Below are 121,862 nucleotides of genomic sequence, written 5' to 3' on the forward strand. Positions count from 1 at the left end.
TATATATATATATTATATATTGGTTGGTATTATATACAAGTTCGTATAAATAAAAATGAGAAACATAATTTTAGCAGCAACTAAAAGCATTGCTTTAATATAAAAATATGATACAAAAGCACATTATGCATTTCATAATTAATTTTTTGCCTTTATTATAAAAAGTTTTCACTTTATATGTCTCCTTGCAATATACCTACACATTTCCTATCGTCTTCTACGAGAGTCAATATTTTAACTTCAAATATAAAAAAATACTGTAATAATTCTCTTCACAAATTTTCCGAATCATTTGCTTACATAAACATGTTCGAAGGAAAGAATCTGCTGCATTTTATTTATGTTACGCATTATTTTATCATCTTCAACAACACGAATGGTTTGCCAGAAAAATCTTGATAACATAAATAAAATTTAAATCTCTTTGCCACACGTGCAGCAAACATTAGACTAAAGTTTAATACACGCTGTCGATTATTCGATACGTTGCGCGAGAGTATCGTCGTCATCGCTACTTGCATCTCGCGTTCGCGAATATCCTCCGGCGAATCCTGACCTCGCCTCGAGAGGAGAGAAGAGAAGAGAAGAGAGAGAGAGAGAGAGAGAGAGAGAGAGAGAGAGAGAGAGAGAGAGAGAGAGAGAGAGAGAGACAGTACGCTCGCGAGGAAAAAGAGAGAGAGAGAGAGAGAGAGAGAGAGAGAGAGAGAGAGAGAGAGAGAGAGAGAGAGAGAGAGAGAGAGAGAGAGAGCTGTCGCGTGATATTCCAACTCGAGATACCTCTTCGAGTAGAAGAGATACTTCCAGTACGAGTGCGTGGTATGCGAATCTCACGAGAGCGCACGTTATATAAGGTGTTTTAAATAAAAAATATGTATAAACAAATTATTTTTTTAATCCTATACTATATACGCAAATAAACAAACTGTTTATTAAACTGCTTGGAACTTTGGAAATAAATTTTTCACGTTAAAATGAAGGAAAATATTTTTATAAACGTATATTTGGAATATGCAAAAGTGACAATATCAGCTAAATAGAAATGAAATGAGTAACTTGTTAATTAAATTCAAAATATTATAATATATATCATAAATTTAACTAATATTACAATTGGTATAAATACAATATACACGTATATTCTCATATTTGAACAACACCCTGTATTAATATCCATTTAACGTGAAAAGCTTTCGTGTGCACAGAATTTGGAATTTACGTGTAAACGTTAACGATTCAAGCTAAAGTTTAATGTGTTATTTGTGTTTTTACGGTGTTTACAAAAATTTGCGATGTTTTGCGGAGAATTTTTGAATCACCCGATTGATGTAATATGTTGTTTTTTTTTTCCACAGCACCCCGCGTACATAGTGTAATACCGAGAGAAATCCTCCAACGCAAACTTCTGTCGGATTTCCCAGCCGACCGTATGATAAATCACTTTCCAGACACCCATACATCTGTTCCAGTAGTTTCGGATCCTATCTATCATATCCAATGCGCATTGAAACAACAGCGTGCATTTCGTTACGAGAGCCACGAGATCACTGAGTTTGCGCATTTTTTTTCCGTCGTCGCACGCAAGTTATTTTTCGCGGGAATGCAATCATGGTCATGTGACTTTGGTCGATTAGCTACGGTTTGCAATTAGAGAATCAGACTTCGCATCGCGGGAAACTTTCGAACGTTGCAAATCCGAGCGTATTATTGAATTCGGAGCGCGAATACGCGTTTAACATCGCGGTTTAATCGAGCAAATACGTGCCGCGATTTGAATATCAAATTTGATTTTTCAATTCGTCGATACTATATAATACCTATTGGAAATTCGTCGTTTGATAGTCGCCGCACGACAAAAATCGCGGAAGAATTTATGTTAGAGGAAGTCTCGGAAGACACGTTACGCACGTACGCAATAAACGCGCCTCGCGTCTGCTGTATTTCCGTCTACGATAAAGGTGAAGCGACATACCTAAGTAACGGTTTAAGCTAACGTTGCCTACACGGTATATCATCAAGATTCCAGGATCGTCTCTAGGTGGGGACGGTACATTCGACCTCTAATCAAACATTAATGCTAGGGATTTAACAAAATTACTCTAGTTATTCTGAAAAATTAAAAATATATACGAAATTCTAATATACGGAATATCTCTGTTTTTATCAGCTGTTTTTTTAACTATAAATTCTTTAGTCTATCTATCTGATCTCTATGTAAAATTTAAAATTAAGAAAAAAATAACATAATATGCTATATCAAAAATGTTTAAGTACTCTTTCCGCTAATCGCAAACTTGTCAGTATTTCGCATTTTTTTTCTACGGGCAAGCTGATTGATGATATATCTTTAAAATTATGAAAATTCTAGCAAAGTAAATTACGGGATATTGCAATTACGTATTAATTTAAATCGTGCCTTACTTCCACATTAATTTCGTTTCAAGCGCAAAGTAATATCGATAGAACAGACCTGGAACGCGACCACACTTAATTTAATAACGACTATATACGGGCGCGTGAGATTGAATTTATGAAGTCGCAAACTTCCAGTTTTACGTCCTAACAAGATTACAAGTTCACAACCTTTTCATTCTGGAAAAGTCGAAATGGCGTGAGGCGTCTAATATATAGAACGCTCCTAGAAGCGAAATCCTTTAATTGATTCTAATAAGAGACGCAATAATCTTTCCACGATATTCCATTCTTGGACACATGCGCTCATTTTATATTATATCTGATGTTTTCAAATATTTAGCAAAAGTTATTTTTGCTGTTCTAACGAAATGATAATATATATAGTGTTCCAGAATAGTCAATTTTGTAAAGCTAATCTTTTTTTAACATTGGTAATATCATGGAACTGAGCATTCTAAATTTCGAATTTTTATTTTTTTAAGTTTTAATATTTTGAAGTAACTGAGACCCAAATTAAAATTTTATCAAAGTAAAGACCATTTCAAATTGCATGGTAAGTAATATTACATTATTTATAAGCGTCTCTGTAGAGTAATTCGAGAGAAGCCATTCACTTATCGTGGTTAGTTTCTCAAAACTATTAAGATGTCAATATTCTTCTCTCTCTAATGGAAAAAAAAATTAATATCATATTTTACAAAGAATAACATTACGCATTTATTTTCATTAACCTTTGCATTACGGCTATTAAAATCTGCGAATATATAGTAGCTAAAAGCTTCAATTTCAATTTTAATGATAAATCTTTAACGAAAAATGTGCGTAATTCAATGTTAAATAATAATAAGCCTTAAAACACTTCTGAAAGCGCGATAAAATGTCTGCTCGTAATGATCGTACTCGTTATATATCGAACGTACTCCGTGAGAGATATCTATCACGCGGGCTCGTTTGTAGCTCTCCCGTATAATCACGACAATCAAGTGCCTATTTCAGCAATACAATCAAGGCGACGTATTGTTTGATTAGTCTGACAAAGACACACGACGTTAATGGACATCTTAATGGCGATTCTGCTGAATGTGGGTAGGTCAAATTCATAGACAGCCCTCTGCATTCAAGATAGGACAATCAAAAAATTGCAGTAGCCCGTTTGAAACAATTATCGAGTTAAAAGAACAAATTAAACAATGGAAAATGAAAAAAGTTTCTTGTAACTGAACAATCCACATTCCAAAACAGAATCAATATAAATTTGTTCTAAAAAAGATCTCGTAATTTTCATTTTCAAATTAAATTTATCTTGATTTTCAATTAAAAATGATTGTTATGCCAGTATCTTGCAAAAATGCTATTTGTAATAAAATGGCAATATTGATAACCGCAAAGATATATCATCTTGATTCTACGGCTTGTGTGTGTAAAATTAACATTTAGACAAATATATCTTTTCGGCGAAGATAATTTTTTAGACTAATGATAAAAAATTTTTTCGTTAATTTGCACTCAATTTACATGAAAAACTTAAAAATATTACCATTACATTAAATATCTTCAACATAAAGCTTTGCTGCCTGCATAAAAAATGTCTAATATACGCCAAAAATATTCAATAATCAACCACGGCACAAATAAGGCATTAATATTTCATTTCAAAAAGGTTTTCCAGCGCGTTAATTTTTAATGCTGTTTATAATTAACGATCGTAATCAACCGCATAAAAGTTACTAAAATAGCCATGGCCGGCAATATGGAGCTATTTCAATACGCCGAATGTTTATCGGTAGTGTATTGAGACCAGTTCAATACAGTTTTCCTTTTTAGCTTCAACTGTTTTAATCGTTCGTTTTGTACTTATTGATAGACACATATTTGAATATTTTAAACAGAAGTGTTTAACATTGTCATGGATACAATCGATTTCCAACAGCAAGTTAAACATCCAAGTTATTACTTGTTTTGCACTCATTTTATGGAAAATATCAGAGATTGTATAAAAAACGCTATAAATTACAACGATATCCTAAAAGCAGGATATCATTGTAATTGATAGTGTGTTTATATAATCTTTGATATTTTCTCTGATATCTCTGTTAACTTTACGGGAAGGTATTTGAAAACTTTACGTTTCTCGAATAACGTAACCGCAACTCTTTCGCAGCAGGTCAGTTGAAGTTTCCCGACCCGGGGACTTTCGTTCCGAGAACGATTCCGTGTTCATTCCTGCATGAACATAAGCCGGGAGATCCCTACCACACGGAATAAACTTTCACCGCGGCGTTCGCTAACGCCTCGATGACGATCGGATGACCTTGCGTGCCTTAAGTACCAGTACTCAGATTACGCGAAACAAACTAGCTCGCTTAAGAATCGATGCGAGATAGATCAGAGTCGAAACTAAGATCCGACAAAGTGCATCGATCGCGAAACGCAAGATTTTTTTCAAACCGTCAACTTGAATGGCTCAGGCTCAGAAATGTGAAAGAGAATATGTGACAAACAACTCTTTAATCTTTCGATTTTTGTGATGATAATTACGGCAATCTCAATTTGCATATAAATTTAATTTACACGAATCTCTCGAGATTTAAAAAATGTATTTAAAATGGCATCTGCAAATATGAAGGTTCACGACTTGCAATGTCATTAGACTAACACTCGCATCATTGCAAGGAGAAAAGAAAAAAAAAAAGGCAATACGGAAAGGACGAAATTTCAAGCCTTGATATTCGGTTTCAATTAAATCCGAGGATTCGCGCGTTTAATGAAAAATGTGCCGGGAACTTTCCGCTTCAAGCGCTCTTCTCCGGGAACGATTATTGCCTGGCGGATGCGCCGCGCCGGAACATTTCTCTCGGAAAGCCGTTTCCTACGGTTTTATAAAGCGATATGCTCAAGTTCTTTCGAAACGCAACGACGAATACCGAAAGCAAAGCCGCTCGTTTATTCTTTATAGCGTACGAACTCGCTTCCGCGACTTCGCTCCATTTTTAATTCGCGTAACTTTCATATATTCGTAAGACGCAACCATTACATCAGAAATCTGCACAAAAAGCAACAACGATATTCAGACATGTATGGTAGTAATACTTTTTCTACACGAAATATAGATAGTTGAAAGTGAACTATAAGAGAAATGTATTTATATTTAAATTGACGATTAATTAAATGACAGTGCGAAAATTGTTCGGAAAAATTGTTAAAGATAAATAAGTCCCACGTAAATGTTTTAATTTTTAGTACATTTCAATTTTGCTCTTTGAATCTTACTCTCCTTTGTATATTGTACAGATATAAATAAATTGTCAAATACGGACATACGATCGGTGAAGAGTCAATTCGTGAAGCTAATTAAAGTCATTTTCGTCATCGAGATAACTAAAATCTTACAAAAAATCGAATTTTGCAGGATACTCGGGAAATATCCATAAAGCGTCGTTTTCTTTCTCTCTCGCAATATAATTGAAAAAATACTGCAATATCGTCGACTCGAGCATATTTGTGTTCTCGTGGGGAGGTCGCTCTCAAGGGTCCGAAAAATCGGCCGGTACCGGCCGGCGTTGACGTCGTTTTACGCGTGTGTCAAATCAATGGGTGGTAAACGAGGACGCGATCGGTAAACAATGCGACGCGGCAGAAAATATTGCGCTGCTGCAATAGACCTATGTAATACTTTACTTTGTGTAGCACTTCGGCGAACATGCCGCCGAAATACGATTGGGTAAATATTTGGAATTGCTTTCCTCTATAAAATATAAAATCCGCATGCACAAACGTTGAAAAATGTCGCTGCAACTCGCGCGGTACACATGCGTTATTTTACCTAATTACTATGCACGACGAGAAACAATCATGATGATTGTTTATGTCCGTTACAATGCGAGGGTAACTTTCAAAGTACATCGTACGTGAAAAAGTTCAGTGTTATACACGGTGTTTTCAGATAACATCGAAATAAATCTCTAAAGTTTATCTTAACAATAAAACACCACGTATACATTTAAACATTGGCAAAAAGATCATGATTTTTTTAACAGCATATTCTATGTACCAATTCTAAATGATTTTTGAATCGTAGAGAAAAAAAAAGATTTATATATATGATAAATCTAGAAAAGGGGAAAAAGGAGAGCGAAAGAACGATTCCGAGAACGGGGGGTCGGGGGAGGATACTTTATAGCGCATCTCTCCTTTTATACCATTATTATTTCAAGGGTTAACGCGCACGATGCTCTTTCCAAATGATAGCATATACACAATATTGCACCAGGAGACCACACGGCGATTTCGGTTCATTATCACGACTGCTCGCGAGGCAAACTTAGACCGCGAGTTTCATAATTGCTCCCAGCGAAGTGTTACATCCGCATGAGCGCGAAAACAAGCCGAATTGAGTAAAGCGTTCGTGACCGGCAAAACTTTACATTAACGATATTACACCCCATATAAACAAGATTTTGTCGAGCGGTAAGTGCGCATCTTTTGAAAAGCTAGTGTTTCGTGAAACTCACAATTGCATATTAAATGAATTTGCACCGCAAAAAAAAAATAAGACTGCGCGTAACATCAAAGTAGAATCTTTACGGCAAATTTGTTATTAATAATAATTAAGTGATAAAAAAAAAAAAAAAAACCAATAAAAAGAATTATAAAATAATTATAACATGTCGTTATAGCATATTCCACTTGTGGAAAAAGCATGAACGGAGATATTGTTAAAGCTAAGATAAAAAGTATCGGAGATATTATATTCGCGATAATAACATTGCAGATATTATTGTTAAACATCAGTCATTGTTAATATCAAAAGTTATTCGGATTTCAATTATTCATTGTTTTTTGACGATAGAAATATTTGAATAAAAAATGTCTTTTTTATCTCAATCATTTTTATATTGGTAAAATATATTTGTATACACGTACGATAATTTTTATAATATATTTCTGTTTTTTCCGTCTCATAAATTTAAATGATAAATAAATATTAATATCTAGAATACAAGTCGAAAACGGTGCACGCGCGGCTGTACAATGAAAAAGGTTAATGAATATAAATATAGAACACGGTTCACGAGCAAATCGAGATATTACAATGCCTGGAAACAGGACAGCTAAAATAAGCATCAATGTGGATTTTTTTAATATACGCGTCTATCCTCATTTCTGTATCGAATCAATTTATTATTAGAAGAATCTCTGATAAGTTTAAAATCGATTTTTTCTCAGTGGAAATGTAATTTTCTATCAATTAGTACTCGATATTGAATATCTTTAGAATTAATAATCAAATAAAAATCTGTTAAAGTAAAATCCATTTAAAACTAAAGCTTTCATACATATATATATATGTATATATAAATATCTTTATTTAGATCGATTTTACTCTGACAAAATTTTAGTTAATTCTAAAAATATTCAATATCGAGTATTAGATGTGATAGAAAATGGCATTTCCGTCGAGGAAACATCAGTTTTAATAAATAAATAAATATATATACATATATGTATTTGTTGATTTATTACGTACTAAAATCTTTTTCATTCTTTAATTTAAGAAATCTGCTATTAACAATAAAAGTAAAATAGAAAGGTTCACAGAGAAAGTCTCTATAATTCGTATGGTCTACCTTACAATACGATTTAATATTTAAAATAGATTTTAAAGTTATATATTATCGAATATAATCGTTTGGATTAATTCTTGCTAAAAAAATCTTCATACAGAAACTGCGTGAGATCTAGAGGATCCCAAAATAATACTCGCATAAACGCAAAATATATACGTGGTTGAAATAATTCTCTATTCTTAAAACATTAATCCAAATATCTTTTTCTAGAGAAGGAGAAGCGGCGAAAGGCGCGATTTTTCATAGACTAGACGTTAGGTTAAAGATATTACTGGTGAATATATTAATTTTTTTTCTTTAGACCAAATAATTATTAAAATATAATCTCCTGAAAACAAATTCAAAATCTATAATGTAGCTATTTCTCCCTTTATGTACATGCCTTCGTAGTCTTCTCCTACATCTGCCTATAGATTTGTTCGTTTCAATTGCTCTTTCTATGCTTTGTTCTCTCTTTTCCTTTTCCCTCAAAAACTTTCCTCAAATATATATGATTTTTCCATTTTAAATGCAAAAAGTAAAAGTAAGTGCAGCTAAAACGAACAAATTTTACGTCTGAGCCTGAAGCGATCACGTTTACCGCATCACTGTACATGCAGGCCTCAACAAATGCTGTCATTTTATGAAAAGGAAAAGGGACTCACCGAACGGCGACGGCTCGTTCCGCGTGTCTGCCCGTCATCCTCGAAGAATCCTGGGCCGGTCGTTCTGCGCGGGAAGAGTCACGGCGAGCAGATCATTCCATGCCAGGAATCCGAATGGCGAGGTCGACGCGCACTAGCCTTCAAAACAGAAGATGTTGTCTTTCGCGAGTTTCGTTTAAACGGAGACGAAAGACACGAACATTCTCGCCGATTGTTCGCGCGAAACGCAAAATTCGACGTCGCGATTTTCGTCGTCGCGTTGGCAATCCTCGCTCGAGTTACCGTAATTTAGCCGCGCAAATTCCGCGCGAAATTTGAAAATTGCAAGTTCAAATTTCTTCGCCTGATTAAACGCAACGAGGCGCTCCGCGTTTTTCCCGTACGATTTTTCACGTATTTTAATATATAAAATATATCGATATTTTTCTATTATTCATATAATATATATAATAACATTTAATGATATATATTTAAAGAGAAAAGAATTAATCTATTATAATCTTATTTTCAATTTTATTTCTAATCTTATTTTTAACTGAAAGACAAATAGATTTATCCACTCAATTCTCTATCCAATTTCATTGTGTGTTAGGCATCGTGAATAAATGAAGATAAGACGGTACTCGAAGGATTAAAAAGAATTAAAGAAATTACACTTTGATTGAGTTACTTGCTTTCGATTACGTTTCTAAAAGATTGAGTCGAAGATTTCGTATACTTTGATTCACTCAATTTGTTAAGTACCAGAGGCGATCGTAATTACATTCTTTCCATCTACTCAAATGCAACCATAATTACATGCACATTAATCCTAAATAATCTTTCTAGTTTATAGATGTAAATCGAATTCAATCGACTATATAGAAAAATTAATCTATTACAACACTAACGTTATTAAAAAATAAATGAAAAAAATAACGAGTATTAAAATATTATCCATCCGTAAAAGTTTTCATGCAAGTATCGAAAGATAAATATCATCAAAATATACGACAAAAAGAATATTATCACCGACATTAAAAATTTATAAAATGTTTGTAAATATTTATTATATTTTGTAACTTGCTTCCCACATTGGCAAAATTCAATAAAAATGTCATATCTCTTTTTTCCATTAATTTATTATATTATCAATAATTACGCATTATATTGGTTTGCGAGAAAAATTTTATCAATCGATATGCAAATTTTATATAATGAAAAAGAAAATTTTTAAATATAATAAAAGTACTTTAATAACACAATTCATATTCCGGATTAGTAAAATCAGATTAATAATGATCTTATCACAATGTATATCGTATGTCCTATCGTAATATCCCGAGCTATTCTTTTTTATATTTCTTTTATCCATAAATATTCTCTAAATAAAGTTCAACTCTCACAATATTAAAGAAATATATATTGAGAATATATATAATAATAATAATATTAAAGTCTACGTATTATTAAATATATCTCTCAATAATAATATATATATATAATATGTAATTTTGATATTACTACATCTTCTTTAACTTTCCCGTACAACTTTGGTAACTGTTTGTCAATCGTAAACATCGATCATAAACATCAATGTCAACACACTCGATGTAAATATAAAAAAGGACTTATCTGTATGAAAAATACCTCTTCGTCTGCGTTCTCAAACTATTATGTTATTGTTTAAAAATTACACACTTTCGATATGCCGAGCGATTCACTTGAATGACTTTAGCCGCGGATAAATAGAGACAACTTCAACGGATGCTTCGAAACCAAGTTGAGTAATACGATACGAGAGAAAAAAAAAGAAAGGTTTTTTTCCTCGGACGGCAATTCTTTTCGCCCAACTCGAGAATTCTGCGAATTCTTTCTGCGCGTGATTAACACTGATCGCGAGCGAGGATCGCCGGTAAGAATCACGCGCGAACGCGGATGCGAATGACACGTAAACACCGGCAACGGTCGTGCGACAGCAGCAAGTGAGCCAGACAGACGCGGCAATCTTCAAGACGATATACGATTTAAAAAAGAAAAAAACTGCTTGGCGCAAGAATGAGACGCGCGTCTGTCTTTCTCTATCTCTCCGCGTCGCACGAGATGCGGAGAAAGGGATTCGCGTCCTCCGGGATATTACACTCTCGCTCCTGTTTTACGTGATTTGCCACCGCGAGCCCGGATCGCACAGCTCCTCGGTCTCGCAACGGAGCGAGAGATACGCGTGACTGTACGTATGCCTGCGTGTCGCGATCGATCTTTAGATCGAACAACTCACCGGGCGGTGACGGCAGAATTTCCGGAACTCAGACTCGGACGAGAGCGCGATCGCGAACGTTTATGTTACTCCAGCCCCGCTTGGGCAACCGACTCGACCGTACCCGTGAAAGGCGACCACAACTCTGAACGTTGCGCCGCCGCGAGCGGGGAGCTCGGGCCTTCTCCCCTCCCTCTATCTCGCTCGCGCTCGCAATCGGCGCGCGCGCTCTCTGCCTCCCTCCTCCTTCATCTCTCACCAGTGAGCAGCTCGTCGAAAGAGCCGCCGGCGGGGACCTCCACGGCTTCAGGCATTGCTCACCAGGTGGCGCGCACGCTCGTATACACATGCACGACGATCAGGTATCGATGAAAAGATCGTATTTACGTCTCAATCAGATATTATCAAATGGAGAAAATCCGAGCTTATTTATAAAGTCTATATAGACAAACACAAATGCAATTTTTTACTTTGATGGCAACATTATTGGTCTTTGTTCCTTTATTTTATTTATATTGCATTGCTCTTGTGGAATTAAATCCTTTTCTGCTCTTTCTTTTTTACGAATTAAATTATAATTTCTTAAATCAAAATTTTATGTAAAATTATATTAATTTGATTTATGTGAAGGAATATTTAGTAATAAAATTTATCTTTATTATGAAAAAATGAACGTTTTACATATGGCTGGTGTTTAATATATGGTGCGTTATTCCGTAAAGGTACAGTCAAAATTGTCTGAATCATACAGATAACGAAGTGACAAACATCAAAAGAAAATGATTGAAGCAAAAATAAAAATACACACGTCCTTATATGTGCTAATAAACTTTCGGATATCTCGAATCGTATTTCTATATCTATATCTCCGATTATATTTTACAAGAATTGAAGTGTCAGTCTTCGCTATTGTTTAGATCGCAAAAAATTTGCAATACAATTAAACAATTTACAGTCTAATTTCTTTACCGAGATTAAAGGTTTGTTTAATTTCGCAAATTTAAGCCATACAATTTTTGATATTTGTTTTGTTAAATTAGGTTGAATCACATAAACTTTCCAAATTCTGGAATTGACTTCTATAATGACTGTGTTGTGATCCGACAGGGAAAACGCGCAAAAAAAACTTGAGTACTGGTGAAAGAAGATTGGTCAAAGATTTTGAGACAATATTTAAATAGCAGTTCGAAGACTGGAAACTTTATCATATATTTCTATACGCATTTGGCAAAATGTGGAGTCATTCGAGTCGTGAACTCGGAAGTCACATGTGTAAACGTCCGCCTTGCATTTCTTTTTTTTCCGCTGTGACGAATCCGACGATAAGGAAATCTTTACTACTTTATCCATATGTTAGAATATCGCATGTTGGCGTATACAATAAATTCAATGTATATAAAAACTTTTTAAACGCTGAACAATGAACCAAATTGAACGTAACGTTACACGTAACGCTACAATCAATATCTTTGTGAAAACAAAATTATCGAAAATGATACTTTGTTTAAGAAAAAATTAATAAGACATTTCTTTGACAGTAGGATAACGCAATTTAAAAATGATTTAAATGAAATAAAATTAAGCAATAGTGATTCGATACAAGAACCGATAGCTTCGTCCGCGGTGTATCGTAAATAATTAAACATAGTTTGAAGACGTTTTCACACGCCTTCTGATGCATCCGCAGTGTTCGTAAGTTGCAAACTGTACCAAAGACTGTCGTTACCTCGAACAAGCCATGCTACAACGCATCGCTCGCAATACACTAAAAATTTCCTACTCTCGGTTTACGATTCTCCCTGTCTTGCCCATTTGTTAATTGTGTGATGAACATTTGTCTTTTTTCTTTACTCTCATTTTTATCTATATTAAATTATATATCAATATACTGTTTTATTTATATATCTATATATATCTCTATGTATATATCACGCCAGTCTCGCCATCGATTTAGTAACCTAGGTACACTTTGTCAACAAACACTGGATCAACTCTTTCCTCCTCCCATTTGCCCACGAATAATGAAATGTTCAATATCAATTATCGCTAAATTATGCTGGCTTCTGCGAACCCTTCTTGCCAATAAGCGATTTGTGGATATGTGGAATGACACCTATAATCAAATAAAAACACACAACACATAAATTTCTTGCGTTTTACACTAATGTAAATAAAATAAAATTTTGTACAATGAATTGTATACAAAAACTGATATGAAAATATTACACTCTGCTACACTATATTATTACATCAATTAATAATAAAGTTAATAATAATTTTTAAGGTGATATATATTGATCATAATTAAGGCTCGATTGCACCAATATTATTTAACTTTCAGCTTTAGATTATAAGTTAATCAACGATGGAATTATAGTCTGAAGCCTAAAGCCAAAAAGTTTTAAATCTCGCTTAAAGCCGAAATAACAAGCCTAAGTTATATTAATAATTAATATAAGTTATGTTATATGAAAACAATAATATTAAAAGAAATATACCTCCTCCTGCAATAGTAGCTTTAATAAGACTATCTAATTCTTCATCACCACGTATGGCAAGTTGCAGATGTCTAGGTGTAATACGTTTAACTTTCAAATCCTTTGATGCGTTTCCCGCCAACTCCAACACCTGAACAAAAAAAACAATTATAATTATTTAATGAAGTATCTTAATTTTCAAAATTGAACAGTAGAAACTTATTTGAAGCACGACTATAATAACACTCAAAAATAACATTATTTTCATTAACACATTACCGTTTATCTATCAAAATTCAATTACTTAACATTATTCTCTTTTGCTTTAAACTTGCATTGTCACTAATAAATGCAAATTGCTATTTTTTATGTAAGGCATTTAAAAATAATATTATTTTCACTAGTAGCCTAATATCATACAGTATATTTACCAAGATTTAATTATATAACTCTTCTTACCTTAAACTCTTGTCATTAATAAATGCAAATTAAAGTTATTTTTATAAGTTGATTGATCGATTAATATGCATATTTATATATGCTATCTTTTTCCTCTTTCTTCATATCTTATTCTTTACAATACTTTGTATTCACACAATAACACAAAAAATTCTATATATTAAATTATTCAAATTTTATAGTTTGAAAGATTCTTAATTCTGAAAATTTCAAAACTTAACAAAAGAGTAGAATTGTATCAATTGAAAATAAAAGCAAACTATTCTACAAGCAATCTTAAATTCAATATATATGTATATAAATATAATTCTATCTAATATTTTCTTTTTTATTATTATGTTCATTTCCTTTAATAATTGTTCAAATAATTATCATAGCCAACAAGCATATTTACAATATTGAGTATCGTTATTTTGTTATATAGCAACATTTTTTAAAGAAGAAATTCTCTGAGATGCACAGATAAATAATGAAATTAATTAAATTTTTTATGCAATGAATATGAAGCATATAACAATATATTGATAATAATTATAATTACATAAAGAACAAAAGAAAATAATAAATTATACAAAATTATTGTTCGCCAAATGAAATAAACCTTTGACATAGAAATTTTAATTTTAATAAGCATGTAACGTCTTGATATTTTTAATTGACCATAATGCATTCTGCTTAAAAATAAAGCGGGAAAGTCGGCCATATTGTTTTGGCGGCTAAAGTGCCCTCAGATTTCTGCTGTGACGCTGTCGTTTATAACATCTGTTCCCTATCGCATATCTGTATTTTCTCTCTTTATTCGTTATTCAATCTTTCTTCCTCTTTTCGCGCTTGAGCTAACGTAAACGTTATTAAATATTTAATTATTAAATATATTTACGTTTAATAATTACGTTTAATTAAGTACATTACAGACATAGTTATTGTAAGCTTTAAAAAACTTACATTTATATCAAATAAATTATTAAATGTAACGGTAGCAAAAGAAAATATATAATTTAATTATTAAATATTAATAGCATTAATGTGTTTGCAAGCACACCAAGAAATAAAAATCGAAACAATTTTCTAACGTCGAGTATATTAATGTTTCTCTTAATCTTCAGTCTTACCTTACAATTTATATGATTCCATCTATTTCATCGTTATTATTTGTAATATTTATTATTCGCTCCCTACATATATTTGAGCTTCCCTTCGCTTAACGACTCAAGTCATTTTGTGTAAATATTTTTCTTTTTCTTTTGACTATATTGTCACGTTACTTCATTGATGTACATATGCTCAATCTCGTGGGATCTAATGGAGAGCTTCAGTTTCACAGTTCCAGTATCAGTTACAATCTTTCTCGCATTTTCTCTTTCCCCTCCCCTTTCTCTTTCACTCACACACGTATATATATTCACTTACCTCGGCCGTGAGGTATTCCAAAATGGCCGCACTATACACTGCCGCAGTAGCGCCTACTCGACCATGACTCGTGGTTCTGTTTTTCAAATGCCTGTGAATTCTGCCTACCGGGAACTGCAATAAACCACTAAATTAGCTGCGCTTTTTTTATTCCAGACACGAGTCAAATGAAACAAAAACATATTTGTGATTGGACAACCGATACACATATATATATATATATATATATATATATATATATATATACACACACACATATACATATATACATATATATATATAATGTTTTGAAGATTGACGAAAAAGATTGACGTCACATTGTGACACGTAGAAATGTACGTAATACATGTAGTGATACAAAAAGCTCGGTCACACATGCGATTAAATTATAAGTTTGAAAACTCGCGAAACGGAGCTATTCATACTACGTAATTATAATTATAAATTTAATAATTTGATAAACATATTACATTATACCATATTTGTTTTCTCTTTCTTGGATATTGTGTGAATAATATTTTTGTATGGCTCCAAACTGAACATTTTACATTGCATTTAATCTATTTGCAGAATTCTATCACAAAATGTTATTGCTTACGTAATTATCAATGACGGTGTGGTAGATTATAAAATAAAAAGGCAAAACATATAAGAAACGTTTATATTTTTAGATACGTATTTATTCAGAATGTTGTTGAACAACACTGAATTTTGTAGGAATATTAAAAAAAAGAATAAGAGATAGAGGAGACACACGGATGGTTAGAAATGTATAACCATATACATACAAAACATGTTCTTATCCTACAAAAAGACAAAACAAGTTGAAGAACAATAGAATAAATAAAGCAAACAGTAATGTAAAAATTGGCGCAATGAATAATAGATCTAATAAAAGAGTCGTGGAAAAAATTAAACGATGTTATTCAGCCGAAAAAATTAAACAATGTCGTTCTGCGTATACAGGGCATTTCTTAATATATGGAAAGCATTCAAAAACTTATTAGATATAAAAATAACAAAAGAAAATTTATGTAAATTTCATTAAATTCATATTTGAGTTTACAAATCTTTGTCGATGCACAAAAATTGTGAAACAATTCGTGTGATGCGTTAAATATATTTAAAGATATGTTTAGAAGAGAGTAGGCAGATCATTTTACGCGTTTCTTGGTAAAGCAAACAGCCGTTCGTCGCACGCTAAAAAACACCCTGTAAATATCTAGCGGATCGTGGATAAACTACGTAAATAATGTTTGATATCCGAACGCAGTTCTCAGCGCAAACGTTCTCAGCTAATATGTATTCACAACCATTGAATTACAGAGGTAGTTTTACCCGAATACACAAGCCGTTTATATAAATCTCTTAAGGCTCAAAATGTTTTATTTTTAAAATTATGTTATTGCAAATCACATTAAAAAATAACCAAATCTTTATATAAGATTTAAAATATTTAATATTTATATCGAAATTTTTTTGCTACTATCGTCTTTTAAATATGTTAGTCTCAAAATCAATAATTTACTATCGGTTGACAACTTTTATTATCGGAAAATTTTGTATTAAAATACTTTATACTTTATACAAGTATATATAGAGTGTGTGACAATTTTATGAGTGATAATAATTATGATTATCTATATTATGTATTGATATCAATAACGACACTAATAGTTTGTAGATTAATTACTTTGAAATTTTGTATTGGAATTTTTATTTGCGCCTGGTGCCCTCGCGTGTCTTAATTCACCACTGACGACGCGTCTAGTAACTTCTGCCGGAACTTGTACCGACGACGTCGTCGAGTCGAATGTTTTTCGTACGAGATCTACGCACGCGTCTACTACCCGTTCAAACGACACGCGGTCGTCGGTTACGGCGTCAGCAGCTCTCGGCCGAGGCTAAATATCGAGCGATAAATGATGACACGGATTTCCGTATTCATTCCGCCGTCGAGACGATGAGTCCGCGATCGTCTTCCAGCATCATCGGGGAACGTCGTCGTCGTCGTCGTCGTCGTCGTCACTGTCATATCATTGCCGATCCAGTTCCGTTCTCGCGGTAACAACGCGAACGCACACATTCCGCCTCGTCATTTCGGTAATTCGCGTCGCTTTGTGTCTATGTTATTTCTGTGGCGAGTGGAAATTTTCTCCTTTCTCGCTGTTCGTGGAAAAAAACGCGCGCGAATATCGGACCTCATCTCGTTCTCACGCTACGAATATCGAGCGGTTACGATTTGGCTCGCTGTTTCTCTTCATCTCCATCTTTCTCTCTCTCTCTCGCCTTCGCTTCTATCCCCTTTCTCCCTCCTCTCGCGCTCTCCAGCTTTTGGCACGAAGTTTCGTCATCCGACGTACGCCCAAAGACGCGTTTGAGAGAATCTCTCGCTCTAAGGCGCTCCGATGGTTGCTCTAAAATTCCATTCGTGGATTCTCTCGCATGTCGATTGCACGACACTCTCGCAAGTGGCTGGTTTCCCCCTCCTCCCCTTACCCAAGCACGGTCGATATTGTTGCACAATAATTTTGTCACCGCTGATACCGAGAACACGATCGACATGTCGAAATATCGCGCTTCTATAAAATAAGACTGAAACCGCGAGAGAGATGAGAATAAGAATCTAGAACATATATATAAAATATATATCTAGTCAAGAAAATTCAAGTTGATCAAAATAAATTTAAATTTTACATTCTATTTATTATACATATAATTCTAGCGTTTTTTATTCGTGTCTACGCTTATCAGATCATATATGAGCAATATATATATATACGTTTTCGTTATTATTGTAATCGTACATTTAATTTTGAGATAAGATTAAGATGCGATATAGTCCGCAAGGTAGTTAAAACTTTATCTTCTTCGAAGCATACAAACACACACACGCACCCGTATTTTCATTAAAAAATCACTCGATGAATCATAACAGAAATATTTAATTTCCACTAAACTACAATTAAACCAAAGAGAATGTAAATCTAAAATTCTACAAAATTAGAAAAAAAATACTTTATGGTTTTTATCGCAATTGAAACTCATTTAATGTGATTAATTTCTGCACGTCCTCTATACATATATTTCAAAGTACGATCAAAGTATTATTAATTTTTCTGACAATCATTAGCAAAATATATCGAAACAGATCATCTTGCAGATATGCTCATCTCTTTTCGAGGTGTGCAAACTGTATCTCGAAATAATCTTATTTGCCAAATATTATTGGCGACGAAATTATCGCGCAGTAATATCGACTCGTAGCGTAGGTGCTCGCCACTTCAAGTCCCTATATTCACATGCCGCATTTAGCGCTAAATCAGCTAAATGTAGCTGTGCACGATCTTCGTAGGTAGACGAAAGAATGTTTGACCGCGTTTAACGTTAAATGTGGAAAGTGAATATGGATTTTGCTCACCGATGTGGCATCGAGATTGGACATCCGTTACCATTTGAAGGATAGATTGTGCTTTAGTGTTACAATGAAGAATTTTAATCACGACAGTGTGTAGAAAGAGTATATGATAACGTGTCAAAAAAAAAAAAAAAAATACGAATTGATTGTTCTCTTGAAATTCTTTCTTCACAAATAGCGATAATACTAATTCATAGATGTGTATATTTTTTTCCATTTCTTTTATCAACCGAAGAAAAAGTTTAAATAATTAAAGTATTCTAGTTTCCATTAAACTACAATTATATCAAACAGAGAGAATGTAAAATTCCAAAATTATTAGAAAAGCACTTAAAACTTTCGCTCTTAACTTTTATCGCGACTCGATGAAAAAGTTAAAATAATATCAATTATCAAGTATAATTTACAATAATTATAAATTAAGTAAAAAATTACATTCGTTTAAATATGTGTGGTAAAGAAAAATTGTATCAATTTTCGAAAAAAATATTATCTTTTTCACTAGATATGGAGACCGTTTCTGAACATGTCCAGTATTATGTAACAACTTCGATTTGATTCGATAGTTTTGTGCCGTATAGATTGAATTATTAGTAAAAATTCTATTTCACGTTAAATGGCAGAAAGGAAGAGAAGAGGGGTGGGGAGGGGAGGGAACATTCTTCGTACGATGAGATGGAATTTCACACTGCAGAACGATGATCTCGAAAATCGCGATTTAATCGCCATTTACGCGCGTCCAACGTGATAAACGATGAGCCGATCGATGAGATAATCGCGATTGAAACGACGCGCGATAGACGCAATGAACAAACTGACGAGAATGGACCGACGTGCCGTTCGAATTTGCAATCGTCGCGCCTCGCCGGTTCGATCCGACCGCGGAATCGTAAACAATTGTGGGCAATCTGCACCGGGGTTAAGTCGACGGATAAACGTCGGTGCACGCACGGTCGATATAGATATTCGCGGTCGCGGATATCGCGCGACACACGCGTCGCGATGAATGTAAATACGATACAAGTAGAAAAAAAAAAAAAAAAAAAAAAAAAGTCGGCGTCGAGTGTATCGATGACAACCGTGGGGACGGGAAATAACAAACGGCGAACGGAAACGACGCCTCGCTCGCGTCGTTTGAGAGCTCGGCTGTACTAAAGTCGAACTGGCGCGATCGCGACGAGCGGCAAAAATTGATTGTCGATTTACAGCGCGTCGTCGAGGTCGCCGCTGGGTCGAATAACCGCGTGAAAAAGATGCCGGGGACGAGCAATTGATCGGACGGGGAGAGCCGGTCCGGTCCGACCGTACTCGCGCGTTTCAAAACCGTCGCAAACCGCACGCAACGTATATTCGAAAAATAAACCGTCTCGCACGCCCGCTTCTCGAAGGTTCGGCGTGACGCGTGTAGAGCGAGAAACGCGGCGCCGTCGCGCGCACTTACGACGTATCCGGGCGAGCTGCGAGCCGCCGAAAAGCGCTTTGCCGGTTACGGCTTCGAGAGTCGGCCGGGTTTTTCGCGCCAACCATGATGATTTAACCTGCAAGGCCGGGAGAGCGCAGGAGAGAGAGAGAGAGAGAGAGAGGAGAAAAAGTTAATCAGTCGGGACGCGCGAGCCGAGAACACGCGTGTTCACTCAAATCGATTCTGCCAACCCGTACACGTTCTCAACGCTGTCGAATCACGACTCACCTGCAGGCCGGCCCTAGCCGAGCGCGAGACCGCCTTTGCCTTTGCCTTGCCAGAGTCCTTGCCCGCCTTACCGCCAGCCTGTTCGGACACAAAAATCACGGTTAATTTGCGAGATGCAGCTGCGAAACTCCGTCAGTCGACGGGGAAGACTCGGCGGCGCGCGAGGATATCGACAGCGGTCGCGGATGGCCGTCGAGCGCGTCAAAAACACGCGGATACTCACCATTGCGCGACGTGGATATTCGACACGCACACAGCACGAAAGACTCGCGAGCAGTCACGAACGACGCCGTCTAAACGCGACGAGCCCGCCAAATGCGCTTGGCGCTACTGACGCGTCCCGCGGTCGCATCACGTGACCGCGCGTTAGCCAATAGGAGCCAAGCGGTGAGCGAATCGAGCGCCGTCTGCCGATGCACTCGACGAGTTACCGGTTTAGCTATAACCATAGACTATACACTTATGTAGATGGACTTGCACGCTTTCATCGAAAGTAAGAAGATGGCATTATAGTAAAAAAGGACAAGTCGCGGATGCTTTCGTTGTCCCGATTATTATGGATTCGCGCAGGAGAATCAAACAAGGAAAACATATCCGATTTTCTGTTCTTCTCTCTTATACTAATATTTCTCTTTAATACTTATACTTATTGCGATAACGTTTTCGGTCAAGACTCGTGCGCGTCACGCGTAATTATGCGCGAATAATTCTTCGTCGCCTTGTCATGTGCTCGTCGTCATTTCGACAATGAGCTATGACTGGTCGTATAAATAAAAATGAAGTAAACAGAGGCAAAAACACGATAGAGCATGTTTACTTATAATGCGTTTGGTATGTCTTGTTATAAGAAACTGTAAATATTGAGCCGTGTTTTATTGTTGACATCTTCGACAATCAATGTTTATAAATATTGAAACAAACGTCACGCACGTTATTGTGTTAAAAGCATACGTTGCGATGAAATGTACTTAAATCTAATTGTCGATTTTATCTTCTTTGTATATATATATATAAATATCGTATATATATAGACAAAATATCTTACTCTTTTCGCAATATATATGAAATTTGTTTCTAAAAAATATTTGGATATAAAATGGAAAACAATTTCACTTATAAACACAAATATGTGTTCCAATCTGATGAAACATATTACAAACAAAGCGGTGAGTTAATATATATATGACAATGTGAATAATATTGACTCAATAAATCTTCTAGTATAAAATATGTTTGCAAAATTGTATTTGTCAAATATTATTGATTCTTGTGCGCAATAACATTTATTGGTAGATATATATTAATATATATATATATATATTATAATATATATTAATTAAAAAAATCTTTTTTTCATATATTATCAAATATCTCGATTTTGAAAAATAAAATGTTGCAAGACAAAGAGAACGGAAAATAATATATTTGCAACGAAATGGACTAACGGTATTATTTCTCTTTATTATCGGAAAAGGCAGTGATTTTATACAAAAAAGTCGTATATAGAAAATAATATATTGCTACGGGATAACATGAAAATTATACTACAAGGAGCGCGAATGCGAATTTTTATATTGAACGTGTGTGTATAACGTGTCTTAATAATATATTTCAGAAAAGTATGCATTCTTTCTCGAAAGGAGAATTAATTTCTACGATCACAAGTCTGGATCATTGTTGGACGGCGAAACGGACGATTATAACGACATATGGCGGGGTGATCACAAAATGGCGAGTAAATATGTAAAAGATCCGCATTATTCAAATATTTTTCATCGACGAGTTTGTCGAATAAAGTCGATACTTCACTTACACATTTATTTTTAGCTTTATAATCACATGGATATTTCTCGATTTTCTCTTTTAAATAACAAAATGATAAATTTATGTTTAGTACAATTTACTTATTGTACGTTCTATTTATACGCTTATAATCGAGATATATCTTCTCTTTATCCGAACTCAAATTCTCTGAATCGTTTCTAAAAATCGAATCCTTTGCATTCTTCTGTATTTCTCGAAAGAGCAAATATTTGTTTGCATGTACGCCTCGAATCATATCGTTCTTTTGACTTGAATTCGAATTAATTGAATTATGCGACTGTAAGTATCGAGATGCATCAACGTTCGATTGCATATTGAAATTTAAATTCTCCCTATCCGCGTAATCGACCGTAATCGCGAATTGCGTCGCCGTGCGCAGGACTACGACGAGGCCTGTATTATTGAGGAGCTAATTTGAAGCAGTTCGATTGTCGGTTGCTTGGCACGTAACGAGGAGACCAAGGCACGGCATATCAGCATCGCAATGATATGGCCTCGTCGCGCAGTATCGACTCGTCGGTGCGTGCAGGGCCTGCGTACTACCGTGTCTACGCACGCGCGTTTGCGACGATTTTTCCCGCCATTTTTATCTACACATTCTCTCCCCTGCCGTGCCCTGCCCTTCTCTGCGCGTCACCTGCGCCCTTCGCGCCCCTCCCGCCCTTCCTTGACCGTTTGCCTGTCCTGCTATTGTGTTCGTATATCCCGATCTATTCTGTCGCTCGCGCTCCTCTCTCATCCTTCTCCGAGGAGGATTCGATGTGTCTCTAATGCTCGTGATTCGCCTCTGCTAATTCATCGCACTTGTCATCTATGTCGTCCTGAAATTATAATTATGTTGTTAGAATTAATTAAAGTATACGCGTTGTCAGAAAATCTCGTCAACCAGATTTCTCAATATTCTTTAACAACATTATTATTCATCATTAATATATCCATTAATATATTGTATCATCATTTAATATGATTATTAATATGATATTTCGAATTGCATTAAAGAACGTTTAATTCAGAAAATAGAGAGAAATATCACACGCACAATATCCAATGTGAAGAGTTCATACAAGGAATGTTTTTGATTTTGTAATACCTACTTGGTATAATATAAGATATTCTTTTTCGTCTGGAGAAAAAAGTCAGAAGAAAAAGATAGATACCTCGTCGAGCTCTAGACATTTGCCCCACTCGATCAGCGTAATCTTATGATCATTGTCGATGTCACAAGAGTCGAGGAAGGGCGCGATACAGTGTTCGAGGGCCATTAAGGGCGCCCTGATAGGGAAGAGCTCGTGCCTTGACACTGCCCGGTCGTGCGGATGCCCGTCCAAGTCGCACCATTTCCAAATAGCCGCGTTCGCCCAACGCAACGTATGATTGGTTTCGGCCTCGCGTTGCATCTTCAGATAATGCGATGGCAATTCTTGACGATCTGCCAAATCGCGCATGATATTGAATAACCAGTCGCGCATTCGTCTGGGAAAGTCAGCCATGTCCTCCTCCTTGCACATCTACAAATGAATTTAGTATTTTTTAAATGATTGAAAAGCGTTCTGAAAAAATTTCCAGAGAATGGATAAAAATTTGATCTCTAAATTACTTTTTAATCTTGGCTCTACACGAATACGTCGGTTAATAAAAATTGTTTATTTGATCATAGTGCAATATTATTTTGCTGTATAAAAATAATAGACCATATTAAATTAAATGGAACGCGTTCCATTTTCTATCGAAGCAAATGCTTGGTGGAAAAAATAACAAAGTCCTCTTTATAAACATCGGGATTTGAAAAATATATTTTGCTTTTTCTCTCTTAATCAAGAAAAAACAATTGTTTGTTTATAAAAACAAAGTGATAGAGAGATGCAAACGATATCTTTCTATAGAATAAAAATTCATAAAAATGTGACTTTTTTTGTTTAACAAAATTATGTTTTTAGAAAAATATAACTTTTAAAAAACGGTTTAAATACTTTTCCAAAAGACTAAAATAATAGAGGTTTTAGTTTCCTACTTGTTAGTAGTATACTGTATGAAAAGAGTTACATTTGTAACGGAATAATACTCACGGGCATCTGTCGGCACTCGCCATAGTACTCGATGTGAATATGTTGATAATCGGGGCCTCTACACCTGGCGTCACCGGTATTGCAAAAGCAACGCGCTTGATAGACCTCACAGTCGCTACCAAAGGTCTCATTATAGTTGGTGCAGACCTTGCGACGCGGATCGACCTCCTGGTTGCAAAGCTCCACGCAAATGCATTCGGCCGTGCCCTCCTCCGTAATCTGAAATCGAAGAAATTCCACACATTCTCCTTTTTATTCTCGCTTATCATAAAAAGAGGAATAAATTCTTACATTGTACTAAAATATATTAAAATGCATTTTTTTATTCCTCATATTCGGTATTTTATTATGTTATTGAATATTAGATGTTGGAAATGATAAAAAAAATCTGGAGGACTATAGATAAACAGAAATAAAAACTTCAAGATTTAAGAATCTTAATTAAAAAATTTGATTTAGGATAAATTTTCTAAATAATATTTTTAAGCTACTTGTTTACAATAATCGCGAATCAATCTTTATTATTTGCCATGTATAGCAATTATTTTAGATTTATATACAAAAAATATTTTCTTTTCAATGAACCTTGCAAACGCGACCAGCGCCGCAGTGTTTGTCCAGGCACGGGTCTGCCTGGAGCTGCTGCTTCGATCCAGCCTCGTTTCTGCCATTTTCGAGAGTGACCTCAGCGTCCTCCGCCTCCTCGGCTGTTTCATCAGCCTCCAACATGTTCATGATCTCATCTTGCATAGGTACTTCTGTTGTGGTCGTACGACGTCGATATTTCCGTTTGTGCTGAGAATCGATTCAGATCAAGTTAGATTAATAAATAATATTTCTCTCTTTTATATTTTATATTTTAAACAATAGGAGATAGTTGAATATTTTTACATATAATCGATATTCTCTCTTTCTTACAGTATTGTATTTTACATAATTTATAGATGTAACACGTGGACTACTTGAGAAAAATTTCGAAAAGCGAGAATTTTCAATTTAATTTCTTCTTGCGACTTTCTGATAAAATTGAAAAGATTTTATGATAATTCAGAATGCGTATCGTTGAACGATAGTAATTAATACCTGTTGGGCGGACACGTCCACTATCAGGACCGCCAGGAGCAACGCGACCAACAATAGCTGCAGCTTCGTCCGCATTGCGATTTCTACGATAAATCGATATCGATGAATATACACAATGCATCTCCTTTAAATTAATGGATATAAAATAGAGAGAATGGTTTTTCAATTTTAACAAAGTTTAATAGCATCTGGAATGCAAGATTGAATTAGCTATCATTTCAAAACGGGCAGCTTGATTTAAACTATTCTCGTTACTTTTTATACGTTTTAAATATGATCCTGGCTTGAATTATCAATGTCCTTCCTCTTGTATTTAACGCAGAGTAATTTATCAAACAATTTCTAACAGCTTTCGAATTCTGCACATTTCAACACTGTGAAAGAATGGCCGTAAAGTTAAAAAATTGAGATTTTTCTCGGAATAGATCCAAGCCTCAGTGCCGAAACGGGTTAATATCCCTGAGCTAAATCGGGTGCAAGCGCGAGTCTGAACGTGTAAATAAATCAACCATTCATTTCTCGCGTTTAATGTTTTATTACCGCGACGTTCTCAATTGACGTTGGCAGAAAGACGAGAGTCGCGAAACATTTGTTCGGAAAAAAATCTACTTAAGTCGACTGCGTAACGCGAACACGCACGCACGCACGCACGCACCGATCAACGGGTCAACGCGAGACCAACGATAAATCTCGCGGGACCTTAATAGGAGCAACGAAGCGATAACCTAGATATATATTTGAAAACCAAGAATCGTTTCACAGATACATCCGGACTGGGACGAGTCTCGAGTACGCTTTTAATCCGCGTGACTTTGTTATATGCTGCCGCGGCGTTCCTTCATTCTTGTCACTTTTTGCGGATGCATATGACATAATAATTGGTTTACGACGTCGCCTCATTGCTGCATTTTAACAACGATGAAGGACACGCGCACGCAGCATAACGTCAGCGATCGGCTGCTGCCTTCGTCAGCGATGAAATTTGAACGCAATCGAATTCGCCTTAGACATCATGTGATCGTAGAATCTTTAAATTTAATTTAACAAAAAAATATTTAATATTCAAATATATCATTTAATATACAAACGTTACATGATTATTGATTATAAAATGCAATACTTGTGAATTTATAAATTAAAATAAATATGATAGATATTATTTATATAGAACACACACATATGAATCTTTCATTTTAATAAACAGTAATTATATATATTTTAAAGAATTAAAGAAAGAGAGAAAGAGAAAAAAAGTGATAATAGACCTAACGCACATGTGTGAAATATTTACAGAAAACGCACGATGTGTACATGTCATCCCGGAACGTAAATATCCCGTGACGATACCATGTATCGGTGTTCGGTTAATAAAACACGAGTGTTTTCGAGTCATCCATGAGTTAAACACATTACGCTCACCGTCGAGCTTTAATTCCGCCTAATTGCATTGCCTAATTGCATTCGAGATATTCACGGTTTGTTAAGTCAGTATTAGTTCATGAATTCTGCAATCGAAGAACAATCAACGTGTACTACGTTTTTTTTTTATTTCTCACTAGCATGAAAAGACCATTGATGATAAATATAGTTATGTTATGGAAGAGAAGACCATAATCCACGGAATAATTGGCGGAAACTCGAAATCCGTATTTGTGCGTGTGATGTATCCATTTTCATTAAATAATGATTATTATTTACATAAAATTAATTCTCTAAAATAATATTTCACTGAGAAAAAGAATTAATATAAAATGAAAAGAACCGCTCATATTTCATGTAGACGTTATAGTTATTTCTAAATTTGTATCCAACATGCACGAGTAACATCTTCATATATCAACCTTAATTGAGAAAGTGAATATTATATTCAGGTTTTAATACATCAAATTATGAAGAAATGATAGATGAGAACTGGCCATTGAATTGATTGATGTCGTAATGTATATATCCAGAAAGACTGCTAATCTTATTAAAATAATCATAACTTTCCGCGAAAAATTGTGTAATATTTTATTTTGGCGGCTATTAATACGTAACTACGTATAGACTGAACATGAGGAGGGTCTACGTAACGGGTTAGTCTCGTCTCGTCTTCTCCATACGGAGAAGTCCGGATGCTGACCGCCAACATCATCTCGACGTTACAGCGCGTTCGCGGTGCGTCGCGCGGTTCTCCGGAAAACGTAGCGCGTAGCGCTCATACGCGCAATGTGCGTAGGAATCGCACGCGCGGCACATGGCCCCCTTTTTTTATCGCGCCGCTTGTCGACGTGGGCGAATCGTTTGCGTGAGCGGACAAAAGAAACGAGAATATTATTTTAACGAATATACAATCCACATATTTCGAATATTATTTAACTTCATATTTAAATTTATATATAAAAACAACAGTGAATGATTGTAGTACGCATGGAATCTATAATATGCTGATTGATCAATGTGCACAAATATAGACTTTGATAATTTTAATTAAAGTTATACAATAGATGTAATGATAAAACAAATGCAACTGATTTCAATGCGCGTTGAAATAAAGAGCAAATTAATACGTGTGAATATATGTATATATATAATTGCGAAATTATAATAAACTTTATGAATTAAAATTGATGCATGTGTGAAAAAAGAGTAAATATATATTGATGAGAGAAGAAAAATATAAAAAGAATTGCGATTTTATTAATCGGAGGCAATATGTAGGCTTAAAGAAATGTTGATACATGTTCTATCAATATAACGTAAAATAATGTAGACAAAGTTTTGGAAATACAATTGTTTTCAATTTTTTGTCTGCTTAGATCGATCATTACGCCCACGAAACATAGAATACCATAAAACTTGGAACATCAGGAACTCGTCTTCCCCATGTTCAAGTGCTAGCTCCACCAACGCGGAATTAAAAGTTAACTAGTTTGCTGACGAGATATTCGAGCTGAATGCGTTGATTCGATTCGTCCAATTACTCGTTCAATTTGCTTATCGAGGACGTTTATACGCGAATTAATATTATTATGAATATATAAGAAATAATATAGGATATATATATATATATAAACAGAATTGTAAAAATTTATTGCAAGAATTGTTTAATGCGATGATACGTAGTTTAATCAAGTTTTTACAGAGTCTAAGAATTATTTCATTTATAATAGAGTCAAGATTTTCAATCTCATTATTCATTTTTGAATCTTATTTCCAAGGAATCATACATATCTCTGTATTTTTTACGAAGGAGTAAATTTTCAAAAATAATACGTTCATAACAGTTTCTTATCGATCTTAGTCTTGAACTTTTGCATACCGTGACATGAGAAAAGGTCGAATGATTGAGTTGGTTCGAAATAACAATATCACAGAGAGTATTACTGTTTTATTTTAAGTTGTCTATATTAATAGAAAATTGCAAATATCATGCTTTACGCTATTTTTCGTATACAAATTAATTTTTTTCTCATTTATAATTCAATAGCATTTAGTAAGAGACGTAAAGTATAACGTATAAACTATAAATGCAAACGCGAGATTTTTCGTTAACGATTGTAAAATGATAATATCTTTCTTTTCTAAGTCTCCGCATAATGACAGTACCTTAACGAACAAAGGATGTTGGATTTCCGTCCCAGAAAGGACACGATTTCCAAGTAATATATGACAGGAGATAAGTTAGTTGTGGATACGCCCACTGATATAAAACATCCATCGTATGCAGTTCTGTAAGTGATTCAAACTAGCACGTACAAAAATTAATGGGACGTTTTTGCTGGCGCAGTAATTTAATTTCAAATATATTATTTTCGTTTCAATCAATTTTTTATTTGGAATGTAAATATATATATATATATATATATTTATTTATGTATTGACGCGCGTGATAAAAAGTTTAGCAGAAATTCTGTAGAAAGTTAAAGAAACTTCGTCAAAAATGAAAAATGTTGAAATGATCCCTGAAAAGAGTCCCTTATAATATAAGATGGTTCTTTTATATATCTAAATTCTGGCCGCAGGAGCAATCTATTGTCCATCTATTCATTTTCATCCGTATGTGATTTCTCGTAATTCTGACGCGTCCAGGTAGCTGTTTGTCGGATACATAATATATGAGTCCGTACATATATATCAATCATAAGTGTTTGACGACATATATATTTTATTACTTCTACTTTTAGAATTGTAAATGTTACTATTGCGTGCCTCAGATAAAGATCTAATTAACTTGAAATATTTCTATATTTCTTTATGTTTTAATAGAAGAGTATGTTTTCTCTGCATATAATAAAACAGCAAATTCGGCCATCAAAAAATTGTCCAGATTAATTAATTTAGATACAGAATTTATTTTATAGATATGAAATTAATTATACTTTAAACGTAAAAACTGGGGTAATATTCGCAAGATATCGTACAGTAAAAAAAAAATCAAGCATTTGGATATAAATGATAAATTATCTATACATATTAATTATCACAAGTAACAACAGTGATCGAAAATATCTTAAACAGGAACCGCACGATAAAATAATAAGATCTTGACAAGACGAAAAGTCACAATTGATCGTACCTCGCGTTGGCTTTCCTCGCAAACCGCTTCCTCCGTTCACTCGAGGTGTCCCTTTCTTAAGAAGGTTTGAGAAGAGAAACAACCCTCCAAATCGGCCGCTGGACCGTTACTGACTGCGTCCAAGGCGCGTCACATCGCAGCATCACGCCGGAGCGCGCGGCCGGAGAGGAAAGATGATCTCATCTCTTGCGTGCATTTTTTATTTTTTTCTACACCCCCGTCTGATCTTTCCGCCGCACGCGCGTATGCGTATGTCCTACTGTCACTCTTACGTGTCCATCTTACGCAATGCGTACAATCCGCGAATAACCGACTGTCTCGACGAAATCTCTACTTTCCTCGGGTTTCCGACTCGATATCGATTTTTGAGAATTATTTAAACTTCTAATCAGAAATTTCGCTACACTTTGATAAAAGTTGACGTGAACTTAACAATCGAATCAGAATCGTATTAAATAATGTTTTAATCATGCCTATTCTTAAAAAATTATTATATTTTAATCGAAATTAGAAATTCACGTCTTGATATCAAGATTGAAAGAACTGGATAATCATCAGTTATGTTAATCGGCAGTAATTTGAAAAATTAAAAAGATCTTACTTGCATTATATCTATTTCTATATTAATAGTAATAAAATTTAATTTATATATAAACATAATTATATAAATTTCGCATAAATGTATCTATACATATATATTATCCTTGTACATTTTACTCTCGCGATCGCCATCAAATGACGATTCCGTAATGTAGCAATTTCGGCAAAATTGATTGCATTTACCGGAAATTTGACTTTATGCGCGAAGCCAACTAATAAAATTTGTACCAAAATCAAAGGTATGTTGCGTTAAATAAAGAGATGCTATAAAAAGGATTGGTAGTAAGGTAGATATATGTATTATATACTAAATGCAAAAAGTTACAATACATCTGATGTTTGTTCTTTTTCATTTTTTCTCTTTAACATTTATCTTTTTTTTCTCTTTCCTCTATCGCAGTAACGTTGTTTTCAATTGGCTGGTACACGCAAACTGGCCTGGCAGACCGAAATAAAAATGTATGCTACAAAATTCATAACTTATTAACCGCCGTCTTCTAATTATTATAATTACATTATTATAATTATTTTGTATATTTTTTCTGCATATTCTTTCCTTCGATTTCATTATTATATATATATATATATATTTATCTTTATTATTAATATTATAATATAGTTACTTAAAAACGAAAACATATTCACACTAAAAATTTGCAGAACTCTCTTTGAAATATGTAAAGCGATGATTTCGCGTGAACTACGGCTTTGAACACGTTGTACTTGAACACACGGATATGCACATGGACGAGAGGACGTAATATGAAGTCAAACGGTGTGAGAATAGACGCGTAGAATATTTTATAGTAAGTGGCGGGCAAAAATTTCGGAAGTCATAATCTGCGATTGCAAATATTAAACAACTACTATATTATATTCGTCCAGCGTAAAATATTTTTTTTCTCTCTCTTTCATATTTTTTTCTCTTTGAATACGTCAATTGCGCAATTGTGCTGACTGAAATACTATATATATAAACCGGTCTCTTAAGTTGGAATAAAAATGATTCTGGAGATATCGTCTATTTCCAGTGACCTTTAATGTACAAGATATATAGAATTAGAGACGATTTTTTTCTCATTCATACAAATATCCCTTTAAATATGCTCTACATATGTATACAAAGTCAAAGAACAACTGGCGTTTTGTTTGAACTCTCTTCTTCTAATGGCGCGTATACTGCATCATCTCTCGCATACGGTAAAGGGGAAATATTTTACCACTGCAGTATTGTACGTGGATTTTGTCTAAATCAATAAAGTGCAATTTACTCTTTTGCAAAAATTTTGCATTAACCAAGCACTTTCCGCATTTAATAATCAGCACGCCACATTCGTATTTATTCTTTTAACACTGTTTTGATATTAATTGTATTTCCTTGGGAATTGGCACAGGAAGCATATCATATATCATTTTACTTTCCGTTTTAATTTGCATTTGTATTTACCGCTCATATTATGAATAAGCGAAAAGTAAGATTCTCTTCTCTCTCTTAATCTAAATTATATCCGCTAATGTCCATGATTTCCAAGGAATTACGGGTGTAACTTCAGTCAAAATACTAAACGAGTTTATAGCAAGGTAACAACGTGTGCGGTAGCAACGTGTTCCATTTGGTATGTTTTTATATGGTTTCATAAGAAGATGTCATATGTGTAAATGTTATAAATATCTTATTTTTTTATTTTCGAAGATGTATAGGCTACGGAATAGGATGATCTCGAAAAAAGGATGGTTCTTAATATTTTAATTAAATTCACATTTTAATGACATTTGAAATAAAAGCTAATTATAATTGATGTACAAACACACAATATGTAAAAGATGTATTATTTAAATTAATATTTTTTGTGTGTTATGCTATACCTTAATTCTTGTAAGAATTCTATATAGGTATAATGAATTGCTAATCACATATGATAAGCGTTTATCATATCTTTGAAAATGAAAGCGATACGAAAAAATCTATTCCTCTGCATTTCGAGATCCTCTTTCAGAATCGCATAAAACACACGCAATATATTTTTTTTGCCGCAAGGAAGAAAGAAGTGATAAAGTGCTTCACATCCTGTATTTTTGTTTTAGATTTAATAATAAATTTTTCTTTTCTTTATAACAATACTAAAGTGCCAATTACGTGATAACTATCGACAAAATTCCGGAAATACGTTTCTGCGTTACTAAATATCTTACAAAGGATTTGATGGATTCAATCTTCATTATGTTTTCTATAGCGTTTAATATCTATAACGGAATATAGAAATAGGTTTAAAATTAAAACGTGTTACATATCCAATGAGGATGCATGAAAGAGGAAAGGACACTTGGCGGCAATTTTGTTCTTTTTTTGTTTTCGCTAATTATCGAAAATAGCAAACCGCAGAAGTGTATCCACGCGGAACCTATCTCTTTGTTCGCGTCTGGATCAGAACAGCCGTGTCGTCATCGTTGTCGTCGCCGTCCCGGGCTCTGTTAAACGAAACATCAATATCGCGCGTACTACGTGATGAATATTACTCACTAGAGAGGTTGCATGTTAAAAAAATGTAACATCCCATACAGCACAGAACATTGTCGCAATATTGCGGCAATGTTACTATTCTCGATAATTAGCAAAAACAAAAACAAAAAAAAAAGAATAAAAATTGCCGCCAAGCATCTTTTCCTCGTGCGTCCTCGTTGAATATGTAATGAGTTTCAATTTTAAACTTATATCTACGTATATTCCATTCTAGATATTAAATGCTACATAGAAAACATAATGAAGATTCGATCCATCCAAATCCTTTCTAAGTTAGATTAGTAATGCGGAAACGTATTTCCAGATTTTTGTCGATAGTTCTGCGCTGTATGGGATTAAACGGATTAGGATAGGACCCCGGGCAGGCGCGCCGAGGAATTGCGGGAACGCGGTCATGTCCCAGACACGAGGTATCGCAACGCATTTTCTTTTTATTTTCGATTACAAACTACTGCGGTTGTGGAATCACGTTCGTGCATGATCAACGTTAAAAATCTCCATGATAATCTCGACGAAATGCAAGCTGACAAACTTTCTTTCTTTCTTTCTTTCTCTCTCTCTCTCACACACACATGCGCACAGACACAAATTCTCACTTTCTCTCACGACATGCTTTTTGTCGACATCATAAATTTAGTTATTGATTGCAACGCTGTTCTATTCCTCATCTTCCGACGCGTCGATCTTTTACATATACATTGTTGTATCGCCTCGATTTTCTCACGATTCCGATTGCTCGATATTTTCGACTTTAAAAATCATACGTTAGTTTCGTAGAGGTAGTGAAGCTGATAGGCCAGAATAGAGGCATTGCCCAGTCACTAATAATCGCAGAATTCCTTTCGCATACTGCATATAAACTGTTGCTGACTAGAAATCTCGCGCACTTTGCTTCGTATTCTAAATAATTTAACGTATATAAACGTATTGCATCGAGAAATATGAATAGATTATATTAGCTAAAGAAAAATTAAAACATGTATTCCAAGGAAGATGCTGCTTGTACAATTGTGTATGTATTCATCTAATTGAATTATGAGACTTTTACACATAATAACAATTGCGACTTCTATAACAACAGTAGCATAAAATGTGTGACGATTTTACATAGATATAAATCTATATAAACTACACACTATTTTCATCGACAATATTTCTGACTTTACAATTAGGTTCAATATTGCATTTTGTATATTTTTTTCTGAAAATTCACAGTACAATAAAGTGCTCTAATAGAAATTGCGATGTAATTAAGCAAAAATCCCATAATTCAATTAAACGAATATATATGCAATTGTATAAATAGTATCTTTCTCGAAATACGATATATTCTAATTATTATCGATGATAAACTCGCGGAGGATTTTAATAAATGGTTGAGTTAAGAAAAAGCTATTGTGCGTAAACTATATATAGTTTTTCTTCGCTGTGTCGAATATATTTTTTGCTGATTGCAGTTCGTTCAATGTTCGGCGCATCGCAATTCTGCGATAAACTAGAAAACTTGACCCTGGCCGAAATGCTACATCGCGATCGAAAATTTAGCGATACAACGTCAGATCATGCTCGTGCGCGATTCTTACTAATTTTACTTAAACAAAAGTAATAATAAGTATATATGTGAAGGAAAGGGAGGTAGATGCTAGAATAGAAAGATTCTATAAAAGGGAACAGAATCGTAGCGTAGAAAGATATTGGGAGAAATAGTTGTTCCTAGAAGAAAACCGGGAAAAGAGTGGAAGGAAAAGGGAGAGACAGGAAAAAGATAGGCTTGAATAAAAAGTTCTGGACTGCAACAAGACGAAGCCAGCATTGCGGGAAAATGGCGAGACCAGCTGCTGCAGTCTAGAAGCATCGTCCTCTTTGCGATCGATACCGGTCGATCGATGATCGGCAACAAGAATAGAAAATAGAACGTGTAGGAAAAAAGAAATTAAGCTTTTCTTTTTCCTTTTTTTGCCGCGTGCAACCGGGATACAACTTTAGGATTTTGTGTAGTCGGAATTTTCGTATAACGGAATTCGTTCTGCGTTATCTATACAAATTCTTCGCCTGCGGCAACGGGACGATTTCGTTGACGGTTGTCGAGTCGACTCGAAAGCGTACAAGACTACGCCACAGCGACACTCCGTTGCCATTTTTTCCGATGCAATCTCATTTGATTGCCCCGTAGATACATGATGCGTGCAGCGAACTTTGTTTTGCTGTTGTTTTGTCTTGCAATTCGGTGAGAAGAAAACGCGCAAAATGACAAATGCCGCGCAATATTCTAAAACCTCACAAAAAAAGAGTTCCGACACTATTTCCCGATTTCAGATCACGTCCCGTCGCCTCTTCCCGTTTATTTAAATTTCCCACACTCCGAGAACGTTCTCCGTTAAACTTCCTTTGGACTTGTTGCACGGCTGCACGTGTCTACGTTTGCGCTCCATTTGTATGTTTGGCGTCGCCAAGTCCTGCGGAATTGCCCGATTGTCGATGTACGAAGGACGAACTCGAACCGATGATGATCGGCTCTTTAAACTTACAACACATACCACTGAGCTCGAGGTCTCACGCAAAAAGAACGTAACCCTCATCTGAGATTTTGACGTCAGAAATCGTGTCTTCTGATGTTCGAGATCGTGTTTCGTACGACTCCTTTTTTGAGCTACGTCATCTAGTATCGGCTGTTGTTGTTGCTTGTCGAACATTGTTGCAAGCGACGTTTAAGCGTATGAGGGTGGCGCCGGTGATAAGATCGTGCGGCATACGAAATAGTCTTGGATTCCATTTCTCGAAATGAAGATGGCAGATGCATGATGGTACTGATGTGACTTTTACTCAATAGAGAGGAAATTAGGAGGTTGTTGCGACTGTTGCCGGTATTAGCGACGGTTCTGGTAACCGGCATTGCTTGGATTGCCCGGTTGTCGCATGCCACCGCCGCCCCTACCGCCATCGCCACCCCGTGAAAACCCTCCACGACCACCTCGCGCGCCGTGTTGTCCACCTCTCATTACGCCTCCGGGTCCGCCTAATATTAAATCAATAACGGATTAGTAAGTTAAAAGTTCTACTAATCTCAATAAATTGGAAAATTAATTTAGAGATTACCTGGTCCACGTTGCTGTTGTTGTTGCTGCTGCTGCTGGCCGCCCATGGAACGCATACCGCCATCGCCAGAATTCAATCTTCCGCCGCTTCCGTCCATCATCCTAGGCCTCACCTTCTTTTCCTCCACATTCAACTTTTGTCCACTTTCATCAGGATAATAGATAGGCTAAAACAACAATCGTACGATAAGATCAAAAAGATCCATTTTTATTAAACACTTGCTTAAGGCGTTGTCGATGTCTGTCTAAGAGACGAACGTACCAAAGAGTTCAACACTTTTGTCACAACTTGTTGATCTTCGAACGTGATAAATCCATAATTAGGCACTCGCGCAGTGTTGTTTCCGCCTTGAGGACCCTTGCATCTGTCATTTGATTTACTGTGCACGCGCAATTCAGCGACTCTACCATAACGCTCGAATACTTGGCGCAAATCATTCTCGGAAGCGTTGTGTGGTAAATTACCCAGGAAAAGTTGATGAGCGTCACTGTATTGTCCTGGTCTTGTACCACGACGTTCTCCATCTAAAAAATATTATCATACATAACAATATAAAATAGAAATAGTATCTTGCAAGAAAAAAAGTGAAAATTAAGTAATTAATATCATGTTTTAAGTTGCCAATATTATTTCGCATTTCTTTTTACCTCTTTGTACTAGTCCTCCTCTCAGACCACGTTGCTGCTGGGGATGTTGTTGTTGCGGTGGCTGTTGATTTCCGCCCACTCGATGCGCCTGTTGTTGAACCACGGATACGTTGTTGGAAACAGATATAGAAGTCGGTACGTTATTTGTAGGATGCAACGGCGATCTGTCATCCAAGCGTAAATTCGTCATAGGTGGCTACAAAGAAAAGTTTATTATTCATCATACTCTTCAGAAATCGCAACATCATATTGAAACAACACTTACCGGAGACATGGACAGTTTAGGAGCTTGAGGGCTAGTAGCACTGGTAGTGCTTGGGAAAGACTTTACTAAGTTAGCATATGTCTTGGGTCCACTATTGTTGACAGTAGTATTCGAAACCTGATGCTCGGGTTCAACCTCTTGTGCAGACGCAGTAAACGCTTCTGCTTCAGGCTGGTCATTCCTTTCCTCCGTCTGAGTCTGCGGTTCACTTTCAATTTGTTGGTTTTGCTGCTGCTGCTGCTCACCATTGCTCAATTCTGCCTCCTGCACAAATTGGGTCTGTGTAGTTGGTTCAGTTATGTACGGATGCTGCTGAGCAGGAGGAGGTGGTGGTGGTTGTTGTTGCTGCTGGGGTGGCTGCTGATTGATCACCTCTTCGTGCACTGTTCCATTCAGAACTTGCTGCATTACCGGATGAACCTGAACAATGGACGTTTGCAAATAGAACTATATTATAACCTATGGTAAACTGTAGAAATTACGCAATGTGCAAAATCAATTTATTTTCAAATTATCCAATGTATAATTTGAAAATAAATTCAACAACGTATAATTTCTAGATTTTGTTTTTGCCCTTTCCTCCTTTCCCTCAATAATTATTGTGCATTATACAGAATGTTTACTGCATCTTTAAATAATTTTTAACTTTTGTACAATAATAATAATGTTTTTTATACTAACATGTGGCTGTGGAGGTGCAGCGTAATACATCGGCTGTTGTTGCTGAAGCGGAGGCTGCTGTGCCGGAATGAGAGACGGTTGAGCTTGCTGCTCAGCCGCTTGAGCGGGAGCCGATAACTGTTGCGCCTGAGTCTGATGTTCATCTTCTTCAGGTTCGGATCGACCAATTTCCTCAACCTCTCTTTCGCCGCTTTCACCAACGTCTCCGCCGCTCACATCAGCCTCATCCTCCTCGGGGAATATCAAGTCTTGGTAGCGGAAGATATCGTTGTGCACATAGTAAGTTTTAGGTGCTTGCACCGCCAACACGAAGGTTTGCGTGAACCGACGCATTGGTTGCCCGGCGTTGGACAATTCTCCGGATACCTACATAATGAGATAAATATATAATAATAATCACATTGAGATGCTCTTAAAATTGCAGGTTCTAAAAATTATTTTACCTCACGAAAATGTTATTCTAAGTAAATTGAAGCAAAATGCAATTATCACATTTATAATGCAGAGTAATGAAACTTTAATATTAGATGGTAATATAAAAATGAAACATTTAATATATTATATGTATATATTTAAACAGTCTTGATAAGAGAAATAAAATACAACCGTGTAATTCTTTTCTACTTCTGATCTAATTTATATAAAGTTGACATAGAGAGTTTACCTGGACAACAACTCCATTTTCGAGAGTGAGCTGAGAATCGACTTGACTTATTTTGGCGTGACAATCGCGAAAGTTCAGTTGTTGAATTTTCTGATGTATCTGTTTTTGACCAATTGCCGGAATACATTCTCGATTGGAATCCAATCCGCCATGCACAAAGGAAGAATGTTGATTGTAGAACCTAATTATAAAATTCATGAAAATTGTAGTTGTGCACTTGAAATAATCATTAAATTAAAAAATTTTTTGGCTTGAATAAAATTCAAATTAATTTTATGTTGCTTCAATTGTGATAAGAAATCTATAACAGATAAATCTGGAAAAAAAATTATAGATAATTCAAGTACCTATGAAGATGGGCAGGAGCTTGATTCAGCAAAGTGTAATATTGTCGGACAAATTCACGACCTACACTCTGTGGAGAAGGAGATGCCTCCATGACCATTTTCTTACTTTCTAACTTTTAAAGTGATATTTTGCTGGAAACAGCAAATTAAATGTTTAGTTGTAAAATCTTAAAATTATTAAGGCAGATATCTGAAACAAACAAAAATGTATTTATTAGAATGTCATAACGTCAAGTTAATATAATATTCAAGAATTTAAAAAATTATTACAATTATGAATAGGACATATTAATAGAATTTATATATTTTATATATATATACATATAATGCAAAGAAGTTCTTTATGTAGCAAAATAATATTCTAAGATAAAATTCATGAAACTTTGTTAATACATATTAAAAATTATATATTATTGTCAATTATCCAATACCAAAATTATAATATAAAGTTGAGCACACAAGCTATAACATATATGAATATAATTTCTTTTTCATGTGTATGTATTGTTTTTATTAGAACAATTAACATTAAAATATCAACTTATTATGTTAATTATACATATACCAATTTCAGAGAATAAAATGCTCACATAAAATTTCTTCAGCATTATTTTTAATCATATACACAATCATATATGAAAATAACTTTTTAATATAAATAGATATTATAAATATATACAAAAGAAAGTATGCATCAGTTTCAATCATCTTGATAACATTTTATTTGAAAAAATATACAAATTTGTGCAATTCATATATATTACTCATTATTTAAGTTTTTTTTATTCATTAATATTTCGATCATTACTTAATGCAATCTAGGTTTTAAAAAACAGGTTGATTTTATTAAACTGCTCATACCATTGTAATGTAATAAATATGCATTATTATGATAAAAAAAAGAATTGCAGCAATTTTTAAACAAAAAACATAATCTGAAATGTCCATATTTGAGATTTACATAGTTTTTTACATATAAAATGTCTGCGGATATCCTTAGGCTATCTAAATTGTTGCGCGCGCCAGAAAATCTTATCCAAAATCCGTTTTATCACGTATGCACGCAGATAATCGGAGCGATACAGCATGCGGCAAACACAAAGGGACTGGCGCACGGCAAAATTTTCGCATGCCATCTTCTTTCTTTTCTTCTCTCCTCTCCCCCCACCCACAAGTTCTGTTTCTTATCTCTCTCTCTCTACTTAAAAATCCCAACCACGCTGCAACTAATGTACATATTCCGTAGCACGTGTCTCTCTCTCTCTCTCTCTCTCTTTCTTCTTCTCCCCCCAATTTACCTCTAGCAAATTCGCTTTTCAGTGTTTGCATCCGCGACACGAAGACGAGACGAGACGAGACGAAACAAAGAAAGCTGGGGACTGGAAAGAGCAGCTTTTAGAAGAAGAGACGAACGAGATCGCGTCGCTCTCGCTTCCATCTCGTGGATGCGAGAGTGCGCGGTCGCGCCCGGTCGCTCGCGCAAGCATGGCGATATTTCCCGATGGGCCGCGACAAGTCAACGCCAACGCGAACGAGAAATGCGGCATTGGACGGACGAGTCGAAACCGGGATCATCGACAACACCTCGGAGATTCTCCTGGTAGCGGAACACGTCTCGTTCAAGTCGGAGTCACGATTCGACAACGTGATCTGATCAGTGTTCCTCTCGCGCTCGAGTGTTTCTTGGGACGGCCGAGCGCCACGAGAACGAACGTGCGTGCGTGTGATAGGTTCTCGAGGGATAGGAACGATAAACGATGGCGATTATAATGATAATATTAACGCGCCTTTACCTGACTTGAAACGCTTTCGTGTTTGCAGCACGAGAACGCAGCTCTGGCACCTCGACGCGACCCGGCAGCGGTTGCTTTTGTCGCGCGGGAAGCCGACGAACGAACGCGGTAAACGAGGTTTGCCAAGAGTGGAACGCCTCACGCGCGAGCAAACTCCAAGAACACAGAGTCCACGGTCGTGATATCAATTATAAAAACAGTTCGAAGCGTTGCATGTATAATCTTATGTGCGCGAATTACTTTTACTTCTGTTATGTAGTGATCGTAGCGGCACTGTGTCAGCAAATGCAGCACGCAGAGGAACTAGCAACATACGGAGGCGTCATTGAGACTCAGATGGGCATACAAATTTGGCGTACCGTACCGGAAGTACTCGGGCGCTAGCGGCGAGAACGGAAACTATGAATTTTCCGATGCCGATTGGCTCGCGACGAATTTCTAGATTATAGAATTTTTCCCGCGCATGCGCCTTCATTGTTTCTACCATTTTTGTATGCCGCATTGACTAAAGTTTTTTTTACGAAGGATAGTTCAAGAATCACGTCTCTGAAATCGCAGAAATCAAGATTCTCTTTGTTCGTATCGGCAACTAATGGTATATCTATATATTTTTAAGTCGATGGTACATACATACGCACGCGTAAACCATAGACCACGTAATGTCTAGTTGATAAACTCGTGCTTTGTCAGACATCCTGATTGGCTATGAATAGAGAATTTCTAAGGTTTTGAAAGAATTATGGTTGTTTCCGTGTGTCTACTAGGAGCACTAATATCAGAGAGAAGCCTGAGAGACAGGATGCAATCGAAATTGTGCACATTTAATTCGTGGACATTGGCTATGTAGTTTAATGTCCACGTTTCTATGTCCATAGAGGTCGTACCATTTACAGGGATCACTTGAAATCGGGCCGTGACGTCTCTCAGATTTTTCTCTATTCTCTGCATTGTCGATCGCGGCTCGCGGCATGCGTGAGTTTCCCTGAGAGCTCCTCGACTCCGGGCTGTGTCGTGTAATTCGGAGTAAGTGAGCGAGCAAGTGGAGCAAGCGGCATAAGTCAACCAAGAATAATCCGTCAAACGGAAAGCTGGTAGAAATGTAGCTTGCAACGAGTCGAGCAAGCTCTTTCGTGGCTTTTTAACGTAGGAATTAGTTCGATTTAATAACGATATAATAAAAGAACCCGCATTCGTTCCATGACTTCCCCACTCGATCATACGTGAGTAAATGTATGCAGCATTCAGCATTTTATTCCGCGACACAGTTTGACACAGTCAGTGAAACGTAAACGAATCTCGCAAGGAAATGCATGAAAAAAATTATATTAATAAGGATTCCCTACGTACGCGAATAAGCGAATTGAACGCAGGGAAATCCCGCGCAACGTCCATCTGTCAACGCACTGTTTGTATCACACAATTTATGATAATCTCGTGATATTTTAGGTTGACAGAAGATGACAGTATTAGAAACGGAGGAAGACGCAGATAAACGCTCGGTTCCTCCCAGAAAGAAGTTCTGCCTGTCCCTGTCGGGTCGCAGACGTACGACTCCCATCGTCGTTTCGCAGCCCCCTCATACATCTACAAGAGGGGGCCTTCTGGATACATCAAATTATTCACTCAGTATGCATGTTTTCTTTTTAATAACGCGTTATTACATATCGCATGGACAAGCAGTAACATATCTTAATTATGCAATATGATTCTGTCTGCAAAGGTACAAGCAAAATGTTGAATGGCTACCGAAATCAGCTGAGCAATCACCAGGATGGAAGTTACGATATGACCGGTGGTAGTACAGAAGGATTTAGGATAGCCACCTTGTGTAATCTAGGAAATACCTGCTTTCTTAATAGTGTATTATATACTTTACGATTTGCGCCTTCCTTCCTACATAATTTACATCATTTAGCCACTGATTTGTCCAACCTAAATGATAAGCAACTTCAAACAAAAGTAAGTACTAGATAAATAGTTTGTGCATATAAAGAAAGGGTTATATATTAGGTACATTCAACTAAAATGTGAACTAAATTGTTCATTGTTCCATAAAAGCCTCAGTTTATGTTTCAATTGAATGTACCTAATATATATATATATATATTATATTGCGCACTGCTTACATAATCAATTATGATTATTCGCAGCACTCATGCTTACCTTTGCAATTCTCAATAAAAGAAATACTTTCAATACACAATAAATCACAATAATTATAATATGATAACGACAATTATAATTTCTGTGAAAAAAATGTCATTCAATAACAAAACATTTGTTCAGTACCGTAAATTATGTTAAACGCAATTGTTTTTTTTTTTTTTGGCTTGTTGTCTCGGAGATTTGTTTGTTTAATGGTATCTGCATGTGACACAATTTTAATTTTGTAATTTTTTATAGTTATTGTATTTTCAAATTGCTGAATATCAATGTAGATGAAACATATACTAAAATCTCGAGCTATTAATATTTTTCTTTGCAGGCCAAATCCTCCTCATTAGGTAGAACTGGTGTATCATTAACATCGAGCAGTAGTCGTAGCTGGAGCAGTAAAGATTTATTGGCACTGGCTGGACCAACAGTGGAAGCCAATAAACCACATATTCAAATAGCCACCGAAAAGTTGCACGAACTCTTCATGGCATTGCGAGCATCAGAGGCAAAAGAGAGTAGTGAACCATACCAACCGGATGCCTTTTTACAAGCTCTTAGGTATATAGTTTGTTATTGTAAAAATAATTTATTTTATATTTATATTGTTTCATCGATTGTCATAGAGAGGTAAATCCGATATTCGAAGGAAATCAACAGCAGGATGCTCATGAGCTTTTGGTTTGCTTACTTGATAACATCAGAGAAACTTTCCAACTATTGGTCAGACACAGAGAAAGCCAATTTGGTCAGAGCAACGGCGGCTTTCCCGATTTCATCGCAGATCACTCGTCGACGGATGTGCAATCGGAAAGCAGTGGTTCCGGGAAGAGGAGTATTCGTAAAAGAAAAAAGAAGAAGTTTCCGAGTAGGGGAAGCTCGGTATGTCTTGTACAGCCAAACGCAAACGGTGTCGCGACATCCGCAAGATTATATGAGAACGGTCATGCCGAATTTACCGAGAGTAACGGCGAAATAGGGACGCGCAAACCAGAGAGCAAAAAGTGCTTTATCTCAGAGGACTTTGAGGGGGTCAGCCTATTGCGTACAACGTGTCTCGAGTGCGAACATGTGACAGAACGCAAGGAAACGTTCTGCGACATATGCGTACCCATCGACATTGATCGTTCGAACGAGGAAGGTGCGTATTTAATCGATTAAATGTGAAACTTGTTTATTTTATAAAAATACGTGATATAAAAAGAGATACTTTTATATTCTTCGCAGATGACGACGGTCGATCGGTAAATAGCAGCGAAGTGTACAAACGCGCAGTGGTAACTAGCGAATTGCTTTGGGGTACGGAGAAATATTGGTGCGCACGTTGCCTACGATATAATGAAGCTCGTAGAGCTGTGTGTTTTCCCTCCTTACCGAGACTTCTCATCTTGCAGTTGAAGAGATTTTCCACTGCTGCTGGGTAAGTTTTGTGTAATCTTTTGATTAGGATCATTAAGGTTAACAGAAACAGGTTACATAGAAACTATGTAATTAGTATCGCGAAGTTATAATTAAAACTTTATTGAGAAATAATTGTTTGGATATTTTTGAAATTTATTTAAATGTAATTATAAAATTACAATTTTTAGATATTAATTTGTTTTTTAAAGATGTAATTATATTTTTGACTCTCTATATTTATTTTATGTTGAAAAGTTTTCTTTGATATCCCTATTATAATCAAATATATGTTTGCAGTTCAATGGAGAAGATCAATAATCACATGCCAACACCGCTTACCTTGCAATGCTTTTGCGAAGAGTGCAGCACCGATCAGACCCGCGAGACGACAGCTGGTAGCGGAACAGAGACGCGGCACGTGTACAAATTGTATTCGGTCATAATGCACCAGGGTGCAACGATGACCGCCGGCCATTACGTCGCTTACGCACGTCTACCGGATGAATCCGCGTATGCGGAGTACTTTCACTGCGATCGTGATAATAAGCGGCAGAACTCGGGCCATGGTAGCGTTAGGAGTGCGAATTCATCGTCGTCATCGTCCTCCTCTTCCTCTGACAAAGCATCAGGTATACTTAAATACTTCAGGAGCAAACCAAGCGCGAGCGAGAATAAGGAGCAACTGGTGAATAGAATCGGGTGTCGCAGCATGGACTGTTGCGGTATCAAGCGCAACAAGCAAGGCGTCATCTGGTTGGAGTGTGACGACGAAGCAGTGCACGTGATCCCATTGCGAGAGCTCGAGGATAAACTGGCACCCAATCCGCGAAATTCCGCCACTCCCTATCTCCTGTTTTACGTAAGGTCGACAACATAAGCCGGCATACTTTGTCTTCCCCCGCATCGGAAATGTATCAAAATGTCTCCGCTTAGAATTTCAAGCGAAGCAGCAGCGAGCAGTACGATGATAAAATGGGCCTCGTTTTTCTCACATTGTTCCCCCTTTTCTCCCTTCGCCTTCTCTAACAACCGTGCTGTGATGTATCACACATTCCAAACCTGAATTCTTCTTCCTGTATACGCGCCGCATTACGCGTTTTAGATGCGTGTATAATTTTGTAGACATAAAATTGTCCGCCAAACATATTATGTTAGGTTTTCAGCGGTCGAATGGTATACAAGAAATCGATATGTATACATGTAATGAAATATCAACATAACGAATTATGGAGCGAGTGTCCGCGTGTAGACTATTTTAGCTTTAGTTGGGACGTGGAACGTTTTATTATTGAGTTAATTGTAAAATAATAAAAAATTATGTATTCTTGACACGCACTTATATTTGTCTTCGGGCCATATCGCAAGATGGAGGTACCTGACCCGATCCGCTTATCGCTGTGCACGATAGACGTCATTACGACGTAGCTTGAATATTTTAAAACGTCGTTTATTGCGAACATCCGTCATTCCTTTCGAGTCTTTTCCGATAATAATCGATTACATGCTGGAAAGCAGTACAATTCACCTCTAGTTTCGAGCCTAAATAAAAAATATCGCGTAATGTTTGATGAAATGCGAATATACAATTTATAACGAAGAGGCTATCGATAAATTAGGAGATTATATATATTTTAACATTATCATATAACTATATAAGAATTCATGGACAAATTATTCGTCAGACAAATAACAGGTGGGATTTGTCTTCACCGAATATGCGCACACACGCTCGGAATGTCGTGTGTACATATACTGAAATATTTGTATATTGTCAGCTCAATCATACGTATCTACATCCATATATCGATTATTTCTATAGAGGGTCAGTAGTGGAGCAACGTTCCACCTGTCAGTCGGACATATAGTAGTTGCTACTACTTCCGGACGTGATACATTCAGTAGTTCGTATCTCTTAGGTAGAACACGTTCTTACACGGCTATGTTCTCGTCGACACTCTTCGAGTAAGGCAAAGGGTAAGTGAATAAAATAATTGAAATGTTTAAATGTGCTTTTGTATTTGAAGATCTAATTGTCTATAATTATTAACAGTCATAGGTCACACATTTTTTGCTCTATTTCTGGTCACATGTGGGTCACAATGTCTTGTCGCAGTTTTAGCTGTCTCAAAGTAAAAAATCTACAAAAATTTATATATACTCCGTAACATTTGTAGAAAATGATCATATACGACAAAAGTTAAAAAATAAATTCTAAAAATTTTTTTTTTATTGATTAAGACCTTCGGGAGAGTCTATTGTTAAAATATCGATAGGACCTATATGATCCATATGTGATCTTTAAAGATTAAGTACATATTAGTTGTACAATGACGAATGAAAAACTAAAAACTATAATGAAAGATTTTATACATAACGTTACGTTTATTAAGCCTTAAAAATTGTATAGTACCAGTAACTTTTATCGATAAATGATTTTTTTTTTTTGATTTTTACTTCTTTATTTTAGAATTTATATTAATGATAGTTTATATTATACATATATGTATATATAATACTTTGTAATTAAAAGAAAAGTGATTGCTATATTAATCTGGTACGTTAATGTTTTTGCATATATTTTTTTTGATTTTATATTTTTGACAAATTTGTGTGACCTACATTATTTTATTGGATATTATTTAAAGCGACACTATTACTATAGGTAAATCTTTCACATAAAAAATTTATTCTATCTCTGTAACTATTTTAATAACAGTAAAATTTTATATCCCAAGCACTTTTCCTCACATACATTATTCTTTGTTTTGAATTTCTTAATAAATTTTCTTTTTTATGTGCATATAATTTCTGAATACACAACGTGTCCGAGATTCGTCCGTAATTATTAAACATCGAATTCATTATCGTTATGGTGAGTAAAGTAAATTAAAATAAAATAATTACATATTGATGTGAATACACGCATAATTCATGCAATCGAAACCACATAAATTGTACAGACAACTTTCAGTAAGAAATCCAACAAAAACACTTAAAACACGCAAAGTTTATCTTCATGCTTCTTTTTCGTCATTTAATATTATGTACAATAAAAGTCCTAGAAATTTCAAGTTTCTTCATAGTGTATATTATATTCGCATTCTGTTTCACTGAACGAACATAATCGATACACCAGTCGTTCGCGGCGAAGGCACCGATAAGTGGATGTCGCGTTGCGATCTGCACACTGTTTACGAAATGTCACATTTTACCGTTATCTAGGTGAAAATATTTCGTTTCCGTCGCGGAATTATTTCCCGACCCTATCGAAGCGAATCAACCCATATACGTTGAGTATTTCACCGCGAGAAATACGCGTTTCGATCTTTCTTGGTGTTTAAAGCACACGACAAGATTCGTAGTAGGTCACCTATCACCACGTAATTATCTCCGAGTCGAACTGCAACTACTGCAACTACTGTCGTAGTGCACTATCTCGTGAATGGTATACTTATGCAATGCTAGAGTAAACGATAGATATAAAAAAAAATATTATACGCGTTATTTGATCGGTGAATCAATGACGCGTTTTGTAAGGGAGTTAACTCAATTAATGAGTCGTAATAAAAACGAACAAAAATCAAACAAGTCTTTTCAACAAAAAACATAAAAAAACATGGAATATAAAAGTATTTTTCAAATTACGAATGAATGGAATATTGCTTTTATTTATTTATGTAGAGAAAAACAGATGATCTAATATCTTTAATTTACTTTGATAAATAATAGCATAAGCACTCTTTCGAAGCGCTTGTTTCGTTATATGAAATCACTTACCTCATTTTCTATGATCCAGATTATTATTCACATATTATTCCAAAGCATTTTAAATAAAAGTAAATTTTCTAATCATTACTATGTTTATTATAGACATATTTGAATCGAATAAATTATCATTATGAAGTATCAGCAAGTAACCGTGGACATGACAGACATGGTGTATACCGCTTGCTCTTATTTGGCGCTTGCCGGTGCGGTCTGGATATTCCTGCGTCTTATTCAAGCCTGCTTTTGGCTGCCGAACCATTTAAAAAGGCAAAATGATGTTCAAAGAATGTTGCAAGATAAGGTAAACTTGAATATTTATTAATCCGATTTTAATTATTTTTGTTTCTCTCAGAGTCAATACATACTCACAAATTATTTAAAGTTTATTTGATTTTAAGTGTTTTTCTGTATCGTATTTGAAAAAAGCCAGTTAATTTAACAAGAATTTCATGAAAGATTTATTGATTATTGTAAACTAATGGCACATTCTTTCAGGTGGACAGCTATGAAAAGTATGTGTTAGAATGTGAAGAGAAGGAAAGAGCGGAAATGTTGGACCAAATCGACGACGAGAAGAAAAGTCTTGAAATGTCGGAGAAATGGAAAGAACGACGGGAATGTCTGGACATGCTCAAGAAAGAGTTGGAAAGAGTTTGCGAAGGCAAAGATATGTCCGATTGGGACGCTTTATTGGACGAGGAACTGAAAAAGCATGAACTAGACTCTAAGCTTTTAGATGAGGAGGAGGAGGAGGAGGAAGAAAACTCTAAAAAAGATACTAATAAAGAGAAAAGCGAAGAGAAAAGTGAGAAAGAGGGCAAGAATATCGAGCCGAAGAAAGAAAAGTAACAACTATATCGAGTGCTTTAAAAGTGCCTTACTAAGACTGTTGAATTGCTTTATGAAAACTTGTATCTATACACGTAGCAGAATATTTATAAAACGTAAACCTCTTCAAACAAATAAATTTTTAAAAATATTTTATATATTAAAACTAAACAATAAGTTTCTACATTAAAATATTCTATACTAATAATTAAAACATGTCTCGATACACACAGTTAGGCTTAAAAGAAAAAATAGAGCTCTTTAAATGTATACATTGCTATTATTATATTGATAATCTAATTTTATTCACGATTTCATTTATCAACATACAGAGATACTGTTTTACTAAATTAATTCAATATTTGTAAAAAATATTTATATTGTGTGAAAACTACATGCAATCACTATAAGAAATGCCTCGTAGTAATTACCACAGTATTATAATATAGTAATTAAAGGAAGATGAGCAGCTTTAAGTAAGCACATATTAAAATATTCTAAAAGCAGAAATTACATATATGTATATACATAAAATGTTGTTTTTATTAGTGTAAAATTATTCTTTTGTTATGTTGAAAAAAGGAATTATAATAATTAAGAAAAAAAGTGATCACTTCTCCACATTAAAAAATTATTTAAGAGTGGAAGTGTGTATATGTGTGTGTATGTGTGAAGCTTTTATATATACATATATAGACGAACAATATTATCATTAATTCACTTCGTTGTGTTGCTATTACTGCAATCAATATACAAAACAAATATAACGTAAATGTCTACCTCGACAAATCTGTACCTGCTTTTAATAGTACCGGCGTTTAATAAACGTGTCACATCCATCGATATTTTACGTGCGCAATAATAATCAGGAATTAATTTAATTATCATGAAATGCGGCGGCACTATCTGCACAAACGGAGCTTAATCGTAGAGATAATGCAACTCATACTCTTATTTACATATATTTTAATGTGACGAACAAAGAGTGGGAAGGTATATATTAGCGGCGTTATATATATCTACACACATATACATATACATACATTTATTTAAGCGTGTGAATATTTTACACAGTTTTCTAGGTAGATATAGAAGACACATTTTTGCAAATCAAAAAACAGCGTGACCAAGAAAATAATAATCATATATGTATAGAAGAATTATATGGACCATGCAATATAATAAAGATTTGTACAGAATAACTGTATTTTTAATTATTGATTCTGTGTTTTTATATTACATATTATATTACCTTTATTGTGAAATCAATAAAATAATAAATAATCAGAAAGCCAAAATATCTGATAATTGATAATGTGATTTTTACATTACTATCTTTTACATTAAATAATTATGATTTACTTTTGCATTGAAACTCGATTCTTGACTTATTAATATATTGTTTGAACAATCTGTAATATTTTGGCTTTCAAAATTTAAAATTATTTTGAAGGTTGAGTTACTTGTGTTTCATTTAATTAGTGTACAGCTGCGTGTTGTTAATTGTACTATTATTTTCGGTTTTAAACACTGTCATCGGAGACAGGTGCATGCGTCACTACCTTTTCTTCGTTTTACCTGTCGGTGCCATTGCACGAGAAAGTCAAGGTCAGCGGCAGACTAATATAAAAAACAATTTACTGGCGCAGCTCCAACTAGAACGGTGAATATTTTCTTCAACAACAGAAAACTCTTTTTACAGAGTCATTTTATAGATTTCTTAAAATTTATATGCTTAATTTTAATGACATGTTAGATTTATGTGCATTTTTTAAAACGAGATTTGTTTTTTTTTTTGTTTGATGCAATATATTATGATATGCAATATTAAATAATTAAACTTTGCATCAAAATTTAAAAGATAAAATTTATCCAAATTTGAGCAAGCAGAGTACGTGAAAAATAGTTTATTTTCGAATTGATGTCTTAATGCTTTAATTCGATTTACAGTTAATGAAGGAATTTTCACTTAAAATTAAGATCATCAAGAATTTATTATGTCACTTTGTATACATCCTGTTGAGTGTTTATAGCGCACCTCGCTGCAAGCGAGATCTCTTTTATTCGTTAAGATTATGTCAACTTGGATGAATGAACATCAGTAGACAGATATTGATTATTCCTACTAAAATATTGTGTATAGTTACGTTAAAATATTGTTGTCGCAATGGAGAGTATGCATTTTTTCATGTAACAAATAAAAACAACCTTTCAAAATTTTATAGTAAGCATGCATTACAATATAAATATAACAGATAGTAAATAAATAATAAAAAATTTTAAGGAAATATATGGGCATATTTTTTTCTGTTTTTATAACAACTATATTATTCTATTTTTACGATCTTTCAAGTAATAAATTTTCAGTGAAGGAGCTATAATTTTGTATTTTTCTTAAGATATAATTACTTTAGAGTTCGGCATCCTCTTAATTTCTTTATCACAACAAATCTGTGTTTTCTCGTCAATTTTATTTTTCATTCTTTTAGGTGACTGTATCTGTCGAGTGCATCGTAGTTACCACGCTCGCCGCTAGATGGCGACGCCGTCGCGAATCTGCCATTTCGCGCAGCTCGCGACGCACATCAGTCGTTGGTCGGATGGCGCGTATCTGTTGAGCGCGGCCGCCTACGTAGTTACCACGCACGCCGCTAGATGGCGACGCCGTCGCGAATCTGCCATTTCGCGCAGCTCGCGACGCACATCAGTCGTTGGTCGGATGGCGCTGAGTGTGTATGTGCGTGCGGCTGTGTCGGAAGTGTCGGGACTCGAAGTGGACGAAAGCATTGCGGAAAGCGTGATCCCGCTCCGCGGGGTAACAGCGGACGTTTCCGCGTCGTGGTTGCACGGCGCGAATCGCGAAAACGCGTGAAAGTGTCGATCGCATCGCGTCGTCCTCGCGCGCGTTAACAGCGATGTCGACCACCGGCGAACGGCGCTTGGCGTCCCTGTGAGAGTGTGCATTCGTCCTATGTACAGCCTCGTCGCGAACCCAAAGAGGACCGGCGACGACGGGAGTCATGTCGCGGCGCATCCCCCTACGGACGAGACGAACGTCGACGACGTCGACAGCGATGATTCTACGTCGTCCGGCCAGCTAGGGCACGTTCCCGCCAAGTAAGTAAGTGCCGAATCCAAAACATTTTGTGTTGTCCTTTTTGTGTTTTGTATTTAGATTTATCAAGGGTGTCAATCTTTTTCGCGACACCGTTTAACACGCGATATTTTCGATACCAATGCTAAAAACTATAGATGCGGAAGTGTCTCGCGCAATTCTATTTTTGTTCAATTTTGATACGTTATTATTAATAACGACGAACTTCGTGATATAGGCGACAAGCGTCGTGAATTGGCATGCGCGTTCTAATTTTGTCTCGATGAAAGCGAAAACGTTTCGCGTCTCGCATCTCACGATTCAAATGCGTTGTTCACGTCGAGCTATCGTGTGTGTGTATATTTTTTGTCCGCATTTCCGTATATTTTCATAAGAGTAGCACGCGAGAGTAACCGAAGTTGCGCCGATGCGCGTCACTCGTACGTACGGTCGTCACCTCTTCCGTTCCTTGTTTTCTGCCCCCTATTCTTTACAACATATTAAAAGTTTGTTTAAATATATTTCTTCATAGATCTATTCTTCATCTATTCTTAACAAATATACATAATATATAAAAGTTCTAAAGAAATTCAAAAGAATCGGCATAAAAAATATTTCTTGCCTCGTCTTTTTCCTTAATATCACGAGAAGTTATATATAAATGCATAATATACATATATATATAAATTTAATTTAATTTTAAATATATCACTACACGACAGATTTCATTGCTTTTATTTCGATACGTGTAAATATACATTAGAGGAATTTATATTTTTTTCAAAGACGAATGGAAATTTCGATAACATTAGAAAACAAGGGATTAAATAATAATAAAAAAATGCATCTTTTTTGCACGCATGATGCATCGTGAAAACAGAGTTAGTGTATGTACGCGCGGCGTTTTCGCCTTATACAGATGAAGAGCATGGACGATCGATATAGTTTGCGTGCTTTTTGACGATCTCGACGCAAAATCTCGGTTAACAAAATGTTATCGAGAAGGTCAAGGATTACCGCGTGATCATGTTTTTTTTTTAACTGAAAAGGACGAGACTAGTGTTATCTTTTGCAGCGTTTTCGATCCATGCGATTCCAATTTATTCCAACGCAGCAAAAACCAAACTCCACGAAATTATTCAATATATTTCAATTGAAAATCACGGTTGCCTTTCAACTCGAAATTCTAAAGTTAGAATTTGAATGTAAATATAAAATTAGAAGTCAAAAATACTTTACGTGTTAATAAAAATTGATTCTTATTATACTCACTATTTCTGATTATGCAAATCAAAAACACTATTGCAGTTAAAAACAAGATTCGATAAAATTTGGAGGGATAAGGCGCTGACTAACAATAAGTTATTTACAAAATTTTGATAATATTATTTAATGTAATATAGTACTCTTTTCAGCTTATAAAAACTTACAAATTTAACATAATTTTCTTATTTTTTTATTTCTCTATCTATAGTATTATTTTTAATTGTAATTATCTTGTTGGCCGGAAACTTTTATTAAATCTTTTTTTTTACAAGAAAGCTAATTACATGCTTTTCTTTTAAACGGTATTTATTATTAAAAAATGATGCTGCGATCTCGCGCATTCTATAAACATAAAAGTACACGGGTACAAAGGATAAACACGCGTAAATTATCGAGTGCAACATCTATTCGAGGCAGACGCATCGATTCTGCGCAATACTATTCGCAGCGTTACGCGTGCATTATGAAGGCATTGCCGTGCAGGTTCAACGATTCGCAAATGAAAGCTTTGTGCGTTTAGAATTTTGTTACGCACACAATGAGTGCCGTATATGGCCGTCAGGTGTGACCGGCGCGATGGCAAAGGTCAGTGACCGTTGAACTGTGATCGTACATATGACGTCATTGATTGTGAGTTCTATCGCGAAATCTATTTTTCTTTTGACACCGGACGTCACGGATTCAACGAAGCACGGGATGAGAATTTGTAGACTTTTTTTCTGATAAAGATATTTCACATTGGAAATAACAAGATTTTCGCGAATTAAGCTTTTAAAAGATATAAGAAAAATAAAACTTTGTTTTTTGATTTATTATTGTCAACTTTATCTTAATAAATTTTAATTGAGACTTACTCGCTAAAGATGTTTAATATGGAAAAATAAAAAACTAAGTTATGATTTCTCGATATTTTCATAAAAAATATTGAGGAGTAAATTGTCAATTTTAAAATTGCGATAATAATAATAATTAATAAGAATTGATGGATATTTTTTAAATATACTAATATGAGGATGTTTAGAAAATCGTGGTACGTCAATTGTACTATAATTTGCTGGATATAGTTTACGTACATTTGTTAATATTTTATTCAATTATTTAGTTATTAAACTTATTTATTCGGAGAAAATCTTTATTAGAATAATTTAACGGTATATTATTGTGTACTACTGCATTATTAACCCGAGTATTTTGGACTAGTAAATTTTTGGTTTGCGAGAAAATGATTTTTCATGTATGTGTGTAATTTTGCCAATTTATCTCGCGCCTGGTTCGTTCTCCAGATCGTAGAGGAGTTTCTCATTGAATCTCACGTTTGCTATACAAATTATATATAAAGAATCGGTCGGCTAACAATAGCGAGTTTTACATTTTATCTCTCGATGGATCGTGACTGTTTGACAATTAATAGAAAAGGTTATCAATTCTCCTATTCGACAGTATAAATTGCGCGAATGCGGAGATAATATTTTTATATTTAAAAACAGAAGAATATATGAAATGAAGAATAAAAATTTATTTTCTCAGGCAAAGCTTGTAAAGATTTAAAATGATGGATGATTTATAATATAAATGGATGATTTACTTTATTTTTGAAATAAATTTGGTCACAGGTTGAAATATGTAAGATAATGTGCAAAAACAATGTATAAATCCTTAGTATCCCCATAAACAGTTTTTATTTTAAAAAAGCATAAATTGTTTTTAACTTCTGTTACGCAATTTTATTTTTACATATTATTAACATTAATTAGTTCTACTTCCATCAAGCGATAAATCTCTTCTCGGTTTTAGCGCGAATGGCATATTGATTTTACACGAGTTTTTTCGTGTTTTACAAAACAACTGAATGTGTGTATTTATCCCAAAATATCTTGGGGCGACCGATATGCGATATTTTCATCGTGAGCATATTTCAGTTTAGATCGCGGATTCACAAATAGCATAAACGCTCGATGTTCTCCACATGTGAAATTGCACGTTGCTGCATTTAGCGGGAGAGCATCTTCCGGCAGTTAAATAAATCGTACATGCACTCTCTCGTGAAGAGGAAAAATCCGCGATTCGCAACGAATTGTCGTAACAGTATGAGACGATAAAACAAAACCGGGATATAATATGGACATTAGACTTGTATTGTTAGTTTAAATCTTTAAAATTAATGTGGCTCTTATTGCCCTTTTATTTTATTTATTTTAAAATTAATATTCAGGAGATTGGAATCCGCTATAATTTTTTAATCCAAATAAAGCTGAATGAATATCTATGTACAGCATTTAAGCGCTTTATGTATTAATCCTAGTAAAAATTTTGCATCTCCAGTAGAAAAATCAATAACTATATATAATATTTTAGCTGTCTAAAACATTTCCACTCACTGTGCAGTTGTGTACTTTTTTCTCTCCTCAGATATCAATAAATTTTGTAACTCAAAATTATATTATTGCAATTTACATCCAATTGCTATCAAGATAAGTAACATTACAAATTTTGATTTTGATTTAGTTTCAAGAAGATTTTACTTTGATACAACTTTAATTTGAAGCATATGCTATTACAAATCAAAGCCTGATCAAAGAAATCTACTTAAAATTGTTTAAACACTCTGTTGATGAAAGAGAGCCTATATATTGCCGAAGATTAATGATTAGCTATTCAAGAAGAAAATTATAACTGTGACTGGATATTTCATTTAGCGAATGTTATTAGTTCGCTCCAGATACATCATTTATCGAAAATGTGTATATATGTGCAATTTCCTTGGGCTGTATTCATCGCGGAATCTGCATATGCCATTCACGATTACCGGTTTATCGATTTCCCGTGTGTAAAGCTATCTGACGTATTTCTCATTAAAGTATCATTCATGCTGAGGGTTAATGGAGTTTCTAGATGAAAATCGTGGTCGCATATATATATCGTATTTTGCAGATATTATTTATGTATGTGTTTTCAAAACGTATATTTTTATATATACAATATTTTGATAGGTTGATAGTTATATATTATTAAATCATTATGGAAAGATAACATAAAAGTTGAAAGATAAAAAGAGAAGATAAAATAGAACTTGTGTAAAGTTCTTATAAAAAATAATAATCATTGTTTATTCGCAAAAATTTTATTAATTAATATACTTTGTTAAAACAAAGTTTTAAGTTTTACAAAAAACTTGAGTCTTGTCTGTCGAATTTTCATTTAACTTCAGGTAGAGATAATTGTGCAATCCGCGTTCCATCACGAAATTACTATCTGAAAATAAAGTTCTAAAGCTTATCACAAGTTGAACGTGAGTAAAGTAAATAGAGGCGCTATACTTGCTTGCGATTAATATAATTTTTGATACTTCAATTTGATTTGCGCGCGCGTTTGCCACCTTAACACGCGTTTGCTACCTTATAACACGCGTGTTATCTCATAGAATATATGTGTTTGCAATAGTACTGCAGATTCGAAATGCAAAGAATTGATTGACGCGATCGAAGTCGCGCGAATCGCGGATAACTTGCATATTCGCAATTTCCTCCGACTGTCTTCGGTCGTCGGGCAGACCGTTTGTCTCATTCACAACGATTCCCGGCATCTATCCGTGTAGAAGGCCGACTATCACGCAGCTCCGTTCTATCGATCCGCAGCAGCCGGGCACCCTGTGCATCTTCCCCTCCTCCCGACACATACACATACATATATCATTCCTCTCTTTCTCTCGCGCTCTTTATCCCCTCGTTCGTCTCTCCACTTCTACATTCGCGTTACACCCACGCTTCTCTTTCCCTCAATGCACCCTCATCCTCCATAGTTTCCGCGTAACTGGGCGACGAACGAGGAGGCGAGTTCCTCAACCTCCGTTTTCCATCGTCTATCAGAAAGTGCAAGCAGCAATGAGATATATCCCGTTATAGCATTCGCCATCTGCTCGGTCGCGATAGACATTTCGATATTGTTCGCGACATTCAAGTGAGTCAAGATTGGATCGCTAGTTCCCACAAAATTGAAATGTGAAATTATATCTCATATTAGATTAGAATAAATATATGCGAGATATATTTTCGCGCGAAATATTTTGGACAACTGTAAAGATAGCAGCCTGCTACTATAATAGAAAAATTTGCTAAAAATTTAAAAAATTGTGCAAATTACAATCCATTCTTTTTACATGAAATTTGTTATTGAACATGATTGATTAAAATTTGGAATTATTTTTACAAGCTTTTTTTGATATATACATCTTACATAAAGCTTGCGTTAGAAACAGACGGAGCAACGAAAATTCGATTCGCGCTCCTTATTGTTCGTTGCAACGAGAAATGAACGGAAAGTATATTAATTCGTCGCAGCTGCGTCCTTTCTCCGCTCGCTGCTGTCGCGCTTCTCCTTGATAAATTTCTCGGAAACGTCGCAATTGCATTGCGCTCGTAATATAATTCGCGACTATCGAGAAACTCCGTCGTGTGGCAGCTTGCGAATTCTCTCGACTCTTATTCCGATCTCTCTTGCGAGACTGCAAAGAGCAACACGAGAAGAATTCTGTGGGAAAAGTGTCATCCGTCGCATTTTTAATGCAATTTTTGTCGGCAGGAGAAAACTCGGTTTTATTTATGACTCACTTATCAGTATAAAAAAGATCGTTCCGTTTGTAATAAACACGCGCACGCACACTGATATGAACAGAAAATATATGTATATATAACTTGCATTTAGCACAAGATTAATTTATAATGATATAAAATAATATTCATTATATTAATATTCTATATCAATGCATGTATTAATATACTATATCAATACATATTTTTTAAATTATAATTTAATTATTACATTGAATGTATAATATCGTATGTAATATATTTTTATTAAAGTTAATTATAATTTGATCGTTATTATATGAAGAGAGACTCTCTTTAAATAACTTTCTGCGTTCGCCTTTGTTTCGAAATTGCGTTATCAACTTTTCCCCAAAATAAACTTCTAAAGTTTATAGATTCTTCAAATAATTGAAAATATAAGAGCACTTTAACATTTTATTTAAAAGAATTTCTATTTGGTTCTTTTCTTTTGATTATATTTAGCATTCTATGTAGAATACTATGTGGCTTTTTTCTTCCCTCTTTTCCCCCTGTTGACAAAGAGATAATTAGAAAATCTAAAATATATAAGATATAAAAGAATATTTTTTTTTACAAGAATTATTATGAGGTTTTTTTTTATTATGCTTACATTTAATGACTTTAAAAATATAAGATCATATTTTTTGACATTTAATAAAATTTCAACCAAGTTTTTTACGCGATTCGTTTTTAACCCTTTTAAACAACTCAGACGCTATTACGCTTGGGCTGACATTCTTGATATTTTCGTAGTCTCCAGATCCTAAAATGCAGTAGGTCGCCCTTTTATTTATAGGAACCGACAGTGTCAACGGCCCAGACAGCTTGCTTGCCGAGCTTGCCTCTAAGTTTGTATGAAAAGAGATCCACGATTATTCATCAAAGTAACGAGACGAAAATCTTTTTTAGCGCGAAACTTTCAGTTTTACTCAGCAAGAATTTTATTGAGAGATACCGGATCTCCGCCGACTTTCATTTAAACACAAATCGCGAAAATTTACATTTCCAATTTCAGCTTTAACTGCAATTTCCATTTCATTAAAACACACGACAGTTTTTTTTTAAATAATTTATAATTCACGCGCGTTCTATGATAAAAATAATAGAATACAGAATTTTATTTTTTTCAGGTTTATTCTCTTTTATATTCGCGCACAAAAAGTCTCACATTTCTTTAGATTTCTAGATTCAAATGATTTTATAATATCCAATGGGGTGTATGCGTTTCACGGCATCCTGTATAATATATCTCTGGATTGGCCGCCTACGAGCGCGCGTCACAGATTTCGTAACGATGCAACTTTTGACCGATGACGATGCCAAGTTAGATAACCGAAGTTGCATAGCGCGAAAAGTCATTCTGGCTTGCCAGAATGCCATCAGGAAGCCTCGCGAACGAGTGGCGATTAGTTGTTAATCGGTCCCGTCGACACGACGATCGTTTTCTCGCTAAACGATCGGCGCGAGTATCATGGGCGACGTGTGTTCCATCTTGCGTGTGATAGAAGGATGGATGCAGAATGACGTGGATTCGAGAACTATCCGGCGGAGTTATTCGAGAAGCGAAACTGTCAATCGCAAAATCGAACCTGTCGATCGATCCTGTGAGATCTTTCTCGCCGATGAGCCGGTCCTTCGCGATCTTCTGCGCGGCATATCCACCGAGCACAATCTCTTTGAGGTCGCGTGCACGATCAATCGGCTAGTCTTTTTTTACGTCATCGTAAGATGGATCAATCTCGAACTATGGATTCTCGTAGACGGCAGCTCATAATAAGTTTGTGAAATCACGCAAATGATTTTGGAAAAATGCGGAGTGCTGTCCGTCGTTGGATCGTTAGAAAAATGTTATCGAATAGCTTCGAATAAATAGAAGAATCCGTAGAAAAAAAAAAAAAATGAAAACAGTCTACTGTCTTAAATAGTTGATTTAGAATTATTGAATAATTGTGAGTGTATTTTAATCGGACCACATAAATGAGATTTAATGAACGCATTCATTAAAAGGACTGTGCTATTATCTCGAAAATAAATTTGCCATTGCGATATATGAGTTTTTGCATCTTGTTATTGTATTCATCGGTATTTTTTTGCATAATTGAAAGTAACTCTGAATCACATGGATTATTGTTGCCGAGAAATAAATAATGGTTTGGAGATTTTAATGGTAATATCTTTTTTCCTTTATTTATAGAACGCTTTTTAGATTTTACGCGACACTTGTCTTTTGAGAAACATATTTTTGCAATATATTTTAATGTTTTTAAATGAAAGATTTATCTCGTTATTTACATAGGAAAAACACATTAAAGTATGCATCTGTTTTTACAAGTTATAAATATAGAGCAAATACAGTAGAAAAAAAAAGTTAGCGGAACAAAAAGATAAAAAATTTAATAAAAAAACTAATTTCAAAAGAATACAGGTTAAAAGAGAGAGAATGCAATATCATAGCAATGAAGAAACTTTCTGAATTTAGGGTGAAAACTTATAAAAACTTTATATGTAGCAGTTGACAGAAAAGGGAAAAAATATATAACATATATTAATATTAGAAAAAATATAATAGAAAATGTGTGTGATATTTCTAATAAAATTAATATTTTTAAGAATGAAGCTACGTTAATAATTGTATTATGGTCTCATGATCTGATCGCATGTATTATGTAAGAGTAACACTATAAATAATTTGGTACAACGTAGTTCACGTTGAACGTACGCGTGCATCTGAATTTCTTCGGCATTTAAATATATTTTTATCTGTTATGACGGACACGTGTTTATGCGAAATAAATTCGCCTTAAATTTGCGTGAAAAGAAAACCATGCGATTCTCGGATTAATGACGCGATCTTATTTTCGTACAGCTGACTGACAATTTTGCACAGGCGTTTCTCGATAAATTTTCGTGTTACTTCGCAGATTCTCGGATCGATGAGTCCTGTTCGCAATGAAACGAGAAAAGCAGATACTTTCTAGCAATTTGCAGATATTTTTTAACTATGATCAAGAAATCTAATAGATTTATAAATAACAAGATTTTTTTAATACAAAATTGTTAGCAAGAGAATCTTCTGTTTAAAACGAAATTTTGAGTACATGTAGAAACGCGGCGTGATAAAAAAAAAAAAATGCAAATGTGAAAATCGCTAATTTGCCTTTGACATTCGTTGCCTGTAAACAAGTTTCTCCCACACACTAGATCAATATCCTACAGTTTGAGAACAATACCTGATGCTGTTTTACGAAAACTTGTTCCGGAAATATTGACCGACCGTTTGCGCACCGTTATGTAATATAATAGAACTCCTATTCATGGGTATAACAACAGGAAATACGGACAATGTCGGATGTAATATTACCTATAAAACATGATATTGTAATATCATGTCTACCTTTTCATAGTTTCATACAATATATATATATATATATATATATATATATATATATACATTTGATATCACGTCGTTTATAGATTATATCTAGAATTCCAAGCGAAATAATGAATCTACGGTGATGCGCAGTACGCATAATTACGCAAACTTAGCACAAACGCAGAAGTATAAATTTATATAATGTGAAATACGATAGTGTCGTACTCGATAACTAATGAACGTCATCTTCATATTATGTTACACGGTTTAATTACAGTATCATAATATCCGTCCGAAATTATACGTCAAAATCATGAGATGCGGGCATCCGCGGTCGTTTGCAAGTTGAGTTTCGCAGAAGCGTGGAATTAACGCGTGTCGTTTATCTTCCATTGTACCGTCATCGCGCACAAAGTTCACAGACCGTACGCGTTTTAAGCCCAAGTCGACTATGATGACGATGACTTACGCTTCAGATCCTCGTATGGGATCGTCGTGTGAGATCTACGGGATGACTCAGCGCCCAGTATGCGAAGGGGCTACATGCAAAGCTTTGTCCGCACGATGGAAAAACGCATGCGGTGCTTCTGTCGTGCGTTTTGCCTCGCTTTAAAGCGACGATGTGTGACGCGTGTTATGGCCGGTTTAACTCACCGACGGCGCTTCATTAGAGCGAATAATTCCTCCCCTACGCTCGTTTGAAAGATGCAACGGTGTCCCAGTCGAGTTTTTTAAAACTACACTCTCGTGTTTTCTATTGCAAAAGCATCTCCGTCAGTTTTTCCACTGAAATGTTGGATATACTTTACTTTTATTTATTTAATTTCAAAATTGGCAAAGAACTTTATTGTCCGCTGCATTAATTTTTGTAACTTTTTGTCTAGCTGTACTGTACTTTAAATTGTTCGTATACATTAGATCTTTCGTTCTTTATTTGCTTTGCGAATTATCTTGTAAATGACGTATGTCACCGTCGAGTGTTACCTTACGTGAAAACAATTTGTATGAAGTCTAATTCCAGAGTCTAACAGCATCCCGGAGTGTCTCGCTGGGAGATGGCTTATTTCTAGAACCTGTCACGTCGCGAGTCTTGTAACTTACGCGATTTAATTTTAAACTCATCCTTGATGTGTCATTTATTATATTACTGTGACATATGTAGGTATTCCTCGAGTTTATTAAATACGAAATCGACTTCCCGACATCGTATATCTCGAAAGTAACATTGTAATCCTAATTTAATAGAATTTGATGATAATCTGATAATTTAATAATGTAGTTATGTGATATCTATATGAAATCTTATTATAATATCATACTCTTTTAATAAACTAAATTTTCAATATAAAAAATGATAGTATTTCATTCGTATTTTAAAATTGGGTGATAGTTGTTTTTTTCAAGATGCTATATTTTTTAATGACTTTGACTACAAACGAAATTATTACTATAAACAACCATAAACATACTATTGTACAAACTACAAAACAGCATTTTTTTAAACTATCATTTTTTGTATTTATAAAACTTTATTTATTAAAAATACGATAAGTATATAGGTAGGTTTATATGTATGTAGAGTTATTATATATATGGATATCTGTAATTAAATATCATAAATTAGAAGTTCTTTGCATCTTAACAATGAAATATTAATCTGATTATGGAAACAATTTATCCAATTACTCTTTTATTTATAAATTAAAATTAATAATAGCGAGAATGATATAAATTTTTTAATCGGAAATGAAATTGCGTCGATATCGGCAACATTATAGGAACGATTGTGTCGGTGACGTGCCGTACCTCGCGTGACCATATCTCCTCCGACTTTTGGACAATTTACAGCTGCCGAGAGAGAGTTTCCCGAGTTGAAGGTTCAAGGATACTGCGGGGAAGCCTCGTGTTGGGGCGCGCCGTAAAAAAATCTCGTAACATTAGATCGAACGTGAAAAAAAGCTGAGAATTATCGGGTCGACACTGACGTAATTTTCACTTCGGTGACACGCAGTATCGAGATAAATGGCGGATCGCGAAGGGATACTGGCTCGGATTTTAGTTCCGTTTTCTTCTCGTCAACTCGTAAAACACATCGACTCTTTTATAGATATAACAAGTGAAACAATGCGAAAGCGAATTATCAGAACCGTGGAATGATATTTTAATTCTCGAATTGTGATCTCATTTTAAAGTCATACTCGTCCGTCCGACTTTGTCTTTCGCTTTATTCGCGACTTTTCTCCGTTCTTTCTTCCTCTTGAAGTTTCTTACTTCGCTATCCTAATATTTTGATAGATTACCTTTTATTTTTGCAACGTGTGTATTTTTAATGTGCATTAAGAAACGAACTTTTGCTTACGACAGTGCTTGAGATCAGAATTTTCCATAAATTATGACATTCTATTTTTTCACTTATAAGATCGTGTGAGAAACTGAAAATGACAGACACATTATACTCATTGCTATTATTTATTTGTGCGTATTTTCCTTCTACAAACACTTCACATTCATTCTTTTATGACATGTGTTTTTTATGCCTGAAGCATCTTTCTCGGAGTAAGATTGATTCAGTTCACGTCACGAAGCGCTTCTAGTTTTGATAAAATAGTGTCGATATGGATGCGTACTAATGAACTGTATCAATCAAGCATCTGACAAGATAGACTGCGTGCCTATTCTGGGCTTGGTACACATTTTCCTCTTCGTCCTGTCGCATTAGTGGAATAGGATAGCTATTATTTTCGAGAGAAGAGCTGAACAACATTGGTTCTGCTCTTAAAGTTGAATTTATTTTATATACCCGTATCCATATGAAAGAGTTAAAGCCTTTTATTAGGAACTAAGAGATGGAGGAACCGCGAAAGATTCTCACAATGAAATATTACTTAACTGTCACATTAACGTAATATTTATCATTTAGTCTATATATCCGATATTTTAAATAAAACATAAGTATAATAAATAAATTTATTTTTTAGCATTCTTGTATATATATTAAGTTAAACGTGCTAAGATTGCAATGTAATAGAATTTTCATTAATTAGAAGAGCTGGTGTCTCTACCGTTAGATTCAACTATCTCGAAGATGATTGTCTACGTTAAACTCGCGTTATCCATCGACCATCAGCTGTGCTTTATGAACGGCACATCCTGCATCGATGTACTCCGCAGTTCTCGAAAGTCACTCGACGTGTTCACGCTTCATATCGTTTCGTGGCTGCAAGCTTTAGTTATGAGGCAGATTTCGGTTGATCAGATTATTTCGTAGATTCACTTTTGCTGGCATTAATTGGTTCCTTCTAACATACACGGAATAGCAGTCTTTTATGTATGACCTGGAAATTTAGCGTCGAAATGCGATGCAATCTAAAAATATTTTATTTCAATTAAATTCTTTCTCTATATTGTTTAATGGTATGTGATTCAATCCCGCGATCATTATATTAATTTTGAAATATATGATTACTCGATTGTGTTACTCGTACATAAACTCATTACTACATGAAATATAATATTCCGAGCTCCCCGATTCGTATAATCTCTTACATATTTACTCTTGAACATCTTAAATTAAAAAAAAAAAAAATCATAGGCAGCAAACTGTCTGCCTTATCTTGAATTTATGGAAAAAGATTCGAGTTTAATTTCTTCAGGAAGATCATTAATTTACATTTTTTTTTTAATATTTACGGATCAAATATCATATACTTGTTAATAAAGAACGTAATAAAATAAAGATGTTTTTTAATCGTGCGCAAGTAGGACGTCAGATGCCTCATGCTTCTGCTCCAGCGAGCGGATGATAATTATCATAATGCGCTCGCACTACTTCCTGCTGCTACTCGCTCGGCGATACACGGTTGCGCAGCCTGCACAACTGCAGTCTCGTCCTTGTGCATCTCGGTCATGACGTAGCGCATAAAACTCGATCGAACATACGAACACCCACGTTCGAGCGAGAGAAGTTTTCGTCGATCGCTATCAGGAATTTTTACGAGTTATTTTAATCTCTTTCAGAGTTTGTGGCCTCTTTGAACAATTTACAATAAATTTTTTCATAATATAAATGTGTATGTCAAATGCATGTTAATAATTTTTATATTATAAACACAAACGATTAAAAATTCTTTTAATTTTTTCAATAATGGGAATTGTTTATTATATACAAAAGATTACTGTATAGAACTTACTATATAGAACGGCTTTTTAATTTATTAAATTTATGATTTCTTTATGTTAAAAATTCACGTGGTTTGTTAATTGAAATTGCGTATTTACGACGAACAACTAATTTGTTGTTAGCTAAAGCAATTTATGCACTCGACTGATGATGTTTTTGCTCAGATTAACAAAGAGGGATTTATATGTTTTGAATAGATGTGGCTAAAACGATGAGTGTTGGATTTATTTTGATCTGCGATTATTTTGATCTATACACTCAGAGAGTTCTTTATAAATTTATCGTGCCTTCCGTTCGTGCTTTTTTTCGAAATGTTTCTTTCCGGTAACTAAGAAAAATGTCATTGCAATCTCGATCTATAATAATCTGGTTGACTCAGAAATTTCTACGCAGTTTCGTCATCATTAAAAAATTACTCCCTAATGATAGCTCGCCTTTTGAAACGTTTTTAATATCGAGCTCTTATTTATCGAACCGAAATTTATCATGACGTTGAAAATTTTTGAATTTAAGTTGTTTAAATACTATGTATAATGATGCATTTTCTTTACGGATAACATAAGTATATTGCGCTGTAATATCCTTGAGAGCTCGGTTTACTCATGTCATCAACCTCAGGCTCGTTGATGGCATAATTAATGGCTTCTGTCATGTAAATTTACATTAAAGCAAGAAATAGTAGCGCTAGGTATGCGAAGCTCGGTACTTGTTATCGCAAATCTACCGCGGGACTTGGGACGTACGCGAGAAATGTATATATATAAATCAGATAAATTGCCAAGTACCAGTCATTATTACTACTTAATTTGTGTTACTGATACGAGGAGATAATCTTATACTTTTATAAAAAGCGTGAGAAGCGAAGCACAGCAAGTCTCGGAATAAACATATATATGCGCAAAGGAAATAATATTTAATATAAAAAAGATTAAGAGTATTCGTGATAAAATATTGTTTAATAGATTGAACACGCATTCAACATTCAACTGTAGAGAGAAGAAAATTGAAAAGAGAAACAGGATTTTAGTGAATCCCGGGTCTTTGAGAGAATCTGGAGATAGCTTCGCCGTGCAACGCACAATCTCGTATTCACGCTCCGTTTCCTATCCAAGTATGTTTAAAGCGTTAAGCGATTCCTTTGTACGTCGGTGTTTCGAGTTCTACCACGCCGGATTTAACGAGTCCCCGTAACTGAATTAATAGACCACTTTAATTAATCTATTAATAACTTAATTGATCGAAATAATTATTTTAATAATATATACAATGTCGAGCCTGGTATACATAACAGTTCATGTACCTGAGGCAGGCAAAGCAGTCGATTACCCTTCATCTCAATTTACCCGTGATTTTTCTGCCTTTCCTTTTTTTAGCCCCATCGGAGCCTTTTTCCAATCTCCTGAACCTCTTATCGATCCGCAATCCACCCATTTGGAAATATCTTGGGGATAGGTCAAACGCTTTGACAGATAGTATGCCGAGAGATTGAAAATAATAGCGTGACGTCGGATATCTGACGGATTCTACATCGTTGCGTCATAGATTCGCGGCTGCTTCCGATTTAGCACGGCCTGTATGATCTGGTTTGGTCACGTTATCCGCGGCGAAAAATTTTTGGTGGCATAATCCATTAGAGATAACGGGAGTGGCCATATATTTCAATCGATAACCTAGTTAAAATAATCGACTTATAAAGCACAGCGACTGTCTTTTTTTCTCTTTCTCTCGTAAAATTTCATTTTTTAAATATTAATCGCTTAAAAGCTTTTATAAAGACATTTCGAATTCACCGCGATATACGAGTGTCATATTAAAATTTTAAGAATTTGAAAAATATTCGAGAGATAGAAGCAAAATTAAAAGACTAACAAATTTTACAAAATATTCGTTTGAAATTCTTTTAATGGCATTTTTATTTTCTCATGTAATAATAACAAAATAAATTATACAAGATATATGAATCGCACAAAACAGTAGCAAAATGAGTTTGTGTAATTATATCTCTACATTATATAATTATATCTCTGTTTCTTTTATTGTATTGTTCTATAATTGAAATTATGCAAGAAATTTATTAATTTTCATGTAAATCTGAATGTTTTCTGTAACGTCCCTTTTTTTAATTTACAAACAGATTTTAAATAATGAACTACAGTCGAGATGATGACCAGAACGCTTTAGACATCAATTCATTGTGCATTGCAGAGCAATACTCATTCATTGTTAATCAATGAGCTCGGACGTAAAACAAGTTACCTCCAGCACGGATGGAATAATAAGTATTGAGAAATGGCGTTAGCAACAAAAAGTTACCGCGGGTGCGTCTTGTTTTATATTTTCATCCCACGGGCGCAACTTATTTTCATTCAAACGCCGTGGACGCGGTATATCAGCGTTTCAATGCATGTATGAAAGCTTGTGACCGACAGTGCCGCTATTATATAGCAAACAGGTGTTCGCTTATTCCGGTGACGTCCTTGTTGCATCCGTAAACTCGGTATGCTCGTATCGTCATGTCCGGATAGACAAGAGAGGTTTCATCACGTACTAATGTCCGCGCTCGTAAACGCGTTTTACGAGTATATATATATGTCGGTATACATTCCGACAACATAAACAATCTCTTACGCAAAATTATTAGTGATAAAACCGAAATTATTTTATTTATTCGGTGTATCTTCCTCTTAAATACAGATTTAGCAGTTAGCTCGTACCTAAAGTGGATAATAGATCATTATTGTTAAAATTATATCACGCGAGATGAGATATTGCGCGATACAGTCATACCCAGAATTATTTTAGGATACGCGGGGCTAAAATCGACACTTTCCGAAATATCGGGGACATAACATATCCAATTTGCGTCCACTCGTTTTATCTAGCCGACACGTGTTCGGAGGTCGAAGCAATCGGTGGCGACGAGGACGAGGGTTAAAGGTATCAACCGACATGGTACGCGGCACTGCGACACAGCGATAGTGCTGCGTCGCGGGGGTGGCAATGGCTATGACGATGATGTTGGCGGCGGTGGTGCGGCGAGGTGGCGGCGGCGACGGCGGCGGCGGCGTCAGAGCCACCGTCGCCCCGGCATCGCATCCTCTCGCCGGAGTCGGAGTCAGTCGGCTGCCAGGCGCGACGCGAGTCAGTAGTGCCCGTGTGTAAAAGCCTATCCGCCAGTCTTCTTCGCTACACTTCGGCCGCGCTCGGTCGATCCCGCTCTCTCGGGCTCCTCTTCTCTCCCTTTTCCCTCCTCTATCGTGTGCGCGCGATCGTTACTCTGAGAGAACGTCCGCGAGCGCCGTGGATCCGCGGCAAGTGAAAAGCCGATGAGAGTTCGTACGACGAGAGTTTCCGGATACGACACGGGATAGGACATTCGGCGTTCGACGCCTGTCATCGGCGGATACCAGCGCGCTGGTATTGCGACGACTCGATTCCCGAATAACGACCGCAACCCGAATTGGAATACTCGTTGACGTTTGAGCGGCGTGGGTAGAGAAACTGTGCGCTGCAGTGCCCTCTCAATGGGGATACAGATATCCCGTGAGATATTGGGAGAGTATTTCCCGTGAGAGATTTGAATGATACTTGTATAATAGCTTGAATAATGTATATCGCATCGAGGAATTGAAGAGCTCTGAAATTAATCAAGGAAGCATAATATTGTGCTTTCCGTTAACGAAATCTAGACTGAGATCAAGACGGCAGCGCGGTTGTTTTGCAAACGGAAACTTTGAATATCGGTTATACAATATGAAGCAGGATTTCGCGTTAAAATTAAGGAGGTTCTAGTTGATTAAAGCATATACAATATTCTATCCTAATAGTGTGAAAATATTAAGTTTAAGATAAAACAACGATACGAAGACAGAAAATCTATATAATTACAAGTTAAAGCAGGATAACTTGAATGAAGCGATCTCGAGATAAACAACAAGACATTTAAACTTTGAAATTGATCAAGGGGACCAATCTCTGATATTCAACAGGACAAATTAATTGTGCAGATAGCAGATCTAAGCAACAATCGCCAGCAGAATAGGATAGCGAGATTAAATAGTTTATTTTTGGAGCGCTTCTCTCTCTCGAGACAGAGCATGCTCTCTCGAATAGCAACACATATGCAGCACGAGACAAAAAATAAACACAAGTCGAGACAGGATAACTGACACGATATCGAAATAAGCGTTGGAATTAAATATTCTGCATTCGACCACACGCGAATTAAAAGGAATATTTATAAACTTGATATCCGGCACGAGACAACGCACATCCGCTGCGTGTTCCCGTAGAGTCCGCGTATCCAGCACAAGAAGAGACGAGTCTCAACTGCGACGAGCGCGATCAAGCCGGTCGTTGCACTTCGCCTGCTCATTCTGGTAAATCTCCTCCGGGGACGCCTCCTCGCAATATACCGTTACTATCACGATCGGACGAGGCCTCCGCCTCTTGTCTCGTGTTTTACTCGCACGACTGTTCCACATCAGACTTTCCGATTTAAACGAGAACGCTTCGAGTGTTTATTTTTTGTAAGACATCGCGAATCGGACTAAAAGGATTTTAGTTCGAGGTCGTATCAACAGATTACAATTAGTCCGCGTATAATCAAATCGACGACAAAACGAACTTCGGATAGGAAGAAGCGTGTGACTTCTCGATCATTCTCGAAAACATCCAGTAAATTTCAAGCTAGTGTAAAAAGTGTTGATCGTCGCGTGGAAAGAGGACAGTCGGGCGATACACGAGAAAATTTCAATCGCTGTTATGCGCGCGCTAACCGAAGCGATGAAGCATCGCGCGATCAGCTGACTAGTCGAGTTATTCGGCGGCCGTACCGCTGATAAGGACACTATCCGAGACAAGCACCCCGGGCGACACCCGCCGCCCGCTTGTTCTGTCATGACATTTGGCACGCCATTCCACACCGAGAAGTCGCAGTTAGCCAGCGAGAATTCCGCTCGGTATGTATTTGTATGCTCTCATTGACAATGATGTGTATTCGTGTCATTCGATCTGATTCCTGAAGCAAATCCCGATTTGACTTTGAAGCAAAAAAATTTTTAATCTATTCTCTCAATTAATTATATCGAACATTAATACATATTTTTTATCTAATTTTATTCTTTAATGTTGACTTATTATTTTATTATGGCACTGGTCTTTTTTTTTAATTGTAATTTTTATGCATTATATGTATAAACGCAAATATGATTAAAAATATAATGTGGTTCGATGCAAATTGTAAGAGTGATATAGTAGGGGTAGTTAATGTTATTTATTTTATATTTACTTAAGGATATTTTTAATTGACAAGAATAAAGTTGCACCGTTCGGATAATTATTGACGTTTTTATAACATTTTAAGGTCTCTCTTATATGGCGAAAAAAAAAACATTACATCGTAGTCAGCATTCATTTACTGAAAGAGATAAGCTGTTATCCATCTTTTGAGTTTTCTTAAAACTTTATTTTAGGATAATCGATGTACACAGAAATATCAGACTTTGAATAATTTAATATTATTTAATCTTGTGAAAAAGTTTATTTATACAATGTCATTAACTTACGTAAATAATTTACGTAAGTAATCATCTCTTTATTAAATGCTTTTTTTTATTGTTTGAGAATTTATATACTTCTGTTTTATTATTATATAAAATCTCTTATTAAATTGAATTTTTTATTGTCAGACAATTTTATTGACCATTAATTTCTTTAAAGATCTGAGAAAAGTGATCATAAAAGCACACTTTATATGTCGCGATTTTGTCCTTTGCGGGTAAAGGCATGACTAGCATCTCGATATTAAAACGATACATGTAGTCACGTGCGAATTCATACGGGAAGAAAAAGATCAGCTTTACCAAGCACGTATATATATGCTGCGAGCGGTGAGTAAGAAAAGAAGCTAACACACGAGGAGGAATGCGAATGAGAAAGGCACGCAATTCCCATGCGATGTTATTAACGCTCTTTGTTGACGCCTCGATATATAGCGCGACCGCGCTGTTATTTTTTCGCGGTTATACGTAAAACTTACCGCGATCTCCGAGGGAATGATAAGTTTATTCATAAAGAAAGGATCAGTCGGATAAGAGTTATAAATTTGCCAGTTCTCCCCGCGGCTCATATTTTTCCGTTTAACGTTTAAGCGATTTATTACTCGCGTGAAAACTGCATTACGTTAGGTAGATATTTAATTCTGATTCGTTTTTGCCGTGTAAGTGAAACAAATAACTTTACAGATATTGGAATACATTTTTATCGTGTTTAATACGTGTTTATAACGAAAGTTCAAAAAATATCTGAATAATTTAAATGTTAAAAAAATGACATAGATTAAATCTCGAGGAGAATTAGTTTATAAAATTCTGTAATGCGAGTTAATTTTTGTTAACTTATTTATTTAATGTAATACATTAATCAGATAGTACAATCAAAGATAATCAATCATATAATACGACCGCTGTAGGAATAATACGCAAACATTTTTCAGTAAAAGTATTATTGTAAGCGTTTTCGAATTTTTCTACGATGTCTTCACTTGAAGATTTATGAAATTAAATTATTTTTGCCGATAAATCCGCAACAATATTGTCGAATCGAAACTAATCGACGAACTAAAAAAAACCGACGATATCGCGATGATAGAAACGAGAAAATAAAATCACACAGTGGAATGGATTTTAATATAATTTTATTATTTATAGTGTAGCAACGCGATATATTTTATATATAAACTGTTTTAAAGATATTATGAACCGTAAAAATACATACGCATACACACTCACATTACAACATTAAAATATACAGATCCAAATATTTTTTGTCACAGAAAAAGATACAAAAATGCGTTTGAATGATAAATGCAGATGTACAGTTTAAGTACATCTTAGCTATGCGGAGAGATTCTCATCAGCATAAAGCTTTGAACAGGATATATCGATAAAATATGCGGTCAAGTTTCTCTAATGTTTAAAGGGATTCGAATTGCTAGATAGAAAGCTTTTCTGAATATACATATATTTAAATGTTTTGAAATTTTATTTAAGATTTATATTAATTTGTATTATATAATAATTTGTGTCACGAATCACTTGAAAAAGCTCAACAGTTAACAAAAACCTGTGTTTGTACGAAAGAATATCAAATAATTATTTCAATTGACATAAACACAAAGCATGATTAATAATATTTTTATAGTTTTGTATTGAAGCCTGTTTTCACACATATTTAATTATAAAAATCTTTTTGCTTATTCGAATATCTCGATATATCGCTGACAATGAGATAAAGCTCTTTCTTAGTTACTGATTGTGAATGAGCGAAACATACGGCAAGGAAAGTAGAATTTTTAAACATCGCGAATCCGTTGTCTTAGCATGAACGAAGAAAAAAGATCGTATATTCGTTACGCGTTGGACCCCGGTTATGGTCATTGCGCCAATTCAGTCCGACATCCGTCCACGTCATGCTCTCGCGTGTGGACAGGCACTTCGCTTCGCAGTTAAATACTCCCGTTACGATCACGTTTTCACGCCGCTTCACAGAGATAAAGGAGTTAGTCACATCATTCATGAATTGAGGGTTTTGCGGAAGGCGCTGTCCAACGACTTTTGAACCTTGACGGCGAAGGCAAAATTTACAGGCGGAACGCTTAAATTTAACAGAGTATTAATACTTTTATTTGCAATCGAAGTACGAAGGAGCTATATTATATATTTTTATTCATATTGAAAAGATCGATATTATACAATATATCGAACATGACAATTGTCGTGATGATAATTACGTTTCTGCAACATTTGATTAATGCAAATAATTTATATAAATATGTATGTGTAAAGTTATACAATTATATTCATGTTACAGAGACGAAAGTAAAATCGTAAATTTATTTTTGGCAAAATGCCAGGGAGGACGGTTGCATCATTTCGAACGATAAACCTTTCATAAATGTCTAACTCGCGAAAGTTTGCATTTTCATAAATTACAAAGTCGACGAGATTTGATTGACGCAGTACCGGGATTTCTGATTATAATCGCGTTGGATTCCGATATATATATACCTTCTTCGCGTGCTGTGCATTTAATAATATTTAATTATTTCTCCGCTAATTAACGCAGATTACATTGATTAATATATTAATATATTAAATCCTTTCCTAATTATTGAATCATAATTGTAAATTACATTATTTAACATTATTATAATAACAAAATGTATTATAAGGCACGATCAATTACAGTAATTTAATTTCATAAATATTTATTTAATGAATATTATGAAATTAATGAAGTGTTATTATTGTGTAAGATACAAAAGAGATAGAAAATGCACATAAAGAGAAAGATCGAAATAATAAAGGATCAGTACGCCTATATGAATCATAAATAGCCAGTGTATTGTTACCATTACACTGCGTTTACCGTTGCTGCCAAGTTTCCCATTGTAGAGCGAAGCTTGTTATACATATATCGCGTTTGCACGCAAAGTTAAAGGGTCAAGCTACCAGCGCTTTGTACTCAGAAAAGCAGTAATTAACGCACGGACGTACAATAGACATATGTATGTGTATATAGGTGTATTCCATGAAAAATCAGCTAATTCGTCTTACTTATTGTTACTTCTCCAACTTGTGTACGCGCATTTGCGATCATCGCAGCGGAGAGGGACAGTGACACGTCACAGGATGCACGTGACGAGGCTGACAGCGAGGAGTGTTCGAGGTTGCAGTCAAGGCTGTAGAAAGGCGCTGCCGGTTGCATCTCGCGAGCTATACCGAGCGGTCGTCGACCTCGTCGAGCGCGTTCGTTGCTGTTTGTACAAGGTCGTTTTACTTAGGTTCGTCTTGATCGACGACCAAGTTGATGCGACTAAACGCACTTACGGTATGCATCGGAGTACGTTGACTAGAGATGCTGCTATATAAATCATGTTTAGAGAGCATGGTCACTATCGCATATCGCAATATAGAAGAAACCTTTTTTCTAATGATCTCTTTCTGGATAATTAGAATTATTAATCACTCGAATGATTAGGATTCAAAGTTCAAAATAATACAATGCGTTTTGAAAATTATGCTACAAAAAGATAAATTAATAAAACATTTATGAAAAAGACAGGATATTAATTTGAGACTTTATTGTAAAAATATATAGTATAATATTGAAGTCTGGATGATAGATATCGTGATAATTGATGCTCTTTCTCGGCATTTTTCTTGGAGAAAAATGGACTATAAATTGGTCAAAGAGTATGATATTAAGCGTAGCTGCGGGATACTCTTTACAAGTGGGATATAAAAGGAGATGAAATAAAGTCATCGACCTCAAAGAGGGCCAGTTGCATGGACGTGAAACGCTAACCTTAATTAATTTTATAATTAGTACGTACAAAGGAAATTACAACGTTATGTAGGGAGAAATACGTATAAGCGTTACTGTGAACATCGCGAACGTGCGAGGAATTTCTCATTATTGCGTTTAATGTGTTGTTAATGCAGTTAATGAAGTCATCTAATGAATTGTTTTTAATAATAACAGCGATGAATTGTTTTTGTTGGAAGACGAATGAGAGAAAATCGGCCGATGCGGGAAAATATTCCCGCAAGCGCGGCGCGTTGAAATTAGCAACTCATTTGCTCGCCATAACGGAGAATTTTCGAAGGCTTTTAACGCGTTACTTGATCGGTGTGAGCTATCATTAATCATTTCTTCTCGCTCTACATTTGACTTTCCCAGCCGCGCACATTGTAATAGTTCCATTTTCTCGCTGATTGAACTCTTTCTTCGACTCGCGGTTCTCTTGCGCTTAGTAGAAACTCTTCAATTAAAATGCTACCTTTGAAACTGAAAAAAAAACTGACATCATTCACAAAAGAGCGACTCAAGTTTTGATTATAGTTTATGATTATAGTGGGTGATAATCAAGATGATTATAGTTTATAGAATATAAAACATAATAAGACGTGCCCAATTAAAAAGATTGGTGAAAAGAAACGAGAAACAAATGAACAGAATTGTACAACCTTAATTTAGAATATTAAAGAATTATATAGAAAAGCGTAATAAAAAAGAATTATACCGGAGATATAAAAAAAGGAAATAAAAGGGTATGTATTCCGTACAACGTTATATTTTAAACAACGCAATATATAATTAAATAAATGTACGTGATTGTAATCACTGTGACATTTTTTATTTCGGAAGAATAATATTTATTCGCGCACACGATTATAATACTGAGAAATAGATGAAATAAAAAGCCATAGATAAATCTTGGATATCTTTCATCGGTCGACTGATTCTTCCGAGGAAATTGTATTCTATTTAATTAGTTTTCTGTCATTTACACGAGAAAGTACAATTTCATGCGACCGTCGTGGCGGAAGAGAAGCTTAACAACAAAGTCATTATATCGGTGTTTTCAACCCACGGTAATTCTTTGTTGTATTTATTATCGCTGGGATCTTTTTCGCTGAGAAATTCCAGTAGTGTGGATTTCTTCTCGATATTTCGCGTATATCTCGATACTCCTATGTTTGCAAATAATAGTGCAAACAGTACGAAAAGCATATGTTAACGAGATTGGACGGGCCATGAGAAAGAATAGTTTCACTCGTTGATTTTTCTTTCGTTAAAGCCTCGATTTCTCCATACTTCCGCTATTTTATCTCGATCGATTCAACGGCGACCATAAAGTTGCCGCAAACGCACAATTTCGCGTGTGTTGCCAAGTTTATCTTTATGCAAATTTTATATATATATATATATGTGTGTGTGTGTGTGTGTGTGTGTGCGCGCACGCTACAAGCGGAAAATATGGTTTATATCACTTCTTAAAGTTATAGTTTAGCCGAATTTCGCTGCATTTTTATTAGTTTCAATCTCTTACGTAATCTGTATTCGCGCAATTGCTGATCAAATAATATATATTTTGTCGTGTTACCATAGTAATTGTGAATAGTACATGCATGCACTAATTCCATTACACTCGCTGTTCCGTTACACTGTCTTGCTATTGACTGTCGTAATAATGGATTCTATTATTGCGCGTTAACCGTACGTACGATCAATTACTTTAAGTAATTACGTATGATTACGGTATGATTACGTTGCTAAATTGATAGTATTCACTATATGCAATACAGAAAATTTATTAAATGAAGAGCCTTTACATAGCTTTCATAAAAGAGTGTATATAACTCTTATCGTCCACTTGCCTCTTCGTTTATCAATTCGTTCATCGCTTCCCAGCAGAATAATGAACTTGGCGTGTCTAATATATTTTCCATCGTGATAGGATTATATGGTTGATGCGCGGAAGATGAACAGACTTTCTGGCCACGATCTCTCTCAGCCAAGCGCGCCCAGGCATATTTTGTCGTAGCAGTAAATTATTCCGTCGGTTTCGCGGCCTCTCTGTGCTCGTCATCATTTTATCTATCAAACACCGCTCATTATGTAATCATGTCAGGTGGAGGAGGCTTCGTTTATGTCATTAGCGATGCGGGTCGACCGGCGTGAACCGGACTCTCGGCAAGGATAGACTTGATTAACTCGCCGCTCATGGAGAGATCTATCGTGCCCTCGAACTTGACACGCGATATGATTCGCGGGAGCGACCATTATCTTTGATTTCTTGATATGTATCGTTTCTCTCGCCAGGAGAAAAGTTCAAACTATATTGTACTTCTTTTCGTTTATTTTAATCAATCTCTTGCCGGTTTTACTTGCGTAAAATTTAAATTAGACGTCTTTTTTTGACACGCAACACACACACACACACAAAATTGGTTTAGACAAAATTTTTTAATAAATTCTCGATATCAAGATTTACCTTATTATTTAATTTCTGTATCTTTTCAGTATAAGATTTATTTATAAATATCATATTAAGTAATTAATTTTATATATCAAAAGATGTGATATTTATAAAAAGTACTTACTTTGGTCATGTTTTTAGTAAGAAAAATTTTGCTTTGAATTTATCAAGAAGATCCATAGATATTAACAAAAAATCTATTAATATTAAAATAGCTTATATAAATTAAAGAAAGTTTAGTATTGGCATTTTGAACTAGATATGAATTTGTAATTTTTCGAATGATAAGGCAATAATTAATCGTCGTTTTAATGCATATTAGATCTTGTTGATTGACTGTAATATAATATTATATTTACGTCGTTACGTCAAAATCTCTCGATATTATAGACACGTAAGATACGTCCAGTAAAAGTTTCTTCGAAATAAACATTTATCTTTGTTCTTGAGTTTTGACAAACTTACGAAATGACAGCTCTGCCGGAACATAAGTACAAGTAAAACTTATGAATTTTACGCAAAAGATATTCGTAGATAAATAATGACAACTGCGTGTAAATGTCTACGTACGTCATCTTCCTTAAGGAAAGACGAATTTTATTTATGCGAAAATATAAGTGATTCTACAATTAATCATTTTTAAGATATATATCTTTGTATATATATGGTGTATTTTACGTAGGACCAATATTGTCATCGTCCATGTCTGACACATAAGAACTGATTACTGTTGTGTTTAATAAATTATAATATGCCAATCTTACCGTAATTTATATCTGGGATTATATCATAGTGTTTATTACACGAGAACTATTATAAATTAGAAAAAATAAAAGAGTCTCACATATTTTAAACAACTAATTGACGAAATATAAATTCTATTTTTTTGAAAATCTTAAATAATATGTTATAATTTTTTTCGTTTTTGGAATATATATTCTATGAAATTAATTTGTACAATCGTTTTTTTACAAATTAAAGCTGTTTTTACTAACATTCATCGATTGATAAACAATGATAAACAATTATATATCAGTAATCATTTCAATATTATTATAACTCAAAATTATTGATATAATAACAATTACTATAATAATGATTTCAAATTTCGTTACCACTGTCGCAAAGTACAGATCTAATTTATGGCCCTTAAAACGTTGATTTTTCAATCTTGTCCCTTTCACGAAGCCAACATGGCGGACGCCTATTTATAGCCAGTGGAGCGAGAGTAAGTGGCACTCGTTCTTGTTGCTTCAATTGTTATCCCTTCCTCCGTTACTTTTCCCCTCCGACCCCGATGACCTGAAACATCCGGGTAAATGGGGCAGAGAGCGAGGCGAGTCAAGAATCGCCCGGTTACACGGGTTATCTCGTCGACATCTTTGGAATAAGGTCACGTTGATAGCTACATGTCTTCTGCGTCGTTTGGTAAACCCATGATGATTGCGCATCGCGTACACGAGCTTCTGTAAAAAAATAGTTGAATAATCAGTTATTTCTGTTTAAACGATGTCCGATCGTGTACATGCCAAGTTTACACTCTCTTAGCTTTAATAAAATATTAGAAATTATGAGTGTAATAATTATGTAGATATAAATTATATATTAAAGCTCAATCAATTTTTTCGGAAATAACATTTTTCGGAATATTTAAAATTTATAAAAAATGATAAGATAAAAAATTTATATAAAAATTATTTCAATATTATCATAATAGCGGAAAAAATTGTAATGTATTGTTTAGAATCTAAAAAAGTATTTACAATATTATTTCTTTTCTTTGGCGCGACAAAATGCGTATATTATCCATATAATGCATGTTATTCAATATCGAAATTCGTGATCGAAAGACGCAAAAAATTGCAACTGCCGGAAGATTAAACTTGAATTTTACATGATAAAATGTAACGCTGCGTATTTCTCGCGTAATTCTTGCATACTTTAATCGACCGAAGTACAAGTGTTATCAAGCTGCGATGTTACGGTTGCTTGCAAAATGGATGCAGCGAACAAGATATGTGGTAGACGCTATCATTGTTCGGGAAAATTGTTTCGCTCTCTGACCGTTAATAAAAACTTTAACGAAAATTTTTAATTTCGAGAGTACTCCTTTATTTATTTTTTAATACATATGCCATTAAAATAATATGTAAATAATTTTTTAAATTAAAGTTTTTTGCTTGGTTCTGTTCCGGACATTATATTTTATAAAATTCGATTTGTTCGAGTTTTTGTTACCGTGAGAAATAACAGTGCGAAACAAAACTGCATAAATAAACAATTTATACTATGTTTTTACAGCAATCACTTGTCGCGCGTTTAGTTACAATGTAAATTAAGGAACATAACGTACTATAGGCAATTTACGCTAGACACTTGATTTACAATGGATGACGTGGTTTGCATATTCTCGCGTGTACCAAAAATAAAAATGATAAATTTGCCGCCTCGTCAGTTTCTTGTTATCACATCGAAGTTAAAGAATATAGTTCCGTCAAAATTGCCGAAGAGGCCAGTGATTTTCTGGCGGTCGAAGTGTGCGCTTGAAGCGAATATTCGCACGAAAATTGATACGATTTGTTCGACATTTCTTGATTTATCGCAGAGTTGACATTAATACGTCGAGATTGTCGAAACAAATTGCGAGTGAATAAATTTATTGTAAGGTAGGCAATATATATTTAGTATTTTTAAACAAACAATCTTCCTTGTAACTTGAAAGAGAAACAACTCGAATTATAATTATTAGACTTAATTCCATTATGCTTCTATATCGAAGCATCGCAAAAATAAGAGTAAAAGAAAAGTATTTCGAGAGAAATGGTTTTGATGATTATTTAAAAGATTTTACTTAGAAGAACGAAAAATTTAATTGAGAATATAATATGAAAACAAATAAGGCCCGTTCGAAAAATCGGTTGATAATTAAAAATTTAACTCGATTTTTAAAAGAATACATAAAAGCACATAAATACAATATATACACGCAATAAAATATGAATGGGAAATTATATCGAACGTATTGTATAATTATATCATCTTGGTTTGTTGTCACAGATGTCACGTTATCTATATTTGCAAATAATATGTGGCTAAGTGCGATGACAAGCTATTGATACGAATATTCCGTATTATCGTTGATAGTTAAACATTGACAATGCAGTTAGATTTCATGTGTGTATATTGTCGATTAAAAACAATGTTGTGTTGTATTTAATCATGTAAATATCATGCTTTCGCGAGTTTACGATATTCGAAACTAATTTCTTTCGTATTTCGTCTCATGGTGTTTAAATTAATATTTCGTAAACTCATCAGTTTTACATCATTGTCTCTGATTTTTCTCTTCTGTTATATTGAATTTAAATGAAAAGTTAAATTTTGAATGGGAAACAAAATTTTCTTTTGCGTCGCTATTGATTGGGAGTATTTATTGTTTTGCAACCTTGCTATTAATCAACAAAATATGAATTTATTAAATATAAATTTATTAATTAAAAAGATGAATTTATTAATTCTGTGACTAAAATGATCTGGTATAATATGCACATGAATATTCGGAACATTACCTGCGCTATTCGTCAGGTCGACGAGCTGCATAGAGCACTTGCCTTAATTATTCTGCCCTCCAGGTACGCTTTGAGTTTCAGCTTCCACGTCAAATTAGTAGCTATACACGATATGTAGCAGATTGATTCAATTATTCCATCGCTACAATTTACTGAGAATGAATCTTCATGTGATTTTGCACTCTGATCGTTCATCATAGTTGATGGAAAGATCGATCTGTCGATGCGAGGAAGCTATCTTTCTCTTCACAGAATTTGTTGAAGTGTGAACGAGATTAAGCTTGATCGTTGGAAAAAGGATAACGAAAAGTGTGGTGCAAGTTTTATAAAAAACTATTTTTAATATAAAGTCATATTTAAAGTGAAATCTATGGATTATGGACTTAATGCACCCAGATATTTTTTTTTAATTATATGTATATTTAATCATGTTATGATTAATTAAGATTAATAATTATAGTGTATTCTTAAGAGCGTATTGGCGAAAGATAATCAAGCGGCTCAGTGGTCTAGGGGTATGATTCTCGCTTTGGGTGCGAGAGGTCCCGGGTTCAAATCCCGGCTGAGCCCAAAATTTTTTTTCTTTTTTTTATCTTCTCTTTCATATATATCTTTTACTTAAAATTTTACACATAAAGAGAGTGTGTCCTATCTGATTCGATTGGTGATCACTCATCCGCGCATTTTTCGCCGGAAAGTCTTTATTACAGCTACTGTAATTAGTCACGCTTATTGTTGCAGGACCGGCAGTATGGCGGTCGAAGAGGGGATGCTGGGCGGTGGCCTGGGCGCAAAATTAAAATGCCCGACTCCAATATCGCGGTTGAGGGTGGAAAAGATCGAGGGCGGTCTGATGGTCGCCGGCGTAGTAATAGCGGCGAACTGCCAGATCGCACTTCCGGCATTCGGTACCCTCTTCATGCTCGTCGGCGCCGTACTCACTGGTTCGTATTTCCGGTTTTTATCATTTAAAATTGCTTCTTTTTTTTAGTTACATAAATATAAATTTTATGCAAATTCATATACGCAGAAAGTGCGGTTAAAAAGGATATATTTATCGCGAAACTGATATGCATATTATAAGAAGAAGATGGCTTTAGAATCGTTACAAATCTTGTATTTTTAAAAATGCATTCTATGTCAACCTGACAACGTTTCTCCTGACATTATTATATACTTTTTTACATAACAAATTGCATGTTTCTGTAGATTCTGTGTTATATGTTTCCTCTCTGAAATCACATACCCGTATTCTTGGCACATTTGACGCGAAAATGTTACTGGGAAAATAAAACATTAAACAGACAGTCATTAAAAATGCGGCGGAAATATAATTTCATCAGAGAATGCTATACATGTCAAATAAATGTGACAAATATATTTGTATTTTATGGTGAGTATTTTTCCAAGGTTTCGCACCGCGAGGCTTTTGATTATGCCACATTATTTCATTTTTACAATTACAAATACATTTATATAAATTGCGGTTTTGCAAAAGTACACAATGTATCAAACAATGATGACATCGGGCAAGTGAATCTCATGAATATTCACCGATTCTTGTTTTTATCGCATTATTATCTTAAAACGCATTGTTCACACATCCACATTTGCATCTCGTGAACGATTCGCAAAAGTCGCGGAAGCACAATTTCAATTGGTTCGAATAACAATGAGAATCACAAGCTTTTGATTTCATCGAATTTCATCAAATCTCACAGACAAAAAAACATTCTCTCATTTTGAAATATATATTCTATTAAAAATATCTCTCATTTTAAATTATTCTATTATTCGTGATTTTAAAAATATGTAATTTTTCACAATAACGATCGCATGAGTATATATATAGCAATTTTGAATTTCTGCTTATCTTCTTCTTTATCTTGATGCTTGTCCGAGTATTCTAATATAGAAATGCGTCATGGCGTGATTAGTTGTAAGCATAATCTCAAGCTTTCCATTTCGGAGAAAGCATAGGCTTCATAATCGCATGTGGGTCGCGCTTAAAAAGAAGAATCGGCATTTATTTCGGAACGAGATATCACGATGATTAACGTTTACGAGAAAGTGCGTCTCGCGCGTTCTTGTTTAGCGATATACTCTAGACTTTTTATTATTTGCTTTAGCAATATCCGCTATATATACATGGAATACTATTATCGCTTTTCTTGTTTATGAAATATGGGCGGACGGATTTGATAACGTTTTTTTGTGAATACTATTTGAACATTATTAGAGAACTACAGATTTTTTATTTTTTAAGAGTAAAATTAATAATATTTAATATTATACGGAAAAAATTAAGTTTATTCATCAAAATATATTTTAGTTTTTAATATTAAATAACTTTTGAAAAATATTTTAAAGATTTCACAATTTTTTGATCCAAAACTAGAAATCTTTTATATATATATTCATGATAATGATAGATGAATAGTATAAATATAAAGCTAAAATTAAATGAAAAGGAATCGATGTTTTGAACCACAGCTTACATGACTATCAACACGTGATGTTGATAACACAGACGTAACCAAGAGATAACTGTCAAGCCAATATTCTTCGTTGTTACATACTAATGACTGAAGCCTTCGCTTACATACTATAAACGGATTAATAGAAAAGGAAGCCATATTCAACAAGCCGAAGCAGTAGTAAAGTTGCGCGAAAATACTTGAAATATCGCAAACACATTTAAATTGTAAATTATTTGATTGTAATTTCTAATAAATTACGTCATAGCTATATAAAGTTTGTTCTGCTTCTACTATGTTTTTGAAAATTTTGATATCAATATTAATATATATTATTAGACAATAATTTCATGAAACCAAGAGAGAAATCTCGGAAATCTTTTTCGTAAATAAAGATATATTAATATGAATTTATATTAATTTGTTATATATTATATTATATTACTTTTTATATATTACACATTATTTTATATATTAATCTTATTAATATCCAGAAACAACATGCGTGAGTCAATCGATTGATTTTAAACTTCACGGAATTTAAAAAGTGAATTTCAATATTTATTGAATATTAATAAATGCTAATATATTAATACGCGGAAGATTTTCAAGGCTTCTCTCTCTCTTTTCGAAGGCGAAAGATCGCTTGCCGTTCTTTCTCGTTGAATTAATTTATGAGGCGCTACAATCCATGTGCGTCGGGACGCTGACCTCGGAGCACCATAGATATAGCTTTCGTATCATAAAAAAGAAAAAGCGGAAGAAAAAGAGCAAGAAGGCTTGGACTGTTCGCCAAGCAACAGCTGGCTGCTCGCATCGCGCACTCTGTCACTTCTCGGCCACGCTTCTTCATATATACGGGATGCCGAGTGTTGTTACCAACCGATTTTATCAAAACCGGTCTGTCCCTCCCTTTTTATCCTCCTTTTTTCCTGCCGTCAACGCGTCAAGACCGGTCCTGTAGCCCATTTCCCTTTCGTTGTTTCTCTAGGCGTCTCTCTTCCTCTCGGACACTCTAGATATCCCTCTAGGCTCATCGCTTACTCATGCTGCGTTAATGTCTTTGTTACGTTTATCGTGTCTGAGTCGAGTCTTTTTTGATAGTCAAGTGGAACGGAGGATTTTATTTTTGATTATGGGAAAAATCGATCTTACGGACTGAATGGATCGTAAGATACTGTTGAGAATCTTGCGGATGTGATACATATTTATTCATGCCTGCCTTTTCTTTTGAAATGCGTAATTTTTTAAATCGCTTTTTACATTATTTCACATATTACTTTCACTATACTTTTAAAATGCAATTTTCGTACAGCGATTTTCTTTCTCAAGAAATTTCTTGTTACTATAATGATAGTACAAAAAAAAGATATAAAGAAAAAAAGAATTAATATTCATATACAGGGAATTTCAGATAAATTTGTATTTGTGTTATTTTATTCTCATAATTATTTTATTTATTTTACTTAATTATTTTATTTATTTTACTCACATTATTGTATTTATGTAGTAATTTGTTTGTTTTATCTCTAAAAAAAAAAAAAATGATGAGATATTTATCGAATTTGCCGATTGTTTATGAAGCGTTTTGCTGGCGTTATCGATTAAAATATGCTTGGAGGCAAACCCTTCATGGCGAATGTATTTATGTTCATAATTTCTGCTGCTCGTTTACAGATGAACATTTTCTCTTTAAATATGCCTCAACATTCTCACTTGACGATTAGCGAAAGTAATACAGGTGTCATTACATTCTTAAAGAATTTTCCTTTGGACACATAAAATTTTTTGCTAGAGAAGTTTATGCATTTGCATATCAATATGCATAGTAATGCGAATGTGTTCGAACCTCGTCGGACCAACGATTACGGAACTTTACGGAATACGAAACGATTCCGCGGTATTGTACGAGAAACACGCAAAGAGAACATAAAGCCTTATCCGCTAAACTCTGAGCTTTACTTTCGCGAAAGTCGAGTGCAATGTGGCCGAGATTGTGTTTGAATAACCTAGATCGTTTAATCACTCTCTCATTGTTAACAACTATCATCTTTTAAGAGCGCATTTAACAATAGAGGAACAAAAGCAGATTATTTTTAATTGTGAATATTGCGTAAATTGTTAATAAGATTAAAATGTACTTTTACGCGAGAATTTATGTCGTTTCTGCTAAAAATACTTCGTCTACTCGAAAATGTGAAAAATAATTGCTCGAAAAATATTAGAGAATATTTTTAAAAAAGAATTTTGTACGTGATAATTAGGTATATGATAATCAATTTTTGCGATTAATTTTAAATTGCTTTTTATTTGTTGCAGCTGCGTCTTATCGCGGTCCCGGTGAGGACGAGGATAAGAATTCGTATGCCGCGCGCATCGCCTTTACTGGCAATTCCCGTATCTTGGGGCCGATTTGCATAGTTGTGGGCGCCCTTATGCTTGCCCTTGGCGTCCTGCTCTGCATGCTTACAAGACGCGCCAGACGAAGGGAACGCAGAGTGGGCTTCCATTGCCCGCTTCACGGGGATTTCTACCCTCTTAGTCCAGTTCAGGGTATCAAGATGTTTGGTGAGTCGATCTCAATTATGTTACTCGGTCTTTAACACTTTCTGCGTAAATCAGTGTTTTCTAAACTATAGAAGGAAAAGAAAATTTTAGATTAAATCGATTATTTAGTCGATTAATCTGAATTTATGTGATATTATATCGCAATTTGATTTGGAAGAAAAATCGCGACCTCAATTTACGATTAGTCAAAATTCTTTGTTTTCAGTTTGGCTTAATCTCGTATCTTTCGCGTATTATTATTTTTGAACAATCTATAAATTCATTTTTATTTTATTAATAACCCCCATTGTTTATTCAATATTCTTATCATTTTTATTTTAATACTTGCTTAATAAGATTACATTCTATTAAAAATTCTTCCGTTATTTGCTTTTGCCATTATCGCCAATATATCGACACGCTTCTAAAAGCAAAATACGTAAGTATGATTCTCACTATCGCGTGAGAATCGAAACTTGTTTCGCGTTTTTTCAGAACTTACTTGCTATGTATGCGATCATTTGATGTATGCAATTATTCCTTCGTATCCGTACATAAACGCGCCTGCAATTTCGATGATACGTTTTCAAAGAACGGAATAGCCGCTAAAATGCTTCTCGAGAAGATCTCGACATTGCTCTCCAGACAGTATCGCCGGTCATTATCGTTATGTCACGCGATGCTATTACACTTTTTACAGATATTCTTTCAAAGTTGTAGTTAAGTGGTATATATCTCCTTTGTGCAAAGATCGTGCGTTGTCAGGCCATATTACAATCGCAATAGTTAGCGTTAAAATGTCTCTCGTCGGCAATTGGCCGACTTGTTTAAATCACCGCTCTTGATGATTATTTGTCCTGACTTTGTTAGCGATATCATTTTGGTTACTTAAATCTCTGTAAATATTTCTGGAAGCAAGTAACATATCAATTATACTGCGACAACTAATTTGATAGACCGTGATAAAATGGATTTATGAGGTATTCCGGCATTTTATGACTTCGACGCTACGTCTTCGGTACCGTCTTAGAAAACCTATCAGTTCGTGTTGTCTTATTATCGCGAGCGTGCCAGGTCGTATCAATTGATTCGAATTCAGGACGAGGCTGGATTAGGCGAGGAGTAGGGTAGCTAACTAGATTGTCGGAATTTAGGCTAATACAACTCTATCAGATTATTGCGTAGGTAGGTTGCGCGCATCGCGAATCCTACAAGTTTCCGTGTTCGAGAGATCGAGAGATCGCTTTGAATCGCATGATAGTAAATTCTTAGCAAGAGATAAGTTTTTTATTTTCAGTTTTTTACTTTCGGGCTCGAAGAATTGCGAGAAGGGCAATAGGGATTTTGAAAGTTATCGGTCGCCGGCTCCGCGTAGAGTAAAATTTAGTACGAAATATATCAGAATGTTAGATTATCGGTTTGGCGGAGAAACGAACAATTTTTGATGGTCAAATATTGAACGCGCATGGAGTCAGTTATTTTTCGATAGGATGGGTATATATACAGGGTGCGGCATTTATAGTGACGCGGGCATATTTTTCGGAAATGAAGTGAGATATCAAAAAATGTTTCAGACAAAAGTTGCATGGTTTCGAGGGGGCCACATGATAAAAATATGGATTTGACCTTAAGTGGTCTTTTCAAGGTGAGGTCAATGTGGTCGATGTTCTCTTAAATGGAACACCCCATTTTTTATTACATATTCTTGTACCTTACCTCGAGAGCTTTCCAAAACATTATAATAAAGTATTTTTTTATTAAGTACTTTTTGAGTTATTTTATATTTTAATCTGACATATTTTGATATAAAAAATAAAATATCTCGTAAAATATTTAGTTTTCGATAATCTTACCGTAATACTTTTATGTACAGAATAATGAGACAAATCAATAAGTAAAAAAAAATAATTGTTTTTAAGAAAAAGTATGTAATTATTTATCTCACTTCGTTTCCGAAAAATATGCCCGCGTCACTATAAATGCCGCACCCTGTATACATATATATTGCGAGTAAAGCTAAAATTTTTCCAGGCTCGGAGGAAAGCAGCGCGATATAAAAAATTCAGAATGCTCTGGGAGAATTTAGAGCTTGCACTGGCTACATTTTGATAGGAGACACGAATTCCTCAGAGAATTGTTGCTGCAACGATCGCATGTTGACAGTTGCTGTTGCGGGTAGGAACTCGACGGTGCAACGGTAATAAAAAATGCAAGGTAGCTAGTCTGTTTACGTACGAATATCCCTCGCTAAGCACGAAGCAACCTAACGTTCTTCATATATAAACTAGTAAAGTTAAATAGAATTTTAAAATACATTTTTATAGAAAATAAAATTTTATTTTATTATTGGAAAGTAATATGTTTGTTAAAATGCAGTATTTATATTTTCTTTCTTTCTAAATAAAATATACATATAAATATATAAGTATTAAATACAAAATATATGTATATGTTTTATTTGGAAAATATAAGTGCTAGAAATTTATATTTAAAATATTTCGGTATTAAATATACATATCAACTTCATGAATAATTTAAAGAAAAATGATTTGAAATTTGATTGGATTTACTTTCATAAATCTTTTCACGTACACACGTGCGTTCTTACTTACTTTACGGTAGTACACGTTTTTCCACTCGACGATTTATTTGAATCGCAAGGAACTTGACTGATTGCCTAGTCGCAATTTCTTTCGCGGCGTAGCAATAAGATCTTATTAGAGTCGAAGGTCATTTTTGCATACTCTCGCGGAACATTTCGCACCGTGATTCATCGCGGCTCAACTGCAGTTTTTAAGCTTCGTCGATGCGCGAAACCTAGGAAGTCCTATTATTCCGGTGACGCAAAACAATCCGATAATTCGTAGTTTGTTTTGCGGGGATTTCTCATTCTATGACATGTCGCTTATCGCGATAAAATATGAGCGATGGAAAATGTATAGGGTGGGGCAAACGTGCCTGACCATTCTCTCAGATTCGATCGTTCTTTTTGCATTGTAAACAGAGCTCGCTAAATAAAAACGAAGTACCATATATATCAACGATACATCACCGAGAGCATGGATTACAATTCTGTTAATTGAATACAAACATTTGGACACAGTTGGAGATGCAAAGTTCGCTAATGACATTTGCATTTCACAAGAATGCGTCAGTATTCACGGGATTATGAAAATGATCACGTTAAAGAAACAAAATTATTATTGATAATTGAAGATCTTTCCGCGTTTTACGCATCGTGCGATCGTATAATATAATTTTTTTCGCATAACTTCTTCAATATTGACATTTTTTATTACGAGATTTTATTAATTTTTTTTCCCCAGATGATATTTACTTAATTTTAAAATTACGGTTTTGTTGCACTTTTTAAATTATTTATCACCATTGTTTAACACAATTTCGATTTTATGCGACGAACTTTTCAAATCCTTTTTTCAATATTGTTTTCTTCTTTAATCTGGATTTTATCACTCAGTTATGATAGAGATAATCCACTCTGTCGATTACGTTGACAGTGAGCGGATAAAGATGCATCTAGAAAAGATGTTTTAGTTAACATCATGTTTATAAAAGGACGTTTTGAGAAGGATTGATTTCACAGCGAGGATCTTCTCGACCGTTTCTCGTCGCGCAAAATTTCGAGAAAAAAAATATACAGGATTGAGCATGCACATTTCAGTTCCATCCATTTAATATTAATCCGAATGAATCGTTACTATCCTTCTTTTTCTCTAGTTTTCTCTCCTTGTGCATTTGCCGATTCAAATGCGTTCCTTTTCATGCAATTTCCGTTTCTCAGCGGCACATCCAGAGCATCGTTCATAAATATCTCATTGCGTATACATATACGCCGAAAGAGTATCTTTAGTCTATTTTACCAAGGACGAATTCTCGTCTCCTTCTTTTTCTATGGTAAGATACTCCCTTTGTGCGGCCTCTGCAAGACATCATTTTCCAGAAATTTCATACCAACTATGGCCGCAATGTTCTCGTTCAAGTACTCGAGGCAAGTACATACAAACAAGTTGTTTCAAGAAGATGAAAGTGTTTTATGATATCTAGTTTCCAGAGAAAGGAATACGTATACTTTTCAGATTGCTGAAAGACATACGAAAAGAGAAAAAGAAAAAAATCAACTAAAAAAAAATATTGACAAAACTTGATATTTCATGATTTATTTTACACTAATTAACGATTTCTGAATGTATTACGACGTGTTTGGTCGCGGAACAAGATAATAATAATTTTATTGAAGATTTAAAAATTAAAATGTTTTTGCATAAAAATTAAAATATATACGACAAAAAATGGCAATAGTTTAAATTTTATTGCGGAATATTTTCTTCTCTCTCTTGTAATATTTTCTACAAAATTTTTGAGAAAGAAGAAAGAAAAACTAGTCAATTTATGTAATATATATGATATGAAACATAGAAGATAACGATTTACTTTATTGCCAATTTTTCAACAAATTGCGCTCTACGAACTTCTTTTCCTACCAATCCATTGATTGGCTTTTCTAGATTTGAATTATACAGCAATACCTTTTTTTTCAAATAAGTACCTACGTTTGATTTGTTTGAAAAATAACATTAGATATTGCGTTTGGAATCAATCTTAAGAATTCCGACGACGACCGCTCGTCAGAAGTACAACCTCCCTCTTTGCGAAAACGATTGCACCAAAGTTTCCGCTTTACGACAAAACGATGAAATTATGTCTGGCTTTGCGAAGCATGGATAAATACAGGTTGTCTCACGAACTCGCGGACGGAGTCGCACAAAAACACAAGTAAGGATGTTTTGCCTGGATGTAGACAATTAGGGTGGTGGCATGGAAAGCGTGACCGGCGGTACGCTTTTAAAAATCTCGCCGCGAATAATACCGGTTTGACTAAGAATATCATATGAATTCCGATTTTAGAATCTTTAAATCATGAAATAAATATTAATATGAATGATAATGAGAAACAATATTTTACTAATTTTTTTTATAACGAGTTTGTTGATATTTTGCTCCGACAGTTAAGAAAATGTTGACTCCAAATTGATCGAGACTTGTCGGTGAAATTAAGATCAAATATTCCATAGGATATTTTGCATATTTCCTACACAGACTGTTCGTAAGTTTGCTATCTCCTGTGCTAACACTGATATCTTCCGCGAGCGTTCACGCTTCGATAAATTCATCTCGTCGTTGTCGGAAACTCCACCGCAAATTCGATCTTTGCAGAGGACAAGCAGAGTATGATTCAGCGATAAGTTCATACGCAATTTTCCTACGAGAATATTCTCGGCGATGCGTGAAATCCTTACCTCGAGAGGAAGAGTCTGCGTATCGCGCGCCTACGGCGATATCTTCTTGCGCTGTCGTCGGAAAGGAAGCGGAAAAGCTCGTTTGCTATCTCCGAACGACGCGTATCTATAAATTGATTGTGCCTCGATCTAAATGTAAATTTGCCCTGCGACATCTGCGACAAATTCAACCTTGATACACGCGGCAGGAACGCAAATCACGTACTCGCGGAGCATATACGGCGTACGATGCAGGAAGACGAAGTGACCGCAAGACGAAATACATTCGATATCCCGTCGGGTCACCTTTGTGATGCAATTGAATGCATTTTTCAGGATTGCAGATTTAATCTTGCTGGATGCACCTGCTGCGAAGTGTCGAAGTATCTGATTGATTTCATATAAAATGCAATGTGCTCTGTACTTTCTCCCTCTGTCTTTCTTTCTTTCTCCTTTATCTTTAAATCTAATTTCGAGAACGTTTCTCTTTAAGATTTTTGAGATTCATGAAACTTTCAAAAGCTGGACTTATATAACGCTATTTTTAATATAATTAATTTATATATAAAGTTTCACAAAAATAGTTTAATCTCAATAATTTTTTTTATAAATGATGTTGTTTCTAAGAAAAATGCAGATTTTCTTCTTTTTAATATAAAAATCTACTATTTTATTTTGTAACGAAATTTGTGTAATCGAGGCATAAGCATTCTAAATTTAATGCTTCCGCAGATATTAACTCGCGCCCCACTATATTGTATACACATTTATGTCGCGAGATTAAAACGATTATTCGAGCGAAAGTGACTAGTCACCGATGAAAGGTGGCAACGACCGTTGCATCTAGATGGATGATTCTACGTTAAAGGCCTGCTGGCTGGTCCGACCGGGATCAGCGCCGATGGGCGTCGATGGTTGTTCGGCAACGGCATTAGCGGAGCTGGTTACACGTACAGGACACGGTAAACTGGGTCGCGCGAAGCTCCTAGGGTCCATGACATCTGTTGCCCTCAATCCTATTTCTCGTCCTCTTCTTATACATCTGTCTCTCTCTCCGTCCCCAGATGTAAGTCTTCTCCGTGTTTTAACCCTTTTTCCATGCGTCTATTTTAACGAATACGCTATGGTAACGCCCGTCGCCGGATAATACCGTTAGCACGCTTCGCTTAATCGCATTTCGTATTTTACGAGCGTTCGTGTGAATGTTGTTAAAGATGAACGCGACGGTGATTATTATCACACGACCGTCGAAGAAGGCCCGATGGGAAGAATGGCTATTGTTTTCTTAGACTCTCGCGACAGCACTCTGTTCATAAACGATGGAGATTGTGATTCCATTCAGTCTTGAGTGACTCATATTCCATTTATAGTTTAGTATATGTATATGGATCTATTATACCTCGAAAATGATATAAATTTAAAGACTGATTTTTTGAAAATTATTATATAGAGAGTTTTCTGTCATTTCTTAACTCAAGTCAAAAATAGAGATGCTTAAGTATCTCGTAAATGGAGCAGTGGAAACAAAATTATAATAGATATGTTTTAATAGAAATTTAACAAAATCCTAGTATATATCAGATATATAAATAATATCAGATTATGAAACTATCATCGTTGGCTAATATTAATTTGAGTAGGTATAGAAGAACCAATTAGAGTCGGAAAGCTTTTAGACTCTAATTGAACTCTCTTAAGCTGTATATAATTGATCTTTCTATTCTTATTGTGATCAGAGAGCTTCTTTAATTTACTTTATTCAATATTAATCACACAGTGAAAAGTTATAGTTTGGATTACTTATTCGTGTGTCGAATTCACGTGAACCAACTGCGAGTTTAATAAATTTAAGCCACGCGCATTAAACTGTAATTTTTGATAGAAAAAACTTGAGAAGAAAAATAAACTATTGCCATTCTAAACATGCCATTAATATACAGCACTAACAAACTTGTAGAAAATTGTCCGTTCTCAAGGTGATCCATCGGCGAGAATTATTTCCGCCTGCGGGAAACAAAACTTGAATAAATGTCACTTGGTTGTTTGAATATTCAAAAATGTGTATAACGCAGGTGGAATGACGACAGTGTCTTACAACTTACAATTAAACGCCAGATGTTGCCGTCGCGTTTTCATGGCCGCGCGTGCACACATACATACATATAAATGTGCATCGATATGTATTTTTTCTCTATATCTACCTATGCCGTAACGCGCACACCTACGCGACTTACCGTCTGACTTTCTCCGGTTCTTCAAGCATTGAAACGCTTTTCGTAGGCGAGAGTAGGCGACGCGAGAAAGAGAATAGTGATATAACGACAAAGTGCTCGAGTACGTGGTTTGATTGTCTCGAATGACCGTAACGGTCAAACATTTTATCGACATAGGTTTCCTGGTCTGTTAAATAATTTGCGTTGAACGTCTTTTCATTTGCGAAAAATATAGCTGAGATCTTTTCTCAGCGCGAAGATATTCCTTCTGAAATATTTGATCTGATTATTTCAGAATTGTAAAGAATTCAAGACCTCTTTCTTCGAAAGAGTTAAGCTTTAAAAATTAGAGGAGATAAACAAGCTTATTTTTTACTTAGGATTTAGTAGGCTTTTACTTAAGAGAAATTTAATTTGAAGATTGTATGAATAATGAATCTCATTATCTGATATGTGATAATAAAATGTCGTTGAATTAAATAAACTAATATAATTAGATATACGCTTTATCATGGAACTTTACATTTATAATTTATTATTACAAATAATTTAATTTAATTTCACTGTTTTACATGTCTTTTCTATAATAATGATATTTCATTAATTAAACAAAGTTGTTTTGAACTGCGTTAATTAAAATATTAATTGTAGCGATATAATTAAATTGATGTGTACCAGTATATATATAGATTCTATGTTATTACATTATTTTAGCAGGATAATACCTATGCGAGATTATGTGATGTTGCCTACGTGATAAGGCTATTGTGTGGCTACATCATAAGACATAATGCATTAGCAAATTTTATTCGTAGATATAAAGCGGATAATTTGCATATGAGAAAGTTTAAAAAAAGTTCTTTTTTAATTTAATGAAGTGGGAATATTAGCAGATAAGAGCCAAGGCGCGGATATTGGTGCGCGAATTTATTATTGTTAAATTTTATTAACAAATGTGCAATAAAAATGTACGTTTCGGATCGTTTTTGGTCTTTTAATTTAATACGATAATATTTAAAAAATCATTTACAATTAATTATAATATTTAAAGAGAATAAATTTACTTTTTAAACTAATTTTCCGTATTTACTTATGCGAAAGATACGAAAAAATATTGCTTACATTTTGTTTTGCATTTTCATATTATTTTCGTAAGTAAGATTTTTGAGAATTGTTAATTATCCCAGCAAATATCTCTTGAACTTTCCATGATACCATTTTCCATGAATAGCTAGCGTAGTTATTCCACACAAACATTAAACCGGCGGTTTTAGCAGTATTTAGATCCCGAGAGGTTTGCATTAATAACATATCTCCGCCGAGGATCGAGCATATTCCGCGAGCGGTTTGCAATTTATCAGATACCGATCGTCGTTTAAACGCCGATTGATCTTTCGCGAGGATGCATTTGCTATCGTTGGGATCTGATAGTATATTTTATTTCTTTGAAAGGTCAGGTTTATCGTGCACCGCGAGGCATGCTAGCGCAGTCAGATAAACGGAATGATTAATACGGTATAACATAGCGACGTGTGTTAGCCAGACAGATTTAGTCTTGGCCTTTGCCAAAAATAGGTTACACCAATTTCGGTGATGCTCTGTCTGCCAATTAAATGCTGTTCGCCGATGGCCGAATTGTGGAATCTTCGACTTCTTTCGACCTGTTTCAATCAATTTTGTCGATTAAACAGAGGTTTGATTAAAATGATTATTTCGTTATATGTATCATGTGTAGTTGTTCGCATATATGTGTATGAAAAACTTAAGTATGTAAAAGAAGTGTCGCAAACAGAATATAATCACGAAAACACATTTTATAATGGTTAAAATTTAATTCACTAAAATTTTTTTTTAGTTTTAATCACTTTTAATAAAACGCGCGGAATTGAAACAGCTGTCTTCCCTCTCGTTATTTGCGATTAAAAGGAGAGAATCTGGGACATAATATCTACAGATACATGGATGCGGGTAATCGATTGACGGTTCGTCGTGAGTTTATTGAGATCCAAGACGTTGGACAGAAACAAATTCCGATAGGTTGTCGCTTTCAGGCCACGCTGCCTCTCTCGTCTTTTTCCTCTCCTTCCTCTTCTGCGATGAAAATCTCCGCTTAAAGACTTCATCTCGAGACGAACGGTTTTCCGATACTTTCGGATTGAGATGTCTTCTTATTGTCCACGCGATTTGTACCGACGGCATAAGATTCACTATGCCGCTGTGTCATTCTCCTCTACCATTGTCCGGCTTTGCGAAGCCGGGAGATTCTAACTGAAATAGAGTGACGGCTATATTGACTTCGAGATTAAGCAGCCCTTGTGTGACTACTATATGTGACAACTAGGTGACATAAACATTCGTATATTTGAACTCACACTTCCATACTCGTCGCTAAATTGAATTTAGCTCGCAGCTTTTGTCCTTAAACGAGAATTGACGAGAGGTTGAGAGAAGATAATTGAAATTGTTAGACAAAGGAAACTGATGATTTTATAATGATAAAGTTAATAGTTGTTATTGGATTGCTGAAAAGTAGTTTTAGATATTTATTTCTTTTTCATTTTCAATTATTAGAAACTAATTTACAATTTTATTATTGAAATTTATAATACTGTTTTATATATTTGAAGTTAAATTCTGTTAATTCTACGTCAGTATAATCTTCGTTATTTCAAGAAGTTTGAACTTAATATCTTCTCAGTAAATATTAATCCGTCTTTAATCTCCGTAACCTTTCATTTTACAATATTAAATTTTGTATTGTATTTTCTTAAAGTTTATATAAGTAATATTTTTTTGAAAGGTAAAATTTATGTTATTTATTTCACGTTAATTTATTAAATTTTGACATGAATTTTGTTAATTTAAGCCATGATACGAGAGGCAAAAGAGCTTCTATATATAATGCATTGCTCATGGATTTTTTTTTAATTTTTCTTTTAATGGGAAACGAATTATAATAAATAAATCATTTTTTTTTTACACAAATTATAAACTTGCCATATAAATATTTATCACACTTATAATACATTATTTTCGCATTAAAATGATTTTGCGCATTATGTTCGCACATCTATCTTGCTTTTTTTTTGTCTCGGGAGGATATTACGACATTGCGATGGTGTACAATCATGCATTTGATAGTAGCCATCATTCTTTCGCTTTCGTACGCGTAACGTATAGCTGGGAACAAAAACACGGGGGCTACAGAGGCTTTATCAACGCTAATCTCCCATTGTTGGAGGACCGAAATTGCAGAACCGGCTATACTGCTTTGCGTTATGCAGATCCTCTCATCGAGAGAGTCCGACCGTGTTACAAATTCATGCTGTCCACCGCATTGCATCCGCGGGCAGCAGCTTCCTTCCTGTCTGAATTATCCAACATCGACGTTGGTAGACAGATGGAATTTAATTGAAATGTAATTTCAAGAATGCTTAACGGGCATCTGCATTTGTGTGTGTGAATAATAAATCTGATAAAATTATACAGTGTGTTAGGAGAAAAGATGTAAAATTTTAAGAACTTGTTTTATCAATATTGAATAGATTTTAATAATATTAACATCTGAATTAAATCTATTTTAAATACTTATGTGAGCTTGGCATCTTTATTTTTAACAAATAAAATTTTTTTAAAATATTTTGTTTATAATGGTTTGTTTAGAATAATTTCGTTTGTAATGGAAGCCATGCAAAATTATAACATTTTGAAAAAATGATGTCATCCGATTTTAAAATAAAAAAAATCGCTGATATAGTTTGATTCAAAATTGTTTGTAGTGATTTTCCTTTTGTGTATAATTATGTTTAAAAGTTACACAGGAAAAAAGAAAATCGGATGTAATTGCATTAAATACGTCCAACAATATCTGGTATGCTCGCAATTTTCTTTATGCTATCTAATAAAAACAAGTGTGTTTTTTAAAATCCGTTGAAACAATTTTGGCCGCTACGAATGTCAAATAGAGAGAACTGATCTAGTTATCCCTGTATACGTTGATCGTTCTGTTTGCTAATGCGCGTTCGGTTCCTATCTCTTAACGGAAATCTAAACGACCGAGAGACGTTCTACGCGCGTATCGCCTCGTCAAATCACAAGCAACGTGCATATTCAAATGGCAGTGGATTTGAAAGAGGTCGGAAAAGTTCTCCCTTTGCATACTAAATGTCGCATTATCTTGGCGCTGCAATAATGTTGCCGGTACGAGAGGAGCGCAACGACTCTAATATAGTACATATAGCGGGCGTGCAACACGCATAGTTTCCATGATAACATAATTATTTTTTATATTTTTCTCCCTTAAAATTGTTCTTTTGTAGCAACAGGAATTTCATTAATGTCGGGAAATTTTTAATGAATATTTCAAGTAACATACACGGAAAAAAAAGATTAGCAACAGGAGCTAATATATAGCTGTGATAGCTAAAATGTGTCCTTAAAATAAGGACAGCTAATACTGTTGCTGCCCAAGCTAAATGTATTAGCTATTTTTTTTTTTTTTTAGCTATTTTAACGCGTCGATGTTGTCAATGACAGCGTCGCAGAAACAATTAAACAATTGTGAATCGAAGATTCGCGCGCATACCCATAAACTTAGCTGCGCGTGCTAAATGTTTTAGCTATAAAGCATATTCCGCAATGTATGCGCATAGTAAGAAATTTAGGTACGGTTGCTATCTTTATAGCTGCTCGTGTTAATATACGCTTTCAATTTCAGCTAATAAATTTTCATGCCACAGTGAATTTTTTTTACCTATAATAACTAGTACTTAGCTATGACACTAAGGCGATAGCTCTTACAGCTAAGTTTGATTCAGCTACTGAAATTTAGCTGCTATTGTTAAGTCATTTTTTTGCATGTAGAATCATTGTTTAATAAATGTAACGTCCATATGTTCGTTACTTTTGAAATAGCGGTACTTACTCACACACATATAATTTGAAATTGAATGTAAAACTTCTACTATCGAAATTTTTGAATGAAGTTATTAGGAAAAAAATTAAAATCTTTTCTATTATTATAGAGTTATTTATTTTATATTTATAATAGTGTGCTCTCTTTTTCTCTCTCCCAAGTCATCGAATGATATTTTAAAGATGGATATATTATAGCTAGTACTTTTATAGTTGAAAATTCAATTAATTACATGCTTTGTTTTTTGCAACTGTATAACATTCTAAAAAAGAGAATTAATTAATTTTTTAGATAAATTCTCTCAAATACGTTAAAATTCTTTGTAAAAATATTCGTCGCTTCAAATTAAATGAAAAATTAGATGTTTCGTTTAGTTTCATCTTTGCACATGATTTTTAAAAAATTTTAAGCTTTAAATCATTAAAAAGACTTGAAAAATATTGACGTTTCTCAACAATTCACTGCACGTGTATTTTGGTTCATCAGCTTTTTTCGGCGCTTACTTCTGAAATAACCGGAAACGTGTATTGTTTATTTCAGGGGTATCTGGCAAGGACGTAAGTGGATGGCCGAAGATCCCGTGTCTGAAGGGTCGTGCTTCTAGCAAAGGGGGAAGCGGCATGGGAGGACCACACGTGGGTCCACCACAGTGTCCGCACTCTGTTTTGAGCAGCACTCGCAGCTCCGTGAGTAGCTCGCCTATGAGTCCGTGCCCGACCCCCATGCCCTTCCTGGTGACTTCGGGCTCCGTCAGGTAAGTTTAAAGCGGTTCACTTTTCAATATATCTCACTTACGTTATCTTTATGTACCTAATACTAAGACTCTATTTGTTAATGCTAAGCTCGGGAAAATTAAGAAAATAAACTTCAAATATTATGTATTATAATGGAAAATATAAATTATTCTGAATGTTACTATACTGAGTGCGAAGATAGAAGACACTTTTTTAAGCTTTGACATCACATTTTAAAGAGAGAGAGAGAGAGAGAAACATCGTGTATTTGTCTTAATTCTGTCATATTTCATTTACATTTTCTATTCTAATGCAATTTTAAGTTTATTTTCTTTTTTTTTAGCGAATTCAGAATTAGTTACTTTGCGCTATTAGTTACTTATCTTGGATCAATCATCGAGTGTAGAAGAAAGAAATATTGAGAGAATCAATTAGCAATACTGAAAGCCCCTTGTACTGTAATTTTGCGAAACAATACAAAAAGTGTTTCTTTTTCAATGTAAAAACGACACCATCTGTCGTTCGAGTAAAGGCCACGTTCGCTAAAAATAAATTTCATACATATTTTATGGAGCACTATATCCAGCTGTGGGACAAACATAGCTCGGTAACCGTATAAAGTTTATAGTCGTGGATGTTTTAATGTGTCATTGATCTATTATTATATCTTACTATCATATACATACGTCAATCATCATATCGATCTCCTAATTTTCGTCTCTAAAAATGTATTTGATAGACAGGTGTTTTTTCCATAATAATTATATAAAAAAAAATTATTTAAGTAAAATCAATTTCTGTCGCGATAAACATTTGCAATTATTCATTACAGCACGCATTTAAAGAATATTTGTATATATGATATATTTGATTGTATATCTGCTTTTAAACAATTATATTTATATATGAAAAAATGTTGTTTTTTTTAAATATATGGAATTTATTTTATTACTGCATTTTCTTTGAGATCAGAGACGTAGTGATAGCAATATTATTGTGCTTGGTATGAAAGCACAATGTCGCACGATGATCGATGAAGGTATGATGACTAAGGCCTCTTTTATACAACCGTTTTTATCGCGTGTCACGATGTGATAACAATTAACATTATGAAAAATGAAAACAGCTTTAAACGCGGTTGTATATCTAACGTTGCGCTTAACATTGCATTGGCACATAATTTCAGCTAATGAATATCGATGCCACTTTTCACGATAAAGTATTAAGAAAGTTATCATTTCGTTATAAGTTCTTTTTTTAACACTTGTCGATTCGTTAAAAGTTTTTCTACCCTTCTTTTCCTCCAATTATCAATAACTTTAATGATACGTCCGATCCTTGACGATCGAACAGAATAATGATGTGTTAACTTTTAATTGTGATCCTCTATACTCGCTACAACGATTATAATTATTTCCAACATGACGTTCCTTATTAATAAATTACGAAACAGAAATTTTTCAAAGCCATCACGTGATATCGAAACTCTATAAAAACAGTATTATGTGTGTTTTTATACTTATAAATTTTGATTTAAATGCATGAAGTTAAATCCTGAAGAACGATAACTTTCGAGCTTTTGTACTTATATAGAAAGTATGGAGTTTTTATGATGATATATACGAGAAATCCTTTTTAGTCCCTTCGTTATTTTTTTATGTGAGAAAATATTTTATGCTGCTCAAGGTTATACAAGGCAGCGTGATAAACACACTGTGTTTACCATGTATTTTTTTTTATACGGTGTGGTGTTATAAGGTTGACTCATAAATTGGAATAAACATATTACCGTAGATAAGTGGAATAAAAATCGCGAGAGATTCTTTTTTTGCGATATATAAAATGTTATTATTCGCATATAAGAGATAAAATTGTTTTGCTCAATTTAGAGTAAGCTTTATTCAGAGCTTAGTTTAAGGTACTTTGGTCAGATTTCGAATATTTTTTTTCATAAATTTTCTCGAAAATCCTGTGTGTTTCAGTCTCAAAGCATTTTTAATCTGTCTACATATTTATAAATAAACTGCTTTTAATTTTCGCTAAAATGATGGTTGCTTCGATTTTCAAAACTACACTTTTGTATTTATAATCTATTCTTTTTCCTTTTTTCGAGAAAAGAGAGAGAGAGAGAGAGACGGAGGTCTTTTCAGGAGACAAGACCTTCATCTATCAGATATTTGTTTGAGAAAACCGCTTTTTCCGAAAAGTTCGCGAATTTCCACACGTGAGCGGAATAGCGAGTTTGTCAGATATAACTTCGACATCCATCGACGTGCTCAGTCGAGTTTGAATGAATAATTCATGGCGTCTTCCGAAGCGCCCAAGACATCGATAATCATCCACTTTGACTAACTATTTTCCGTCTTCGGCCCGATAATCGTTTCACGAATTCCCGCGGCACGAAAGCAAGTCGCGCCAGAATCTATCTCACAATCAGATAAGCAGGCTCGTCTCATTTATCGAGAACTATATAGGGCGCTGAGATGAATCATTTTACTTTATATGTATATAAATCTTTATATAAAAACTTTATATACATATATAAATTTCTTAATTTAATTTCTACATTTTTTAACATTTATTTTATTTTAACGAAAAAATATTCATATAATGTCCGAGAAAAATTAATTCTTTTGTAAATTAATCTTAACAATATATATGTATATTAATAACAAGAGGTATCACATCTGTTCTTTTTATATAGTTTCAATTATTTGGTAGAACTTCAAAATCACATTTAATTAGCGAAATATTTAGCGTTAAAGACTAAAAAGATTTGTAAATATCTTTGCAAAGAATTGATCGAATTGTTTCAATTTAATTAGAAATGTATATACATGTTTTTTCTTCAAATAAATGCGGACCATTTATGATTCATTCTCTTAATTGCGAGATCTTTAACATATTTTTCCGCGTATCTTGCGTTTTAATCGCGTTTAGGGATATTCCATAAAAAAATCGTGTCTCTTATATCTTTGCGCTCGCGGTCGCGTTTTAAATCTTAAAATAGTGTTGCGACTTTTAGTAGAGCGTGGGACAGAAACGAGACGTTCCTCGTGTCAGCGAAGGGCACAAATGCTTCGCGTGTAGAGGCAAATTGAATGCGTAGGCATATCTATAACCCATACCTATCGAAGTTATCGATTAGCTTCTTGCTCCGCTCTCAAATCCAGGAGGCTTTTCGTCTCTTGACAAATGGTAACGGCATGACAGGAATGGGAGAGGGAGAAAGATGACTCGCGTAAAAGCCATATATCTGTTATAAGCTGTAACATATGCGGGACTTTTCAAATGTCAGCCTGCAAATCTTTCTCTGCACTCTCTCGAACCTCTCATCTATTCGAAGAGCTGAGTCATATATTCGTATTCTTTCATATCGATAAAATCTGTAATTTTTTTTACATCTGCGAGAAGAATTAGTTTAATATCAAGGAGAATAAATCACAGTTTTTTTTATAAATCATAGAATATTATAACGTGACTTTTTCTATCATATTAATAACGCAATTAAAGTTGTATTTAATAACACAGTTCGGAATGTTATTCGATGCAAATGCGAGAAAGATTAATATTAATAACGCCTTGCGTGTAACATTAATTGCTTCTCCGTAACGATTCGGTAGAACTTGGTACGAGGCAACAAAGTGTAAAGTTCTTAAGACCTGTTAGAAAAAGAACGGATTCGTTGCGTCACTACGCGATCATTAAATATACTTAATCGAAGACTGACACACTAGAACAAATTGCAGCGGACTGAAACCGTGTACTGTTATTGTTGTAAGTTTTTACTTGCTCCATTTATTTATAACGATTGATAACATCAGTATTAGTGTTTAAAATATATTTTTTTATTCTGAAATTTTTCAAAATTTATGTACTATTTAAATTTTCTTCTGAAACAAGAAATAATTCTATTCAGAACAAGAAATAATCAAGTGTACACTTAAGACTTTTAAAATTCTTAAAAACTGAATTTTTTTTTAAAGGCTATTGAACTATTTTATATCTTACAAAAGCAGCAGTAATTCTTATTTAATTCTTTTAACTTTAACGAAGATAATAGAGAATATTAAAGGAATTAGTTTATCTTCAGAAGGGTTTTTCTACCCCCATAAAATCTATGTCTATGTAAAGTTTCAAGTTTATTTGAGTTTACGGGTTGCCGAACTTCCCTTGTTAGTCCACTCTTAGTCTGAACAGTACAGACAAGTGATTAATTCACGTTTCTGCTAAAGAAACAAGAACAAAGCTGATGTTGATTCATACTTGAAGAGAGACGTTCGGAGAAAACTTAAGAGTTTAGACAAAAGCGACACCGTATGCATGTATAGCGGACAGTTTAATTGGCAATTAACCGATGTCCATGTTCCAGTAGCGGCATGGTGCAAACCGTCGGAGCCAATTTATCGCCGGACCAAACATTCGGATCGATCCGGTCGCTCTCGGTGACGAGGGAAGTTGCCAGTTTTCCTCTGTCGCGAACACCCACGCCGCCCCCGCAGCATAGGTAAGTGAATTCTGTTTGTTTACTTGGCGTTAAATAAACAACGATTGAGATACTTTGCGAAACTAATAAAATGCCTCTGCGAAGAAACAAAAATGGTTTCCGATTCAAGTGTCAGTTGAAAAATACTTGATATATAAAGCCAATTTTTATTTAATCGACAAATCCTAAGTAAGTTTTAGTAATTCAATTTATTCTTATATAGTATAAAATGCATGAATTTTTTATCGTCTTGTCCTTTAACTTTCAGTCCGTAAGATCGCTCTAAAGAATCCGCGCGCACTGCTTTACTTTTTGAGAAATTCTATTTCTAATTCGAAATAAAACAAATTATAATAAATATTTTAAGACATTCTAGAAAAGAAATAAATACGCAAAATTAAGATCTTCCAGATATCGATAATATGATACAAAGAATACGAATTTATCTTATGGACTGACGGTTTCACGCGGCCGAGACGAATCCGCATATTGACAAGGCGAACGGCCTTTCGCGGTCGTCGTTGCAGAACGTCGGCATCGCTGGCGGCGAACCCCGAGGAGCTGGTGGGCGTCGATAGCCCTCTAAGGGAGGCCTCCCCCAGGCCGGAGGTGCGCGTGGTCGCGCCATCCCATCGGCCGCCACCGACGTCCGTCCTGGCGGCGGCAAACGGCGGCCACCATCACCACCATCATGCCGTCTCCACGGCGAACCGCAAATCCGTCAGCATACTGCTGCCCGAGCAAACCAGCGGATGACCCCAGTTGCTGCAGCAGCAGCAGCAGCAGCATGGCTTCGTACACCGTTGCGACGAGGCACCGCTCTCGATTTAAGATTCGTCGCTCGTCTTCGAGAGGACATTTCCGACTAAGACGACGATGATGACGGGCGAACGCGTGATCGTCCGGGTAACTGAGAATTAATTAATCTCGTGAGTTCGCATCACGCCTCCGATCGGGCACAATCTTTACGTACAGCGCACGAGTAACGCAATCAGTCATAAATACGCTGGCTGGCTCGTTAAGGAACGAGTGATTGATGACCCGTTAATGTCATATAACATCAACCATAGTTTGACTAACTCCTCGTACGTATATAGTTAGCTTGATCGTTGTAGATGCGAGATCTCGAGAGAGAGTTAAACTATGGCCGATGTTAGGAGAGTGGCCGCGTGAAACGACCGGTTGTCTCTTATCTCGCTCGAATAACGACGTTCGTGAATCGATATAATCGAATCATTACGGAACATCGCTGCTTGTGCGGAGATGATGCCCAATATTAATCTCGACTGGAAACCGTGCTTAGTGTCTCCACATTTTAGTGTTCGATAGCAAGTTTCATCATTAAATCGTAAGATAATTTGCCACATGAGATTTGAGAATATTTGGGAGAATATTATGATTATAAATTGTGCGTGTGCATGTGTGTATGAGTATATGGTGGAAATTTTTCTCCGTATTGTACATAGTATTCAACAGAAATGAAAATGACGACGTGGGAGAAATTTTACATTTCCGAACTATGAACCCGTACGTGCTTCGATTTACGCTCGCTGTATTATTAGAGCGTTCTTATGCATTATTGATGATCTAGAGAGATTCAACGTGCAGTACTGATCAAAGGTGCTATTTAACATGCACACGTTGATCGCTATATGAACCGGTAATTTTACGTCGAATATTTTACGAATTATATGCGAGTCAAAAATTACAAATTAATGTTCATCGCAGTACAAATGTACCGCAGAATATGATGTAATATGTATAGAAAATTATTAAATTCGTATATAAAGAGTAATAGACAGCGGGACTACAGGGAGAATTTTTACTTTGCTTGATTTGATAAGTAAATAAATTTACGTTGGAAGAACGTATAAAAAATTATGAAGGTTTGTGTAACTTTGCTATTTAGTTAAAAACTTAATAAGTTTATTGATATTAATTTCATATATGCAATGAAATTTGTATGCATTTTGCAATAGACGATACCGAAATTATTCTAGGCAAATTGGATTTGGATTATTATATTTTCACAGTTTGTAAATAGAATTCTGATAACATCTTTGCAGACTTTATTATCGATGTGCTTTTTCTCTACCTCTATTTTTTTTTTGCGATCACGATAAAAAGGATGTAGTTTACACGGATCGAATTTTTCAAACATCGTTAATTCTTTCGATGCCATATAAAAAAAAGAAATGATCTACGCATGTGTTATTTCTCTTTGCATATTAGATAATTTTTGCAATTGAAATATATGTCAGAGAAATTATTCAATATTAAAAGTATCCAGATAATTAAGTTGTTAAATGTTGTATTCCGTTAAAAATTTAATTCTGTCAAAATGTTTGCAAATTAATATCATGCACGCGAACATGATTACCTTTTATGCATCAAGAATTAATCTCGGCGCTACATCAAAATTCATGGCATCCTTTTTCCGCGCATCGAAAGGGTTAACGTCTGGCAGAGAAAGACACCCAGCACGGTTTCGCACTAATTAAATGCATTAATTAAGTCTCAGTTATTTTCGACTCGCGCCGGACGATACGCCCTTCCTATATACATCGCCAAGAGGAGCAGCAAGCTCTCGTGATCACAGAGATCCAATAGCTATACGTCGCAACGGCGCGCGTTTCTGGCCAAAAGTAGTTTTTAAGATATCCTCGCGCGCGATTTTAGCACGTCCTTTTAAGGCGGGAAACACGATCCAACGAAGCGAGAGAGGTTGAGATTATTCCGAATCTTCTACTTTTTGCGAATTCACCCTCTTTTATTCTCCAACGCTGAAACAAAGTCTCATGGATTATTAGATTTTTCGTAACAACAATCTAGAATCACTGAACAATTAGATTTACATTTTGTTATTTTATTTTATTTTACAATCTAGAAATTTAATTCAACCCAATTTTTATTAGCGATGTAAAATAGGCCTTTGAAAAATATTGAACGAGAGTGACTGGAGAATCGACTTTAGGCTGACTTTGTATTTCCCTGGGTAGGTATTCTATATATTCGAGGCATCTTAAATATTTCGCTGACTTCGATGTTTCAAGAACGGTCTTTGGTGCTTGAGGGAGGAAGGCAAGTTGAGCGGACGAACCGTCTTTTCTCTTGTGGCCCCGAATTTCCGATGTCGGTCACAAGATGAATCGATATCGCGAGAGCGGCGGAGATTTCCGTTTTGATCCAGGTAGGCAGATAGGTAACTAAATAGACAAGCCATGTAAATCGTTGGCAGACGTTCAAACTCGTCTATAAAGGCCGATGTTCGGCTCAATTTGCGCAGGATCGAAGTGATACTCTTATTTTTAGTCCGGACGGATTATCTCTGAGTCGTTCGAACTGATTCAACGAAAGACACTTAACTGGCGCTCTGGTATGCTGGTATGCTAGTAAGATAATACGATGGATTCCGATATGATAGTAGAAAGATTCCTCACAATCTATAGTACGATAATTCATCCTTTTTCTCGGTATTGACGGTTTTTTCTTGTAACATTTATCAATCCTTGTTAAATCTATTTAACTTTAAAATATACCACATAGACATTCACACTTCATGTCAGACAAATTTTTCATATTTTACGACTATTAAATATTTGCTTTTGAAAAACATTACGTATATTCAATTGTTTATTATGTCAAATATTACCGATGGATTTACAGATGCATACATGAGAATTATTTATCACATATTGAAATATTACTTGTGAATTTACATATACGCCTCTACACGATCAAATAACTTATGTAATTTTCGAGAAATAACGACTGAAGATTTAATATTTCCGGGTAAAAATTAGGGCATCTTCGGGAAGAACTAATCAAAGTATCGACTAGTATCTAGTTGAGTCAGGACAAAACGAGGACTGGCAAAACGACTGTAATTTTTGACAATCTATCTATCATAGAGATATTCGTGTTGCGCTAAATCGCGAAAAAGAACAGTGGAGAAAAATTAAGGGAAACTGTAACGAATGGCAAGATCGAAATTTAATTTGGTTGAAATGAGTTTAATGAGAAATTGTATTTTGAATAACTGAAAATAATAAAGTGGAAGTATAAGAAAACGGATATCTCAAATATCCAATATTTTACAGCAGTGATCTTTGTACGTATCGAAGTGAACGTTAAATAATAATTTTTAAATTTAAAAATTTTGTAAGAAAATAATTAATTTATTTATACAAATTTTTAAGTACTTCTAAATTTATAATGATTATATTAATTGTATGTAACAACATATGTATATGTTATTTTGTTATATTATAAATTTTTATAATACATATGAAAAATTAATAGTTTATGAAATAGTTAACTTTTATTATTTTTATATAAAATAACTCACACATACAGAGAAATCAAGGATTTATAAAAAATTAGTATAGTATATTAGAGAATTAAAAGTTTATAACATTTAAAAATGAGCGATTTATTAATATGTATATATAGTCTGAAAAATATTCAGCTTATTATAAGCTATATGTAAAATAGATTCGAATTTAATTCGATTATTAGATAACATTTTAGTTGAGAGATTAAAATCTATACATTCTAGTTGGACGAGAAGAGAACAATTTATTACGTGTATAATGAGATCTGTTTTTATATAATCTCTTGTTAAATTCCATTTTCATTAACGTTCGCGACAATATGTACAGAGCTCGGTGTTCCATATTGTGAATTCAAATATCAAAATCAACGAATCGCGAAATATTTCATTACATTGAAATATGTATTTCTATATTAATAGAAGATTGCAAATTTGTTAAAGTCGACAATATTTAGAATTTTGCATATTTATCGGTATCATCAATCATCTCATTCTCAAATGTCGGCTTTTTTTTTAAACTTGTTATTTTACGATCGGATCGAACATGACAGACACGTATGACGCTTCGTAAGAGATCATCGATGTCAAACGAAAGAACTTTATCGTCTCGATAATAAAACGAAACTTTCCTTGTGGAAAGAATTGATGTTTTCGCGATGGGAGAAATAAAAAGAGAGACAGAAGAGCAAGTTTTAATGAATAACACGGTTATTCATTAAAACTTAACATAACATTGGCCCAATGATAATCAGATTAAGTGTTTTTGATGGAATTGACCGAAATTGGATACAAGACCTTTGCGACGCTAATTAACACATATCGCATCGAAAATTTGCAGAAACTAGAAATAGATGTGATAATTGAAAAAATTACGTATTCCAGGAGAAAACATACCATCTCGCTTTAAGCTTGGTAAATTTAAAGAAATGAATTTAAAATTATGTTAGAAAATTTTTAGGGAAAAAAGAAAGGATAGAAAAAAATCATTTTATAATTATTACACATATAGTATATCATGATATGTATAAACGCGCCATTATATAACCGAGAAACTTAATTATTATTTCAGCAAGTAAATTTAAAATACAATTTGTGTGTGTGTAATAAAGAAAAAAAACATCGAATTAGGGTAAAATGAATAACAAAAATGTACCTTAACGAAGGTTAAGTTTAGAGACATAAAATATTAACATCAAGCGATACGTGTTAAAGGGTGTTTCAATGGGACTCCGTAGAGAATGGTGCTAACTGGAATAACAAGAGAATTTTCCTTGGTGAGCAACTCTTATCGTAGGAGAAGCGGTGGGTACTAATCGCGTAGTATATTTAAAGGTAAGATTAGTTCTTAAGATGACACACGCGTTATGCTCATAATTTTCTGCTTGCTCGATGATTTTTGGTCATCCCAGATTTGAGATCCTTCTCGAACAGGCAGCCGAAATTTTTAAGTAAGACTCTAGTCCTGTAAATACGTAGATAGTAACGAAGGAGAATGGAGGACGAATGGAGAAGCATGTGATAAGTTTACGGAATGCATGTCATGTTTATGATTGTATCGGGTAGGAAAAGGTATTGTTAACGATCGCAAATGAATGCACTTTCTGTAAAGCTTATGGCTGTATCGGAAATTAAAAGAACATTGTTAACTCTTTGAGAAAGATATTTAGTTACGAAAAAAAAAACCTATTTTTTCTTTCTTCGAAAGAATTATATAACCATGATCGTTATGATATAACCATAATCGTTATCTCATATAAAAAATGAAATTGGGTCAAGAAAAACCGAGAAAAAAATTTAAAGAATTTATTCTTTTCGTTCTCTAATTTGAAATATTCTATGTTAATCGTGTTTTTTATAAATGCAAGACCGGTTCAAAGAGTTAATAAAATGGATGTATGCGCTTTTATATATGCGCTGTTCATCTTAAAACGAATCAAAGCCGTAAATTGCGAAGCCGCGCGTGGCGGTGTAGCGATACATATATCGTTTATCTGAGATAGCGTGATGCTCAGGCCAACACCAGAGGGCTGAATTATAAGCGTCCTTGTTCCTTAAACGTATAGAAGCGAAGATTAATATGGTAGAATTAATGGGTGAGAACCACAACGTATATCGATCATGTCGGAACACCAGCGGATGAACTTGTGAACTTTCGCCAGTCACGGCTTCGATTTTACGCGGGGCTTTGGAAAGTAAACGGTGTGCATAATCCGGCGAGCCGTCTAAACTGTGCTCTTGTATTAACGACGTGCTAATTATTCCGCGGGTCTGATCGAGGATCTCGAGCGACTCCCGTTGATCGAAATCCGTTGCGGACACTTTGTCAAGAACTCGGGCATGCTTGAGTTTCTGAGGATCCGCGCGATAATATATCCGACAATATATTTACATTAATTGTAACGGTCTAGTAACGCATACTCTTGTGTATGTAGCTCACTCAATAGCATTTGTTCGTGTTGTCGTAGGGTAATGATTGGACGGAGGAGAAGAGGATGTATGCGAATGATCGCATACAGGCAGGCGATTCGTCGAATCATCTGACCGCGAGTAAAATTCGCGATTTCGCTGTTTATCTGGCGGATGACATAAGTCATGTTTTTCTTTAAAAAACTTTCTTCTGGGTTGTTCTTTGGTGGCATATTCGGCGTTAAACGCGGGCCTGTCGTATTTTTAATTCTAAATTCTCAAATTGCGAACGATCGTAGATTGGAAAATGCAAAGCTATTTCAATTGCAATTTAATTCTGTTATAATATTTATAATATTTACTATGAATCATTACATCGAAAAAGATTTTCAAAACGTGATTTATGTCCCTGCTATGTAATAAATGGCCTAAAGCCACGATATGGTAGACAAAGGAAGCGTGTGCCAAAAAGTAGGACAAATCTCTCTCGCGAAACGAGACAATTCGTATATTTTTTCTTTTTTTTATATGTTCCATCTCGTCCTACTGTTCCATTTTTGGCAAGCTAGATGTAATATCTAGTAACATAACACTGAAATCACGATTTGAGGGATGCCACGATATTTATTTAATAATTCCTACGACATTCAATATCTTCTAGATGGAATTGTAAAATCAGATGGATTAAATTTCGGAGTTTATGAGAGAAGTTTATGGCAAGTTTACGGCATCGTTAATACCGATGTTTTTGCGATTAAAGGATTTTAATGCAACAATGGTGAACTATTTTTCTGAAAATGTCAGGAATTTAATTTTAAAATATCCTCCTAATTTTAATTCAATCTTAGAATTAAAATTGAGACAATTGAACGCTGATTAATTTTCTCAAAAAAATGGGTTAATCGTTGTTTCACTAAAGTCTTTTATTATTTTCGCGATACGGACCAGGCTGAATCGTTCGCTATGCTCAAGCTTCAATACTCGATTCTCGCTCTGTTCTCCTCCAGTCGATCGATTTATTTTATTCTTACAAACGGGGATAATTTGAGCGATGTGCGATTCGGATGAATTGCTTCAGCGTGGATGAGAATCGAAAATTAATGCGACTTTTGTTGCTCCTCGTTGGTGCCTTCTTTCCCGAATGGCAGAGGATGCATTCTCACGCCTGCAATCGATAATGGCAGGATTTCAGTTATGTAGAATAAACATAATTCTCTTTTTTTTATTTTTTAGGCGAATTGTGATAGAACGCGTAGCCACGTATAAGCCATAAGATTGATTTAAGTGACTATACTATTATAATTACGATTTTAATTCTTACTTATACGAAGTGGATAAACGGGCAAGTCTGCAATGCGCAACTTGCGATTTTATCGAGATCGACATGATATCTTTGTTCTTCTTTTTAATTTTAAGGCTCGGAATGAGCGCAAAAAGCCAAATGAATACTGCATTCTGCTTTACAAAACGATTTATAGTGTTGATCTTTTATAAGGGATGATTAATATTATGTGACACTGAATTTTGTTGTAAGTAAAATTAAGAAGGGACAAAATACTTATTAGTTACAGTTTATTTATTAATCGATGTCGATGAAATTGATTTTGATTATTGTCGGTGATCCCCGGGAAATAAATGATTCTGTTTACAAAGTATTAAGCAATTGCTATTGTATTTTAGTCTAATTGTATATTCTAATATCCGTGATAACAAGCTGACAAATAAACCACACTTGTACGACCTGCCCGTTTACAGGCTTCACGTAAATTAGATATAAATATGCGATTTATAGATGTGTCAAGTGTCGAGTCCTTTCGGCGGGGGACTCGAGCGACTCGCGTTCACGGTATATTTACTACATACACATATACGTATACATAGTTAAGACGCAACTTTACTATACATCAGGATGAGTTTTATATAGCTGTTGATTATAAAGAGGCTGATTAAGTTTAGATATCGTTCCAGTGTACTCGATACATTTGATATAACGTAGTTTAAAGATACTCACGCGTATAATAGACACGCGTTATTATTACATATTATCATCTCATTACTATTATACTTTAAGATAAATATATCCGACGATTTTATCCAATCTCTTAGGCGTGTTCAACGCGATTGTGACGCCGCGACGAACAGAGGATAAGATAGCGAGGTGTTTTTAGAGAATAGAATTATTCCTCAACTCTATGATTATATAAAATTCGAATAATGTGGGTATTAATTCAAATTTGCTCGCTTATTATCAATAAATGGCGTTTTAACAGACTGGAAAAGAGCATCAACTTCATATCTCACTGCTTATCTTGATAATGAAAAATGAGGAAAGAAAAATGGCCATGTATAAAGATATTAGACAAAGTTAAAAAAAGGAATAGCGTAAATATTTTTTGTGATATTTAAAATTATTTAGGATTAAATTTAATCTCATCGTAGTAGTTGAGGATCAATTTCCGTTTGGACAGAGAAAACACTCGTTGCATTTAAATACATTGATTTTACTACGGAATTTACAATGTCGATTGAGACGTTTTCGAAATGAATAATTCAACGATCAAAAGATTTGAAATTTCGTTATAACAGAATGCGGTGAAATCTCTTTAATCTATGCACATAAAACGATCTGCAGCTTGTATTGGATGTAACGAAAGTTTAATTTCGCAAAATCGATCGTGGTTTCGTGGTATTTGTTATAAAGGAATTCCACTGCATTGAGGTTGGTCGCAGCCGGCATGGTTTTATTTGCGTTTTCTACCGAACGACGGCGATAAAGGAAAGCAGTTATGGCCCTTGTATATGTAGAGACATAAGGAACGAAAATATCAGACATAAACTCCGATTACGTCACATAGGAGGTACCGCATGTAACTCCCGTTACAGCGCGTTATAAGACACGGGACCAGGTCAGTCTCTATCAAGCGAGAAAACCCATTTTTCTCTCGACATGTTTTGTAAAAATAGGCAATTTTTTTGATACTGAATTTTATTCGATCCCGGTTCGATGTCATATAACGCGCTTCTCGATGTCAATACAATATTTAGTACCCATTTTGTCGCAAACCATTGTTTTCTCTGTCGCAGACGGAAGTGCTCTGAGAGAGTTAACTATGACATAATCGAGGGCGTCGCTCTCGCGAGACGAACGCGAACGAAGAGATTGCATATGTGTGAATCTCCCCGCATTTAAAAAAGCGTTTTAAGCAAGATACAATTAGCGTAGTGAGATCGTTACGGCTAAACATTTATATCATCGTTATCACTATATCATCACACTATCCATCGTTACTATTACCCCATCATCGCCCGCTCGATGACGAGGTGTAGTGCGCTCTATACTCGATATTCTGTGTCGATACCTACACCTAATTGTATATTAACAATGTTGATCACATTGTGTAAAGAGTTGAAGTTACAGTCTAATAAAATCGCTCTTCATATCCAGGTCCTTCTACTCGACGACATGTCGTTCCTGATTATTGTGTGAAAATGAATCGAGGAGAATAACGATATATGCTTAACGTTCTTTACGAATTTTAAAAATTAAAAAGAGAGATAGATATTATTCTCCAATCACTAATTAAATTTTAATGTATCTGAATTTTATTAATAAGTTTCTTAATCCCTGATCATTTTATCATAAAAGAGAAAAGTAGAACATTTTCTTTTTTATATTATAAGAAAGAAAAGAAGTTTTTAAAGAAACTTAAATTTTCTTAGAGGAGATTTTTTATATTACATCGGAAAAAATAAGAGGTCTCTTCTTGCGAGAGAAAATGTAAAAGAATAAGAATTATTTTCATGCCAATATCTATATCGATTGAATCCTTGCTTTCTAAAACATTCTTGAAGTTCTGCATTGACGATACTTAAAATCGAGACGAGATTCCTCGGAATATGTCGTTGCTCGCCATTCTATTTTCCATTTTATATACGCACTTTCCATGAGAGATAAGATTTCAAACCGGATTTACTTATCGATCGAAATTCATAAAGTAAAAGCCGATCTATATTTAAGCATCTACCATAAGTTCGATGGAGTGATCGGCTTTCTAACGTAAGAGAGAAAACTGTGAAAAATAAAATGAAAATTCTTTCTCTCGCGAAATCCTTGCCTTTCATTATCCTAGGATTTACGAAGCATAATATATGTTGTATTTATTCTCACGCATACACGTACGTACTATTTATTTGTATATTATTTTACAGAATAAATATGCATCCTTGTATCTTCGGTCCGCATTACGTTCTTTCTGTACTCTCAATTAGATACTGAACAGTTTTTCGTAAGAATCGGATAAATAATTTTTTTTTTATTATCATTTTCAAACTTGGAATGAAAATGGAAGGATAAGGAACAGTGCTATTAGGTACATAATATTTTTTTTTTATTGTCCTTTTATAACGTACAATCAACAACGTGTTTTTTCTTTCTTTTTTTTCTTGTAACCCATATATCAGCAATTAATTTTTAAAAGGACACGTTAGACGTCTCTCGTGGGGATTAATATATAAATAATCAAGTTTATACAATGAGAATACAATTAGATAGCTGAATATATATGTATTAACGAACTTACGAATAACAGAACATCCCGCTGACGGGACATTTGATTATAGATTAATATTATAATAGTTATATCCAAGAGGGGAGCAACAATGAAGGTTTTAGTAAATGTTGTAACATCGTGAGTAGGAGAAGTAAGCATTACGGATTCGCAAAGAGAGTAGATAAGATCGAGTCTTATATGTATACGTATCAACGTTAGGTACACATTTTTTGTTAATATTTCTCGTACATATTATAAATATGCATCACAGATATGTCGTTGTTCGTGGAACGAAAGGAAACACGTATGACGATGAAGAATCGGCGAGAAAAAATATACCCGGTTATTCCGAAAATGATATGCACAAAAAAAGGGTGTTTTTTTCTTAAAAGTATGTGCTTTGAAATTTTTTTACTTATAATTATTCGTTTCTAATAAATGAAACGAAATATTTAGCGCAAAACAATGGCACACTAGCTTTAAAAAGAAAACGGAAATTCAACACAATTTCACTTCTCTTTTCTCTACAAAAAAATTAATTACACCATTGTTTCCTTTTTTTTTGTATTGAAATCTTCAATTTTAAAAATTCGTAAAACGGAAAGATTATCTGAAGGCCATATTCTGGTATATATGTGCTCAATTTTTTTAGAATATTTTGTATATTTTATTGCGGGCATCTAGGAAAGAATTAAAAAATGTAAAATTAATATCTCGATATATCTCGCGAATGAAATGAGTGTTTCTGGTTGATAGCAGATTGCAAAGAAAATATGGTAAGTACAATGAAAAGAATTCTCGTTTGTTTGACACTAACGACGTGCCGTAACGAAAATTTTTCTTGGATAAATATAAATTAGAGAGGAGAAACCGTATAACAATGTCAGTGATCAATACAATATTACATATCGATCTAGGCTCCGCCGTTCCTTGCGTCGCGATGAATGTGAATGATAAATGCAAATCGTATTTATTACCCATTTGCTAGCAACAATCTTAACGAAGGTGTATCATACAACTATACAACTTTGCTATCTCTCTTTTTCTACGGTAGTAGAATATTAATAATAACGAACATAGTAACGTGGGCACTCAGGGCTGGACAGTATTTCAAATATATGTTGTTTAACGTTATACTTGACATAAATAAAATTATGAATAAAATACAGTGTTAATTTTATCTAGAGATTTCGCATTGCGAATAAAATCTTCGCGTTGTTAATATCTCGTAGTACGAGTGTGTCCGTAAAAATTTATCGAGTAAAATCTGAAAAAATTTGTATTCTGAAATGTATTTTAATAATGTCTTTTGTCCAACCCTATAGACAAAATATCACGATTACCGTGTATTTACTTTGCCATAGTTTCCTCTATAGTTTTGTAATTTCTAACTAATTTGTGATTAATAACTTCTTTGCGGTTATTATCTTTTCTCGCATTAAAAATGCTCGCGATTCATATAAATCGTTTAAATATATATGAATGCGTACAAATATTAAATATTTGTGTGAAAAAACTGATTATAATTTTGTGACATAGAAATTTGTCCGTTATTTTGACAAAAATATACAAATTACAAATGCATAATTATTTATATTATATGAGAATGACTGAAGATTCGTGAGTTTCTCGTTGTTGAACTAAATTTCGAAGCAAAATTATATAACATTGAACACTTGAAATTACATTTATTGGTGTATCAGCCAATACCTACTTACAGAAAACGTTAGCATGGCAGTCTGACGTACATTATTGCAGATAATAATTAAATTGTTCGTGATAAATCGGTCGTTGCCATTTTAACTAGTTATAGCACATTGATATTATAGTGCGATACTTTACGTAATCGAGAACCTTCGATTATACATTATTATTTCAACTGTGTTTATAGAAAACTCAAATCGCACTTTTTGCATACAATAATGAGATACAATACATAGTTCTAATTATAAATATCTTGCGCATGGCATTATACAGGTTTTTTGATGGACCGACGTAACGGGAAATTGAGAAAGGATTAAAAGCGATATTTATTGACTATTCTTTTTTCTTCCGTTCCGCATCACAAATTTTTTTCCCCATGTGATAGTCCCCGGCCTATGTTACGGAAACCATCGAACGAAAACGCTAGTTCTTCGACTATGAATGTGTGCTACCGCGAACTTCCTAAAGAGTGCTAATACATATGTATATATATTCTTCACATCACTGCGTGTGTCTATATTACACGCCGGCGATTGCGCGAGGCTAAATTTACAATATCTCTTAAAACTGCTCTCGATACAACACGCAAACTTCGGATAATAAATCGCGGATAGGTCCGTTAGCGAATTTTTGGTCTAAATTCTCAATATAAATCTCTGAAAATTTACAAAACAATCATCGTCATTCATTTAGGGTATTATAACAGAAGAAAACAAATCTTCTTATGTTTAATCGGCGAATATCCGAACGTGCTGTACGTTCTTGTCCCTGTGAATTCTAAAATTAAATCTCTACGAAACTATGCGACCAATTGCACCGTAATTTTGATTAACTTCTGATTATCTCAATTCCTTATCATGGCTGCCGTTTCAATTCTACATATCTGGGATTCAATGTCATGCTTTATTGATGATTTTTTAAACAACATGATTTTGTAGACAAGAATTTAAGTGACAATCTCATTTCGATATCCCAGATTACAAGATATATTTATTAATTACGAGCCGCATTAATCAAAGATGATGCAATTGATCTCAAAAGATATGTATTTGTGAAAAATGTGCATGGTTTTCTCGTTCGAGCGCAGTTTGTAAATTTCTGCACACTTTGTACTTGGAACACCGCGCGAAATAAACGGTGAAGCTTTGGCGGTCGCGTCGACATTGATAGTCGTTAATTTTCTCGCGAGTCTCAGGAATCACCGTGTCATTGTCGCACGTATAATGGCTTTCTCGCAATGCGAGAAATTATATAATTCCTGGCTAAAATTACTATCAATAAGTCATAAAACACAATCAAATCACAGGCAATTTTCCAATTAAAAAAAAATTCATTTAATTTTGAGCCATTTAAATATTGAAAAAGAATGATACACGCCAAAATAAAATACAAAACAAGATATTGTGCTATTTAGCTATGCAATCATTTGTACTCAAAGTTTCTTGTCGGATAAAAAGGATCTTGAATATTTTAATCAAGGATTTCATCAAGTAAGAAAAATTTGAATATTGAGGCAGATTTATAGTAATTTGTTAGTAATTTAAATATCATATAGGAAGGGAGGATATAATAATAGGAATTTTTAAATATGTGTGTGTTTTACGTTTTTCAAGAGACGTTTAAAAAATTCTATTACGCCGTATAATATTTCAATCGATCAAATCTGCTCCTGTTTTGTTTTTTTTTTTTTAATTCTTCGTCCATCTTCTATCTTTATCTCAAATACATCGTTTTTTTCATACGTCGCTTGTTACGCGACTTTTCTTGCGAGCAAAATTATTTTTTTGCAAATAAATAAACAATAAACGAATACGAGGCGATTTGTGCGACGTAAATTAATTGCGATCGCCGACTCTAAAGTCGAGCCGATGTATCCGATCGCACTGTAACCCCGGGAGATCTTTATAGCTATCTTCGAACTCTCGTCGCGACAACTTATTAGTCGTAATTCTCAGATTCCTGTTGTACCAGTTTAAAGCGACGCGGACTCTTCACATACATAGAACCGTGACCTTCCAGTGAGAGACGACCCTTTCGTTGAAGATACGTGGTAATGTAGCGGGCGATCAGCGTCTGCGGTCGCATCTGCCATTCTTCTAACACTTCCTTGGGCGCTAAAACCTTTTTAAATTACGAAAGCAATCGATTAGACGTATAGCATGATCGATTCAAGGAGCAATACGATAACATTAATCGTTTTACTTATGGCATATTAACATATATACGATGAAATCGGCCTGAATATAAATCGGTAGGCTTCATGTGGCAACTGTGAAATTTTATCGTTCTTTTTTAATCATTTTATACTCAAGGAGTGATATACTATATGCCATACTATACCATTACTATATGCCATAAGAATCTTTACAAATTCTGTAAAAGTTAATACAGAGGTGTCTTGATGATCGCGCTATTTGCGACGAGCATACGAAACTTATATATCCATATACCGAGTTCCTTGCGAAACGGTGATGTCTTGGTGTCTAAAAAATACGTAGATTAGATATACCTGGTCGCCTTTGAGTCGGTCCAACAGTGTCACGCATACAACGGCGGACTGGATGCCGGCATGATGCGTTAAAGCGGCGAAACAAATGCTCTCCATCTCGATATTCACCACGCCGGCCTTCTGTAGCTTGGTGAGATACTCCATCTTGTCGGTCTCCGTAAACTCGCAGAACGCGCCGTCAAGACGACCCTGGCCCTCATAGAAATCGTTGGAGCACATGGTTTTGCCGATCACGGTGTCGTAGGGATCGTCGCGGTGGGCCAGGGCTTTAAGATCGCGGGCTAGCTGTCGGTCGAGCTTGGCCGGTCTCCGCACCACCTTCCCGAGCACCACCTGCAACATGAAACTCGCGTTTATAATCCTCTTTTTATTATTTTATGTAATAGGTTTCAAAAGATTTGTCATGAAGATTGTTGAATTATTGGCTCCTTTTTATTTATTATATGGGACATTTAATTTAGACTGACCAGTTCCATCTGAGATTTCATCGTCTCGTCCACGGCCTCCTCCGAGATAATCACCGTACCACCTTCGTAGCCAATACCACCGCAAGTTCCGATCCTGAAGAAAACTGGATCCTTCACTTTCGCGTGGTACATCAGTTTGATAACTTCGTGGAGAAGAATGCTGACCGAAGGTACGCCCATACCATGCTAAACAGACATTTTTTAAAATAATGATGTTTGTTTAAGTTTTTTAAAATGGAATTTAGTAATATTAATTATAAATCTCAATATATTCTTTAATTTGAATTTATTAAGTTTAGATAATTCTATTATTTTATAGTAAATTTTTCGATGCAAAAATTGAGTATATACAGTACTGGACAAAATAAATCATACACCTTTCAACAAATTGAATTTGTTAGTATAACTATTCTTTTAACAAGCAAATAGATTATTAGATACAGGAAAGTCGAAGCATTTCAAAGTATTTAAATAAAAAAAATATGAAATAATAAAAATTATGCTCAATTCTTTTGTAAAAAATTTATTATTCAATATTGTTACATTTTGCCATGGACAAAATAAATCATACATTTATATAGTATAACGTAGGGAACTATCAATATTACATTTCATCGTTCTGCTGTTGTTCGTCATTCTATTGTTTGTTTACATTGTATGTACGACTAGAATTTACGTGTTCGGTGAGTTAGTAGTAACTGTGACGAGCAAGAACAATGTCACGGAAGCAAATTTCTCTTGATATCCGAAATCTGGTCATTCGCGACCGACAGAATGGTGAATCTTTTAGGATAATTGCTAATAAATACTCGATCTCTGTTGGAGCAGTGCAACACATCTGGAGAAAATATGAAACACATGGAATTGTGGCAAATTATTCCGGAAAAGGTCGAAAGCGGGCTACAACTTTTCGTGACGATACCAGAATCATTCGAATGGTAAAACAAAATCCGAAGCTATCATCAAAAAACATTGTGGAATCGATGAACCTGACTGTCAGCAGTCGTACTGTGCGTCGTAGGTTGAGGGAATCTGGATTAAAAAGCGTGTTCGCATCAAAGCGTCCCTTCATCAATAAAATAAATAAGAAAAAGCGATTCGAGTTTGCCAAGAAGTACGCGAATATGTCTCTAGACTTTTGGAAAAAAGTATTGTGGTCTGATGAGAGCAAGTTTGAATTATTTGGACAAAAACGGCGATCTAGGGTGTGGCGAAAACCTGGTGAGGCTCTTAAAGAAGTAAATATTCAGAAGACTGTAAAACACGGAGGCGGTAATATTATGGTATGGGGATGCTTTACATGGTCTGGTATCGGTAATTTGGCTCGAATTGAAGGCATTATGACGGCAGAAGGATATATTGATGTATTGTGCGAGAATTTGGAAGAATCTCTTTTAAAATTGGGTTTAGAAAACAACTTTATCTTCCAGCAAGATAATGACCCTAAGCATAAGGCGAAGAAAACCACTGCATTTTTCAAATCTAATAAGGTAAAACTGCTCGAATGGCCGCCACAATCACCAGATTTAAACCCAATTGAAAATTTGTGGGCTTATTTGGACGTGAACGTGAATAAAACGAACGTAAGTGACAAGACATCGTACTATGCAACACTCCAGAAGGCCTGGGAGGAAATTAATCCTGAATACTTAAAGAAATTAGTCGAGAGTATCGATGAAATGTAATATTGATAGTTCCCTACGTTATACTATATAAATGTATGATATATTTTGTCCATGGCAAAATGTAACAATATTGAATAATAATTTTTTTACAAAAGAATTGAGCATAATTTTTATTATTTCATATTTTCTTTATTTAAATACTTTGAAATGCTTCGACTTTCCTGTATCTAATAATCTATTTGCTTGTTAAAAGAATAGTTATACTAACAAATTCAATTTGTTGAAAGGTGTATGATTTATTTTGTCCAGTACTGTAGCTATAAACTAAGGAAAATTAGTAAATTAAAGAGAACTCTTACAGCTAAAGAAATCTAAATCTAAAGTTCAACGAAATAAAACCTAGAACTAAAATAAAATCTAAAATATGAAAAACCTAAGTTTAAAAAATAAAATCTAAAGTATGAAACACTTAAAGCTAAAAAATCATAAATCAAAAGATAGAATAAGACAAATTAGTAAAGTCAATGGAAAGGAAAATCAATGGAAAATCGATGGAAAGTTAAGGAAAGTCAATAGAAAGAAGACAAAAATACGAAAATGATGATACTCGTTGTACGTATCAAAACGCCAACTATATCGTAGCTCTTATAATCGTTATGCCGATAATAGGAATAACACGACTGAAAAGACAACATTCGCTTCGATCGCTCTGATAAAGGATTGACTCTCGTTGCGATTCCGCTATTCTACTCCTTCGCGTGGCTTGCTAGCTCGTGAGTCAGAAGCTTATGCCGTATGCAGTGCCGCGCAGTACGATGGTGGGGCGAGTGATGGGCGGAGCAATAAACAAAAGAGCAGCGCTACTGAAACGAAGATAGCGCTAAGAATGAAAAGAAGATAGCGCTAAACAGCAGAGAGAACTTATCTAATGTCTCTTTTTATGTTTAACGTTGTTGCTTTGTTTATCGTTTCCACCAAAATCTCATCTCTACCAATAGTATAATACAAATAATA

At 34.7% G+C, this 121,862-nt stretch overlaps 8 protein-coding genes and 1 non-coding gene across 21 annotated transcripts in view; 4 read left to right on the top strand and 5 right to left on the bottom strand.

Annotated features, from left to right (window-relative positions):
• LOC115244038 (cadherin-87A) overlaps nucleotides 1-8,821 on the bottom strand; it is a 184,571-nt gene extending 175,750 nt beyond the window's left edge. The window contains exon 1 of the mRNA XM_029821401.1: nucleotides 8,684-8,821. Within this exon, the coding sequence (XP_029677261.1) occupies nucleotides 8,684-8,721 (38 nt within the window). The 5' untranslated portion in view covers nucleotides 8,722-8,821. The remainder of the gene's footprint in view (nucleotides 1-8,683) is intronic.
• Nucleotides 8,822-11,607: 2,786 nt separating this feature from the next.
• LOC115244041 (histone H2A.V) lies at nucleotides 11,608-20,736 on the bottom strand. Its single transcript, XM_029821405.1, has 5 exons — nucleotides 20,597-20,736; nucleotides 20,374-20,451; nucleotides 15,266-15,379; nucleotides 13,418-13,547; nucleotides 11,608-13,032 (listed from the first exon to the last, which is right to left on the bottom strand). The coding sequence occupies exons 1-5, from the start codon at nucleotides 20,597-20,599 to the stop codon at nucleotides 12,971-12,973; spliced, it is 387 nt and encodes a 128-aa protein (XP_029677265.1). The 5' UTR covers nucleotides 20,600-20,736; the 3' UTR covers nucleotides 11,608-12,970.
• Nucleotides 20,737-21,814: 1,078 nt separating this feature from the next.
• On the bottom strand, nucleotides 21,815-30,044 carry LOC115244040 (SPARC). Of its 2 annotated transcripts, none has more exons than XM_029821403.1 (6): nucleotides 29,905-30,044; nucleotides 25,347-25,429; nucleotides 24,849-25,058; nucleotides 24,264-24,482; nucleotides 23,355-23,705; nucleotides 21,815-23,018 (listed from the first exon to the last, which is right to left on the bottom strand). In XM_029821403.1, the coding sequence occupies exons 2-6, from the start codon at nucleotides 25,419-25,421 to the stop codon at nucleotides 22,965-22,967; spliced, it is 909 nt and encodes a 302-aa protein (XP_029677263.1). In that variant the 5' UTR covers nucleotides 25,422-25,429; nucleotides 29,905-30,044; the 3' UTR covers nucleotides 21,815-22,964. The 2 variants fall into 2 exon arrangements, with proteins under 2 accessions (XP_029677263.1, XP_029677264.1); XM_029821404.1 differs by lacking the exon at nucleotides 29,905-30,044 and adding an exon at nucleotides 25,887-26,144.
• Nucleotides 30,045-31,889: 1,845 nt separating this feature from the next.
• On the bottom strand, nucleotides 31,890-40,966 carry LOC115244028 (ras GTPase-activating protein-binding protein 2). The gene is made up of 9 exons (XM_029821383.1): nucleotides 40,519-40,966; nucleotides 38,726-38,915; nucleotides 38,379-38,559; nucleotides 37,715-38,080; nucleotides 37,034-37,453; nucleotides 36,769-36,964; nucleotides 36,383-36,645; nucleotides 36,122-36,287; nucleotides 31,890-36,041 (listed from the first exon to the last, which is right to left on the bottom strand). The coding sequence occupies exons 2-9, from the start codon at nucleotides 38,821-38,823 to the stop codon at nucleotides 35,893-35,895; spliced, it is 1,839 nt and encodes a 612-aa protein (XP_029677243.1). The 5' UTR covers nucleotides 38,824-38,915; nucleotides 40,519-40,966; the 3' UTR covers nucleotides 31,890-35,892.
• Nucleotides 40,967-41,387: 421 nt separating this feature from the next.
• On the top strand, nucleotides 41,388-45,402 carry LOC115244027 (ubiquitin carboxyl-terminal hydrolase 1). Of its 3 annotated transcripts, none has more exons than XM_029821381.1 (7): nucleotides 41,388-41,748; nucleotides 41,965-42,144; nucleotides 42,239-42,477; nucleotides 43,004-43,233; nucleotides 43,299-43,813; nucleotides 43,900-44,092; nucleotides 44,371-45,402. In XM_029821381.1, the coding sequence occupies exons 2-7, from the start codon at nucleotides 41,976-41,978 to the stop codon at nucleotides 44,948-44,950; spliced, it is 1,926 nt and encodes a 641-aa protein (XP_029677241.1). In that variant the 5' UTR covers nucleotides 41,388-41,748; nucleotides 41,965-41,975; the 3' UTR covers nucleotides 44,951-45,402. The 3 variants fall into 3 exon arrangements, with proteins under 3 accessions (XP_029677241.1, XP_029677240.1, XP_029677242.1); XM_029821380.1 differs by having other exon boundaries at nucleotides 41,389-41,738; XM_029821382.1 differs by having other exon boundaries at nucleotides 41,391-41,541.
• Nucleotides 45,403-45,428: 26 nt separating this feature from the next.
• Nucleotides 45,429-49,266, top strand: LOC115244029. Of its 5 annotated transcripts, XM_029821388.1 has the most exons (4): nucleotides 45,434-45,766; nucleotides 45,893-46,047; nucleotides 47,978-48,142; nucleotides 48,337-49,266. In XM_029821388.1, exons 3-4 carry the CDS (start codon nucleotides 47,999-48,001, stop codon nucleotides 48,688-48,690), a joined length of 498 nt encoding a protein of 165 aa, XP_029677248.1. In that variant the 5' UTR covers nucleotides 45,434-45,766; nucleotides 45,893-46,047; nucleotides 47,978-47,998; the 3' UTR covers nucleotides 48,691-49,266. The 5 variants fall into 5 exon arrangements, with proteins under 5 accessions (XP_029677247.1, XP_029677248.1, XP_029677245.1 ...); XM_029821387.1 differs by having other exon boundaries at nucleotides 45,429-46,047; XM_029821385.1 differs by lacking the exon at nucleotides 45,434-45,766 and having other exon boundaries at nucleotides 45,832-47,518; nucleotides 47,944-48,142.
• A 2,137-nt stretch (nucleotides 49,267-51,403) lies between these two features.
• Nucleotides 51,404-107,319, top strand: LOC115244047. 5 transcript variants are annotated; one of them, XM_029821419.1, is made up of 6 exons: nucleotides 51,404-51,786; nucleotides 81,327-81,529; nucleotides 85,382-85,630; nucleotides 98,575-98,788; nucleotides 103,141-103,275; nucleotides 103,782-107,319. In XM_029821419.1, the coding sequence occupies exons 1-6, from the start codon at nucleotides 51,641-51,643 to the stop codon at nucleotides 104,008-104,010; spliced, it is 1,176 nt and encodes a 391-aa protein (XP_029677279.1). In that variant the 5' UTR covers nucleotides 51,404-51,640; the 3' UTR covers nucleotides 104,011-107,319. The 5 variants fall into 5 exon arrangements, with proteins under 5 accessions (XP_029677279.1, XP_029677280.1, XP_029677282.1 ...); XM_029821420.1 differs by having other exon boundaries at nucleotides 103,144-103,275; XM_029821422.1 differs by having other exon boundaries at nucleotides 51,661-51,790.
• On the top strand, nucleotides 81,084-81,155 carry Trnap-ugg. The gene has a single exon. It is a non-coding gene; the product is annotated as a tRNA-Pro (tRNA).
• A 9,367-nt stretch (nucleotides 107,320-116,686) lies between the features above and the next one.
• LOC115244048 (uridine phosphorylase 1) overlaps nucleotides 116,687-121,862 on the bottom strand; it is a 27,011-nt gene continuing 21,835 nt past the window's right edge. Inside the window, exons 4-6 of one of the 2 annotated variants that reach the window (XM_029821426.1) lie at nucleotides 119,224-119,409; nucleotides 118,757-119,089; nucleotides 116,687-118,368 (exon numbers count right to left, since the gene is read on the bottom strand). In XM_029821426.1, coding sequence (XP_029677286.1) covers nucleotides 118,186-118,368; nucleotides 118,757-119,089; nucleotides 119,224-119,409 — 702 coding nt within the window. In that variant the 3' untranslated portion in view covers nucleotides 116,687-118,185. The remainder of the gene's footprint in view (nucleotides 118,369-118,756; nucleotides 119,090-119,223; nucleotides 119,410-121,862) is intronic. The other variant, XM_029821425.1, reaches the window with a different exon arrangement.

Source organism: Formica exsecta, unplaced genomic scaffold, assembly GCF_003651465.1.
Source record: "Formica exsecta isolate Colony F162 unplaced genomic scaffold, ASM365146v1 scaffold79, whole genome shotgun sequence".
Classification (NCBI taxonomy): domain Eukaryota; kingdom Metazoa; phylum Arthropoda; class Insecta; order Hymenoptera; family Formicidae; genus Formica; species Formica exsecta.

Bases quoted from the DNA above. Each gene is read 5' to 3' on its own strand.
- LOC115244028 (XM_029821383.1), bottom strand. From the start codon at position 38,823: ATGGTCATGGAGGCATCTCCTTCTCCACAGAGTGTAGGTCGTGAATTT. The intron at 36,965-37,033 runs GTAAGTGTTGTT...TTTTCTTTGTAG, and splicing joins CTAAACTGTCCATGTCTCCG to CCACCTATGACGAATTTACG. The intron at 36,042-36,121 runs GTAATCTCTAAA...ATTTAATATTAG, and splicing joins ACAACAGCAACGTGGACCAG to GCGGACCCGGAGGCGTAATG.
- LOC115244027 (XM_029821381.1), top strand. From the start codon at position 41,976: ATGACAGTATTAGAAACGGAGGAAGACGCAGATAAACGCTCGGTTCCT. The intron at 42,478-43,003 runs GTAAGTACTAGA...TTTTCTTTGCAG, and splicing joins ATAAGCAACTTCAAACAAAA to GCCAAATCCTCCTCATTAGG. The intron at 43,814-43,899 runs GTGCGTATTTAA...TATTCTTCGCAG, and splicing joins TGATCGTTCGAACGAGGAAG to ATGACGACGGTCGATCGGTA.
- LOC115244047 (XM_029821419.1), top strand. From the start codon at position 51,641: ATGTACAGCCTCGTCGCGAACCCAAAGAGGACCGGCGACGACGGGAGT. The intron at 51,787-81,326 runs GTAAGTAAGTGC...TTATTGTTGCAG, and splicing joins CTAGGGCACGTTCCCGCCAA to GACCGGCAGTATGGCGGTCG. The intron at 81,530-85,381 runs GTTCGTATTTCC...TATTTGTTGCAG, and splicing joins CGTCGGCGCCGTACTCACTG to CTGCGTCTTATCGCGGTCCC.
- LOC115244029 (XM_029821385.1), top strand. From the start codon at position 47,972: ATGAAGTATCAGCAAGTAACCGTGGACATGACAGACATGGTGTATACC. The intron at 48,143-48,336 runs GTAAACTTGAAT...ACATTCTTTCAG, and splicing joins AAAGAATGTTGCAAGATAAG to GTGGACAGCTATGAAAAGTA.
- LOC115244041 (XM_029821405.1), bottom strand. The intron at 15,380-20,373 runs GTGAGTCGTGAT...GGTTTATTGCAG, and splicing joins CGGCTAGGGCCGGCCTGCAG to TTCCCGGTAGGCAGAATTCA. The intron at 13,033-13,417 runs GTATATTTCTTT...ATTTGATTATAG, and splicing joins AGCTACTATTGCAGGAGGAG to GTGTCATTCCACATATCCAC.
- LOC115244040 (XM_029821403.1), bottom strand. From the start codon at position 25,421: ATGCGGACGAAGCTGCAGCTATTGTTGGTCGCGTTGCTCCTGGCGGTC. The intron at 25,059-25,346 runs GTATTAATTACT...ATCGATTCTCAG, and splicing joins TGGACGTGTCCGCCCAACAG to CACAAACGGAAATATCGACG. The intron at 23,019-23,354 runs GTATCTATCTTT...TTATAATTTCAG, and splicing joins AATGTCTAGAGCTCGACGAG to GACGACATAGATGACAAGTG.